At 38.8% G+C, this 121,896-nt stretch overlaps 1 long non-coding RNA gene across 4 annotated transcripts; it reads left to right on the forward strand.

Annotated features, from left to right (window-relative positions):
* The first annotated feature begins 38,611 nt into the window (after positions 1-38,611).
* On the forward strand, positions 38,612-120,449 carry LOC108586359. 4 transcript variants are annotated; one of them, XR_004183985.1, is made up of 5 exons: positions 38,612-41,456; positions 88,362-88,626; positions 110,656-110,762; positions 117,528-119,316; positions 120,266-120,449. It is a non-coding gene; the product is annotated as an uncharacterized LOC108586359 (long non-coding RNA). The 4 variants fall into 4 exon arrangements; XR_004183986.1 differs by having other exon boundaries at positions 110,705-110,762; XR_004183987.1 differs by lacking the exons at positions 38,612-41,456; positions 88,362-88,626 and adding an exon at positions 92,782-100,058 and having other exon boundaries at positions 110,705-110,762.
* The last annotated feature ends 1,447 nt before the right edge of the window (positions 120,450-121,896 follow it).

Raw genomic sequence — 121,896 nt, forward strand, 5'->3', positions numbered from 1 at the left:
CTTCTTAAATTGTAATCTTGGGCTAAATGCATGGAGTAACAAAATTGACAGAAGGAAGGAGTGAGCTTTCAGGTTTTGTGGAGCAGCTTCTGATTCATGTTGAGAGAAATGGTCACAAGGTCACAGAGGATAGGCCACGGCCCCACTAAGTCTCATGGATTGAAAAGTGAGTGTTGGATTAGGGAGTGCTTTCTTACCTGCAGGAACAACACAAACACTCACAAGTCAGTGTTGCCCAAGTTGACCAGCCAGATCATCAACTCCTCTTCTTTGAAGTGTGGAAAGAAAGATAGTAAGTCCTCACATGGAGTGATGTTCAGAGTTCTAGAAAGTTATTACCATCTTTAAAATTCTTATTCAACTCCCTGATGCCTAAGATTCTGCTAACATAATCAACTTGCAATTTTATTTTAAATATTTTTGTTAAAATTAAAAAGTAAAGCTAAAAGTAAAACATCATAGAGCTGATTTGGTGGCCGAAAGGAGAGTAACAAGGCAGTGGGTACTAAAAGTGGAAGAAAGGATAGAAGGGAGAGAAGAGACACCCAAATATGAATAGTTCGAACCTGGGACCATTGACGAAAAACATGTTTTGCCTCAGACTGGCCTTAGAAATCAGAGAAGATATGGCAGAATCCTCTTGGTAATAGTCATATCAGCTGTTCAATTTCTTTGTTGCCTACCCAAAGTGTACTTACTTGTTCAAGGGAGGAAGGGAGAGAGCTGAGAGAATACGTAATTCTTCAGTTTCACCGCAGTCAAAAGTTTTTCTTTCTGTTTTGAAAATAGACCACTCAGGACTCATGGAAGCATCCTTATTTATGAACCATTCACCTTACAATTACTGGGGGTATACAAAGACACACTGCAACTAAAAGTTAAGGTTTTCTTTTGATCTCTTAGAGTTTGTTGTATTTTTCCCTTTTATTGTACCTAGAGACAACTACAGAAGTTAGATTTGTGGTCCCTGAGACCACAGCGGAGTGCCTCTGGACTTCTAGAGAAGTCCAAATAAATACAATTTGCCTTTACTAAGTTAAACAGCAAAATTAATACAGAGTAGATCAGGACAACTACATAAAAACTCACCTAATAATAGACAATGTCTTCAAAGGTAGGAGAGAGATAACGAAAAATACTGCTGTATCTAGTCAGCAGTGAGCCAGGTGTGGGGATGTGCACTTGAGCACCAAAGGGAATTTAGGATAGTAGGATGGCAATGTATAGCCCCAGAAGCATGATCCCAGGAAGGGAGGAGTAATCCTTCCCAGTGCAGGAGTAACCTCATGCTTCTGAGGAAAACGTAGCCAGGTCTGAATTCCCAGATCTAGAAACAGTTGTCATCTGCCATTGGAAGCTCCTGAGCACACACTCCAGACAGAGACACACCATTTTACTAGGTAGAGTTTTGGCCTCAAATCCATGTGTGATTGTCTACCTTAATAAGCAGAAACAACCAAACCCTGCATGAGCCTAGATCAGAGTTTTAAAAATTGTTATCCTTAGAACACTAAGGTTTCACATAGTTATCTCAAGGGTGACTGCTGAGGAAGTTGAGCAGACAGAATGTTTCCCTCCAGCTGTCTCCTACCCTCCACTCCATCAGCATTTCTACCAAAGCACTTCACTCTTGTCTGAAGATTACACTGGAGTTCTATGTAGGATCTTTTGGATTGGGGGGGCAGATTCTGCCAGTAAAAAATGTACCAAGATGCACTTACATCGATAACACAGACTCTTAGAGGCTGCTCCTTGATTCTTCTCCATGGACTCTATCCTGATCCACAGGTAGCCTCCTGAGAGACGTCCCTGGTCATCATATCTTACCTATGACATGGATCTGTAAGAGATTATCTAAAGAAAGAGACGCACAAGGCCAAATAATCTAAAGAAAAAAAGCCAATCAAAAATTGTGCATGCTGTGTAAAAGGAAAAGGTTTTATAATTTCTTGACTCTTTCTACCTGAGGCCCACCTGTGGACCTCACCTAGAAGTAGACTCCTTCCCCCTATGAGGCAGTGAAGAGTATGTGAGGGCGCTTTTGGTGTTGTAAAGATTGGGGAGCATCACTGTCATCTGTAGTAGGGGCCAGAAAAGGAAAACATCCTGTAATATGTGGGGCAGTTTTGCATAGTGAGATTGCACCTCCCCATCCACCACCAGAATGCCCATACCATATGTATTTAAAAATACAACAGAGCCATGGCTTATTCTGCAACATAGTAAAATCATGGGTAATATTCCCAAGACTCTCCCTCGAGGTTAGCCAACGCAGATACGTGTATTTTATACGAATGAGCACATCATACTATCATAGCATAATAACATTTAACATACAATAAAATCACTATTTCTGAATCCCGTGCTTTCTGAGTATCACTTGGATGCCCATGTGGATCTTCTGATGCCTTTTCCATTTCCCACATCAGTTATAGTCTCATCATAAATTAATATATAAGCCATCTGATATTTAGACATTGGTCTCTGATGAGCTTGGGTTAAAGTGATTTGGTCCATGAGACAAATCTATTCTCAGACGCTAGCTGAATCAGGCATTAATGCCTGTGGAACTAGACTCCTAGACCAAGAATAAGGATAACTCGAGTTTAAGCAACTTCAGAGGGCTTTGGATAGCCCACTGGCCTCTTCTTGTGACATTCCTGCCATTAGTTTGAAACTTCTTTAAGCCATAATATAAATATTCCTCTTGAAGAAAGTACTTAGATAAGGGCAGATTCAAAATTTTATTCTGGAGTGTGACTTCTGAAAGCATGTGAATGAAACTGAATTTCTATCCTGTCATTGCTGTAAATCAGGGTGGCATCACAAAAGGGCACCAAACACATAATGTTAAGCAGAGGACTGGGGTACATGCCATTATACATTAGGAAAAAAATGCAGACATTTTTATGTAAGATGTTTCCCCAGCATTCCACTAACCATTAATAACCTCCTCCCATTGCTTTTATGTAACTTTACTCATGGGAATTTTATACCATATGACTAACTCATAAAATTTTAATAGAATAGGACATATGACTAAAAATATTATCTGTTACTGTAATTATTAAGCAACTTTATGCTTCAGAATAGAATCAAGTGAGGTTGGGAAAAACAAGTCCTTAGAGAAAAGTTATTTGCGGCTGGGCGGGTGGCTCACGCCCGTAATCCCAGTACTTTGGGAGGCCGAGACGGGAAGATCACAAGGTCAGGAGATCGAGACCTTCCTGGCTAACACAGTGAAACCCCGTCTCTATTAAAAATACAAAAAATTAGCCGGGTGCGGTGGCAGGCGCCTGTAGTCCCAGCTACTCTGAAGGCTGAGGCAGGAGAATGGCGTGAACCCGGGAGGCGGAGCTTGCAGTAAGCAGAGATCGTGCCATTGCACTCCAGCCTGGGCGACAGAGCGAGACTCCGTCTCAAAAAAAAAAAAAAGAAAGAAAAGTTATTTGTTTGCTAATTCAACGTGTATGGAGAGAGTTGTCCTTAACTCAATAGTCTAACACAGGTTTGAAGTAAGCATAAAAGACTTAGAGAATTTTAGTCCGTTTTCCTGGGGATTTAGTGTTCTGTGACAAATAGAACTCATATACTTCTTGAATGGTAGAAAGTCACCACTAGCATTTAATGATATCCAGAATTTTTAAAAAGAAACAGCTAAGGAAAACCTAAGTATTTGCAAAATATACATTGATGAACCTTCGCTTCCCTTATTTTACTATTTATTTCATCTTTATTTTCAATGTCAAAAATGCAAAACCTCAAAATAGTGACAGCTTAATAATAACTGCCATTTGTTTAATGTTTAACAAGGCACATTGCCAAATACTTTACATATTGTAGTGTAGCTGGCGAGATGTAATTTTTTTCAGTCTTGAGAAGCTTCCAGATAGTTGTGTCTAAATGGAGGCAGCAGATCCCTTAGAGTAGATCTTCACTGGAGAGGACTCCGTTTCCTTTCTTGGATTTTTGAAGGTATGGAAATGCACCACGAGTAAGTGGTAATCATTGTCTTGGAGGAAGGATGTAACAGAATCTTCTACAACTGAACAAAGTCTTCTCTTCCCAATGTTCTGGCATTAAGAAAAGTTTAGTAAATTTACTCAGAAAATTAAAAATGCTCATTTGGGGAGAAATAAGAACAAGATCCAAACTCTCTCTTTTTGAGGCTCAACTCTACTAAAATTTCAATGATAAATGCAAATGGCACCAACCAAGATATTTATGTAGGAAATGATACCAAGGACCACAAAGGGCAACTTGGCTTTAAGGAAGAGGGGACAGAATGGAGACCTGGATTCAACACCAGATCTAACCACTTTTGTACAAACTTGACTTCAGAAGAACCTGTTACTAATCATTGGATTCAGAAAACTCCTGGAAAACTCCTTAAGTTTACATGGCACATGCTCAGCCATCCAGCTCTTTGGACAGACTAAGGAAAAGAGAGGTTTGAAGAGAATAATTACAAACTCTTGCCTTGCCTTTGGAAATGTAGATTTAGGTTCCAATAGAGACTCATCACCACAATTATTTCTGTTCTGCTTTTTAAGGCAAATTGAGGCAGAACAAAGGATGACTGAGGAGTAACTTGGGCTAGCATCTTCTTCCATCAGTAAAGAAATTAATAATGGCAGCAGGGCTGCATTTATAAATGAGCAAGCTGGGTAATGCACAACCACAGAGAGTGATGTCCTAATTGATTATGAAGGGAATAGCTCTCCTGGTTGATAATTGCATATAATTCTCTACAGTTTCAAAATTATATATATTATATATATGCACACATATACTTACATATGCTACACAAATCCATAATCAGGAGAGGGTAGAGGACCCAGGGACACCCAATATGAGCACATATGAACCCTGGCTCATATTAGATATAAAGTTATGTAGGACTCAATTCTCATGCTTCTCCTCTCCTTCCCGTCTTTCTCCGCATGCCCCTCTCCCCAAGACTATCAAAAACAACAGCTGTCTAGGGAATGTAGGGAATGTAGCCTTCCTATTTGCTGAGAGGCTATAAAGATACTACTTAGAAAATAACCCCATGGAGATGCCCTGCTCTCTCCCCACAGCTGGGTTATGAGGCGGCATTCCTGTCACATAGGCCATTAAACTGACTGTGGGTTACTAGTACCACTTAGTGTAAGAACAATGGATTTGAGACTGTGAATAAGAAAGGAGCTATTTTATTTTACATGGACTTGATAACCTCTAGATGTCACTTCTATGTAATTTTAAATAGTAATGAAGAGGATAATGCAGCTGTAGACTGGACTTTGTAAGAAATGACATCTGGACATATGTGCTTTCTGGGTTTTTTACAAAGCAGAATTCTAGTTTCACAAAGCCAACCACTGGCAAGGGCCGTGTAAGTATGATCAGCAATTGCCAACACTCCCCTGCTTCTCTCTGTTCTTGGAACAAAGTTCAAAATACCTAACGTACTCTTTTGTGCCCTGCCTTATTTAGGCCCACTTACCTTTCCAGGCTCCTCTGTCTGCAGTTGCCCACCTGCCATACACAGAGAACCCCAACTGGCCGCTAACCAAGTGATCCAAATACTCAATACAATCCCAACCCAAATTTCAGCAGAGGGGTGTTGTGTGTGTACGTGTGTGTGTGTGTGTGTCTGTGCATGTGTGTGTGTATGTAAACAGACAAATGGATAAAGTAATCCAAAATGCATGTGACATGCAAAGGACTAGGAATAGCAAGTCATAGTCATTCTAGAGGAAGAACTGCAAAATTGGAAGAGGAGTTCTATCCACTATGAAGGCAAATTATAAACCTAGAGCAACAGTGTAGTATTGGCATAATCATATACAAGTAGGCTAACAGAATAGAATAGGGAGTCTAGAAGCAGACCCACATATATAAGAATACAAATGACAAAAATCATATAGCAGAGCAGTGGAGATTAGTCATCACAACAAATTATGTTAAATTAATTGCATACCTATATAGGAAAAACATAAATCTGAACCTCCTACCTGATACTGTTAAAAAAAATCAACTCCAGATAAATTGTAGATATAAATATGAAGTGCAAAACAGTAAGGCTTTTAGAGGAAAACATGAGAGATTACTTTGGAATAAATGAAAGTTTATTAAATAGGATACAAAAGGTACCAGAAATTTTAAAAATAAAAATGAAAACAGTTGTGTTTATCAAAAAAAAAAAAACAACTGTGATAATGAAAAGGCAAGTCATTCAGTGGGAAATGGTATTTGCAACACAAATGTCCGACAAATGGCTCATATTTATCAAGAATATATAACTCTTATAATCAATAAGGAAAAGACACACAAACCAACAGAAAAAAAATAGGCAAAAGAGGCACTTCACAAAAGAGAATACCAAAAGATGAAAAAAGTATTCAACCTCCTTAGCCATCAGAAATATGCAAATTAAAAGTACAATATGATATATCTGTGCACTCACCAGAATGACATAAATTAAAAGACCGACAATATCATATCCTGATGAGGTTATGTACCGCAGGTGGCAATGTAAATAGAAACGACCATGTTAGAAAACTGGCAGTATTTATTTAAGCTGATTATATTCCTATGACACAGTAATTCCATTCCTAGATATATGCCCAACAGGAATGTAAATAGGAATATGTGCATAGGAGAACAGTCATAGTAGCAGCATTTGTAATAACCCCAAATTAAAAACAATCCAAATGTCTATCAACAGTAGAATGATAAATTAATTGTGCCATATCCCTAGAATGGTGCACTATATGCAATGAAGATGAATGAACTAAAACTACAATGAATCTCTCAAACATAATGTGGCAAGAAAGTTGCCAGATGCAACCTTGTACATAGTATACAATTCAATCACTTCCATGAAGTTCTAAAACAGGCAAAACTAATGTATTGGGACAGAGCCAGTAAAACATTTGTCTCCAGAGGAGCTAATAACTAGAAGAAGGCACAGGGGGACTCTGGGATGCTGGTAATATTCTGTCTGTTGACCTAGGAGTTAGTTACAAAGACACACGTAGTTAATAAAGGATCCTTGAGCTATACATTTTACTTGTGTGTTTGTCTTTATGTATGTATGCTTAAATAAAATAATTCACCTTTAAAAAAAAGCATTTTGTAGGAATCTTCAAGGCTGCCACTTACCCTTGTTTGAGGGAGGCTTTGATTCCCTTAAAGCTTGACCAGTTGAAGTTGCAGGGAAGTCCTATTTAGAAGATAAAAAATTAGGAGATCCCTGGAAAGTGACAATTGCTTAAGCTGGGTCTTCAGTATATGCAATTACTTTCCATTGTCTCAATATGTTAGTCTCTCTAGTTTTGTATGTTTTACATTTTCTATAATAAAAGCATTTTCTTTTCCTGAAAATCTATGGAAGGTTTGCATCCAACTCATATCAACCACTGGGGTTTATTTCTATTCTATCTAGTATGTTACTCCCCTAAGAAAACATTGTCATCAAAGCTTTTCCCTTACATAGGAAAACTCTTCTCCTAGTTATTTGAATCTTTGGAAAATTATTTCTTGTGTATTCTGATCTCTTTTTCTTCTTCTTAAAAATAAATATGATCGTGATTTCCTCTTGATCAAGACACCTACCAGCCAATTACCTTTCTTACCACCCTCCTGTCATCGCGTAATGAATGACCAAAGGACAAAAATAAACTCCAATGGAGAGCACACATAGAAGTAGATAAAACTAAAAAATATGAGCTAAGAAGAGGAGACATCTATGTCTGGCTAAAGAGAGGCCCCATGCCAGATTAACTGAAAAGGAAATGATTAATTACAGCAATGTAGCAATAGAGATGCCCCAAGCGTTTCAGTGAAATCAAATGACGCAGGTTAGAGTCCAAAATAACAGGACGATTGACTTGGGAGTGGTGAAAACACTTTTAAAAGTGTGTATGTCACATAAAGATGGCCCCATTTTTACAGAAACAAAAAAAATTTAAAAGATCAATACAGTAAAGCTACAGATAAAAGCTACAGATAATTTTATTTTCTACATACCAAATGTTCTTCCTAAATTGGAGGATAGAAACAGTGCTTTATAAGTCACTGAATTATTTTTTTAAACCATGAAGAAAGTGGTTACCATTCAGGAAGTCACAGATTCCTACATGTAAAAATATCTAACTCTGATCTATTTTTATTTTGGAATTACCATTTTTATATACTGTTTCATAACATTTTTATACCATTTTCTCTTCTTTTTAAGGTTGAACTTTTGTTCATTTTTTTTTCTCCTCTTCAGCCTAGATAAAGTGCTGTGCCCTCCCAGGTAAGGAATAGAGTGAAGAGTCCCTTTGTCCTGCAATCTAGTTCTACCGCCATCTTGCCTCTTCACAGAGAGAGAATAAGGGAAAATGGCTCAGCTTTTTCACTAATTAAATTGCAACTCCCCAGTTGGAAGTTGGGCAGGCTGCAAAAATAAACCTCACTGTAGCTCAGTCCCTTGGAAATTCTAAACCAGTATGTATCCCCACCGACCCAAGCATCATGCTGGGTGTACTATGAGACTCCAGGTTTGAATCTCAGCAGGAAGGAGGCTTAATGGTGTTACACAGGAAGTAGTTCAGAGTCCATGTTTCTTTGCAATGAAGAAATTCATTGAAATTAACCAAGAAAAGCATCAAAATATAAAACATGCCTGCTCTTTCTCTTCAGCAGTGCCCAAACTTATTCTAGTCCAGGAACAGTGTCTCATGCCTGTAGTCCCAGCACTTTGGGAGGACAAGGCAGATCACCTGAGGTCAGGAGTTCGAGACCAGGCTGGCCAACATGGCAAAACCCTGTTTCTACTAAAAATACAAAAATTAGCCACATGTGGTGGTGCACACCTGTAATCCCAGTTACTTGGGAGGCTGAGGCAGGAGAATGGCTTGAACCTGGGAGGCGGAGGCTGCAGTGAGTGAGATCATGCCCTTGCACTCCAGCCTGGGCAGCAAAGCAAGACTCTGTCTCAAACTAACTAACTAACTAACTAAATAAACAAACTTATTCTAATCCCTCGTTGAATGGAGGTAAAGGACAGAGAAGAGTTAGGGATAGCCCAACAAAAGCAATTCTAAGCAAACAGAGGCTGAATCATTCCCCAGATAACAAGAAAAGAACCTCAAGTTTCTCAGAGACGATGAACTACCTTGTAGCAATACAGTATAAAAGTAATGGTAACTTGTGGTGGGTAGCTTTCGGTATGTATGAAAGACCCCTATTTATCCATAACTTTAAAAATAGCCAGAATTTAAAATAAGAGTTATCACTTAAGCTGAGGTTGAGATTTACTTTTTCCTCTGAGTGATAGTAAAAGTTTTGCTATAAGGACATGGTGGCAAGGAGAGCTTGGAATAGTAAGAACAGAATCAGACACTGAGGAATACTATTGGCTGTATGAAAGAACCCACATGAGAGGCTAAGAATATTGTACATAAAGACTTGCTATTCTTGCTATTCTTTAGCAAATCCCTAAAAATGAAGCATATAAAAAGTATACAGAACGGATTACAAGTGACAAGCTGGCTATGGCTATGGAACTGAATATTAAAGAACTAGACCAACTTCAAGGTGGCCCAAGAGAAGAGCGATTCTTCAGGCTGCAAATGAACTAAGTCTGGCAAGAAAAATAATGCAGTGGAAACGATGGGAACTGTTATTAAAAGAGTTCCCACCAATCAGTGGGAATGACCCACACAATCATTAAATGATTTTAGCGGGTTGATGGGAAACTGATGTAACTAAATATTCTGTTATATTAAAAGTGTGTTGGCCGGGCACAGTGGCTCACGCCTGTAATCCCAGTACTTTGGGAGGGGAAGGCGGGCAGATCACGAGGTCAGGAGATCGAGAACATCCTGGCTAATACAGTGAAACCCCGTCTCTACCAAAAATACAAAAAAATTAGCTGGGCCTCGTGGCGGGCGCCTGTAGTCCTAGCTGCTCGTGAGGCTGAGGCAGGAGAATGGCGTGAACCCAGGAGGCGGAACTTGCAGTGAGCCGGGATAACGCCACTGCACTCCAACCCGGGTGACAGAGTGAGACTCTGTCTCAAAAAAAAAAAAAAAAAAAAAGTGTGTCCATGTTATCGATATATTGTAATTAAGAAAACTCATACAGAAAAGATTTAGGAGACTTGTTAAAATAAGTGACTGTTGTAATACTGTTTTGTAGATCAACTTTTTTTTTTTTACTTTAAATTCTGGGATACATGTGCAGAACATGCAGTTACATGTGCCATGGCGGTCTGCTGCACCTATCAACCCGTCATCTCGGTTTTAAGCCCTGCATGCATTAGGTAGTTGTCCTAATGCTCTCCCTCCTCTTTCCCTCCCCCCCCCCCAATAGGCCCTGATGTGTGATGTTCCCCTCCCTGTGTCCATGTGTTCTCATTGTTCAACTCCACTTATGAGTGCGAACATGAGGTGTTTGGTTTTCTGTTCCTGTGTTAGTTTGCTGAGAATGATGGTTTCCAGCTTCATCCATGTCCTTGCAAAGAACATGAACTCATTCTTTTTTAAGGCTGCATAGTATTCCATAGTGTATATGTGTCACATTTTCTTTATCCAGTCTATGACTGATGGGCATTTGGGTTGGTTCCAAGTCTTTGCTATTACAAATATGCTGCAGTAAACATAAGCGTGCATGTGTCTTTATAGTAGAATTGTCTTGGGGATCAATTTTTGATTTGTATTCACAAAAATTATTTCAAGATAATATTTATTTGAACAAAGAGACTGTGGGAAGACTTGAAAATTAATGAAAATAATTCCTACAGATCTTCAATGCAAAGGCCATAATCAAGAAGTGAAGCTTCTTTAGCAGTATCTTCAACGTCTTTTAATTTTTTTGTTGTCCTGAAAAAGAAAAGGTCCTTAATTATTATTGTCTAAATAAATTTATAGTTCACTGTTTGAAGTAAAGTAGTAAGAGTGAATATTTTCATGTGTGATAAAAAAGTACAAGTGGCTGGTCATAAAATTTGAAATTAACCTCCTTGACTGTAATCTTATATCTATAAAGTAAAATTTAAATATATAATTGTGAGCTGTTTACAAAATCCATAATAAATGTCATTTTATTTTAGTCTTTATTTGAATTATTATTCCATTTACTCTGTTTTCATATAGTCTTAATTTTATCATATTTTGTTGTTACTCTATTATTTTTGAAAATCTTCAAATTATAAATGATTGTACAGTTGAAGAAATTGGTACCTGAAAGAAATATTTCTTATTGCACAGAGGTAGTTGGAAAAACTTTTCTTTTTGTTGCATTTAAGGAAATTAGCTTTCTGGCCTCATGGTTTCTAATTTTCTTGATCAACCCTGTTACATCAAGATAGAGGTGGAATTTCTGTAAAAGAAGAGACATTAACAGTTCCTGAAGTTTTTCTGACATATAGATAGGCTTATACTCAAAACATTTTGGTCATATGGCTGCAAATTCAAAGCGGAATCACTAAGTAGTTTTTACTAAGTTTCTAATATGATTGTAAGTGGATATCAAAATAAGACAAATGCTGTCCAAGGAAAGAAAACATTGGCAAGCTTAGGATTAAACAAAAATAAATTGAAAAAAAAAAACTTTAAAAAAAGAACAGAATCAAACCAGAAATAGTCCTCTTCACCACATGTGCTAAACATTTTTTAACTAGTTCCCTAGTGTGGAAGAATTGGGTAAAATATATAAATGAACATCAATCCTTTTCTGGACATTATACTTTTCTTTATACAAGCATACCTCAGAGATTTTCTGGGTTTGGCTCCAGACCACTGCAATAAACAACTGCAATAAAGCAAGTCACAAGAACTTTTGTTTCCCAGTGCATATAAAGTTATATTTGCACTATACTGTAGTCTACTAGGTGTGCAATAGCATTTTGTCTTAAAAAAAATATGCATGTCTTCATTTTAAGACTACTTTATGCTAAAAAGATGCTAACAATCATCTGAGCCTTCCGTGAGTTGTCATCTTTTTGCTGGTGGAGGGTCTTGCCTCTACATTGATGTCCACTGACTGATCAGGGTGGTGGTTGCTGAAGACTGAGGTGGCTGTGGCAATTTTTAAAAATAAGACAACAATGAAGTTTGTCTTATTGATTGACTCTTCCTTTTGTGAAAGATTTGTCTGTACTATGTGACGTTGTTGGATAGCATTTACCCATAGTAGAATTTCTTGCAAAATTGGAGTCAATCCTCTCAAACCCTGCTGCTGCTTTATCAACTACATTTATGTACCCTTCTAAATCCTTTGTTGCCATTTCAACAACTTGGCTAACTGGTGCAAGAGGCCTAGCTTTCAGCCTATCTCAGCTTTCAACATGACTTTCCCCACTAAGCTTAATCATTTCTAGCTTTTGATTCACTTGAACACTTAGAGGTCCCTGTTGAGATATTAACTGGCCTAATTTTGATATTGTGTGCCTCAGGTAATAGAGAGACCAGAGGAGAGGGGTGGGTCCTTGGAGCAGTCAGAACACACACAACATTTATCAGTTAAGTTCGCTGCCTCATATGGGAGAATATTGCCCCCCAAAAAAGTTATAATTTTTTGTAGCCCCCCCAAAATTACAACAGTAACATCAAAGATCGCTGATCACAGATCACTATGACAGATAAAATAATGATGAAAATGTTTTACAATGTTTTGAAAATTAGCAAAATGTTACACAAAGTAAACAAGTGCTGTTGAAAAAGTGTGCCTATAGGCTTATTCAGTGCAGTTGCCGTAAACCTTCAATTTGTAAAAAAACGCAATATCTGCAAAGCACAGTAAAGAGAAGCACAATAAAGCAAGGTATGCCTGTATAATAACATATTTATAAACAGTTCCACTCTATAGTGGCGGCTCACATATTCTAAGCTACTTTGTTTTGTGCTGTAGGTAGAGGAATGTTTGTCTGTAATTGTTGCCAACAACATTTGGATCTAGTTGTATGGGTTCTAGGACTGACATCAATAATCTAGGCTTTTCCACCTTTCTGCTCTTCACCGTATTGATTTTCATCTTCAAGCTTGTTCACTTATGGTCACAGATGGTGGTCTCAGTTTCAGATATTGCATTTTGTGCAATCACCACCAAACACAGGAAGGCTAATTTCTCTCCTTGTGTGTCCGTTTGTCTCAGAGAAAAACTTTTCTGAGAATCTCCCAGTGTCTTTGTCTTACATAACATTAGCCAGAGCAAAGTCATGTGCCTAAATGTATAACTACTCACTGTCTTGGGAAATGGGATCATAGCTGTTAAATGTGTAACTATGAAGTGCTAAGAACGTAAATATGGGTTGTGATTCTAGTTGTGAAAACAGATAATGGCAAACAGATATATTTTAAAGAACAATGTCAGGTCATGTTTACTACAAAAGTCAGGAATGAAGATGAATCCAATGGCTAGAGCTTAGATGACAAGAAATGCCTGACTACTCCTCCCAGAGAAGTGGTGGCCCCAGGGACTGGAGTTGGAGTGGGCTGAAGAGTGTGACACCAAATGCAAATAAAAATAAAGTTAACAAAGGTAAAGTGCCTGGCTGAGGCGTCAACCTGAAAACTTCAGCAGAGAGGCCATATCTAGATTAAAAAGTTACAGGTCAGATGCCAGAGGCATCAGACAAGGAAAGAGGTTATTGAATGAAAAGGCCTGAGACAACTATAAAATATTAAATAACGCAGGACAAAATAAACTTAACTATGTCAGTAACACAATAAATGTACATGGGCTAAACTCTTCATTTAAAGATTAGAAGTATAGATTTTTAAAAACTCTTATCTATAAACAATTAGTCAGAGACATACCTAAAAAATAATACAGGCGTAATCATCTCATACTAGTTAATTATCAGTGAAAAAAACCTTGTGGAACAACATTAATATCTGACAAAATTTACTTTAAGATAAAAAGCATTACTAGGGATAGAAATGGTAATCATACAGTCATAATAGGATAATTTCACCAGAAAGTTATAAAAATTATTAATTTATGATAGCTGCAAAAATACAAAATGCAAAAATTGACCAGAGAAAAATTTGTTTTGTTTCTATATACACCAAATAAATCCCATTTTTTCTAAAGTAGAAGAAACAGAGACAAATAATGCAATGAACCCATCACACAATTCAAGTAATATTCAAAAGGAAATTGACAAATCCACCATTAGAACGGGAAATGTTAAAACACCTCTTTTGGTATAGTCATGTGCCACATAAGAGTTCAGTCAAGGACAGACCACATATGCAACGGTGGTCCCATAAGATTATGAGGGAACTGAAAAATTCTTATTGCCTAGTGAATTGTTACAATTGTCTACAATATTCAGTACAGTAACATGCTTTGTAGCATATTGTGTGTATGTATGTTGTAGGCTATATTATCTAGGTTTGTATAAGAGCTGCACACCTATGACATACATACAACAACAAAGTCATCTAACAACACATTTCCCAGAACATGTCTCTGTTATTAAGTACACAGGACTTTATTTTTTTCACTTAAAAAATAGTCAGCAAAAATTTGGAACATCTGAAAAAACACAATTGGCAAGATTGATCTGATAGTTTCACCCTGTAGATTTAACCTTTTTTCTCTCACAGTACCCGTAACACAAATCCTGTACTTCAAATCTCTGACTACCTTCTCTTCCACCAAATAAAAATAACACATAATTCTACCCTCTTGCCTTGGCCCACACTGTTGTCCAGCCTCTAAAGGCAAAGAATATCTTGACATGTATTGTCATTTGTTTTTCTCTGGTTGCTTTTGTTTATATTATTATTTGAACTAGGTTGTAAGCTGTTTGATAGCAGAAACAGGATCTCAGTACAGGACTGAGTTCATAGCAGCATTTCTTTTTTAATTAAAGAAATTTAATTTTAAAAAATTCTTTAATTTTAATTTTTTATTTCTTAAAATTAAAGATTAATTAAAGACATTGTTTAAAAAACAATCATGTTCATTGTCACAAATGAACAATTCAAAGATGTATAAAAAAATTAATGCTTTTCCCCCATCCTATTCTGTTAAGATAATAAAGATTAGCTAGTTACCTAGTCTTACTCTTTCTTTCTTTCTTTCTTTCTTTCTTTCTTTCTTTCTTTCTTTCTTTCTCTCTCTCTCTCTCTTTCTTTCTTTTTCTTTCTTTCTCTCTGCTATCCATCTAAACATTGACCTCTATATGCTTTTCAGGTGGGTTGGTAGTTTGTTTTTTACTAAACATTAGATCTACTATATCTATTACTTAGAAACATTTGCAAACATAAAAGACTATGGGAATTTTTGCCAGATTAATCAGTATGACTCCAACTCACTTCTCTAAATATCTACATGGCACTCTGTAATATGGATGCCCCATAATTCTTCATCCTTCTTTGATTCATGATTCATGGCTTTTGGTTGTTTCCAGTTTTTCTGCCATCCAGCAAGTCGGTGCTTTTCATTTCTGTGAGGTTAATTGCAAAGACGATGACTTGGGGGTCTTTTCTGATTTCTTTTTAAGACTTAAAAAGTTAGTTGTTGGTTGCCTTACTAAAAGGCTACTGTAATTTACATTCCCACAAGCAATATATGGAAGGCCTGCTCCTTGTCTTCAGAGTACTGTAATACCTTTCAATCTTTTCCAATTAGAAATGTAAAAACTGGCATCTCATGTTTGCTTTCGTTTGTATTTCACTAGTTACCAGGAGTCTCAAGCCTTTTCCTACATTGATTTTCACTTATATGTCCTTACCCAGGAATTGTTTGTTTTTATTTTTGGCTCATTTTCCTCCTTTTTACCTCAGAAGTACTTGTTCACAATATATTATCCTATGTAAGGTGGAGGTTAAAGGGGATGGCCAGCACAAATCCTCTTTGGCCTGAATTATTTGAACTCTGCCTTAAACCTCCCTTTTTCCTTTGGCTGTGAAGAACGTGATTCCATTTCTCTGGGATATTGAATGCCCCCGTTAAAAAGAAAAAGAAAAAGAAAAGAGAAGAAAGAGGGAAAGAAAGCTCTTCCCCACCTCACATAATCCTCTTTGCTATCCACAAAGGCTGCTGCTGCTACACAATTCCCGTGGGATTTCTATTCCAGCAACCAAAGAGCATGGCATAAAACCCACCCACAGAGACCTCACAGTCTGAAGTGCCAGTGTTCAGAAACTATCCGCTTAATGTCGTGCTGCTCTATTGAAAAATGCGGACTCCTTCTGATAGTCTCACTTGAGGGAATAGAAGCCCCAGCGCAGCAGCCCAAATGACAGGGCTCACGCCTTCCCCTCCACCACGCTTTTATCCCACCTTTCGAACACCTCCACCCTCTCAGTCCTTCCCCTGGCCTGCACCCCACCTTTCATATTTCCTAAGAGCGCTTCACTCTCATTCCTGACTTTAACGAGCTTCAAGCTGATTTTTGAAAAAGAGAAGAAGAAAATGGAAAAAGAAACCTCATCTTGCAGCCAATATGCCCCCAGCAGGCTTTCCCACAGAGAGAGAAGTGACTCTCCAGGCTGCAGGGAGGCTGACATGCAGGCCAGAAGGCAGCTGTCTGCTTTATTGAAATGCCACCTTGACCATAGTGTGCTTTCTCTGAGGGCCGATTGATATTGTTTGAATGCAGGACCCATGACATACTTTGTTTCTTGTATCCGTTGGTCCTCTCAGCAGGCCAGCTGGAGGGAAGAGAATTCGAAACTTGCCGCCAGTCCTACCTTATCACTCTCTACCCTCTCCCCAACTCTATCTGGCCCCATCAGCTTTTTCAAAAAGACCTCACCAGCACATCCAGTTCAGCACAGATTTTGTCTCTTTTCTCATTTCCCATACACGATGGCAGTTTATCCTGTGATCCTGTCAAAAAAAGGTTCTCCAGAGAATTCCAAGAGGTTACATGGATATGCTTGCAAATTTCCACCCACACAGGAACCAGCTTGAAATGTCAGCTGATCACTGTGTTTGAGCAAATATTAATTTCCTCATGAGCAGATTTTAAATGTGCAGTCATATCCCAAGGAAATAGTTTGTGCTTAGAAGACTTGTTTTTCTTTAACCTAACGTGTTTTTTGTTCATCTTAAAAACAGACCACTGCCTAAACAACTTGTTCCTCTTTCCCCTTCTAATAGATTTATTGAGGTATAATATAACCATAAAAGTCACCCACTTGGAATGTACTGTTTGACAAGATTTGGTAAAAGTACACACAGTTGTGTAACAGTCACCACAGTCCACTGTCCCCAAAGTCTCATCATCTCCAAAATCCCTTCTTGCCATTTGCTGCTGATTTCTGCTCCCACCTCAAATCCAGGCAACAACTGATGTGCTTTCTGTATCTGTTGTTTTGCCATTTCTAGAAATTTCATATAAATGGAATAACACAATATGTAGCCTTTTCATCTAGTGTGTTTTTGAGGTTCATTCACGTTGTTGCTCATATGAGTATTTTGTTATTTTTTAATAGTCGGCTATCAGTGTGACCATTGTGGGTAGATCACATTTTGTTTATGTGTTCACCAGTTGATGGACCATTGGTTTGTTTCCAGTTTTTGACTATAATGTCTCTGCTATGAACATTTCAATATAAGTCTTTGTGTGGACACATGTTTACATTTCTCTTGGGTAAGTGTAAAGGAGTTGAATTGCTGGATCAAATGGATACCATGTGCTTAGCTTTCTAAAAAGCTGCCAAACTTCAAAATGTTAAAAAATAAAACCATGCCTCATTTTCAAGGTTGTATTGGCCATGAAATCACCCAATCTTAAAGAATAAATAAAAATTTTGAGCATCATTTCGCAAAGTTTTTAGACATAGAGTCATGAGCAATAAAAGTAGTAGAACTTTAGCCAGCCATGGCGGTGGGCGCCCGTAATCCCAGCTACTCGGGAAGCTGATGCAGGAGAATCACTTGAACCTGGGAGTTGGAGGTTGCAGTGAGCCGAGATCCCGCCACTGCACTCCAGCCTGGGCAACAGAGTGGTACTCTGTCTCAAAAAAAAATAATAATAATAATAAATAAAATCTAAGGAAAAGGAATATTATTAAATCCTATTCTGTCACTGCTGAGTCTTTAGCCCAGAGAGAAGGGTCTTTTTTAGAACTCTGCTGACAAAGGAAAAGCATAGAATCACCACTGGCTCTTAGTTCTTTTGCCTCCAGTTTCTACGCCTGGCTTCCGTGCACTGATCCTGAAGGGACCTCTTTCAGAGATCTTAGGCTAAGAGGACCCAGTTGAGGCTGCTCCTGAAGAAGTAAGAGCAGAAGGGTTTTGAGTGCATAGGCCTTGTCAGTCCTACTGCCACCAGCTGGGTGGAAGCTACATCCACAGGGCTTCATCAACAGGGCACCTTAGGGGTTTCCTCAGGCTCCTCCTAACAGCCTTCTGAGTGCCTGGGAAGTGATAGGCCAGGATTTCCCTGACCTTGGAGTACCTGAGGATTCTAGACCCCTGGGATCAGAAAAGAAGCTAAACTCTGCCCTGGTGGTTTGGGATGACAAAGCCATGGCACAAGAGAAAGAAGAGATTTTTCCAATTTCATTTCTGCTACCTACAAGTTTTATGATCTTAAGCAAATTACGAACCTTTCTAGTTTTCCATTTTTCCCCTCCAGGATTTCTGTGAGAATTAAGTGGGATAATGAAAGGCTACACAATTCCTGAAGAGATTATTGGTTCATTTGTTCAATCTTTTGCATAATATTTATTGAGCACCTACAAAGGTTTTAAAGAGCTAAACTGAGGCACCAAGTATCAGAGCAGCTGATTAAGACAATTAAGCTCAAATGAAAGTAACAGTCAAACCTTTAATCCCTTACTATGAGAGTATTAGCAAGCAGAAGTTGGAGGAAGCACCAACTCAGTGGGAAAGTACTGAGTCAGAGTGGAGAAAAGTGACTTCGAGGCTTCTCCTCCCCCTATGAGGAGGTCTCAGCAATGGCACCTGAGAAGGTCTCTACTGAAGGACCTCAGTAAAGAGACCTCCACATAGAGGCTTCCTGGGCTAGGAATGCAGATACGTCTAAGGCCAAGGCCCGCCAGGGGGCCTGAGGCCTTGACTGCAATTCCCTCAGAGACTGCAATGCTCAGGCCCATACACCAAGCCTGGTGTGGGGAGGGCGGCTTCCATGTGAGGCCTGGAAAATCACACACAGGTTTTGTCCAGGAGCCAAACTCCTCAAGGTTGCTATTGAAGAGCAGATATGGCCTCTGCCCTCACTAAAGTGTACAAACTATTGAATAGGCACACCATAAACAAATAAACACACAAATAAATACATAATTGCAAATTATGATGAGGGTTGGGTGAGGGTGGAGGGGATGAAAAACCAGAGCTCTGGGAGAGGATGACAAAACACTCCTGTATTGGCCTGAACACTCAAGCCAGCACCCTCGGCAGGGAAATCCGAGCTGAGACCTGGGGATGAGAAGGAGTCAGCTGCATTCACATCGGGGAGAAGAGGATGGGAGAAGAGGGGCACCCAAACTAAATATTCACTCTACCCTGTGTTACATCAGGCTCTTAAGTAATCATAGAGGCCATGCTTGAGGGGCCAAAGCGACTTACCCTGAGCTTCATCCAAATCTGTGTAGTAAGTCATCACTTTGTAACCATTTTTAATTTGATGTACGACACTAGCGCATCCAGTCGAATCTTACCTGTGGTTAAACGGATCTCGAACACATACGAGTCAGATGTTCCCAGGATCTCAACAAACTTTTATAAATAGGAGTGAACCCACTTTGTGTAGGTCTTTGGAGAGCACCAGAAAAACAGTGTTCGCTGAATGAAACTCCTTAATGTTGTTGAGCCCTTTCTGAACATTAGAGCTGGGAGATGCAGAAATCAGGGGTTACTTTTGACTTTAGGGAGAAAGGATGGGTCTATGACTATTTTCCTCACCTAAATAACTCTGAAAATTACCCAGGGTGCTCTGTCCTCCTGGGCCTGTCTTTGTAAGCCTCTGATGCAAAGTTTATTGTCAAGAATGGGGTAGGCTTTCCAGTAATTATGAAAAGCCATTAACACATAGCAAAGAAATACTAGCACTTATTGTAAATCTGGTTTGTATCAACATTTTTTTAATCCACTCCCTTTCATGATCATTGTTTACAGTCAGTAGAAGGTGCCAATTCATTTCACAAAGCCCTAACACATCTAAATTCTCAAAACTTTGTTTCTAGAGTTCTCTTTGAACAACATTGGATTGTGCCACTAAACTAGTTATATCCCTGACTTATTATTATTATTATTATTATTTATGTTGTGTAGAGACAGGGTCTTGCTAAGTTGCCCAGACTGGTCTTGAACTCTGAGCCTTAAGGGATCCTCCCACCTTGGCCACCCAGAGTGCTGAGATTACAGAAGTGAGTCACCACACTTGGGGAGTTTTTTTTGCTGTGTTTTGTTTTGTGTTTTAAATGAGAAAATGATGCTGCAAAAGGAGAACAGAGTTTGGAGCAAGGCAGACCCAAATTCTAATCCTGACTCTATCCCTTCCCAGCATGTGACTCAGGCAACATCCTTGTTTCCCTGATCCTCAGTTCCTTCACAATTGGATTGGCTGCCTCTCCCAGGGATGTGGAAAAGATGAAAGATAATTCATTCAGAGTACCTAGTACTTCATATGTGTTTAATAAATTGTAGCTGCAATTATAATTGGAGTGGATTGCAGTCACCATGCCTGCAACTTAAAGCATACTGAATTCACCACACTTTAAACTTTGAGACACCTAGTTGAATTTTGGGGAGTTCATAAAGTGAATTTCTGGAATTTTGTTCAACTCCTTTCTTACCCCAGATATGTGATTGGGAGAATTCAGCTTGTAAAGAAAAATTCTCTTAAAGGCCCATAGAAGGTCTTATTGGCTAGTACAGGGTAGCCATGGGGTTAGAGAGGGGCTACAACAGGGAGGGGGTATTGTGGGAGTTGGAGGGTCTCAGGAAGGCACAGGTCCCCTTCCATCCCTCCTGAGAATAATGCCATCTTTGTTTCTTCCTGCGTCTTAATTAGAGTCACAAGTTTGTAAAGTGAAACCATGGCAGAGTAGTTAAGGGTGCAGACTTATTAACTAAAGTGGAGGGGAGAAAATCCTTCCTTTGCTACTACTTCCCAATCATGTGACCTGAAGTAAGTTGCTTATCCAATCTATGTCTCGCTTCCTTGCTTGTAAAGAGGAATTTAGAATAATAACATTTTCTATTTCAGATGGTTGTTTTAAGAGAGATTTAAACAGTTAATACATATGCTTAAAATAGTCAGGCCACAGGTAAGTGATATCATTGTCATAGGTGTAAAATTTTCTTTCAAAGTGAATCCCAAAATATTCTCCATTGTAATTTTGAAGTTTCTAAATCTGTAATTTAAAGATAAAATACTTTAAATAATCTCTGTCACACACACCTCGTGCAAAAGAGAAACAGCAATTATGATCAGCAAAGAACAGACCCAGTAAATAGCCAAGAGGGCTACAATCTGAGGAATAGGTCTTTGCAACCAGTGAAGTGACTGATCCATGCTTCCCTGCAGCACAACTACGGAGGTGTCAGGGGTAATTATTGTAAACTATCTAGTGGTTCAAATCCAATTTTAAATGGTCTGGAAGCGCATAAGGCTCTGATTTTTAATTTGTCTTTGAAAAAGTGCTATCTCAATTTTTAAAACCCCCCTGAGTTCCGTGACTCATACCACCACAAATCTGACCTTTCAACCAAAGGGGAAGAATCTAAGTTGTTACCTTGACAACAAAAGGTAAGCAGGATGCTTTGAGCTCTGGCGCTTCTGCTATAAATAATCGATCTTTGGCCAAAGAAATATAACATGAGCATGGAGGAGAATAAGCTGGGGTGGCTATGAGAACAGTCTGCATTTCAGGAGATCATTTTAATCATCACTTTTAGGAATCATTCCCAGAGGCACTTTTGTGGCAATTAACCAATAAATCAATAAGAAGGAATAAATTCAATTTCTAAAACTGGGAATTTACACAAATCAAGACTGATAATGCTTTTTCACGTGAGAAATTTCTCTGTATGTATTTGTACTGTTGTCTAACTTCTGTTGTTTTTCTTTAAAATATTTGTTCTCTGGTTTCCCAACAACCTCTAAACCAGAACAAAGAGATGCTAACAACGAACTTTGGTCCTTCAGCTGTAATTTACACGGTATTATCCTATACAGTAGCAGGAAAGAAACAGCAATAAAGTTGGAGGACTTTTATAATGTTGTGGATTATTTTTTTAAAAATAAAAAATAAAAGTCCTCTTTTGGTTGAAAGTCACAATATACTATTGAATTTTTTTTTAACCCAGCTGTGTACATGGATAGATTTAAGATTTATGGTTGTGATTATCCTTTTGCTTGCTGACGTAAATTAGTCTTCTGGGAAGTCCAAGTTATTTCTCAATAAGCTGTAATAGTCTGTGAGTCAGAGTAGGTGCTGCTGATGAGTCTTGCAGGATTTATAGGAAGGCAACTGAGAAATTGAGGGGCACGTTCATCCAATGACCTTTGGAAATAGTGCATAAAAACATTTCCTGAATAAGAGCCTTTGCTCCAGTAGATTCTAGCTGCTTTTCAGTAAATGCAATTCACTCAGGAAAATTTCCTAAAGCATCCTTCCAGTTTGATGATATTCCTCACAATTATTAATGTTTCTTATTGTTGTAGCAGGGTGAGAATATCTACGCTGAAGCTCAGGTGAGCAAAATAGGATGACGGTTTATTTTTTCCCACTGATCTTGTTTTGTTCTTAAATTCCTACTCTTGATGATACAAGGGGACTACTCTAGATTAAAAGACACTTAAAAGACATAATAACCAAATGCAGTATGTGGATTAAATCCCCATTCAAATGAACCAACTGCAGAAATGCAATCTGAAACAATCAGAGACATTTAATATGGACTGTATATTAGGTAATTCTTGAAACAATTTTTAATTGTTTAAGATGTGATAACAGCACTGTGGTAATGGTTAAAATTGCCTGTATTTTTTGACGAGCACGCTGATGTTTGTATGAATAAAATGACATTATGTCTGAGACTTGATATTAAATATTCTATCCAAAAAAGGGTGGATTATGGAAAAAACAAGATGCAGAAAAATCTAGAATATGAGTGATGTATATGTGGGGTTTATTATACTATTTAATTTATGTGTATCTTTGAAAACATTCATAATTTTTTGCAAGTCTCTTCCAGCCTAAAACTGTTCCTGTCTCCTCACTCTGATTCTAATCCCCTCCTGGCTTGGGTAGTGCACACTGTGGCTCCCAGCCACTGTCACATTGCTCCTCCCATAGCTTTTGTGTTTCTCCTTCATGAGTTAGTAAAACAACAAAACAAAACAAAACACACACACACAAAAACAAAGACTATATTCTTTTTTTTTTTTTTTTTTTTTTTTTTAGACGGAATCTCGCTTTGTCACCAGGCTGGAGTACAGTGGTGTGATCTCAGCTCACCGCAACCTCTGCCTCCCGGGTTCAAGAGATTCTCCTGGCTCAGCTTCCTGAGTAGATGGGACTACAGATGTGCGCCACCACGCCCAGCTAGTTTTTGTATTTTTAGTAGAGATGGGTTTCACCATGTTGGCCAGAAAGGTCTTGATCTCTTGACCTCATGATCCACCTGCCTCGGCCTCCCAAAGTGCTGGGATTACAGGCATGAGCCACCGCACCCAGTCACAAAGATTCTATTCTATCCACAAGGTTTGAAAATATAATATGATGATAGCATATTGTGTTATATTTCACCAGCAAGTACTCTCAGCTATTTCGCATGCCACCACCCCTCCCCTAACCCCTCCTCTCCCAGACATGCAGGAACTTCTAGATACCAACACTCCAGGGGAAAGCCTTGGAGAATCAGTGGAATAGAAAGGACATTTTATGCTATCTTTCAAGCACCTTTCTTAGCCAATTTTACTCTACTCCTAATTGCTCGGTTGGAGATAGTGGCTCAACACTAGCTTTGGGGCTTCTCTGAGAAGCATGCAATCTTTCCAGAATGACCTAGAGCAAGACAAATCAAGACTTCGGTTCCAAAATCACCCTAGATTTATCTGAGTGCTTCTCTCTCATCCTCTGAAGCTTGGTCCCCAGAGTAGCAGGGAAACTAAGACCTTCACCTCCAATCTCTTGCCCTTGTTTTTCTTTTCCTCTTAGCCTGGTTACCTGGCACAGAAAGCCTTCTCAAAAGGAAATGGCATTGAAAACCATATGCAACTATCCCATTTGAGTATGTGTCTATCATCTGTTTTCCTCTCTACAATGAAAGTTCTGTGAGTGCAGAAATTTTAATCTGTTTTGTTTGCTGCTGTATCTCTAGCACTAGAGCAGTGTTTGATATACATGAGGTGCTCAATAAATATATATTAAACAGTTGATGACCAATCATGGTATACAGTCTTCCATAGTACCTATTTTAGAAATTGCATATGTATTGGTATAAAATTGTTTAATGTCAATTTCTCCCACTAAAACTGTTACCAACACATGCCTAATAAAAATGAACTTGCATGCTTGGTAGACATACAATTTCTGATTCTTTCCCTGAGATTGTGATTCTGTAGGTCTAGGGTGGAGCTTATAAACTTGTATGTTTTGAAAGTGCCTCCCACCCTCAATCAGTAGACCACTTCGGAAAACATGACTGTAAGACATCAGTTCTAGAAGGGTAGTAGGGCTTAAGATGGGAGACATATGGCACGTCGTAGAACCTCATTACGTTTTGTCAAATAAATGAATGACTGACAGATAGTGGTCTCTTTGTGACTTGGTATTCTCTTTTTAACAACTAGACAGATCTTTCCTATAAAAATAGGTTGAGTTAACTAATGAAAAAACATTTTCTAGCATCATAATTCAAATCTTGTGGGTGGAATGTAGTCTTTTATTACTACCTCATTAACAAGAAACACAAAATATGACTATCAAGGTATCAGCCATGTTCCTTTCCAAAGCTGAAGTTAAAGTATTTACTAAACCATAACAATTAAACCTTTAGTATTAATATCAGTAATTAAGTCTTTAGTATGAATAATCATGGAAGAGGAAGTAAATCTCCTGTCACCTTTTCAGATATTAGGAACACAAACGCATATTTTTTTCAGTTTTGTTCTGAAAACATTTAGCAGATGAGTAATTAGACAGAATACATAATGGCTATCATTTCTCTACTATCATCTTGATATTTCTGTACTTAAGATCCAAGCACTATGACTACATGAGCAGAGAGGCAGCCTGAAACCACAGAACAATCATGGGACTTGGGGACAGAAAATCTGCTTATCACTCATTTGGATCCTGATTATCACTCATTCAGCTGCTAATTGGTTGTATGACCTTTGTCAAGTTTTGTTCCCTCTGCCAGCCTGGTTAGTGGGGGTTGCATTAGTGGATTTCTGAAATTTATTCCAGTTTTTGCATCCTATAGCTTCTGTATTCATGAGTAGCCACAGCTGTAGGCACTGGGGCCACCACAGTGAACAGAACAGACACATATTTGTCCTCGGGGAGTTTATATTCTAGCAGGAGGAGAAGACAATGAAAAGCATAGAGGTTAAAATAAATAGACAGACAGATAGATGGGTTCCATGGGGAAATACAAAGCAGGGAAAAGAGTGCAGGGGTGATACCCTTGACTAGGATGGGCAGGGAAATCTCCACTGAGATTTGGGTAAATTAGTTACCCTCTGACAACACAGAAGTCACTGGTCAGGTGCATTAAGTAAGACTGTGGCTAGAAGCAGACAGTGTAGTAAAACGCAGCTGGGTATAAATACAAATTCCTATAAGAACCACAGAAAAGTAAGCCAGTCAAATGCTACCTCTGGAGAAGATGGTAGTTACTTAGCTCCACCCTCATTGTCAGTCTTGCCAGATCTGCTCTGTTCCAAGAGAAAATGAAAGTCTGAATTTTTAGATAAAAAGTCCTGATTCTGTTTTGGAAAAATCTTAGCTTATTTGTTTCCAAGTGTTGCCATAACAAAGTACCACAAACTGGGCAGCTAAAAATAACAGACATTTATTCTCTCGCCGTTCTAGAGGCTAGAAGCCCCAGATCAAGATGTCAGCAGGACCACACTTTCTCTAGGACTCTGGGTAGAATCCTTTCTTGCCTTCTAGCTTCTGGCAGTGGTCACCAATCCTTGCCATTTCTTGGCTTGCAGCTTCATGAGTCCAATCTGTGCCTTGGCTGTCACAAAATACTTTTCTGTTGTATGTGTAGGTGTCAGTGCCTCTTCTCTTCCATTTACAAGAACACCACTCACATTGGATGAAAAGCCCTCTGTGCTCCAGTATGACCTCATCTTAATAACTACACCTGTGCCAACGTTATTTCTAAATAATGTCACGTTCTGAGGTATTGGGGGCTAAGGACTTCAATGCATATTTTTAGGGGCACAATTCAATCCATAATTGCTATCGGTTAGTTTAAATATTTTTTTCATACTGCACTAGTTAACATTACATAGGACAAACAAATTAAGTTCACAGGTTATTCATTTATGAGTGCTGGACCAGAGGTTAAGGAACCTGCGAAAATGAGTGTAAGCTTGAGGAGGGCAGGCATAACTCTGTCTACTCACCCTTTTACCCAGCACCTACCACAGTGCCTGCCCAAGTATTTGCTTATTATTTCTGATAAGTGAATGAATGAATGAATGATATTTCTTTTATGTATCCAAATATCTGGAAATATCTATTACTAGAGAGAGAACCCAGTCTTACTTGTAGTTGACCAAAACTATACTCAAAATTTAATCATTTCTGCAAGTTTCTACTCAAATTTAAATAGAGCTATATAAAATTATAACCCCCACCCCTAACACAGCACCCCCTGCCTTGGATCCTACTGTATCATGAGAGTTATGCCTGTGTCTGAGATGCTCCCCAGCCACTCTATTCTATTTGTGCTATTTCCTCTTGTTTGTTTGTTTGTTTGTTTGAGACAGCATCTCACTCTATTGCCCAGGCCGAGGCTGGAGTGCAATGGCACAATCTCGGCTCAGTGCAACCTCCGCCTCCTGGGTTCAAGCAATTCTCATGCCTCAGCCTCCCAAGTAGCTGGGATTTCAGGTGTGTACCACCATGCCCAGTTAATTTTTGTATTTTTAGTAGGGACAGCATCTTGCCATGTTTCCCAGCTGGTCTCAAACTTCTGGTCTTAGGTGACCTGCCCACCCTGATCTGGAATTACAGTGCTGGAATTACAGATATGAGCCACTGTGCCCAGCCAGTGCTATTTCTTAAATGTCAATCTTTCTCTTTTTCTGTGGTAGAGATTGCCTGTGGTTTGCCCAATACCCAATCTTCTCTTTTCTTAAACGCAGAAGAAGGATGGGAATGTTTCAAAAATGAAAAACCCAGGACAATGTGCCCAGCTGAAAAATAACACTTTTAAGCTGAATTTATCAACAGGAATAGCTAATTAGACATAAGTTGGTAGTCCTGGGGATGAAAATGTTGGAGAACAATAAAGAAGAATGCGTATGGAAAACTCTTTTTGTCCTGTCCCTCTAGCCTGTTTCCTGCTTGAAAGGTGAGTGTGATAAATGGCACAACAGTAGTCATCTGGAGACCATAAAGTGATCTTGACAATGGCAGCTACACACTGTGAATGGTAAAACAGAAAGAGAGAAAGGTTTGACTTTCTGGTGCTATCTTGGAGCCACAGTATTCATGTCCGATATCTTACTTCCAGACTTCTTTTCTGTGAGAGGAAAAGCAACCCCTAATTTATTTCAGCCTCAGTGCCGGTAATATTTCTGTTTTCTCCTAGACTCACTCCTGCCCTTTTCAGATCCACTCTGCATTTTAGGAAATGATGTTTCCCAGGCTCCCTTGCCTTCTGCCTTGCAGCAAGATTTAGTGAATGGATTGGGTACCAGAGAGCAAGAGACAGGGAAAAACCAGAGCATTTCTTCCCCTTCCTCCCTGCTCCTGGAGAGACTCTGGCAACGGGTACAAGTGCTCCACTCGTACACTTTCCCTGCCCTGAGACCAATTCACCCTTCTTTAAATTCTGTATTGGATCAAAACAAGAGTCCAAAGTCCCCATTCCTCCAACATCTTCTGTAGGAAATCTTAGGTGGAACCACTGATAAGCTCTCCTATTAAAGCATTCTTCTAGATTTCTAGTGAGACACAATCTATTCTCTCACCTTATAGCCCTACACCACTCACCTTACAGCCCTAGACCACAAATTTCAGTGCTTGATCGCCTCTGCCCACTTTGGTTTTTCTCTCTTAAGAGGATACACCAAGTGGCCCAATAGCTCAGTCTTGATCTGAACATAATTTTTTCCTGGAGCAGTAGAGTGATGTTGGCTTGCTTCCCTTGGCATGGCCTGTTCCTCTACTGCAGTTCACTAAATCTCCCTCCCCCTATTTTGGAAGCCATAATCCCTTGCAAGAATAAGCACAAATTTATTCATAAGGGATCAAAAGCATGCATGGAATTTAGAGGATGGTTCAAAATTTTTTTTTTATTATTCCTTTGGAGGTTCCCTTTAGGTTAGAAAGAATTCACCAGGAATGTACACTGAAAAGCTCTTTTCCCCTTTGCCACTCTCTGTCTCTCTGTCCTTTCGTGAGGGCATCAGTGCTTCTCCTTGTGATTAAGACCTGTACCCACCTCTAGTCCCACAAACAAAGATGAATCCTTAAATTCTTCAGCATGCAACACCTATAAGATAAACAAACCTCTTTTTTTGCTAATATTGATCATTTATAATACAATTGCAAAGTATGCTTGTTCCAAAAGACATCCCTTCCCTTCTAGGGCAATAATGAGGAGATTGAAGGTGACAGAAGACTTCATTCTGCTACAGAAAAGAATAAGAAAATGGATTAATTTTATAACAAAGAAAATAAATAAAATTTAACTTTCTAAAAGTTTTAGGGAAAATATAATTGGAAAAAATAAAGATAGATAAGTTCAAAAGATTTCTAGGAAATATCCTTTATTTAAGGTTTTTTTCTTTAGTCTTTTTCTATATAATTGTTGTTTTATAAATAATATTTTTAAGTTTAGTGTGCCACAATGCTTTTTAAAGAATTTCTATAAAGATAAATAGCTAGCTAGCTAGATAATGACAGATGGACAGACAAGTAGATAAGCCAGCAATACATACCCAAGAATATCAATAATGATTTTGCCTCAGAGTCACCAAGTTGCAGAAGAATTATCTATGAAGAATAAAGCATCTCCTTAGATGGTGGCCATGCATTTCAGAGGGCAAAAATAATCATGTGCATATTCTTTCTACAAAAGCAATTATTTTTCTTCAAGTGGAAATTGTTTCAAGGGACATACAAATGCTGTGAACTGAAATGGAAAAACCAATACATTGCTCTGTTCAAAACATCTCTGCTCAGCCCAGCTGATCTCCCACACTCCTGAATAACAGGGTAAACTTTCCAGTTATGTGAAAATTTTAAAAATGAGACTTGTTTGGAATAATTTCTTATGGTTTTGGCATGTTGGTTTTTTAATTGCTGTGGAACAAAGAAGCATGTCGATGCATCTTTTGACATCCATTCTCATTTATCATGCAGAATTAGGAAGGCGAGGAAGTCTGCATGTCAGTTTCTTAATGGTTGTTTTGCAATGGCAGGATGATGTGCCCTAAATGACACAATGTTTTTGAAGAAGAAATGCAATTAATTCACTCTCAACTCCCTCTCCCCACTTCAAAAAAATGTCTTTATTTGATGAAAATGCTGGGGCACAATGAAGAAGAATGTGTACAATTAAGTCAGTTGGCTAGAGTTCATGACTTGACAAGTTATTTAACTCAGCTCTAAAAAAATGCACTTCTACTTCTAACATGCATTTGTATTTGGGAAATATGACACACTATTCTCACAGTGAACTAGGATGCTCCGGGGGAAAATGCCCAGCTCTACTTTTTAGACTCCCAAAACATTAGATCTGAAAGGAACCACAGCAATGATTTTCTTTAACCCTCAATGACACGACAAAGATGAGGACGGAGGTATCAGCTGACTGTTTCCAGTGTGCACACTAGGGTGAGCAATCATCTCGATTTCCCCATGTCTGTTCTGGTTTTAGCAGTTATAGTCTCATATGCCAAGAAAATCTTCAGTCTTGGAATGATTGGATTTCTTAAAATTAGGTCTAGATTTCAGACCTTCTGATTACTAACTCAGTAATGTTTGTTTTACACATCTTTTTTTTTTTTTTTTTTTACTAAGAATCTCATTTTTCTACTGTTAAAAGACAATTTGTATATATGTTTAAGTACTAATTACATGTTCCTTACATATTTGAGGAATGAAATACAAATGCTGGCTTTGGTTTCCTATATAAGACATGACCTAAATATTATTTCACTTCATTTTCTCTCCTATCTCTTTCCTTTTTATGCTTGGAAAGAAGTAGATTTGTGTTGTTATGCATGGCTTAGGCTGATAAATCAAATCAGTAGACGTTTCAAATAAACAAAATGAATTTGAGAGGTTATAAGTGTTTGCAAGTGTCACCGTGGAGACCAGAGAATGGATTGTTGCCATGGAGACTTACATAAACACTCTGACTGTGATTTCAGATATGGAGGAGATTTGGGAAGGAGGATACATAAATGGAGCTGGCACTCATTGTAGCTGGAGATGAGTTGTGTCAGAAGGCTGGAGGATGCTAAGGCAAGTTGACAGGGTGAAATGTGTCTGTGCTCATTATGCTCCATCGATGAGCAGGAAAACACCTTTGGGGAAAACCAAGTTTAGAGGGTCAGGTGGGTGTGCTCAATCAGCTACTAAAATACTATAGGATTGGAGGTGATTCCTTTTCACTCTTTCCCCCATTCATTCATTCCCCCATTCATTCACCCTGGCCACCTACCATTGTTATAATAACAAGTTCTATAGGGTTGTGCTACAATAATAATGGTGGCTTGTCTTTATTAACATGCTTATCACATTACAGAGACTGTGTTCAGCCCTCTGTGAATATTAGGTCATTGAAACTGAACAACACTTACAAGGTAAAGCAAATATTATTCCCATTCTACCAACAAAGAAACTGAAACATAGAGAAGTTAATCACCTTGCCCACAGGCACACAGCTAAAAAATGGTGAAGCCAGGATTCAAATCAGGTAGTCTGTTGGCAGAGCCCACGTTCTTAAATGTCACACTCTGATGAGAAGATGAAGTATTTGTCTCTGAAGTGTTTTACATCTAAATTTGGGAGGAAAAGCACATAGTAGTGAAGATTAACACTAGGATGACCATATGTAATTCTAGTCATCTATACACATTTTAGCTAGTATTTAATTATAGATTAACATCAATTTGAACCTCATACCCTTCCTTCTTCCTCCTTTACAGATATTATATCACTGGGATTCATATTTGCAAAGAACACATTAGCTAGCCAAAAAGAAAAGAAATACATTAGCCTATCAATTAGATTATGGGATATCTGGGAGGGTGAGAGACTCATGTTTGCACACTTTCCTACTTCAGTGTACACACAATTGTTGATCAGCTTTGAATAAATGTACCCTAAAATGTACATTTGAGCTTTCAGATGAATTGACTCAAGGGTTGGACCCATTTACAATAACACTGACTCTTCCCTATAAGCTGTATATCCTCACAGAACACCTGTGGACAGCATCCCATGGCCAAGCGGTTATAATGATTGCAAAGGTTTAGACATGGGATTCCTGGTGACCCTAGCAGACTTTGTTTGGGGCTGACCAACCTTTCACGAGAAGGAGTGATATTGAACCCTGCTCAACAGCAGACATCAAAAGAGTTTATTGTAGTCTTAAAAGAATGGCTGTGAGGGGCCAGGTGCGGTGGCTCATGCCTGTAATCCCAGCACTTTGGGAGACCGAGACAGATGGATCACGAGGTCAGGAGTTCAAGATCAGCCTGGCCAAGATGGTGAAACCCCATTTCTACTAAAAAATATTTTTTAAAAAATTAGCCAGGCGTGGTGGGTGCCTGCCTAGCTACTCAGGAGGCAGGAGGCTAAGGCAGAGAATTGCTTAAACCCGGGAGGCAGAGGATGTAGTGAGCCAAGATCACACCACAGCCCTCCAGCCTAGGTGACAGAGTGAAACTCTGTCAAAAAAAAAAAAAAAAAAAAGAATGGCTGTGAGTATCAATAATTTTAGATAACGTCCTTTGATTCAAATCTTCTGGAAGATTTCTTCACAGATTATTGATACACAGAGGGTCAACCTTCATTTTGCATGGATGAGTACTTGGCAGAGAATGAAATATATAGAATCATCTTTCTCTTAAAAGAAGTAAAAGACAATGTAAAGCCCACTGGTTTGGGACCAAAACAGGACCAAGTTGTCATGAATATTAAACTAGAAAACAGGTATAGAGGCTGGCACCAAGCAAATATGCTGTACCTGGTGTTTCATTTTGTCCACCATATCTAACCCCATGGCTGCTCTGAACGTGAACAGAATTCCAGACTAGGCTTGTGTAAATCAAATTGCAAGCAGTTAATTTTGTCTTTAACTCTTTGGATGCTGTCAGTTATGTAATTGTTTCCCTTTTCCTTTTAATTGAAAATTTGTCGCAAAATATGTGACCACCTCTATCTAGCAAATGCATAGAATTTCATGGTATGATTTTTTAATATACTCCACACCTAGCTTAGTCTTACTTTTTCTTTTTTTTCGAGATGGGGTCTCACTGTGTTGTCCAGGCTGGAGTGCAGTGGCACAATCTCAGCTCAGCCTTCATCTCCTGGGTTCAAGGGATTCTCCTGCCTCAGCCTCCCAAGTAGTTGGGACTACAGGTGCTCGTGATCATGCTCTGCTAATTTTTGTATTTTTAGAAGGAATGGGGTTTCGCCATGTTTGCCAGGCTGGTCTGGAACTCCCGACCTCAGGTGACGTACCCACCTTGGCCTTCCAAAGTACTAGAATTACAGGCATGAGCCACTGCACCTGGCGTTACTTTCTAATCCTCATTTTCTCTTTCTCTTTTTAAAAAACTATTTATTTGCATCCTGTCTCACTGTGTTATATGAATATTTTTGTACTTAAATCCTTTTTTGAAAAAAAGTTGTCCAACCACTTGGCTACTCCCATAATATCCTCAACCAATCACCCTGATGTCCAAGATCCCCTCCTGGTCTTCATACCTGCAGGTTTTGTACTTGAGACTTCCTCAAAACCATTCCCCTTTTTGCCTGAGTTTTAGGCCAGCTGTGATTTTCTTAAATCCAGTGTATCTTTTATCTTTCAGAGGTTTCTCATTATTTCTAGTCCCTAAGCATCTCCCATTCTGTTTCCCAATAATGATTTGGATTTATTTTACTTTGTATTTGCTTCTACTATTTCCAAGGGTGGGAGGGAGAGAATGGAGAATGTGCTCCGTCTGCCATCTTCCTATAATGTCCTCTGTGCCCTTCTTCAGTTCAGATTTGTATTTCCAACAGTGTTCTGAACACACACATTCAGATGCCCCACAGGATCCTCGACTCATAATGTCCAAACAGAACACTTCACCTCAACCAGACCTGACTCTGTGTGTATGTATGTGTGTGTGTATGAGTGTGTGTCTGTGTGTCAGTGTGTGTGTGTTTGTGTCAGTGTGTGTGTCTGTGTGTGTGTTTGTGCTTCTGTGTGTGTGTGTACCTGTGTGTGTATGTCTGTGTGTGTACCCGTGTGTGTGTGTGTGTGTGTGTGTGTGCTCCCTGCATAACCAAGAAGGAAAACATGTTGACATGTTGGATCCCGGCTTTTCCCCGTCTCGAATCTCTTTTACTGAATACATGTCTAACTGTCTAGTTACGCCTTCCTAAATACTGAAATTCATAGTTCTTTGTCATCATTTCATTGCTATAACATACTCCACCTACTGTGCATGACAAAATCCACCTACTATGTACAGGCACCATTCCAGACACCAAATGGAGAAAGTTGGCTTCACTCTTGTTTTTAAAGTATACTTAATTTGATAGCTACCTCTGTAATGTTTACTAGGTACCAGGAGCTCTATTAAAATTCCATGAAATCCGATTGCAGTAGAAAACACAAATTAGTTACATGAATCCTTCAAGACTCAGTTTAGGGCCTCCTGGAACCTCTTCTGAATCTTCCAGGCTGAGCTAAGCCCAACATCTTGTATAGACCACCAGCCCAGCATGTTTATGTTTGCCTCTCCCATGGACTGTGAGGTCCCTGAGGTGTGCTCTTCTTTCAATCCCTAGAACAGGGCTCAACACCAAATAGGAATGCAGTAAGTGTTGAACACCTGTCAAACTAAGCCAATTTGATCATCTCACTCTTCTGCTTAAAACCCTTCAAAGAGTCACCACCAGTAAAAGCATGAGTCCAATTCCTCAGCATGGCACACAATGCTCTGCAGGCTGTCCTTCTGGCCTCACCTTACCTGGTCCCCAGTCATTCTCCCATTGCCCCAGCCACACCAAACTCTTTCTCATGTTCCCAAAGTAATGTTCTCCATAGTTTCTCGAGGCCTAGTATGCAATGGCCTACCTGACTTGTGTGTCTTTAATGAAGTCTTCTCTTTTGTTCATGATCAAACTCAAAGATCATATATCCCCACATGTCACATGTTCCCCATAAGACTTGTGACTCTTGTTCCCATATCGTCACTTAGATTCATTTATCACATGATATTGCAATGATTCATTTATTTGTCTCTTGCTCTTTCTCTCTCCTCACTCAATAGACCTTGAGTTCTTCAAGGATAAGAATTATATTTTTCTCATCTTTGAATTTTCTCTGCTTTCATATGGCACATAATTCCTAGAATACAGCAGATGACCAAGTAATATTTGATGTAATGAACGTATGAATGAATGGATTTGTGCAGCTCTTCACTGTGCTATGTAAGATGACTAGGCAGGGCGCGGTGGCTCAAGCCTGTAATCCCAGCACTGTGGAAGGCCGAGGTGGGCCGATCCAGAGGTCAGGAGATCAAGACCATCCTGGCTAACACGGTGAAACCCTGTCTCTACTAAAAATACAAAAAGTTAGCTGGGCGTGGTTGTGGGCACCTGTAGTCCCAGCTACTCGGGAGGCTGAGGCAGGAGAAGGGTATGAACCAGGGAGGCAGAGCTTACAGTGATCCGGGATCACGCCACTGCACTCTAGCCTGGGCAACAGAGCGAGACTCCATCTCAAAAAAAAAAAAAAAAAAAAGACTAGAGAAAGGTCAAACTTCTGTTTATTTAATGTTTCTTCAGAAGGGAGGATTCAAGACCTTAATTCTCAAATCAGATTGGTACCTTTATTATCAAGTGCCTCTTTGAAATAAACACATTTGCTTTCTTGGTTAGCCACCCACTCTCCATTTTTGTTACTTTTACAATGTAGAAGATTGTGTGTCCTTGGAGTGTTTTTTTCCCACTTCTAGTAGAATCCCATGTCAGAACCATCACCTACTTATTACCTCCTACACAGTCTATACATAAGACATTGTTTGTTTCTTCTAGGCAAATCTCTTATCCAATTTACAAGAGCTTTAGGAGGTTGTAGCCTATATCAAGTCTGTATATTGGTAAAATGAATGTTGCACAGTGAAATAAACAATAGCCATCTGTAAACAGACTTTAAGAAAATGTAGCCTATGCTTTTCCTGGGCCTCCTGAACCTCAGGGTGAAAAGGGGTTATGTTAATGATAATAAACTTTATCTAGTGCTGACCCCTGCTAACCATCATAGGACCTCAAACGTTTTGCAAAACTTTTCATTCCATTTGCAAGTATTTCTGGAGGGTCCTCACAGAGCTTTGCAATCAGCCCTGCACTGCCTTCGCCGGCAGACTTCTTCCACCCGAGAGAAATTAGCTCTTATCTTTAAAATAAACATAGTTATGAGCGATCCCAGCTGATATTCCTCAAGTGGCTGAGGAACCTCCCAGCATGGAAGTCATCCTAAGCAAAGAGAGAGTCAGGCACCCAAGCTTAGTGTGGTCACTGGGGCAAGTGGGGTGAGTCTGAGGATACTGAACATGTAACATGTTTCAAAATAATAAGTTATTCCAGCATTTATTCAGCATCCACCATTTCTCCTGGCTCCTCCTCACCTCTGCAGGTGCCTGCTGCTGAAGAGGACTGACTTCTGCTGCCCAGGTTGTTGGTCAAAGGGCAGCTATGCCGCCTCCAGTGCTCCCAGTGCTACTGGAAAACCTCCATCCATTGGCTCAGCCTCCTGCTGCCTTGAAAGCTTTCCTCACCTGTGAGAGTTAATGGTGCCAGGAGGAGGTGCTGCCTGGTGTGCCCACACATGGCACTGATGCTGACTGGTCCTACAGCCACTGCCACCAACAACACTCCCTCCTCTTGCTCCCCATAGGGATGCTATGCAGGACCCCAAGCTGTGTGGAAGGTGTTCCCAGTCTCACCAAGTATCTTAAGAAACGTAATGACTCTTTCAGACTCTTCTCTTATTGTTATATGAAACCAAGAAAGTCAGGTTTGGGAAATAAGCTAAGTGTTACATGTTCAGTATCCTCTGACTCACTCCACTCGCCCCAGTGACCCCACTAAGCTTGTGTGTCCCACTCTCTCTTTGCTTAGGATGACTTCCATGCCGGGAGGATCCTCAGTCACTTGAGGAATATCAGCTGGGATCGCTCATAACAATGTTTATTTTAAAGATAAGAGCTAATTTCTCTCAGGTGGAAGAAGTCTGCAGGCAGGCAGGCAGTGCAGGGCTGATTGTGAAGCTCTGTGAGGTGGTCACAGCCAGCACTACATCAGTCCTTCTGCTCTTCCACACTCAACATGCAATGTCCACTGCATGGCCCTGGGTGGCTGTTCGAGCCTTGGGCACTGTAACTGCATTCCAGCCCGCAGGGAAAAGGAAGGACAAAGAAGGATGTGTCCCTTCTTGAGGACACTTAACATACATAGAATTTACATACATTTCCACTTAACCTCCCATTGGCCAAAACTTGGCTGCAATGAATGCCACATTTAGCTGCACATTTAGCAGCTGGGAAATGTAGTCTCTATTACCAGTACCCCCATGTCCAGCTAAATCAGCAGTTCTACAAGGAAGAAAACAGAGTATACATGTGAGGACAGCTGGGGATCTCCGCAAGAAGACATGGATTTCTTTTGTCTTGCCTTTCTGTGGATTTAAACCTAGTACAGGGAGCAGGGATAGATCATTGAATTTCTTGGGCCACACAGACAAAGGTGTGACAGGACAATGTACTGAGAATGTGATTCGCATTTCATTCTCATACTGTGCATACACTTCCCTTCCTCTGAAAAGGCCGCTAAGCCATGTGTTCCCATGCCTAATAGACTCTTGAGTTTTGAGACCAAAAGCAGAAGCTGCCAGGTACCCAGCAGGTAAAACTGGTTTCCACTTTTGTTTTCAAGGCATAAGTTCATGAAGACAATGACAGTGAAGTATCTGAAAGCAGAAGGAACTTCAAAGTTTGAATAAAGCAAACTTGGGTCAATTTGAGGAGTAGAGGGGCCTTAACACTTCCTGGAGGCTGAAGGGGTCAGGGCCTCGGCCATCCAGCAGGGAGTAGAGACCAGCACCATGCTCATGCTTGGCACTCCGGGACACCCACATATCCCATATGGGGACGGCCATGTGTTATGGCCCAGGCAGTGGGATATTGGCCCTGAAGCATCTCCTAACCTTGGAAATGGTTCCTATGCCCAAGCTGCCTGTTTCTCAGAGAGCATGAGCAAGGGGAACCCAAAACTAGGGCACCCTGTCCCTGTATTCTACCAGTCAGTTGAGACTGCAATTTCATACTAGGGAAGTAGAGGTGGTCCCCAAAACTGAGACCAAAGATGTATTTACCACCACCACAGGCAGACAGAAGCTTAGGGAGAATCTTACTTTTCAAACACAATGTGTTAAGCCCACATGTTGGTTAATATTGATTCTTGCTATAAAAGGTAGAGCTCAAGTAGGGCTCAGGCCTCCTTCTGGGCATTAACCTTGTGAAGTGTTCTTGCCTAGCTCTGTTGTCTCTGAGGCTACAAGATAGAAGTGGGAATGATATTGGTTACTGAAGAGTGATTCATCTTCACTCCTTATCTTGCTTCCTTGGTTCTTCGTGTGTTCTGTTTTTCTACATGTATGTAATGCCACATGGTCACGTTTTAGGCTGTAAACTCCTTGAGGGCAGGTCTATTCTGTGACATGGATCACGGGTGTGTTACATTGCTTAGAGAACTGGTCATTTCACTGATGCTTTGTCAGATCATAATGGCAGCTGCAATACATGAGCCAGGATTTTTCTGTTTGAACTGGATTACGTATAGTACTTAGAAACCAGATCTGGGGCAAAGCTCTCTCTTTGGCAAAGTTGGGGTGGAGATGGAGGGGTTGCTCTCTACTGGCTCTCATGATGGTTCTTTCCCTGTATCTGAGGCTTCTTATAGATCTATATGCCAGAACCAAGTCTCTAAGGGAAACTCAAGGTGTTACAGCCAGTGATACTGATGATTTCGTAGGCAATGTTCTTTTTGTACATTTTAAATGAAAACAGTGGGTTACGAGGAACCATCCTTCAGTTGAGTCATAAAATCCAATTCCTGCCCTCTTGCAGTTAAAAATTCATGAAGTGTTTTCCAAAAGGCTGTTTTGAATCAGGCTTAATTATATTCTCTCTCTCTCTCCCTACTTAAATATTATCTATACATTAAATACTTTTAGAGGTCTTTACTTATGCCAATGCATTGTAATCTGGTGTTTCTGGCTAATCAAGTATAAATGTTAGACCTAGTTACCACTTACTTAAGTTAAAGAAAAATATAAGCGTCGTAGGAAACCAAACAACAACAAATAAAACTGTAAATGTGAGTTAGCTTTACTGCAGTGTGCTGCAAAGGTTGGAAATCTTTGAAAATTGGCATGCTGAGGTTGTCTTCTAAAGGTGGATAAACCTGATTGCCACCATGAGGCTGGAGACATTGGTCAGCTGCTGTTTTTACTGTCTAGTGATAGTTCTTTCCAGAGGGAACTTTGGTCCAGAGTGTGGGCGTAAGGGAGAGTGGGGTGGCAATTGATCCCCCTGACAATGAAAACTGTTCTGTCTGGTAATTGGCACACATGCCATCGGTTGGTGATGCCTGCACTAGTACCTCATAACCGGGTTTTAAATAACAGATTTCACAACTGCAGTGTTCTCAAGAGATTTTTTCTTCTACCCTTCTAGGTTCTGTGGCTGTTCTAAGACTTAAATTAACATAAGACAAATTAACAGGAGAAAAATAATTTTAATTATGTATATATGCATGGCAGTCCCACAAATACATGAGACTCCAGGAAGCAGTCAGATGACTGAGACTTACATATCATTCTGAGCTACAGGAAGGAATAGGGGTTTGGTAGTTTGGAGAGCAGGATGGAAGGTGCAGATAAATTATGGGAAGGTAGAGGGAGGAAAGGTATGGTGAATAAAAGTTGCCTTGAAATGTAGATAAAAGTATCTCAGGTGATAAACTTTTCTCTAAGTAGTTCTCTTCCTGGTACAGTACCTTTACTAATAAAAGTTTTCTTTATAAATATAAATCTCCTTTACAAAAGGGGAAACTTATACTATCTTTTAGGTAGTTGATGGGGAAGTAAAGAGCTTTTCCTTCATTGGTTCATTATCAATTTCCTTTAGCTCAAAATCGTCAGTATACCAAAGTGGCATATTTGAGAGTAACATGTTCTGAACCCATTCAGTCACATAACTTGCTGCCCTATTGCCATTAAAAATTCGTGAAGCATTTTCAGAAAGGCTCTGGAGAGGCAATGCTGGACCCCAGGTTGCCAAAGTGTCTGAGACAGCTCTCAATCAACTTAGAGGTTTATTTTGCCACGGTTGAGGACACACCCAGGAAAAAGAGACACAAGCAACAGTAGGATCTGTGGCCTGTACTTTTTCCAAAGAGGGTTTTGAGGATTTCATTATTTAAAGGGCAAAGAGTGGCAGGAGGAGAAAAGGAAAATGGGGGTGGGAATGGCAGGGGTAGGTAATGAGGCAAGTGGTCACATTCTTGTGGGGTTGTTTTAGCACTCACTGAGTCCACATGTTACCTGTGAAAGGAACAGGAAGAGAAGCAGCCAATTATGCACTCATCTGGTGCTCAGTAGATCTGCATTTTACGTAGGATAAAGTAAGCACAGAGTACAGGAAGAAGTTAAATATACATTGATCTCAGGGTAGGTGGAGGGATGATTTCTAGTCTATCTTCGTTCCATACCTGTGAAGATAAGCTACACATTTACATTGTCAAGGTGAGATTCAACAGAATTGCATTTTAGGGGGCCAACAAGGAATTTCCTTGTGACTAACTTGTGAGGGAGGCCACCTGGGGAGATGTGTGGCCTTCTATCACTCCAGCTATCTGTTTAGGAACAAAAGGAAGGCAGCTTTTGCATGACTTAGTTCCCAAGCTTAATGTTTTCTGTTAGCATAGTGAGTTTGGGGTCCCAAGATTTTTTTTCCTTTCACACTCTGATCTCAAAGGTCCTAATCTGTGGGGTGTCCTGTGGAGATTCTGGACTCATCCCTTCCCTCTGCTCATGAAGAAGTTCAGTAAATCCTTGTCTATTTTGTGAGCTATTCTGACTCCTCCCTCTACAGCAGGCTCATAGGTGATAAAAGCTAACGTCAGTATCCTTAAGAAAACCTGGAATAGTCATGCACAATTAATAATGTAATAGTAATAGCAACAATAATAATGCCACTGTCCTTCTGAAACCTCTCAGAAAAGCAAGCGCACTTCTTTCCCAGAAGTCCCAAACAATCACCTTAAATTTCATCACACCAAATTTGACTGCAAACCCATTCTAGAGTCAATTATCCATGGCCATGAGGTGGGACTATATGCTGATTAAGCTAGGCCTGAGCCAGGGCCCCCATTATTAGAACCAGAGGTATTTTGAGCCAAGAGTGTGTAGAGCTTCATTCAAAGTTACAAAGACCTTCTAGGGGTAGGGATGCAAACCCAAACAAGAATGGGGTCATTTCCAAGAGAAAGGGGATGAATGATGGGAAGATAGCCATAATGTCCATAGCAACTAATAATATTTATTTAGTATTCATTGTATGTTGCCACAGTTTTAAGAGTTTTTCACTGCATTGTCACAAACACAATTAAGTCTCTTGGACAGAGATTCCAAGTTTATGCACATTTTCAGATGAGAATATTAACATTCAGAAAGGCTAAATGACTTGTTAAAGTCATACAGCTAGGAATTGGCAGAGCTAGTATTCAAATCTAGGTGGTCTGACTTCAGAGCTCAAACTCATTCAGCCTTATTCATAATGAAGCATTTTTAAACTTAGCCAAAGCACATTGAGGGAGACAGCATCATCCTGGGCTTAGATCAAGGGACTCAGAGAATCAGATCCAGTTAATTAGCACAACTTCCTCTCCACCTGTGGCTATGTCATAGTCACCTCTCCAGGCAACCATTGGCCCCTCTTCCGCTGGGCCCCTCCTACTTGCATTTACACCTCCCCTAGGACCAGAAGAAGGCCTTATAAGGTAAGTATGATTTCCTGTAAGCAATATCCCCAAGGGATGGAGCAGCCTTCAGGAGGATACTGAAAAGGCTTCAAGTGGCTCACAAGATGGTGGGGGACAGGAATAGATGCCCACCCAAAGCAGTTGCTTTCCCTTGGATATGATAAGACAAACTCTGATTACTACACAGAAATAGCTCTTATTACTACATCAGAAATAGGGTATTATGATAATTTCTAAGAATTATTTTCATTAAAACCCAAAATTATAGCATGTAAGACATTAGCTAATAGCATTTGTAAGGTTGGCACAAGTGATTATTTCTAGTACCAAGAGATAATGAAGGCTCTTGTGGTGATGACTAGACCACACAAAATATCACATCCACAGTTATAAATAGTATCTTATTCTGCCTGTCAATTCTCAAGTCGTAGTTCTCTGCATAATCCAGTTTTTGTCCCTGTTTCTTCCCTGAAGAAGTGGGTATTGGGAATTAAGCCAAGAATCTGTAGCAGGACAATTGACATAAACCTGGTGACTACGACTCCTCCTGACAGTGAGATCTTCTCAATCTATCTGATCTATTTGGTGACATTTATTTGGCAGGTTTAAAGGAGTGAAAATAACAGAGAGCTGTCTGAGGTTTGCAGGAAAGTCTTGCCTCTTTATTATTCCTGTGTTCTCAGGTGGTGTCATGATTCATAATTCATTTTAAGCTGAGTATTTGTGGTCCTTATCAAACAAACCATGTTAATTTCATCAAGTTGGGTCAAGTAAGGATAAAAGGAAGAAACTAAGAGAAAATTTAGTTGGAGCTATAAGCCTATAGACTGTTAGGAGTCCTTCAGGAAGTGGTAAATGCCAGTTAAAAGGTATTCATATTGTTTTCTGGTCTAAGTTGTGTTCATAAGCATTATAATCATAGGTTTTTGGTTGTTGTTGTCTTTTGGTTTGTTTTTGTTTGTTTGCCAGTTTTATTGAAGTATAATTGAAAGATAAAAATTGTTAGTTTTAATTGAGCCGTGTTTAGGTTTCCAGTTTAAAAAATTAAATAAGCAATAAGATGAGTTGTTACAGTATTTTTGAGACCTGTTTAAGGCAAGTTTCAGGTGATTATAAATAAGCTTTTTGAGATTTCAGTATTTACTTATTTTGGCCCATTTATATGGTTTGGTTATGTCCCCACTCAAATCTCATCTTGAATTATAGTTCCCATAACCCCCACGTGTCATGGGAGGGACCAGATGGAGATAACTGAATCATGGGGGCAGTTCTCCCATCCTGTTCTTGTTCTCACGAGATATAATGGTTTTATAAGGGGCTTCCCCTTTGCTGGGCACTCATTCTGTCTTTTGCCACACTGTGAAGAGGTGCCTTCTGCCATGATTATAAGTTTCCTGAGGCCTTCCCAGCCATATGGAACTGTGAGTCAATTAAACCTCTTAAACCTCTTTTATTTCTAAATTACCCAGTCTTGGGTATCTTTTCAACAGCATGAGAATGGAAGAATACACCCATTCTATATATATTTGGTGAGTTCCTCCTATGTGTCCAGCACCATGTTAGCATTGGAAAAGCTGGTAGATATGACCAAACGGTTCCTACCTGCAGTGGACCTCACTATCTAATAAGAAAGATAAAAAGAAATAAACATAATAATTTCAAATTTGAAAAGTTCTATGAGGGTTAATAACAGAGTGTCAAGAGACAGACTAACATGTGGGAGGGAGGGAGGGAGGAAGGGAGCAGCCTTAGGAAGGCTTCTCTGGGGAGGAGGCTTGTAAATGGAGATGGAGGTGGAACCATGGGAAGGATGAGAAGCTTCTCTGGGGAGGAGGCTTGTAAATGGAGATGGAGGTGGAACCATGGGAAGGATGAGAAGCCATGCAAATAGAGAAGAAAACAGTATTCTTGGAAGAGGAAACAGGATGTAAAAAGGCCCTGCAGAGGTAAAGAGTCCTTTACTGAGCTAGAGAAGCCTGAATATGGGCACTATATTGGACAGGGTGATACTGGAAACCAATAATTGAAATATCTATGAAACATTGAAGTGGAAATTTCAAGTAGGCAATTGGATAGAGTCTGGAGTCCACAAGTAAGGTCAGGGTGATGCACAGTAGAGACCTGTTAGCATGTCCACAAACGCTTTAAAACAATATAGTGAAGAAGATTGCCCAGGAAGAGAGTACAGAGAAGAGAGAAACTCAAATATTGAGCTATCAATGCAGAAGTTGGAGCCCACAAAAGAGTCAGCCTAGGAGGAGAAAAACTGGAGGAATGGCTTCTTTGAGAAGCCAAAGGAAGGGAGAGGGACTGGTTCAGAATGGTGGAATGATGAGCACATACATTTCTCCCCTTTCTATATCAAGACTGTAGCAAAAAATAGCCATTTTTTTTTAAATTTTCTTTTGAGAATGGCTCTTATTCTCTCTCCCAGACTGGAGTACAGTGGCACAATCCTGGCTCACTGTAACATTGACCTTCCCGGGCTTACGTGATCCTCCCACCTCAGCCTCCCTAGTAGCTGGGACTACAGGCATGCAAGACCACGCCTAGCTAATTTTTGTACTTTTTGTACAGATGGGGCTTTGCCATGTTGCCCAGGCTGATCTGGAATTCCTGAGCTCAAGTGATATGCCAGCCTCAGCCTCCCAAAGTAATGGACTACAGGCATGAGTCACTGCACCCCACTGCAAATAATTTTTTTAAAGACCTAAACCACAACAACAAAGATATCAGGAGACAAGCCATCATAATGGCTTCATGTCAATGATTTCTGGAGGATGGAAAGCAGATGGAAGAGTGATTGAGTGCGACAGATGAGGCCACAGCTCACAGAACACATAGGAGAGAACACATAGGCTTAAGGAGAGACCCATTCTGTCCTGTGCAGTCCTGGCACAGTCCAGAACATGCCACGGGTGAAAGAATAGAAGCAAGACTTGGGCTGGAAACAGGGGGATTGATTGGAAGGGAACGTACAGAACTGTTGGTATACCACCACACTCACGCCCACATTTTGAATTTCTGACACAAAAGAAAAATCCTCCATAGAAATTGAGACCTACCTCTCCAGTTTCTAGAGATTGCCTTGAATAAATAATGTCTACCTTCCTAAGCAGCACTTTAATGTAAAATCTGTGAGTTGGCAAGGCCTACACGTGTACTAACAGCTTTCAATTAACTTTTTAGTGCTTCATTCCTAAAGTTAGACAATTTAAGATCACTAGATTTTCTTTTTAGGAAAGCCTCCTACAAGAAAGAAAGAGATCAAGATAAATTAACAGGTAAAGATGACACTGGAGGAAGTGAAAATTTAACATATGGAATAGAAAAGAAACTTCATTAAACTTTATTTCACATCCGCAGAGAGATTTAAGAAAATATTGCCTCATAACACAAGAAAAGTTTGCACTGAACAAAGGAACCCTCAAAGCCTAAGAAAGATGTCTTGAATATTAAAATGTGACTTCAAAATAAAAAATTCAACAAAAGGAAAATTCAATGTGAACTGTACTCAGAAAGTAGGACAAAAAGTCAAAGAGATAGAAAATACTTAAAAATAAAAGTTAGAGCAAGCATAGTGGCATGCACCTATAATCCCAGCCACTTGGGAGCCTGAGGCAAGAGAACTGCTTGAGCCCAGGAGTTTGAGTCCAGCCTAGGCAACAAAGCAAGACCGCCCATCTCAAAATAACAAAGTTAGAAATGGAGGTTGAAAACCAAAGGATATTTCCAACTGTTCCAACAACTGACTAATGGAAGTTCCAGAAAAAAAATGATAGAAAATAAATTATCAAAGAAATAATACAAGGATATTTCAAACAACTGGGAGACCTGACTGCAGATTTAAAGGGTCTACTGAGGGCTTATCTTGATGAATGAGAAACAAACACTCATATATAGACGCATCTTGTTGAAATTTAGCATCAGTAAGGGTATAAACAAGGTCTGAAATCATTTCACAATCAGGGTGTAAAGGAAACAACTTATAAAAAAAATCAAGAATCACCTTCTCCGTCAGAGGGTGGTGGCTCATGCCTGTAATCCCAGCATTTTGGGAGGCCAAGGCAGGAGGATCACTTGAGCCTAGGAGTTTGAGACCAGCCTGGGCAACATAGTAAGACCCTGTCTCTACAAAATATTTAAAAATTGGCCAGGCCATGGTGGTGGGCACCTGTAATCCCAGCTACTCAGGAGGCTGAAGCAGGAGAATCAGTTGAACCTGAGAGGCGGAGGTTGCAGTGAGCTGAGATTGCACCACTGCAATCCAGCCTGGGTGACAAGAACAAAACTCCATCTCAAAAGGAGGAGGAGGACAGTGGAACAACAGTATCCAAAGGCAGTGAGATGTTGAATAGATGAAGTTGTAGACATGTCTATTGTATTTGGCAACATGGAGATCAATGATGTCTTTGACAAGAAAAGTTTTACTGGAGTGATGGTGATGCAGGTTGGTCTGTAGAGGATTAATGGGCAAATAGAAATAAGGAATGAGAGGTAATTATAGAAGTAGAAAACAGTACGGTACAGGTATGGCATTTGAAGAAAATCCAAGGATTTAGGAGTGATGATACATTTTTCTTTCTCTATATTCATCACATTTCTCAAGTAAATCTTTTTTGAACTGTTCTATTAAATCTGTGCATTATGACAGATATGAAATTCTAATCATAATTTGGGATAATACCACGAGAAATGCTCCCCTCCCAAATAATTGGGTAGGTAACGGTCTGACATCTTGATGGGGGGATATTTGTAACAGTATAAACATTTTTATAGAAAGAAGGAAGCAAATAAGAATATAACATGTGATTTAAATCAGATATGAGGCTGGCATGGGAACTTCTGATCTCATTCTCATTGATAAAAGTTACTAAGCCAAGCTATCTTCTCCTATGAGATGAGCACCTAGAACTCTAATTCTCATATAATTTGAATCTACCCAGTGCTCAAATTAAGCACTTAATATATGTATGGTCTTGGAGAAATACAAATATGACTAAAATATGGAGCCTGTTTCTAAAGAAGAGAAGCTTTCAATACAGTGCCTGGAATATTTGAAGTTCCCTGACTACCTACTGCCTTGTTTGCTTCACACCAGACTGAAGCCCACCCTTGCTGAGCTCTGTCCCATATCCTCTTCACCCGACTCAGTTACCATCCTTCACCCAAAAGCTACACTTACTCACAACTCTATTTGAACTGGATTCTTTAACCAAAAGATATAAAACCAGTCTGCCTCTTTTCAGTAGATTTTATTAAAATGTCTGAACATATTTTGCTCAAGTTGAAGAATAGACTATCCCTCCTGCTCCCATTTAAGCTTTCCAAGTACTCTCTGTTCCCCTTCAGTCGTGCTATGATTTCAAAAAGCCATCTAATTTGTACTGATGGAGTCACATATGTGTATGATGAGCCATTGATGGCCTTGAGATGAGAACTTTTTATTAAAACACTTCAGTTACTATACTTCTGTGAGCAACACAGGAAGAGAAAAAAAGTCTTATCTTTTCAACTCCCATGGCAACTGACTCATCATTTCCTCTCCAAAGAGGTTACCTCATCTCATTTCACTGTTCTCCATGTTACTATAAACTCTGCCATCTTTGAACCGGCAGAAAAACAAAGGGGGGATAACTTTCTCTTCCTTTGTTTTAGAAGAACTGCTTCCAGGAGTAATCTGATTGTCACTTGGGCCATGCTTCTTTCTTCCCAAGACCAGTCTCAGCACATTTTCCCCATCAAAACTGTAGATACCTAATTTTTATATTTGCTAATGTTTTTGAAGGGAAGAGGAAATTATATTGTATATCATGTAGCAAAAGCGTCCTTTATATCCATATTGATCCTGTCAACTCTTCCCCTAAAGTATCTCCCTGCAGTAGCTTTCATGTTTCCAGCCCTCTCTTTCACTTGGCCTCATTCTTCTCCACCTCTCTAGTAGGCAGGCTCTGTTTTCTCTCCCACCCTTCTGAAAACCCCAGTCAGAGCATGTAATCTACACACAAGGCAAACACTGGTTTAACAGCGAGCAAAAGAAAAACTATTTGTTAGACAAACCAGGTCACCTGGTGTCCTTCAAGCCTTCCGGTGAGTAGCTTCGTTTCAAACCTCCACATAGGTTATCAAGAGCAGTGTCAAGTTCTAGGGATGGGCTCTTTAAAGGAATACAATTACCAGTTAATTTGAAGCATCTAGGAAAGGAGGTGGGTGAATAGTAATTGATAGAGATATGAAACTACATAGCGATATGTGGATATAATCCTTATATCATGCCTATCTGAAAGTAAAAGAATTTTACTTTTCTCATATTTATCTGTTAGAAAAGATAATGTTTGGAAAGCTTTTGGAAATCAACTTGCTTTGGAGATCATTGAAAAGCATGTAGATTAAAAACAGCAAACACTAGGCTAGCAAAGTAAATTACCAATTACCTAAAAGCATTGGAACATGTTATTAAACTTTGGAACATCTCTTTAATTTCTGAATTGATAATATAGTCAGAATTAATGTGCAAATTAGGAGATGTTCAAGTATTTTAAAAATGGTCCTGGACTAACCTCAACCTTAGTTTTGCAACATTTGTTTTTTTAAATTAAAAAAAAAACAAAACAAAACAGAAAATGTAACATTGAAACACTGCCTCTTCAGTCATACATAAGACCCCTATACACACACCTCTCCCTCAGCTACATGATCTTCTTGTCAGAAGTGAAATGAGCTTTGGGATACTGTCTCTGTATCACATCATAAGATATAGAAATATCAAGTTACTCTAATTTGAGGTTTGGTGTTTAAAAAAAATCTCAGGAAGTGAAGATCAAAAATCAATATCAAATGACTCAGAGAGGTACTCTGCTGCTGTCATGTCACCCAAAGAGGAAGCACTTCATATTTGGTCAATATGGTAGCAGCATATCACTCTGAATTTTATAGGAAGTAGGCCACAGAACTTTCATTATAATGATCTTGCTAAATCAATGACTAACATTTGCAGTTAAAACAAATCCAGACTCTGTTCTCTCTTATTTGTATTTTCTCATAAAAGTATGTATGAAGACAATCACAGCAAATGTCAAAATATCACTATGTTTTAAGATTCAGCAGAACTGACTCATAGTGCTCAAAGTTCAGGGATATAGTGAGTCGTTGAGGAAAAACAGAAAAACTTAAGAGCCAAAGTCTTGGAACAACACACTTAGAGCCTGTTCTAATGGACAATGCAACCTTTATATCATGCCAATTGTTTGAAGTGGCAGCTTTTATTCTGTTATTAGGTGTATAAATGTTTACAATTGCGTATCTTCTTAATTGACATTTTATTCTTTTGTGAAGTGACAATTTTTATTCTAAATAATATTGGTTTTTTTGAAATTTGATATTAATATAGCCATTCAAACTTCCTTTTGATTCATGTTTCTATGTCATCACATTTCCATCCTTTTACTTTTAACCATCACTTTTCATCCTTTTGTTTTTGCTCTGTCTTGTAAAGTTCTATAGGTTTTGACAAACATGTCATGTCATGTATCCACCATAATAGTATCATACAGAACAGTTGCACTGCCCTAAAAATTCCCTGTGTTTCACCTCTTCATCCCTGTCTCCTCCCCTAAACCACTTATATTAAAAGTGATTTTCCCATGTCTGTTGGCTGTATGAATGTCTTCTTTTGAGAACTGTCTGTTCGTATCCTTTGCCCACTTTTCGATGGGGTTGTTTATTTTTTTCTTGTAAATTTGTTTGAGTTCTTTGTAGGTTCTGGATATTAGCCCTTTGTCAGATGAGTAGATTGCAAAAATTTTCTCCCATTGTGTAGGTTGCCTGTTCACTCTGATGGTAGTTTCTTTTGCTGTGCAGAAGCTCTTTAGTTTAATTAGATCCCATTTGTCAATTTTGGCTTTTGTTGCTGTTGCTTTTGGTGTTTTAGACATGAAGTCCTTGCCCATGCCTATGTCCTGAATGGTATTACCTAGGTTTTCTTCTAGGGTTTTTATGGTATTAGGTCTAACATTTAAGTCTCTAATCCATCTTGAATTAATTTTCATATAAGGAGTAAGGAAAGGATCCAGTTTCAGCTTTCTACTTATGGCTAGCCAATTTTCCCAGCACCATTTATTAAATAGGGAATCCTTTCCCCATTTCTTGTTTTTCTGAGGTTTGTCAAAGATCAGATGGCTGTAGCTGGGTATATACCCAAAGGATTATAAATCATGCTGCTCTAAAGACACATGCACACATATGTTTACTGCGGCACTATTCACAATAGCAAAGACTTGGAATCAACCCAAATGTCCATCAGTGACAGACTGGATTAAGAAAATGTGGCACATATACACCATGGAATACTATGCAGCCATAAAAAAGGATGAGTTTGTGTCCTTTGTAGGGACATGGATGCAGCTGGAAACCATCATTCTCAGCAAACTATCACAAGAACAGAAAACCAAACACCGCATGTTCTCACTCATAGGTGGGAACTGAACAATGAGATCACTTGGACTCGGGAAGGGGAACATCACACACCGGGGCCTATCACAGGGAGGAGGGAGGGGGGAGGGATTGCATTGGGAGTTATACCTGATGTAAATGACGAGTTGATGGGTGCTGACGAGTTGATGGGTGCAGCACGCCAACATGGCACAAGTATACATATGTAACAAACCTGCACGTTATCCACATGTACCCTAGAACTTAAAGTATAATAAACAATAAAAAAAAAGTGGTTTTCCCTGTATCAATAGTAAATAAACAATAAGTTAATCTAAAAGAATCGATTTCTCATAGACAGCACATAATTTGATCTTCCTTTTTAAACCTAATCCTGCAATTGCTGCCTTTAATTGGTGTATTTACACTTAATGTGACTACTGAGATGGTTGGGTTTAAGTCTACCACCTTGTTTTCTATTTGGCCAATCTGTCCTTAGTTTATTTTTTTCTGCCTTATCATGAATTAATTATTTACATGATTTTATTTTTTCTTCTTTGTTGGCTTATTAAACATAGCTTTGTTTAATGGCTGTTTTAGTATTTATACTATACATCTTTATCTTCAAATATGTATAGTATAAGAATCTTAAAATAGTATATTCCCATTTCTCCCCTCCCAGTGTTATGCTATTGTTGGCTACAAATCTGTTTATACATATAAACTCCACAATGTGTTGTTTCTATTTTTTTGTTTTAAACAGTTAATTATACTTTTAAAATATTTAAATCATAAGGAAAAAATCAGCCCATGTAGTTACTGGTCGTATTGCTTTTCGTTTCTTTATATAATCCCTATCTCCACCTGTTACCATTCTCCTTCTGCCTAAAGGACTCTTTAAAACATTTCTTTTCTTGTCGCACATTTCTGCTGTTTATGAATCCTTTCAGATTTTGTATGTCTGAAACAGTATTTATTTTACCTTTATTTTTATTATTGCAGTAACTTTTTATTAATGACTATTTTTAGAGCAGTTTTAGATTCACAGAAAAAATAAGCAAATAGTAGAGAAAGCTTTCACATATCCCCATATATACAGTTTCTCTACTATTAACATCCCACTTTAGGCTAGTACGTTTGTTAAAATGAGCAAACCAATGTTGATACACTACTATTAACTAAAATTCATAGTTTATTTAGATTGCTTTAGTTTTTACTTAATGTTCTTCTTCTGTTTCTGGATCTCATCCAGGATACCACATAACTTGTAGTTCTCAGGTTTCCACAAGTTCCTCTAAGCTCTGGTAGTTTCTCAGACTTTTGTTGTTTCTGATGACCTTGGCAGTTATGAGGATATTGGTCAACTATGATGTAGGATGCTCCTCTATTGGAAACTGCCTGATATTTTTCTCATGTAAGCTATAGAGGTATGGGTTTGGGGGAGAAAAATTACAGAAGTAAAGTGCCATTTTCATTGTATATACTATCAACAAGATTGATCGCTGATGATGTTGACCTTGATCTCCTGGCTGAAGCAGTTTTTGTCAGGTTTGTCCACTGTGAGGTTACTCTTTTTCCCCCTTTCCCATGTGCTCTTTGGCAAGAAGTCACAATGCACGGAACATCCCTAAGGAGTGTAGAGTCGTGTTTCCTTCCCTGTAGAGTGGAATATCTACATAATGTACTTGAAATTCTTTCGTATGAGAGACTTGTCTCCTCTCTCATTAATTAATTTATGAAATCATTTATGTATATCATTATGGTTGCATGAATATCGATTTTATATTTTAGATTATAACCCAATACTATTTTATTTTTTGCTCAAATTGTTCCAGCTTTGGCTACTGAGAGTTCTTTCAGTTGACTCTTGCGTCCTTTAAACATATATCAAAGTGTTTGTTGTTTTTTTAAAAAAAAAAATTTTGAGCACTTCTTTATTTTTGACACTACAAGTTGCTAGGCTCCTCAGGCTCATATTGCATATTGTCTTCCCTGGTCCTAGAAACAGCCATTTCTTTTCTAGGCTCAATCCCCTGACCTCCTAAATGATGTTTTTAATTTGCACACATGACGGTTTGTTCTTTATGTTGTAAAACTCTACAGGTTTTGACAAACACATCAAGTCATGTATTCACCATTATAGTGTTACACAGAACAGTTTCCCTGCCCCAAAAATCCACTGTGTTTCACCTATTCATTCCTGTCTCCTCCCCTAAACCTCTGGCAACCAGTGAGTTTTTACTGTTTGTATAGTTTTTTTCCTTTTCCAGAATGTCACATAATTGAAATTACATAGTATATAGCCATTTCAGGCTGATTTCTTTCAATTAGCAATATTATTTAAGCTTTCTCCACATTGTCTTGGAGCTTGATATCTCTTTTCTGAATTATAATGCTGAATATATTCCCTTGTATGCATATACCAGAGTTTATCTGCTCATCTATGGAAGGACATCTTGGTTGCTTTCAGTTTTTGGCAATTATTAGTAAAGCGGCTATGAAGATTCATGTGCATGTTTTTGTGTAGACAGCTTTTAAATTCAATTGGCTAAATACCTAGCAGTGCAACTGCTGGATCATGTGTTAAGAAAAAACAGTTTTGTGAGAAACTATCAAACTGCCTTCCAAAGTGGCTTTACCATTTTGCATTCCACTAGCAATGAATGAGAGTTCATATAGTTCCACTTCCTCACCAGAATTTGGTATTGTCGGTTTTTTTATTTTAGCTATTCTAATGGATGTGTAGTGGTATCTAATGGCTGTTTTAATTGCAATCTTTTAATGACAAATGATGTTGAACATCTTTTCATATGATTATTTGCCATAAGGCACAAAAGATGTGTGTATTTTCTTTCGTGAGATATCTGTTCTTATATTTTGCCCATTTAAACTTTTGTTCTGTTTTGTTTTCTTATTGTTTAATTTTAAGAGTTATTTATATATTTTAGATACAAGTTATTTATAAGATATATGTTTTACAACTAGTCTATGGCTTGTCATTCCATTCAATTAACAGTGTCTTTTCCAACAAACATATGAAAAAAAGCTGATTATCACTGGTAATTAAAATATTGCAAATCAAAACCACGATGAGATGCCATCTCACATCAGTTAGAATGGCAATCATTAAAAAGTCAGGAAACAGATGCTGGAGAGGATGTGGAGAAATAGGAACACTTTTACACTGTTGGTGGGAGTGTAAATTAGTTCAACCATTGTGGAAGACAATGTGGCGATTCCTCAAGGATCTAGAACCAGAAATAATATTTGACCCAGCAATGCCATTACTGGATATATACCCAAAGGATTAACAATCATTGTACTATAAAGACACATGCATATGTATGTTTATTGCAGCACTATTTACAACAAACACATGGAACCAACCCAAATGCCCAACATTCATAGACTGGATAAAGAAAATGTGGCATATATACAGCATGGAATACTACGCAGCCATAAAAAAGGATGAGTTCATGTCCTTTGCAAGGACATGAATGAAGCTGGAAACCACCATTCTCAGCAAACTAACACAGGAACAGAAAACCAAGCACCACATGTTCTCACTCATAAGTGGGAGCTGAACAATGAGAACACATGGACACAGGGAGGGGAACATCACCCACTGGGGCCTGTTGGGGGTGGGGGGCTATGAGAGGAATAGCATTAGGAGAAATATCTAATACATGTGGGGCTTAAACCTAGATGACGGGTTGATGGGTGCAGCAAATCACCATGGCACATGTATACCTATGTAACAAACCTGCACATTCTGCACACGTACCTCAGAACTTAAATTATAATAATAAATAAATAAATAAAAATGTCTTTTACAGAACAGAAATTTTAATTTTAATAAGTCCAACTAATCAATTTTTTTTTCATAGTCTGTGCTCTTGGTGTATGTAAAAATTTATTGACAAACCCAAAATCACCCAGAATTTCCCCTACATTATCTTCTAGAAGTTTAATGGTTTTAATTTTGTATGTATGCCTATGACCCATTTAAATTTGTTTTTGTTTGTTTGCATTTGGACATCCAGTTGTTTCAATACCACTTGTTGAAAAGATTATTCTTTCTCTATTAAATTACCTTTGCTCCTATGTCAGGATCAGTTGGTTATATTTGTATGAATCTGTTTCTGGGCTCTCTATTCTGTTCTATTGATCTATCTGTCTATTATTTTGCCAGTACCCAATACCATACTCTCTTGGTCACTGTAGCTTTACAGTGAGTCTTGAAGTGAGGTAATGTCAGTCCTCCACTTGCTTCTTCTTCAATGTTGTGTTGGCTGTTCTGGGTATTTGCCTTTCCATATAAACTTTAGAATTAATGTGTCAATAACTGAAAACAGCCTGCTGAGATTTTATTGTGATTGCATTGAGTCTGTAGAGCAAAGGGGGAAAAATTGATATCTTGACAATATTAGGTCTTCCAATCCATGAACATGGACTAGCTCTCCATTTATTTAAATATTCTTTGTTGTTTTCTATTATTTTTTAGTTGTAGGCATATAGATCCTGTACATATTTTGCTAGATTCATACATATTTCATTTTATGCTAATGTAAATGTTATTGTGTTTTTAATTTCAAATTCCAATTGTTCATTGCTGGTATAAAGAAAAGTAATTACATTTATATATTAACCTTGTATCCAGCCACATTGTTATAACCACTTATTGGTTCCAGAAGGACTAGAATAACTTGTTGATGATGACTTTTTGGGATTTTTTACATAGATGATCATGTTATCTGTGAACAAATTCAGTTCCTGGACTACCTGTGAAGTGGTATAGTGTTATGTGAAACTGGATTAGATTAATTGTAAATTTATATTATAATTTTAAGGAAACCAATAAAACATTAACAAAAAAGAAGTATAATTGATAAGCCGACAGATAAAAACTGAATAATAATAAAAATTCTAATCAAAACCACAAAAGATAAAAGGAGATTCAAAAAAAATAAGTGCAATGAATAGAAAAGAGTTAAAAACATGGTAGATATTAACCCAACATATCAATAATCACCTTAAATGTGAATTTAAGTACAGCAATTAAAAACCAGAGAGTTTAGGAGTGGATAAAAAAAAAACACAACTATATTGTCCACAAGAAACTCACTTTAAATATAAAGACACAGACTAAAAGTAAAGTTTTGAAGAGAGATATATTGTACTAACACTAAACAAAATTAACTAGGAATTGCTACATTAATTTAAAAGAAAACAGACTTCAGAACAATTAAGAGTATTAATGACAAAACGGGGCATTATCTAATGACAAAGAGGTCAATTCTCCAAGAAAATACACCTTGGAAATTGTCTCTAGGAAGTAAGCTGGGGCAACTGTAGAGCTGACTTTCTTTCTTTCTCATCTCTCAAAGATCACTGTCTTTTGTTGTCTGATGTCCAATATCTAGAAAACCTTTGTTTTATATATTTTATCTGGTCTCTTAATTATTTCATGTAGGAGGATAAATCCAATCACTGTTACTCCATTTTGTTTGGAAGCAAGAATCTCATAAGTATTCAGCAAAACAAGCAAACTTTTAATAAGAATCTGCATTTCCACATGATAGGTATGTTAGTCCTATGGACATGGCCTCATTGCTGGACTTTCCTAGATATGAAATGAAGCAATGATATGGGGAATGCTTTGACAAAGGCATTCTTTCTGTGAGTTTACAGATGGTCGGGCTGCCAGAATCATTATGTGCAAGGAAGGCAAATCCATATACTGAATTGTTTCATTTCCAATAGAAATAAATCTCTGCCTCTCCATGATAGAAGAGGTCTAATCAATGTGCCACCAAGTGATTTGCCAGTTTCTCCAGGTAATGATGCCATATCAGGGCTGTGTTGGTCTCTGCTGTTGACAGATTAAGCATTCATTAGTAATGTTAGACAGGTCAGCCTTAGTAAGAAGTCTATATTGTTAAGCCCATGCATAGCCTCTATCCATATCACCATGACCACTTATTTCATAGGCCCATTAAGCAGCAACTGAAATGGCCAAGGAATGAGGCTGACTGACATGCATGGAGTGTGTAATTTTTCTTCACTTGATTGTTAAGATTAAGACTTCCTTTGAAGTGAATGCCCTTTGATAACCATTTACATGGCATACAAATACCTTCACCTTCTGTGCTCATTCACTATCTTTAGTTTAACCACATCTCTTCCCTAGACTTATTTGTCACCAATGTCTCAACCTTGTTCCTTCGAAGTCACTGACTATTATTCAAGCAGTTAGCCATTGCATGTGAATACATTAATTTTTTATTTCTGGCCATCTCTTACTACTGGAAAAGTGAATAATTAAATTTACTGCTTAAAGTTCTGCCCACTGGGCAGATTTCCTTTATTATAATCCTGTAATTTTATTTCTTATAATAAATAATTATAATTATTAATTATAATAAAGGAAAACTGATTTCCTTTATTATAATCCTATAGGGTTACCTCTGACTGTGACTATAGTATTATAGCTGTCCACTATTGGATAGTGTCAACATAATGTGCAGACCCATCCATAAGTTAGATTTATTTTTCTTCTTCAGATAGGTGGTGGTTTGGAACATCCTAGAAGGAGAGATGATGCAACGCTAACTCGGGTTAAAGGGTTCTGAGTCACCTGCTCGGTTTACTTATTGGCTCTGCCCAAGTTTTATCTTTTATATTTTATTTCCACTTGATTATATATTGCTTCTTACCCAGTCAACCTTATAGCTAGGTGTGTCAAGAAACACCCAGTTCATAATGGAAAGCTCAGAACACATAGTTACCTGACGTCCCATGGTTAGAGATTGTATCTCTTTTCTAAACTTAGTATAAAGACAGAAGTTGTTTCTCAAAATGGAAATAGTTATCTACAAAAAAAAAATTTCTCCAAAATCCTACAGGTATTCACTATGACTTTCCCATTAATGCCTGCCAGAAGATCCATACAGTATCTCTATTTGTCACATACACTTCAAGTATCATTGGATCTGGTGAATCATAAGGTTCTTTATGTGACTCTATATGGATCAAAGAAGCACACTCAAATCCAGCATATGCCTCCAAAATACCAAAAGGCACATCAAGTATTGCACCTCTTTTTCCACTCTATAGTTCTCACATGTCTTCCTAAGTGATTGCTATTTGTTGTGTATCATATTCAATTAGCATAGTGTCATCAAAATGGTGAACTAATGTGATGGTTTCTAAAATGCGAAAATGATCAAGGTCTCCAGACTGTAGTATTGCAGAGAGCAGGAAAACTGACATAGCCCTAAAGCAAGGCTCTGAATGTGAACCATACCACACCAGGTTAAGGCAAACTGCTTTGGGTGATTCTTGCAAATTGATATAGAGGAAAATATACTTTCCATGTTAAGGCTGGAAAACAAGTACTAGAGATGCTTTATGCAGTAAAAATATTATACTTGGGATAGCACCTGGTATTCCCTGGGGTTCTCCAGAGAAACAGAACCAACAGGATTGGTTAAGGAAATTGGCTCATGAGATTTAATTATGGGTCCCAAAAAGTCCCATAATATGTCATATGCAAGCTGGAGAACCAGGAAAGCCAGTGATACAATTCAGTATGAATCTGAAAGGCCTGAGGACAAGTGTAACATCGTATAATTCCCAGTTCAAGGCTGAAGGCATAAGAACCAGAAGAAAGGAGGGTGCCACTTGTATAAGTCCTTGACTCTGAAGGTCCAAGGACCAGTCCAAGGGCAGGAGACAGATGTCCCAGCTCAAGGAGAGAAAGAACTCACCATTCTTCTGCCTTTTTGTTCTATTTGGCCCTCAACAGATTGGATGATGTTCACTAACACTGGTGTGGACGATCTTCTTTACTCATTCTATTGATTCAAATGCTAGTTTCTGGAAACACCCTCACAGACACACACAGAAGCAATGTTTCACCAGCTGCCTTGTCAACTTTTAACTCGGACTAGTTGACATATAAAATTAACCATCTTAAACTACAATTGGAGTCACTCCCTGATTAAGTTTGTGATAGTCCACAGTCATTCTCTGAGATCCTTTGACTCAGGACAAACAGGTGAGTCAAATGGGGTCGTGATAGACTACTATCCTTACTACTTTCAAGTCTTTAGTGGTGGCATTAATCTCAACTATTTGGGGGGTGCGGTGCAGTATTGCTTTTGGTTCACAATCTTGGTAGGAAGTGGAAGAAAGTTCCAAGGTCTGAGATCCAATATGGGAATTCTGCCAATAACAAAGTATGTCTATTCCAATCTACATTCAAAAGCTGGGCAAATAAACACAACGTAAGTCTTTGAGCCAACTTGAGCCAGATTTGAGCTAAGACTCCATCTATTACCTGCAATCATAAGCTCTCACTTTGACAGACAGGCCACAGTGGCATTTTAAGTCCCCAGAAAGTAGACAATTCAGAGTGAGTATCCAAGTAATTCCCTCAAAGATCTGGGTATTTCTTTTCCTCCAGTACAAAATTACCATAGGTCCTCTAAGAAAAGCTTGGAGAAAGATTTACATTTAGGTACTTTCAATTCTCAATGAGGCAACAAGAATCAGACCCCTTTTTAATCAAAAAGGATTTGGGGTTTGTGAATTGACAGTGGAGGCTGATTCTCCACTGTGGTAACTCAATCAGATTTTTGACAACCATAGCTAGAGACTTTATAATGTGATATGGATCAACCAATACTCTAGTAAATTGCCCATCTATTTTGTTCTTAGGGACACTGTGATCAATTAGCTACCATCAAGGATCCTGCAGAAAAATGCATTCTGATTACCAGGACTTTTCTGCTGTCCTTTGTGGTAGATGCACACCCCCCACCAAGCCTCCTGTTTGGCTGTTAAGTGCTGCTGCCAGCCTCTGCTACTCTGGACATCATTGTCCTCACTGAAATCAGAAAACTCCTATTTCAAATCAAAACCCCCTATGACAATATTCTGCCTACAAAGGGGAAACAACTCAAGAATTTTCAAGGATGCTGGTACTCTTCTCCCTAGTTTATTTCTCAGTGCCTCAATAAAGGGAGCATCTTCTTGGTAGGGCTGCCAGATTTAGCCCCCCCCCAAAAAAAAAAAAAAAAAAAAAAAAAACAGATTCCCAGTTAAATTTGAACATCAGATAAGTAGAAAAATTCAGTATAAGTATGTTCCTGCTCTAGCCCTGAGTTTTCCCCCGGCCAGAGTTCGTTCATAGCTGTCAAGCAGAGTATGCAGAGCAGGGCAAGGAAGCAAGGACCAGGCTTGGCAAGCCCGAAGGTGAGCATCGATGGGTGACCCACATGCTACCGGTCACTGCAAAAAAATTACAAGGAACCAGGAAGAGAAGCATTCTTACTGTGGTGACCTTCCAGCACTCTCTACTGGCAAGGAAAAATCTACTAGCTTACAGGAGCCAGCTCCAGTATCTCCAACAGGGCAATAAAGTGTAGATTTGAAGCTACAAGTCAGCTGGTTTTAATTAACTGGCACAAGTACAAATGATAAATTTCTGTGATACAAGTACATGAATGCACAAGTCAATGGCATAGAACAAAATTCCAAAATACACTCAAAGGCATGCTGGCATTTGGCATATGATAAATTAGGCATTTCAAATAAATGGAGGAAAAGTGATTATTCCAAAATTGGAGTCATCAAAAAATGAAGCAAACTAGGCCCTTACTTCATTTCTTTTACTAAAATTGTAGGTAGATAAAAATAAATAAATGTTAAAAAAATTAAACTGAAGATGGCCGAATAGGAACAACTCCAGTCTATAGCTCCCAGTGAGATCAACACAGAAGACAGGTGATTTCTGCATTTCCAACTGTGGCACCCGGTTCATCTCACTGGGACTGGTTGGACAGTGGGTGCAGCCCACGGAAGGCAAGTCAAAGCAGGGCAGGGCGTTGCCTCACCCGGGAGGTGCAAGGGGTCGTGGGATTTCCCTCTCCTAGCCAAGGGAAGCCATGAGTGACTGTACCTGGAGGAACAGTGCACTCTTGCCCAAATACTGCACTTTTCCCATGGTCTTCACAATTGGCAGACCAAAAGATCCCCTCCTGTGCCTGGCTTGGCGGGTCCCACACTCATGGAGCCTTGCTCACTGATAGCTCAGCAATCTGAGATAGACCTGGGATGGGGAAGTTTGGTGAGGAGAGGGGCATCTGCCATTGCTAAGGCTTCAGTAGGCGGTTCTATCCTCACAATGTAAACAAAGCTGCAGGGAAGCTTGAACTGGGCAGAGCCCACTGTAGCTTAACAAGGCCTACTGCCTCTTTAGATTCCACCTGTGGGTGCAGGGCATATATGAACAAAAGGCAGCAGACAACTTCTCCAGACTTAAACGCCCTTGCCCGACAGCTCTGAACAGAGCAGTGGTTCTCCTAGCACAGCGTTTGAGCTACGATAACGGACGGACTGCCTCCTCAAGTGGGTCCCTGACCCCCATGTAGCCTGACTGGGAGACACCTCCCAGTGAGGGCCGACAGACACCTCATACAGGGGTGCCCCTCTGGGATGAAGCTTCCAGAGAAAGGATCAGGCAGAAATATTTCCTGTTTTGCAGCCTCTGCTGGTGATACCCAGGCAAACAGGGTCTGGAGTGGACCACTAGAAAACTCCAAGAGACCTGCAACTGAGGGGCCTGTCTGTTAGAAGGAAAACTAACAAACAGAAAAGAATAGCATCAACGTCAACAAAAAGGACATCCACACCAAAACCTCTTCCGTAGGTCACCAACATCAAAGACCAAAGGTAGATAAAACCACAAAATATGGAGAAACCAGAGCAGAAAGGCTGAAAATTCCAAAAACCAGAATGCCTATTCTACTCCAAAAGAACACAACTCCTTGTCAGTAAGGGAACAAAACTGGACAGAGAATGAGTTTGACGAGTTGACAGAAGTAGTCTTCAGAAGGTCCGTAATAACAAACTTCTCTGAGCTAAAGGAGCATGTCCTAAACCATCTCAAGGAAGCTAAAAATCTTGAAAAAGGGTTAGACAAATGGCTAAATAGAATAACCAGTGTAGAGAAGAGCTGAAATGACCTGATGGAGCTGAAAAACCACAGTAGAAGAACTTCATGAAGCATACACAAGCTTCAATAGTCTATTCGATCAAGTGGAAGAAAGGATATCAGTGACTGAAGATCAAATTAATGAAATTAAGCAAGAAGACTGGATTAGAGAAAAAAGAGTGCAAAGAAATGAACAAAGCCTCCAAGAAATATGGGACTATGTGAAAAGATCAAATCTATGTTTGATTGGTGTACCTGTTAGTGATGGAGGAAATGGAACCAAGTTAGAAAACACTCTTCAGGATATTATCCAGGAGAACTTCCCCAACCTAGCAAGGCAGGCCAACATTCAAATTCAGGAAATACAGAGAACATCACTAAGATACTCCTTGAGAAAAGCAACCCCAAGACACATAATTGTCAGATTCACCAATGTTGAAATGAAGAAAAAAATGTTAAGGGCAGTCAGAGAGAAGGGCAGTCAGAGAGAAGGTCAGGTTACACACAAAGGGAAGCCCATCAGACTAACAGCAGATCTCTCTGCAGAAACCCTACAAGCCAGAAGAGAGTGGGGGCCAATATTCAGCACTCTTAAAAGAATTTTCAACTCAGAATTTCATATCCAGCCAAACTAAGCTTCATAAGTGAAGGAAAAATAAAATCCTTTACAGACAAGCAAAAGCTGAGAGATTTTGTCACCACCAGGCCTGCCTTACAAGAGCTCCTGAAGGAAGCACTAAACATGGAAAGGAACGACTGGTACCAGCCACTGCAAAAAGATGCCAAATTGAAAGACCATCAACACTATGAAGAAACTGCATCAATTAATGGGTGAAATAACCAGCTAGCATCATAATGACAGGATCAAATTCACACATAACAATATTAACCTTAAATGTAAATGGACTAAATGCCCCAATTAAGAGACACAGACTGGGATAGTCAAGACCCATCTGTGTGTTGTATTCAGGAGACCCATCTCACGTGCAAAGACACACATGGGCTCAAAATAAAGGGATGGAGAAAGATCTACCAAGCAAATGGAAAGTGAAAAAAAAAGCACAGGTTGCAATTCTGGTCTCTGATAAAACAGACTTTAAACCAACAAAGATCAAAAGAGACAAAGAAGTCCATTAAATAATGGCAAAGGGATCAATTCAACAAGAAGAGCTAACTATCCTAAACATATATGCACCCAATACAGGAGCACCCAGATTCATAAAGCAAGTTCTTAGAGACCTACAAAGAAACTTAGACTCCCATACAAAAATAATGGGAGACTTTAACACCCCACTGTCAACATTACACAGACCAACAAGACAGAAAATTAACAGGGATATCCAGGACTTGAACTCAGCTCTGGACCAAGTGGACCTAATAGATAACTACAGAACTCTCCACGCCAAATCAATAGAATATACATTATTCTCAGCACCATATCGCACTTATTCTAAAATTGACCACATAATTGGAAGTAAAACACTCCTCAGCAAATGTAAAAGAACAGAAATCACAACAAACTGCCTCTCAGACCACAGTTCAATCAAATTAGAACTCAGGATTAAGAATCTCACTCAAAACCGCACAGCTACATGGAAACTGAACAACCTGCTCCTGAATGACTACTGGGTAAATATCGAAATGAAGGCAGAAATAAAGATGTTATTTGAAACCTATGAGAATGAAGATACAACGTACCAGAATCTGTGGGACACATTTAAAGCAGTGTGTAGAGGGAAATTTATAGCACTGAATGCCCATAAGAGAAAGCAGGAGAGATCTAAAATTGATACTCTAACATCACAATTAAAAGAACTAGAGAAGCAAGAGCAAACAAATTCGAAGCTAGCAGAAGACAAGAAATAATTAATATCAGAGAAGAACTGAAGGAGATAAGAGACACAAAAAGCCCTTCAAAAAAATCAGTGAATCCAGGAGCTGGTTTTTGAAAAGATCAACAAAATAGACTGCTACCAAGACTAACAAGAAAAGAGAGAAGAATCAAATAGACTCAATGAAAAATGATAAAGTGAATATCACCACCGATCCCACAGAAATACAAACCACGATCAGAGAATACTGTAAACACCTCTGTGCAAATAAATTACAAAATCTGGAAGAAATGCATAAATTCCTGGACACATACATCCTCCCAAGACTAAACCAGGAAGAAGTTGAATCTCTGAATAGACCAATAACAGGTTCTGAAATTGAGGCAGTAATTAATAGCCTACCAACCGAAAAAGGTCCAGGACCAGACGGATTCACAGCTGAATTCTACCAGAGGTACAAAGAGGAGCTGATACCATTCCTTCTAAAAATATTTTGATCAATAGAAATAGAGTGAATCCTCCCTAACGAATTTTATGAGGTCAGAATTATCTGATAACAAACCTTGGCAGAGACACAACAAAAAAGAGAATTTTAGGCCAATATCCCTGAACATCAATGGGAAAATCTTGAATAAAATACTGGCAAGCCAAATCTAGCAGCACATCAAAAAGCTGATCCACCATGATCAAGTCGGCTTCATTCCTGGTATGCAAGGCTGCTTCAACATATGCAAATCGATAAATGTAATCCATTACATAAACAGAACCAATGACAAAAACCACATGATTATCTCAATAGATGCAGAAAAGGCCTTCAACAAAATTCAACAGCCTTTCATGCTAAAAACTCTCAAACTAGGTATCAGTGAAATGTATCTCAACATAATAAGAGCTATTTATGACAAACCCACAACCAATATCATACTGAATGTGTAAAAACTGAAAACATTCCCTTTCAAAACCAGCACAAGACAAGGATACCCTCTCTCACCACTCCCATTCAACATAGTATTGGAAGTCCTGGCCAAGGCAATCAGGCAAGAGAAAGCAATAAAGGTATTCAAATAGGAAGAGAGGAAGTCAAATTGTCTCTGTTTGCAGATGACATTATTGTATAGTTAGAAAACCCCATCTCAGCCCAAAATCTCCTTAAGCTGATAAGCAACTTCAGCAAAGTCTCAGGATACAAAATTAATGTGCAAAATCACAAGCATTCCTATACACCAATAACAGACAAACAGAGGCAAATCATGAGTTGAACTCCCATTCTAGTATACAAAGGGAACAAAATACCTAGGAATCCAACTTACAAGGGATGTGAAGGACCTCTTCAAGGAGAACTACAAACCACTGCTCAAGGAAATAAGAGAGAACACAAACAAATGGAAGAACATTCCATGCTCATGGATAAGAAGAATCAATATCGTGAAAATGACCTTACTGCCCAAAGCAATTTACAGATTCAATGCTATCCCCATCAAGCTACCAGTCACTTTCTTCACAGAATTGGAAAAAAAACTACTTTAAACTTCATATGGAACCAAAAAAGAGCCCGCATAGCCAAGACAATCCTGGGCAAGAAGAACAAAGCTGGAGGCATCATGCTACCTGACTTCAAACTTCACTACAAGCCTGCAGTAACCAAAACAGCATGGTACTGGTACCAAAACAGATATATAGACCAATGGAACAGTACAGAGGCCTCAGAAATAACACCACACATCTACCACCATCTGATCTTTCACAAACCTGACACACACAAGCAATGGGGAAAAGATTCCCTATTTAATAAATGGTGTTGGTAAAACTGGCTAGCCATATGCAGAAAACTGAAACCAGACCCCTTCCTTACACTTTATACAAAAATCAACTCAAGATGGATCAAAGACTTAAATGTAAGACCTAGGACCATAAAATTCCTAGAAGAAAACCTGGGCAATAACATTCAGGACACAGGCATGGGCAAAGACTTCATGTCCAAAACACCAAAAACAATTGCAACAAAAGCCAAAATTGACAAATTGGATCTAATTAAACTAAAAAGCTTCTGCACAGCAAAATAAACTGTCATCAGCATGAACAGGCAACCTACAGAATGGGAGAATTATTTTGTAATCTGGGATTGGTTAAATACTTATGATATTTTCATTCAATGGAATACTATGTGGCTTATTTAAAAAAATTAGCCCATTTGACAAAGGGTTAATATCCAGAATCTACAAAGAACTTAAACAAATTGACAAGAAAAAAACAAACAACCCCATCAAAAAATGGGCAAAGGATATGAGCAGGCACTTCTCAAAAGAAGACATTTATGCAGCCAATAGGTATATGAAAAAATGCTCATCATCACTGGTCATTAGATAAATGCAAATCAAAACCACAATGCGATACCATCTCACGCCAGTTAGAACGGCGATCATTAAAAAGTCAGGAAACAAAAGATACTGGAGAGGTTTTGGAGTAATAGGAATGCTTTTACACTGTTGGTGGGAGTGTAAATTAGTTCAACCACTGTGGAAGACAGTGTGGTGATTCCTCAAGGATCTAGAACTAGAAATACCATTTGACCCAGCAATCCCATTACTGGGCATATACCCAAAGGCTTATAAATCATTCTATGATAAAGACATATGCACACGTATATTTATTGCAGCACTATTCATAATAGTAAAGACTTGGAACCAACCCAAATGTCCATCAATGATAGACTGGATTAAGAAAAGGTAGCACATAAACAGCATGGAATACTATGCAGCCATAAAAAAGGATGAGTTCATGTCCTTTGCAGGGACATGGATGAAGCTGGAAACCTTCATTCTCAGCAAACTATCACAAGATCAGAAAACCAAACACTACATGTTCTCACTCATAATGAGAGTTGAACAATGAGAACACATGGACACAAGAAGGGGAATATCACACACCGGGGCCTGTTGGGGATGGGGAGGTAGGGGAGGGATAACACTAGGAGAAATACCTAATGTAGGTGATGGGTTGATGGGTGCATCAAACCACTGTGGCACGTGTATACCTATGTAACAAATCTACATATTCTGTACATGTAACCCAGAACTTAAAGTATAATAAAAAAATTAAAGTATAAAAACATGAGACGGATATATATGTCCATATAATGTATGTATGTGTGTACATATATATATGTTTTTACATATGTATATAAAATATCAGAGTGGACAAGTCCTTTTAAATATAATGGAAAATTTAGAAGCCATTAATAAAACTTTTCACGCACACACACACACACAAATCCATAGGGTAAAATATTGTAAAAACTCAAGAGAAATGACAACTGAGAAAAATATTTGCAACTTATATCACAGACAAATCAGTAAGAACTTAATAAACTAATAAATTATGAAAATTACATGAATATTTCACAGAAAAAAACAATACAAATGCCTCTTTAATATATGAAAAAAATGCTCAATTTCCCTGATAAGGGAAATGCTAGTTAAAACCACAATGAAATACACATCTTTGCCTCTCAAACTGAGTACCAAGCAAAAACTTGATAACACATTGTGATAGTAAGGGTGTGGGGAAACAAGAGCTGTCATACATATTGGGAGGGAGTACAAAATGATACAACCTTAATCATAAGCAATTATTTTGCAAAATTATCAAAATTACATGTACACACACTGTTTTACTCAGCACTTGCACATCTGCAAATTTTACTATACATGTATTTGCATAGGTGTGAAATGACATATGGGCAAGGACACTCATTGCACTGTTGTTTGTGATAGCAAAACGTTGAAACTGCTTCCAATTTCCAGGAAGATGGGATTGGTTAAATGCTTATGATATTTTCATTCAATGGAATACTATGTGGCTTGTAAAAAAAATAAAATGAGGCCAGGCGCGGTGGCTCAAGCCTGTAATCCCAGCACTTTGGGAGGCCGAGACGGGTGGATCACGAGGTCAGGAGATCGAGACCATCCTGGCTAACACGGTGAAACCCCGTCTCTACTAAGAAATACAAAAAACTAGCCGGGCAAGGTGGCGGGCGCCTGTAGTCCCAGCTACTCGGGAGGCTGAGGCCGGAGAATGGCGTGAACCCAGGAGGCGGAGCTTGCAGTGAGCTGAGATCCGGCCACTGCACTCTAGCCTGGGCTACAGAGCCAGACTCCGTCTCAAAAAAAAATAAATAAATAAAAATAAAAATAAAATGAGGCAGCTCACTTGGAATATGGAAGGATGTCTGACAGGATTCAGGATATACTACCCCAAAATATTTTAAGCTGAAGGAATTTGACGAAACAGCAGAAGCAGGAAGTTTTCTCTGAACTTTTCCTGCCCTTCTCTCCTGAAGGTCATAAAACCTAGGAAGGATTTTCTGTTATAACCTCCCAAAGCAGGTTATAAGACCCTCAAATGAGAGGTGCCCTCCCTATACCTGGAGGAAAGAAACATCCTTAACTCTGAAGGCACAGAGATGGCAAGAAAAAAAAAAAGGATGCAGCTGGAAACCATCATTCTCAGCAAACTATCGCAAGAACAGAAAACCAAACACCGCATGTTCTCACTCGTAAGTGGGAACTGAACAATGAGATCACTTGGACTCGGGAAGGGGAACATCACACACTGGGGCCTATTATGGGGAGGGGGGAGGGTTAAGGGATTGCACTGGGAGTTATACCTGATGTAAATGACGAGTTGATGGGTGCTGATGAGTTGATGGGTGCAGCACGCCAACATGGCACAAGTATACATATGTAACAAACCTGCACATTATGCACATGTACCCTAGAACTTGAAGTATAATAATAATAAAAAAAAGAATCTGAACAAACAGGCCTGTTAAGTTTACCCCAGTTTATTGCCATACTCTTTTTGCACCATTATAGTTCTTCACGACTATTCACTCTTCAACAAACCTACCATAAAAAATAGTCAGGTTTAACTGATTCTTTGGGTCACCATTTCCTTGTGAAGTCTCCAATATCACATGAAGCTTACGTTAAATACATTTATATTATTTTCTCTTGTTAATCTGTCTTTTGTCATATGGTTCTCAGTCATGGACGCAGGATGAGTAGGAGGAAAAATATTTTTCTTCTCCTACACATGTACAAAATCATTTTAAGTGAAAAAACAAAGTGCATGAAGTTTGCATAGTATTTCACTATTTCCATAAGTGCTTATGTGTGTCTACACGCTTCAGATTCCCTGAAAAGAGACACAAGAAATTGACAATGGTAGTTTTCTCCAAGGAAGTGAGCTGTTGACTGGGACATGGAAGTGGGAATGAAACATACTTATCATTGTGTCTATCTGCAGATACTTTTCGAATTTTGTACCATATTACATATATTACCTATAAAAATATAAGTATTCTTTATTTTTAAAAATGTAAGATTGCGGTATACTGGTGATGTTCACTGCTGCACTTAATGAATTCCATTGCTAATTGGATTTTAAGGAGCACAGTTCTGCAAAGAGCCTCCTCCAACGAAGCCTGGTCTGGCAGAGGACATTGGTGAGGTCTTCTGAGCCTAAACAGACCTCAGCGTCTGATCTGATCTGCAGATACAAAGACGCAAGTGTTCCTTGTCTTTTGCTTACCATGTTAGCAAAACTCGGCTGTCAGCAGGCTATGAAAAGCATTCATCTTAGAAGGTGCTGCTTTAAGTTATGAGCTATGCGGTGACACAGGCTCAGTAGGAAAGGACATTCCCAGGCCATTATAAGTATCATTTTGGCTCCATGATGAGGTCCTGTTTCAGGAAGTATTTCATAAAGAACCCTGACTGCTACATAATGGCTTTTGCCTCTACTTCTGAACAATGGTTGATATGCAGGAAAGAGATCCACTTTTATTAACCCACAGTCACCAATTACCTTCGTTTTATAGGAAATAGGTACAGTGAGGAATCCTTTTATGCCAGACCAACTGTAAGGATCACAGAGAACTTATATTCAGTATCTTTTTGTTCCTTTGCTTTGGAATTACAACAGATGCATCTCTCAATATGTCAATTCCAGGAAAAAAGGTTAACTGACAACAAGATCTCCAAGTTGACTTCTTCACTTGGGCTGGCTCTGATTCCAGAAAGTTTTCTGAAGTGTATTTTGTTTTCCAGATATTTTTCCTTTTTAAAACAGAATCCCATTCTACTTACCAGAAAATGTTTTGCATTAAAGAGGATTAATACACATTCAAAGTGCAATCAGACTTTCATCCAGACAATACCTTGCTGTAACTGAAGTCCTTTATGTAACCACAGCTCTGAATTGCTGAGACATTCCACTGGATAACACATCTGTTAAAGCTTCAACTTAAATGTCACCAATCCCAGCACTTTGGGAGGCCGAGGTGGACAGATCACTTGAGCTCAGATGTTCCAGATCAGCCTGGGCAATGTGGTGAAATCCTATTACTACAAAAAATTAGCCAGGCATGGTGGCATGTGCCTGTAGTCTCAGCTACTCAGGAGGCTGAGGTGGGAGAATCACTTGAGCCTGAGGTTGAGGCTGCAGTGAGCTGTGATTGTGCCACTGCACTGTAGCCTGGGTGACTGAGTGAGACCCTGTCTCAAAAAAAAAGTCACCTATTCTGTGAAGTATCAGCTCACTCAGGCAGAGTGGAATCAGTAAAAAGTGAATTAAGCCATGCCCTTAGTTTACTTTTTTAACCAAACTTCTAGGTAGATCAAAATAAATAAATATTTAAAAAATGAAACTGTAAAAACACATAGGAAAGAAGTGTGTGTGTGTGTGTGTGTGTATAAAGTATCAGAGTGGACAAGTCTTTTCAAGTGTAATGGAAAATTTAGAAGCCATTAATAAAATTTTTCCCGCACTAAAAACAATTAGCCTCGCCTTACTCTGAACTTTCAAAACATGACCATGCCTCAATTAAAATATATATCATATAGAGAGGATTTTAAATGATATGATAAATACAAAGAAATAAATATTTGAGGTGATAAATATGCTACTTAGCCTGATTTGATCATTCTACAAGGTATATGTGTCTCAAAACATCACATTGTACATATATATATATATATACACACACACACAACTAATATTTTCCAATAAAAAACAAGATAAAACAAGTAATACATCACATGGTATTATAAGCATTTATTCATACACCTTTTTTCCCTACTTATTGGACCCATCCCTAAATTACACTGTGAATGACTAGGGTACAAATCAACAACTACTCATGCTATTTAACATGATCCTTGGCCCACTATAATTATTCTGCAATTAAATGAATGAGTGAATAAATGAAGTGATACTGAGCCCACTCAGTGTAAGCATTTAAATCAGTGGTCCCCTGGGTAAGCTGGGAAGGGGACACTGAAAATAGACAATCTAATTTTTCCCTAAGCCAGCCTGCCAGGCTAGAGAAAGTATAGGAGAAGCCCGTGAGGGAACAGCCACCTCCCCATGAGATGTACCAGGCAGAAGGGAATACCTGCTCTCCTACAGGGTAATTGGTGCTCAAATCAACCTAGAAATCCTATATTCTCTCTTCCTTTTAGTAGAAAGCCTCTCTGCCTCGCTAGAATTTCAACAGGCATATTTCCAACTGGCTTTATTATCGTGACCCAGATATAAATACCATGGCAGAAGCCCATGAGGTGGGAGCACAATTTATCCTAACTGAAAATAGAGGCGGAGAAGCACCAGCCCTAGTATCCCTGATACTAGAGTGAGGTTTCCATAGCAACCAGCTGAGTCACTAATGAAAACGAACAGTTGCACTATGACTAGGCTGACATTCTGTGACATTCTCTTATTTTACTGTAGCTCTAATGATGTCTTCAGTAGGAACGACAGAGAGAAAAGGTTCTGACCTCTCAATTAAACCTGTAGCTGACTTGACACGCTCTGCCTTTAGCCTAATGAACGTGAATTTCTGTGTGCAAATTCTGCCTTGGAGAAAAGCACTTTAGGAATTTGTCTGAATCATATATTAGACTTGTTGATTCCATTGTTCCTTTAATGTAGTCCCTTCTTTTCCAAATTAAGATGGCAATGAAACAGATGAGTCCCAAAAGCAAAACAGGAAGGGAAAACATTAGTGAAAAGACGTGACAAGGTGATGCTAATCTATCACTGATGACGCAAAATTGAAGAAAACAACCAGAAGTGGTTCTCTCCCTTCTTCAAACAGGATGAACCACAGGTTATAAAGCAAGAAAGCTAGGAATCTCTACAAAGATGGAGGGGACCTGCTGAAGACAAGGTCTGAGAGTTCCATGACCCACTATATTCACTTACTAGTCACCATATTCAGAGCACTGAGCTAGGCACTGCAGGGTGTTGCAAAGCAGAATACCTCAAGTCATTTAAAGTCTAAAACTAAAGGACGGGTGAGATAGATTCACAATTTCAAAATGCACACAAACTACACATGACCGCTTCTGCTGACAAGAAACATGTACAGAAACCAGCACACTGACGATACAAGTTTTAAAAATTGAAATTAATAAAATAAGCCGCCACAACTTTGAGCATAGAAACGGAATCATCAAGATGGTCACTGAGTTTGTAAAACACTGAGTGCTTTACTTATGTTTTAGTTTCGTTTTGCTTTGTTTTGTTTCAAATGTACTTGTTTGCAAACACACCAACTTGTTTTAAGCCCAGCAGTGGGTTCCTTTCATCTGCACAAGAAGGGCCACGAGGGCTGGTGCTGCAAATTATATGGGAGTTTCTGCATTTGAGTGTAGGCATCTGCATCTTCTTATCAGCAGAAAAGAAGAGAGCTCATTCATTATTAAAACAGCCTTCTAGCTACTCTCTTTCCTCAGCACAACACTGCCAGACTAATTTTCTTAGTCTAAGACTGGAATCATGTTTTATCTCTCCTCAGGATCTTAATTTACCGCTTTCATCATGGCACTCTCCTAGTTAAGAAGAGATGATGGTTCCACATTACAAATCAAACCACACCCAACTCTGCTGCCTGATTTATAACACCCCCAACAGCTTCGCCTCAGCATATCTATCCATGCATATTTCCTATGCCTCCCCAGTGCTAGTCCTTCCTTCCTGCCAGACTGTCTCTTTCCTGACCACAAAAAGGCATTATTACTAAGTCTCAGCTTCATTGCATTCCACCAGCAGGAGTTGCCCTCTTACTACCTAATCAGTCCTAATTCATCCTTGGAGAAAGTGCAAATGCCACTTCCTCCATAAAGGTGTTCTCTGAGTGGCTGCTGCTTGTGTAAACAGGGACTTCCATTCTGTTTGTACTTAACCATTTTCCTCACCTACTCTTATTTTTCTGTTGACTAAATTTTTGACCCCTTGAGAGCGGGCTTCCCATTCTTTTCTTCTTTTCATGTATAGATGCCCATAGTACATTTACAGCCAGTCACCCATTAATTCAGTAAGTGTCTATGGAACATTCTGCCAGGAGCGATATAAAGACCCATAAGGAGGCTTCACCTGGATGTTTAGAGCTTGTAGTCGGGAATGTAGACAGGGGATGATAGGGACAGGGTAGTTCAGAACCAGACAATGTAGACATTTTAAAGCCCCCTCAGGATTTGGGCCTTTTAATCTGCTTGTCAGAGCTTCAGAGTTCCAAGGAGGAGGAGAGGGTGGCAGGGGAGGCAGGATGCCTTCTTTTTCCTGATCAGAGCTGCTTCGTTTTTATCTGCTTCAGGGGTTTAGATTTCTTAGACTTTGGATTAAAACTTCATCTAAAAGGGTACTTTTTGACTGAACAAAGGCTTAAAACCTCTTTTCTGGGTAGTGAAGATCCTTTCGCATTTTTAGGTGTGTAAGAGCAAGCGTGTGTCTGATGCTGGGTTGAGACTTAATCCATACCAGAAAGTCGGTGGATTGCTTAAACCCCCATGACTCTCAAACTATCATACGTTGTTGACAGATGTTCTTTCATCTATTTGTTTGCTATTAAGAGTCAGAAGGCTGGGCATAGTGGCTCACTCCTGTAATCCTAGCACTTTGAGAGGCCGAGGCAGGCAGACCACTTGAGGTCAGGAGTTCAAGACCAGCCTGGCCACCATGGTGAAACCTTATCTCTACTAAAAATACAAAAATTACCTGGCTGTGGCAGTGGGTGCCTGTAATCCCAGTTAGGGGAGGCTAAGGCAGGAAAATCACTTGAACCCAGGAGGCAGATGTTGCAGTGAGCTGAGATCACACCACTGCATTCCAGCCTGGGCAACAGAGTGAGTGAGACTCCATCTCAAAAAAAAAAAAAAAAAAAGAGTCAGAAGATGAGGGTAGTTGATTTATATCTTTAATACTGAGGGAGTTTAAGAATATTCTGGCATTATATTTTGCCTCCAATTACTAAGAAATAAAGGTGCTTCCTTCTTCCTGTGCATATTTCTTTTGTTTTCATGGAAATATTTAGTTTCTTTGCCTTGTTGGACAAGGGAGTTATTTAAAGGAATTATCAGAGAAAACTAAAAGGACCAGCTCTCCACCAATGGCTATAATAACTAAATCTAGGCCCATACAGAATCTTATGAGAGAAAACCAAGCAGAAAGGACAATGGAAGTTGTATGGAAAGGTAATAGCATGGATGAGAAGTCAGCAATGAAGCACAGTGCTGTGAACAGGGACTTCCATTCTGTTTGTACTTACCAGTTTCCTAACCTACTCTTTTTTCTGTTGACTACATTGTTGACCCTTTTGCTGGGTCAGAGTGGAAAACAGAAGAGTGGGCTGGCACAAGGCAGCAGCTACACTCTACTCAGACCAACTCTCCTCTGGACACTGCCACTCCAGGAACACAAAACCATGGCGGTCACCTCCTCAGCTGCTGCTGTGACACATTTTAAGATCATGAGTGGAAGGAACTCTGAGCATTTCTAGGTACCAAACCAATACAAACAAACTTGATTTTACAGAATTCTCCCCTGCTGAAGTAGACATTCAAAAAACATTCCTAATGTCCCAGTCCTTGGAAGAAACAGATGCAATGAGAGACCCACTCATGGCTCTGTTTCTGCCACAAAGGTATAATGCGTGTAACAGTCAAGAAGTATCATGTCAGAGTGGGAAGCATTCACGATGAAAAGTCAAACTGACCTGGGTTCAAATTCTGGCTCAGCTACTTGAAGATAGCTGAATAATAAACAGGAATAATTTACATATTTTTTAAAAGGAAAGTCTACTGGGAAACCCACTGAATGCAATATTTCTAAGACCCAGATGCCAATCCTATGCCACCGTTCTTATAAGCCGCTTCTCTTTGTACCTGTTGCCCTTCGCTTCCCTCATCCCAAACATAGCAGACTCTCCAGGCTCCCCTCCTCTGAGTCCCCATTACACCCTGTCAAATTCCACATCCATCTGCAATTTCCTGGTTTGTGATTCTCAATTTCTTTTGTCTTACTGCTAACTTAGAAGTACTAGAATTTAGGAAAGTGTCACTTGAAGGGACTAAAAGTCTCAACACAGCACTAAAGAAGTATCCATAGTGACAACACAGTCACTGCTCCAGTATAATATCTTATGGTGCCTAGAAAAGCACCCACAGCTATAACATTCTCCTCAGCATTGTTTTACTGTTTACTGCCTGCCTTCCCTCTTACATGTGTACAAAGCACATTTCTCCTGTGAGTCAGTAAACTAGACATCTGATTCGGCCATGGTTTAACACTGTGCTTCACCTGTTTCATTCCCACAGAGAAGGTGGCACCTGGCGCTCAATCACATTTCCCAGTCTAAGAACTTCTCAGTTTAATCCATCTGACTGATATCATAGTGACAGGTTGTATCCTCAGACAGAACAACAAAGAAAATTGTATCCTGATCTAAAAATCGGTTGCTCACTTGTGAATGTTTCACAGCACTGTGGTTGAGAACCACAAGTTTATGAACTTGTCTGTCTGTCTGCCTACCATGGCAGTAAGATCCTTAATATCCTTAGGAAGAGGACTTGTCTTTTTCACCACTGCGTGTATGCCATGACGCTGGGCAAAGCAGGCACTCAAAAAGATGTATAAAATGAGTTTCCACAGCAATAAAAATAATAGCATTTACGTATTCACAGCTTCCCCCAACCATGTCAGCTGGTGAAGAAGGAAATACTCTTTAGTAATCATGGAGCCATGGCCTGGATTACTGTTGTAGACATCAAGGTAATGGAAAGAGAGGCTGAAATGAAAGAATTAGGGAAAGGCTAAATTAGTTTACATTAGAATAGCCTAGAACTCAAAGAAGGGCAATTAATAATAAAGGTGAAATTAAGGAGAGAGAGGGAGTGAGGGAGAAAAGCCAAGAAAAATAGAGATGAAGAAGGGATGGATGAGAAAAGAGACATTTGAGGGGATTCCTTTCTGTAATGAATACAATGAAAAAAATAATGAAGGTAAAGAGGATGCTTAAAACATGTAGAGTGTGCCCTATAGCGAGTTTCTCCCCTGTAGCATTTTTCCAAGCAACTTCTGTAAAGATTTAAATTACTTTTTACTACTTTAGGAAAAACATTAAACTGGTATTTTTTCTGAATGAATGCAATGCTGAACTTCGTAAGGTAACCCAAGTTTGAGTGGCCTTCAACTCAAACCCAAGTTTGTTTGAGTTATAGATAGAATAATTTCCTGGGTAAGTGGATGGGTAAACCTACCTGACCCTTTAGATGAATGCTGTCACAGACCAAAAATCCCATGTGAATCCCCCTGACTTTTTATTGGCAGTGTCTGGTGCTCTCTCATAAGTTTGAATACTGTTAAGAATTTGGGGCATTTCTGCATGATGATATTACACAGGGTGAAAACAACTATATATTCAGAGGAGCAGGATGTAGCCAGCAGAGCTTCATACTGGTGACTGTTGGAATTTTCTTGACCTCTGACATTGAATGTCAAGCGTTGAGGAATGGTCCAAGAATCCAGACCTGTCATCTGCAATGAGTCTGAGCTCAAAGCCATCTCTAACATATTCAAATCTGGACCTTATTCTGGCTCCATGCCTTGCAGGGCTCTTCACTTCAGCAGAGATAGGCAGTGCAGGGAGGGCTACAGGGTCTCATAAAGCAATAGCCTAGTCACTGGTGCTTTTAAAAAACACCACAGAGACTTAGTCTGATTGCTCATTAATACCTCTCCACTTTGACCAGTAGAAACTGCTCCACCCTTCCTCATGCAAACATTCTCTGGGCATCCTTTGTTAAAAAATTTATTTAGTATAGCAATACTATTAATTTTCAAAATATTTCATAGTTATTGACGGGGCTCGTGGCAGAATTGAGTTATAAAGAAACACATCTGTTCTGATCTAGGTCCATTTATCTAAAAATGATCATAGTTACATAGTTAACTGAACAGACCATTGAATGGAGTCAGCATGCTTGATAAGTTTTCTGTTATCAACAATCATTCCAGGAAGCAAAGGGGAAAGGAATCACAAATTTCCAGTAGATTGCTCTCTCACATCTGTCAGGTCTCCATTCAATTGTGATCTCCCCAGAGGGGGTTTTTGACCAAAAATAGCACTTTGTGCCACCTTCCATATCCCTACCATGCTTTACTTTCCTTTGTAGCTCTTATCACTCTGTCATTATAACGCATGCTTATCCACTTACTTATTGCCTGCCTCCCCATATGGAATGTAAGTTACATTAGGGTTGGGACTTTACTGATACATCTGAAAACAGTTTCTAACATATACAAAACACTCAATATATGTCATTAAATATGCTCATGTTGAGTTAATAAATAAAGAGTCAAATGAAATTAATAGAATGAATGAATGGACACATGTAATGTGCCAGCAATGGTGGATAAATGCTTTACAAATAATAAACATTTAAATCAAATTCAATCCTGTCAGGGAAGTGTTGCTTTCATCTCATTGACAGATGTAGAAAATAAGACTCAGAGAGGTAAAATACTTTGCCTAAAAGATATGCACACAATAGGTTGCAGAACTAGGATTTGAACCTGGCTCTCTACGATGACACAACTTGTGCTATTTTTATTTATTTATTTATTTACTTTTTGAGATGGAGACTCACTCTGTCTCCCAGGCTGGAGTGCAGTGGCACGATCTTTGCTGACTGCAACCTCTGCCTCCTGGGTTCAAGCAATTCTCCTACCTCAGCCTCCCAAGTAGCTGGGATTACAGGCGCACGCCACCACACCCAGCTAATTTTTGTATTTTTGGTAGGCATGGGGTTTTGCCATGTTGGTCAGGCTGGTCTTGAACTCCTGACCTCAGGTGATCTGCCCACCTCTGCCTCCCAAAGTGCTGAGATTACAGGCGTGAGCCACTGCACCCTGTCCCAGCTTGTGCTATTTTTGTAACACTTCACTTTGTGCAAAAGCTATAGGTCAGGCTAGTTTAATATCCTTCAAAACTATAATCCTGAAGAGAGTCCTTAAAGGAAATAATTTAATGATGCTTTGGTATTGGGCTTGGCATCTCCTGGTCTTTTCTTCCATCTCCTACCTCCTCCCAATTACATCTGTCTTGGGCATCAAAACAAGACTTGCCTGGGTCCCTGGGTTGAAAAATAAAGCTTGCTTGTGCTAGTTTCTACACCTTGGGCAGGCTTTCTCTTTCCTCAAGCATGTGAGAAAAGCAGAACAGCCACGAGTCTATCAGAGCTGAGGGAGGTAGCTCTGTGTTTGTCTACCAAGTGTTGGCAGTCCTGGGAAGTATGACACACAGCATCATGCACAACCTGATGGGACTCAGTAAGAAAAAAGGAAGGAAGGTTAAGTGAGTAACAAGTGTGCTCAGGACAAGATAGAAGTAAACCAGGCAGGGAGTCCAGTGTTGACAGGAACAAGTTACTCGATGACTAATTGGAGCGAAGGACAAAGCTGTGGTACTGAAGGACGAGAAGGAGCAATGCATGATGTAAGTAACAGTGTGGTTGCTGAGTCTACTCCATAAGGTAATTGTTTACCTTTTATGGTTTATGTCCTTGGATTGTGCACTGGATTTGATGACTCAACCGGGTGAGGGTCAGATGGTTTTCTAACATCTTTTGTCTCCAGAAGGACAGAAATTTGAGCTTTAAGGCATCTTCAGTTATCCTTGAAATATAATTTTTTCTTGCTTTTTGTTTTATTTTTTATGCTTTGTTATTGAGGCATAATTTACATTAAATGACATCCACAAGCCAGACGTGGTGGCTCACACCTGTAATCCCAACATTTTGGGGGGCTGAGGCAGGAGGATCCCTTGAGTTCAGGAGTTTGAGACCAGCCTGAGCAACATAGTGGACCTCGTCTCTACAAAATAAATAAATAAATAAATAAATAAATAAATAAATAAATAATTAGCAAGTGTGATTGTGCATGCCTATAGTCCCAGACACTTAGGAGGCTGAAGTGGAAGAATGACTTGAGCCCAAGGAGGTTGAGGCTACAGTGAGCCATGATCATGCCATTGCACTCTAGCCTGGGTGGCAGAGTAAGACCCTGTCTCAAAAAAAAAAAAAAAAAAAAAAGACATGCACAGATCATAAATGTACAGTTTGTTTGGTGAATGCTGACAAAGGCATACCACATAACCCACACTGCAAACAAGATAGAGAATATTTACATAAATTTAAACAGTTCCCTTGTGCCCCTTCCCAGACAATCCAACTGTCTCAAACAACCACTCTTCTGATTTCCATCATGAGGGATGACTTTTGCCTGTTTTAGAACATCATATAAATGGAATCATATATTCTTTTTTTCTGACCTCTTTTGATTATTGTAATGTTTTCGAGATCTTCTATGATTTGTCTTCAGTATTTGATTCATTTTTATTGCTACGTAGTGCTCCATTGTAAATATACCAAATTTGTTATCCAAACATCACACATTTGCCCACTTTCTAATTGGATTGATTCATTTTGTTCTGTTGGGTTTTGATAGTTTTTTGTGCATCTTAGGTACTAGTCATTTATTGAACATACGGTCTGCTAATCTTTTCTCCATTGCGTAGCTTGTCTTTCATCTTTCGTCTTTTATCTTTTTTCAACACGGGCTTTCACATAGCAATCGTTTTTATTTTGATAAAGTTCAATATATCAATCTTTCCTTTTATGGACTGTATTGCTTGCATGGAATCTAAGAACTCTTTGCCTAGCCCTAAATTCTCAAATTTTCTTTGTGTTCTCCTAGAAGTTTTGTAATTTTACATTTTACATTTATGTTTACAATCCAATTTTTGGTTAATTTTTCGTTGAGGCATGAAGTTTTCTTGCTTATGTTCATCTTTTTGCCTATAGATGTCCAATTGCTCCAGGATCATTTGTCAAAAAGACAGCTACCCTCCCACCACTGAATTGTTTTTGTACCTGTGCACCGTACAAAACAGCACATTTGTATGGGTTTATTTCTGGGTTCTCTATTATGCTTCATTGTTACATGTGTCTATCACTCTGCCCATGCCATTCCAAATAAACCATAGAATAGGTTTGTATATTGAATTAATTAATTAATAGTGAAAGAAATTGCATTAAACCTATAGATCAATTTGGAAAGAATTGAAATCTTTATTGGGTCTTCTAATCTAGCTATGTAGTATGTCTCTCCATTTATTTAGATTTTCAAAAATTTAATCTGCATTTTGTGATTTTCAAGACATAGATTCTGTAAAATATTTTGTCAAATATATGTTTAAATATTTTAATTTTTGGAGGAATTGCAATGGTATTGTATTTTTTCATTTCAATTTCACATGTTATTGTTAGTATATAAAAATGAGATTTATTTGTGTGTATTGATCTTGTGTGGAGTCACTGCTGAATTCACATTAATTCTAGAAGGACTTTTTGGTACATTTCTTTAAGTTTTCTACATAAACAACCATATCCTCTGCAAACAGAAATAGTTTTATTCTTTTTCAATCTGTAGAATTTTATTTCTTTTTCTCAACTTATTGCAATGCTAGGAGCTCTAGTACTATGAGTAAGAATGATGAGAATGGACATCCTTGATCTTGGGGGAAAAGCGTAAGTACGATGTCAGCTGTAAGATTTTTGTAGATGCCACCTATCAAAGTAAGGTAGTTCTCCTCTATCCTAACTAACTGGAATTTTTTATTGTGAATGAACATTGGATTTTTTCAAATTCTTTTACTTTTGTTTGTTTGTTTGTCTGTCTGTTTTTAAGACAGAGTCTCACTCTGTCACTCAGGCTGGAGTGCAGTGGCATGATCACTGCTCATTTTAGCCTCAATCTTCTGGGCTCAAGCAATCCTCTTACCTCAGACCCTTGAGTACCTGGGGCTACAGGCACGTGCCTCGATACCCAGCTAATTTTTTAATCTTTTGTAGCGATGGGGTCACACTATGTTGCCCAGGTTGATGTTGCACTCCTGGGCTCAAGTGATCCTCCCACCTCGGTCTCCCAAAGTGCTAGGGATACTGCACCAGGACTTCAAATACATTTTCTGCTTTAATTGATATGATCATACAATTTTTCTTGAGTGTTATCAACCTTGTTGATATGGTTGATTATACTGATTGATTTGGGAATGAGGAACCAGACTTGCATACCCAGAATAAGTCCCACATGGTCATGGTGTACAATTCTTTTAAATCATTTTTAGATTTAATTTGCTAGTGTTTTGTTAAGGAAATTTTTGTCTAATTTCATAATGGATATTGATCTGTTGTTTTCTTTTTTTACTATCTTTGTCTGATTTTGGTATCAGGGCAATACCAGCCAGATAAAATGAGCTGAAAATTGTTCCTTCTTCTATTTTCTGGAGGAAGTGGTTATAAAATTGGAGTTAATTTTTCCTTAAGTATTTGGTAGCATTCTCCAGTTAAATCATCTAGATCTAAAGTTTTGTTTTGCTTTGTTTGGATAACAGAGTGAGACTCTGTCACCCAGGCTGGAGTGTAGTGGCACAATCTTGGCTCACTGCAATCTCCTCCTTGGAGTTCAAGCGATTCTCATTCCTCAGCCTCCAGAGTAACGGGTTACAAGCATACATCTGCATGGCCGGTTAATTTTTATGTTTTTAGTAGAGATGGGGTTTAACCATGTTGACCAGGCTGATCTCGAACTTCTGGCCTCAAGTGATCCACCAGTCTCAGCTTCCCAAAGTGCTGGGATTACAGGTGTGAGCCACCACACCTGACATAGACCTAAGATTTTTTTTCATATTTTTTGTTATGAATTCGATTTTTTTAAATGTTGTAGGGCTATTTGTATTACCTATTTTATCTGGATTGAATTTTGGTTGTTTGTGGCATTTTTTTGTTGTTTTTGTTTTTGTTTTTTCTAGTTATATAGCTTGTAAGTGACCCTAACTGACCTTTTTTCAACTTTTTTTTTTAGTTTCAGGGTACAAGTACAGGACAGCATGCCTTAGCTCTTTTCCCTAATGCTCTTCCCACCCTTTGCCCTCCCATAACAGGCCCCACCCAGTGTGTGTCGTTCCCCTTCCTGTGTCCATGCGTTCTCATTGCTCAGCTCCCACTTATAAGTGAGAACATGTGGGTTTGGTTTTCTGTTTCTGCATTAGTCTGCTGAGGATAATGGCTTCCAGCTTCATCCATGTCCCAGTTTGTGGTTTTTCGGGAAGTTGATTGATTTATTCTAAGCTGTTAAATATATGATCATAAAGTTGGTCACAGAATTCCATTATTATCTTGTAGGATTTGTAATGATATAACTTTACTTTCTGCCTTTTCATTTTTGTTAGTCTTGGTGGAGGTTTATCAATTTTACTAAATTTTTTAAGAATTAGCTATTTTCATTGATTTTCTTTGTCATTTTGCTGCTTTAAATTTTATTCAATTCCACTCTGATCTTTATTATTTTCTTCCTTCTGCTTATCAGGGGCTCATTTTTCTCTTACTTTTCTAGTTTCTTGAAGTAAGAACTTAAATTATTGATTTGAAAATTTTCCTTGTTTTTAATGTAAGCATTTAGTGCTATAAATTTCCCTCTCAGTGCTACTTCAGATAGTTCCTACATATTCTGATGTGTTGTATTTTCATTTTCATATTTTTAATTTCCTTTGAGACTCCCTCTTTGACCCATGAAATATTTAGAAGCATGTTGTTAAGTTTTCTTATTTTTAGAAATTTTCCTGTCTTCTGTTATCGGTTTCCAGTGTGATTCTATTATCAACATACTCTGTATGGTTTTAATTCTTTCAAATTTGTTGGTGTCTGTTTTATGGTCCAACATACAGTTTATCTTAGTATATGTTCTGTGTTCACTTGAAAAGGGTACATAGTTTACTGTTTTGAGATGGAATCTTCGTTTATGTTAAAAAGTAATTGCAGTTTTTGCCATATAGATTTATTTTGACATTTATATTGTGTATTGTGTTGTTCAGATCTTCTATATCCTTGCTGATTTTCTTTCTAGTCATTCTGTCAGTTGCTGAGAGAAGGGTATGGCAGTCTTCAACTATAGTTGTGTGTGTATCTATTTCTCCGTTCAGTTCTATTGGTTCTTGCCATGTGTATTTTGAAGTTTTGTTGCTTGGTATGTAAACATACGACTTTCTAGTGAACTAATTCTTTTATCATTATGTGAAGTCTCTCTTTGTTGTTAGCAATTTTCTTGGCTCTGATGTCTAATTTATCAGATATAAATATAGCCAATTCTGCCTTCTTTGTTAATGTTTGCATGATAATCTTTTTCCACTTTTCCTTTTTTTTATTTTCAACATGCCTATGTCACTAAATTTGGTGTGAGTTTCTTATGGACTGTATATAGTTGAGCATTGATTGGTATATTTAGACAATGTACATTTAGGGTACTTAGGGCTTCCATTTTATTATTTGTTTTCTGTTCATTTATCCTGGTTTTGTTTCCTCTGTTTATCTTTTATTGTCTTCCTATGGGCTACTTCAGGAAAAAAAATTAAAATTTCATCTTGACGTATTTATTTCTTTACTGGGATTTTTCTATTTTTTCATTTGTTTGAAGTGAATTTGCAATTTATTGTTGAAACATTTTCATGACAGTTGCTTTAAAATACATGTCAAATAATTCCAACGTCTGACTCATCTCAGTGTTAGCATAGTTGATTGTCTTTTCCTACTGAAATTGTGGATGTTTTAGTTCTTGGTGTAGCCAGTGTTTTTAAATTGTATGTTGGACATTTTGTCTATTTTATTAGAAGATGCTAGGTCTTATTTAAATCTATTTTAGCAGGCAGTTACCCTATTTAGGTTTAGCACACAGGTCCTGGCCTACTTTTGAAGGCTATGATTCCAATAGCAGTTTAATTTTCAGAGCTTTGGGCTGTTATTTGGCTTGCTTGGTTTATCTGGTGCCACTGGGGCTTCCACTGGTTCCTGTTCGTATTGCTTGAAGAAAGTGGAAGGGGTTTCCCTAGACTAGGCTGCTTCTGTCTCTCTATGGAAGAAGAACTTAGGTCTCAGGGACAAAGAGACTTTCTGGGCCAAACCATTTGTGTGGCTGGGTCCTTTCTGCTGGTTCTACCTGCCTGTTCCCGTGTGTCCCAGTGGGGAAGGAGCCTCAGGCACTTGGAGGTGGGGAGCTTCCTAGGCCAGGTACCTATTGTGGCATAATCCTCTTACATAATATGCCCCAGTGTTGCCCTGGAGTTCCTGGGCAGGGTCCTGTGGCCAAAGAAGCTTCCAGAGGCCTGGCCAATTATTATGGCTGCATCCCTCTTGCCTGTTTCTCCCTCTAGCTTTGGTATATTTCAACACAGGAGAATAGTCACCACTTGGCCACCTGGCAGAAAAGGGGAGTGCTTCCCAGACACCTATTGTTAGCAGGGATTCTAGGTCTATTCCTCTTGCCCTGGTGTCACGCTGGTTTCAGAGAGATATTGTCAGAGAGATTCTCTTTTGATGTGAGAGAGACATGAGCCAACTTGGGCTATCTTCTATTGTAGGTTGGGGGTCAGAAAATACCAACTCTAGGTTGCCTTCTTGTGGTGGGTAGGGCCCATCAGACGCCCTTCCACTGTGCTATTCCTCCAGACTAGCATCCCACACCAGTTTTCCTTGTTCTTATCACCTTTCAGAGTTCTCTTTCAGCCATCTCTTGAGTAATTTCAAGGGCTCACAGTTAGTTGTAGTTAATGGGGCGGAACAGGAAGAAACAGATTTACAACATCTTGTCCAGACCAGAGGATCAGTAAACTTTTGAAAAACAAATTGTCTTTGGCTCTCAGATGCCTTCTACTGCATTTAGGAACTTTGCAATATTATGGGCCTAGTCATCATTGCAGTAATGATTTCCAGGCACCGCTGCCTTGGGGCAGCAACACAGCCCTAAGTTGATGCCTGGATCTATCATACAAGCAGCCTGTGAGAGCAAGGGGTCAATAGGTGATTATTTTGTAAACAGGATCAAAGTCACTGTAGTACTTCCACTTACATAGATATCTTCAGTTAAATGTTGTACATGATATTTTCTTCCTTCTCTTTTCCCATAAGACTAGTCTTAAAATTCATCTTAACTGGATTTCATATGTTCATAAGACAAAGGAAAGTGAGTATAATGGGACTAATCTGGGGCCCTACCACATCTCTTTATTAAAAATTTTATATTAATTTCCCCAAAAACTGGATAATGAGAGCTTCTACACGAAAATGTAGAAAAAGTATCATAAATCAGAATTACGAATGGAAAGAAATGTGATGAAATTTAATGAAGATAATGACAAAATATTGCATTTAGGGACAAGATGTCCTTGAATAAACTAAAGAAACAGTTTAGCAACAGTTTGTTTGAAAACCAAATAGAGAACTTCATTACCATGATCTACAAAACTTTAGTAATCTTAATATAGATACTGAAGTCAACCGCAGGAGTTATGGGCCCTTTATGCTCTACTATTGTGTTTCTCAAGTTTTAATGTGCATACAGATTAGCTGGGTATCTTGTAAAACTTAAGATTCTGATTTAGCATGTCTGGAGTAGGGCTTGGAATTCTACAGTCTAATAAACTTCGGGAGATGCTGGTTCTGTTGGTCAATGGATTACATTTTGAGTAGCAAGGTCCTGCCTTATACGAATTACTAGGGTAAGATATTTATTTATGAGAAAGCGTCACATCTCAAGAGAATCACTGAAAAATGAATTTGTCCAGAAAAGGTAAGGCAAGGTAGTAAGAAGCTAGAAATTGCTATGATATGAATGTTTGTGTCTCCTCGAAAATCATGTTGAAATCCTAGACCCTAAGGTGATGATATTGGGAGAGTTATAAAGATGGAGCCCTCAGGAACGGGATGAGTGCTTCTATTAAGAGGCCCAGCGGAGCTCAATTGTCCCTTCCTCCATGTGAGGACACAGTGAGAAGGCACCATCTATGAGAAAGCAGGCCCTCACCAGACACCGAATCTGCTGGTGCCTTGGTCTTGGATTTCCCAGCCTCTAGTACTGTGAGAAATAAATTCATGTTGTTTATAAGCTACCCAGTTTATATTTTTTACAGCAGCCTAAAGGGCTAAGACAGCAACTAAGTTTTAATGGTAACAGTAGAAAGGTCAACCCTTAATTAACTAAGAATTCTTTCAAATTTATAATATAACCATCCAAAGAAAAAGAGGCCAACAAGTTAACCAGAAAGAAAAAGAAATCACAGAAGACCAAACACAGATAACAAATGAACATATGAAGAGATGTTTGACCTCAGCAGTGATCATGGCATGCAAATTAAAATAATAATGGGATATTTTTCCAGTCAGTGCATAGGCAAAAGTTTGATAAAATCCAGTGGAAAAATAGTCACCGTCATACATTGTTGGGATACGAATTGCCATAACCTTTTTGAAAAGTCATATAGCATTATCTATTTTTAAAAAATCTTAAATGCACACATATACTTTGGTTTGTCAATTCTACTTACAGGAGTCTTCTTTAATGAAATAAAGTTAGAATTACATATATACATACAAATATGTTTACTGCAAAGGCTTAAAAACAACGTGAATACTTATCAACTAATAATTGACTAAACTGTAGCACATGCAATACGAGAGAACTTTCTAATAAATTCCTGTCTTCCAAGGGTGGGATGAAGAATTAGGAAACTCTTTGCACTAGAATGTTCAATCCAAGGTCATAAGAAATACTGTTTGGGAAATTCTTGCAAGACACCAGCCTGCCTTATTTCTAAGTTTTCTTCTGACTCTAATATGTAAGTCTACAAATTAGGCAGAGTGACCTTCTTATAGTAAAGGAAAAGAAAAAGAAGAGAGGCAAATTTTTCAGTTTATTTACATCTGCTCTCCTCATTTTAGAATTGAGACTTTGGGAGTAGGTTTAAGAGGTAGGATATTTTCATTAGTATGTATAGAGGCCACAGACTGAAGCTATTTCATTTAGCTACATAATAAATTTGGAAAAATGGTTATTAGTTTCTCTATCTCTAATTGTTCAAACAAGATCCATATTTCAGAAAATGCCTCCTTCATATTCACAGTCACTAGTTGAAAGTGACTAATTTATGACTGGGCAGGGACACAGCGTCAAACACCCTAAGCATATGGATAAGTGACTCTCTGTGTGTCTAAGATCGATGGAGCCTGACGCCTGCTCCCTTGCCAGGAGCGTGGGCCAGCATAAATGTACTCAGGAAGGGGAGAATGGCATCTCATTATGTACTGGGATGGAGTGAGCAGTGAGCGGCTGGAAGCCTGCATTTCCCTTCATTAGCGGTTTCCAAACTGTAACACTCCCTCAGAGCTGTTTCTGGGGCTCAGCAAGATTTATGACAAGTGTTTGAAATATGTTTAAATAATTATTTTTTTAAAATGAATTAAAAACCAGAAAACACATTCAACGGAATATATGCCAAATTTTAACACACTAGAAACCATCAAAATATTAATATATATTCTTATTGATAGGCTGTTTAGAAAAGATTATGAATGTCAATGCGTAACTTTGTATAGAAAATACTGTTTTACCTATTTTGTGAATCATGATTTCATAATTTGCGATTTCATTTGGAAAGAGAAAATTATGTTAGAATTTTTATAGACCCTTCCCAAAATCACAAGTTAGGGAAAGACAGAAAAGTAAGGGTGAAATGAACAGAGCCTGAGAAATCGCTGTTAGAATGATTCATGCATATATTGCCCAAACCTTTAACGGTTTTTATGGCTGTCCTTCTGAATGCTCCACCTTAAAAAAGCTCTTTATTAAATTTACAGCATTTAAGTGTATTTTATTCTTTTCAGAATAGGATAATTTTCTTCCCTCATTCTTATCTTTTTACTGTATTTTTTTGGCTGGGAGGGGTTGATGCTAGGAGTTGTATTTGAATTGAATTTTTGGTGATACTTTTTAATATAATTACCTGCTTGATAATTTCTGTTCAAAGGAGGGGGCTCTTCTCAACACACTCAATTCTTTTTCTATTATAAACATATTTTGAGACATTAAATGAACTGGGAAACTTTCCAGGACAAGGTCTGGAGTGTAAGCACATAGGTTCAAATTCTAGGTCCACTGTCTTCTAAGTAAAGCTTAACATGGGCACAATTTCAAAGTTCTGGCTCAGTTTCCCTTTTTATACGATGGAGATAATAATAATATTGACACTATCAGGTTCTGGTAAGGACCAATGGACTCAATATATGTAAAATGTTTAGCATGGTGTCTAGCACATAAGCATTCCACAAATGTTAGTATCATTATTATTTTTACACAACTTTTTGCCCAAATTTACTATGAGAACTGTAAGTATCAAACAGAAAAATAAAGAGGGAGACTAAAAGAAAAAGGAGATACTGTGTGCATCCATTTATGTCATATACTCATCAAAAAGACATTTGTATTATTTGTTGATTTTTCAATAAATCCTGTGAGTTATGCACTAATAAGAATCAAGGTACTGAGAAGTTAAGATACCAAACAGCAAGTGGTAGTGGTAGAGGGGTTAGACAGAAACAAGGGCTTTTGACTCCAAGTCCAGTACCCTTTCTTCCATGGTGTTCCTTCTGTCATAAATGCCAAGATTTATTAATGTTAACCATGGGTGGCCAAATTTTTATTCTCTTCATTATTTTTGATAGGTATGTAATTCCGATGGCCCCTAGATCAGGAGTCTCCAACCTTTTTGGGATCAGGGACCAGTTTTGTGGAAGACAATTTTTCCACAGACAAGGGGTGGGAGGAGATGGTTTGGAGATGAATCTGTTCCGCCTTGGATGATCAGGCATTAGTTAAGTTCTCATAGTGATCCACAACCTAGATCCTTGGTATGCACCATTCCCAATAGGACTGGTGCTCCTATGAGAAGCTAATGCCAATGCTGATCTGACAGGAGACGGAGCTCAGGTAATAATGCTCCCTCCCCACTCACCTCCTGCTGCATGGCCCTGGTCCTAACAGGCCAGGGATCAGTATCTGTCCGTGGTCAGGGGGTGGGGACCACCGCCCTAGATGGTAACCACTCATTCATTCACTCCTCTAATATTTGTTTTGTGTAAATACATATGACAATGGGCAACACCTAAACTGGGTGGAACAAAGTAGGAAAGAATTTGGAAAAGATGTTGTATCAGGAGAACAAAACAAAATCACTCCCGTTATTTTAACAGACAAAACGTCATATGGGAAATTGGTGTTAGAGGACTGAAAAGGCAAATAGGAACATGGACATAATATGGAGAGAGTGAGTGCAGGCTTCATCTCTAGGCATGGGAGAAACACAGGGAAGAAACTGGGGTCATTAGCATCGAGAAGTTTAGAGTAGGAGTCCTTTTAAGCTGAACTCAAACTTCCCAGGAGAAGGCGGCTGATTGGCTGGTGAGTGTATGAGGAGGAGGCTTCTGCAGGGAGAAAAACAACTGGAAACTGGAACAACGCAGGCTGCCAGGGCGAAAATGCACCGCGGGTGATGCTGCAGGAACAGGAAGCAAACAGGAAGGACTCGATCACTTCCCTTTTCTCGAGTTCCGCTCTCCCTCTAGCGCCCTTTGGCAGAGTCTAGCATGGCACCATCAGGCCAAGCTGAAACGTGGTTTGCAGAGAGCCAGCCCCAGCATCACAGGTGAGTTTGGAACTGAGACAATAGATTAACAACCAGCAGATATACGCACATACTGTTGTGATTAATTTATATTAATATGTAAGTTGTGCTACAGAGGAAGAAACTATTTTTTTTTTTTTTTTACTAGGAAACTCCTAGATTCCATTATATCTAATTGGACTTTATGTCCTAATTTACTGTTTATCTTATATATTATCTCAACTTTTTCAGCCCTTCTCCATTCTCACTCATAATGCTCCAGACTAAACCCGTATCATGTCTTAGTGGGCTTATTCCAGTTGATTTCCCCACCTCCAGTTTTACTGCCTCCAGCCCATCCTACCTGCCAACAAAACAATTCCTATTACTCCACTCTTAAGGCCCTTAATTAACCTTCTGTAACCTACAGAATAATATCTAAACTTGTTCATAGAATACAGACTGCCTCTCCTTCCAACCTGCCCACCTCCTACCTCAGATCTCACCTGTACTAAAACTGCTCAAAACCTTTGCTTTAATATTATACCATAGCAAAGTTGAGAGGTAGGCTGAGGAGTTAAGGAAAAGCAATATGTGTTTAGAATGAAAGAATTACCACAATCGTGCGCATCTATGATTAACTGCACCCAGCATTTTTTTTGCTGGCAAAAGCATTAGAAGCTAACAGAAAGAAGGACATTGAGAGAGTTGCCCAGTCACCCAACGACTCATAAAAATCTGCCAGGGACTAGAAACCATATAAAAACAAACACACATACTTTAAAACTTTTGGATGTTTAATATTTCAAAAATATAAATAATAGCCAAGCAATGGTTTTTGAAAAAATATAGAGACGTGAAGGACAAATTTTCTCATCTTGCTGTCAGAGGATTGTGTTGTTAACAACTTTCTTAGACATGAGTTGGAGAAACAGGTGGCGTTTCTATTAACCAGTTTTAAAAATATTGTAATATCTTACCAATAATGAAATATCTTTTCAAAAGTAAAAACTAATAGCTAAGATATACTGAAAACTTTTATGTATCAGGCACTATTCTAGGTACTTACATATATTGTCTCATTTATTTTTCACCAGCTCATTTATTTTTCACCAGCTCCCTATAAAGTAGATACTTTTATTATCCCATTTTACAGATAAGGAAGCTGAGGCTCTATGAAGTTAATTATCTTGCCCAAGGTCACACTGCTACTAGGTGGTGGTACCACTAGCTCTTTGAGGGTCAATAAGGTGAAAAGTTAGTAACTACTTGTGAATGGCTTTTATTCCCCCTGTGGCTAGAAATAAATTTTTGTATTTGGTTTAAAACTTCATTTTATTTAAATGGGGTTTTAAAGGTACAGGGAAATAATTTTTTCAATGGGCTATATCATATCATAATTTAACACTGGCAGATGACTTTTTAATTTAGTGGTTGATAGATACTATTATATAAATGAGCTCAATTGTGCCTTGATTAAACAAGACTAGTTACAGTCACAAGACAGAAGAGAAGCCACATTTCCTATCCTGGGAGTTCAATGTAGGTTAGAATCCGGAGGCTTAGCTGAATCAGAGACAGATCTTGCTGAAGCAACAATATGATGAGAAAGTCAGCTCATCAAAATAAGTTGGAAATCTAGTAACCATTTGGCAGAAGACTGCAATTCATAAAAGCAACTATTTCCAAAGGTAGCCACATCGGTGATAGATTTGACCCTACGACCAACACCACAGTAAAGAACTGCTGATACAAAGTAAAAGTTCCAGTATAAATTACATACCTACCATGAGTTAACCACAGATTAATTCAGAAAGAGTTGAGAAGACAACTCATAATCTTACTGTTTATCAGGCATATACTAGGTGTTAGCCAGTCATTCTGTTAAGCCCTCTATATATGTTATCCCATTTTAACCTCAGATAAACCACATGGAGCATTTTTATCTCCGTATTACAGATAAGGATATAGAAATAAATTAGAATAAGTAACATACTCAAGATCATCGAGGTAGGAAAACCACCTTCACACCTAGATTTATTCAAGTTTAAAGCCTCTGCTCTTTCTACTGCCTCACACTACCTCAGCTATTATTGAACACAGAGTCTTATTTATTTCTATAATAGCTCTGATTATTTAAGCAATAGAATTTTGTATTCAGAAAATAGAACCCCTCATTTTCAGTTCACCACATCAGCTAGAAAGATTTGTACAGCACTTTTTTTGTCATGAAAAGAGCAACCCATTACGGCCGCTCAGGCCGTTGTCCTTCTGGCTCAGAAGTTCTATAGCATGTGCCTAGAGTTTGCAAATCCTACACACCAATAGAATAATGCACTCCATCATTCAAGAGTAACACGCTAGGATTGAAGGTGGTTAGTTGGGGAGAATGGATGATTTCCTGACTAATTCAGGATAGTCATGCTGGTAAATATACAGAGAGGACTGGTATGGTGTTTTGGTTGGTTGCTACTTAAGTAGGCAAATATTTTGAATATCATCTTTGTGATGAGAGGGTTGTTGGGACACAGAAGGTAAATGATTGTTTCTTTAATTTGTAAAAGCTATTTGTTTTGTAAGCAGAAAGACCAGTGGGAAACGGGTAACTAATAAGAATACTGAACATACTTAATCATGAAAAATGGTGAAGCTATTGTCAATTTCAGCTCTGTGGACACATTCTAGGAGGTTTTAACTGCAAGAAATGCTTAGTTATATTCAAATCAGGAGGAAATGCTGATTGAGAAACATTGAAGATCAACAAATTCCTCATACTATTTAGGCAATAGTATTCTTTATTTTTGTTCCAATTATGCATGATATTAAATAAGGAATATTCTGGAAGCTCTGCTTAACTGTTTCAGAGAACTTCTATTTTTATTAACTGTGGTCCTTCTTAAAAATAATTATCTCTATGAGATCATATGTGCAAAGTGCCTATACTAGTGCCAGCTCGCTGAGACAGCTCATGTAGCTCAGCTTTCTTTTCCTTACTGGAACTCTAGCTGTACAGAGTTCTGTTCCATGATCCAGTCATCACCTGGATGTAATTAGCTCAACTGTAGTCACTTCAAAAGGAAAAATAGTTTCTAGGGTGTTATTTTTTTCATAAACAAAACCAATGCAATTAATGTGGATGTTATAAGCCATGTTAAATTCATATTTTATTTTATTTTTATTTATTTATTTATTTTGAGATAGAGTCTCACTCTGTTGCCAGGCTGGAATGCAATGGCACAATCTCAGCTCACTGCAACCTACACCTCCCAGGTTCAAGCAATTCTTCTGCCTCAGCCTCCTTGAGTCGCTGGGACTACAGGCACGCACCACCACGCCCAGCTAATTTTTGTATTTTTAGTAGAGATGGGGTTTCACCATGTTGGCCAGGATGGCCTTGATCTCTTGACCTCATGATCTGCCTGCTTCCGCCTCCCAAAGTGCTGGGATTACAGGTGTGAGCTACCACGCCCAGCCTAAATTCATATTTTCTCCATACAAACATAAGTTTACTGGGCTTTTTTATCTGATAACTATAGTGGTCTAAATCTAATTCTTCGAATACACTTTTTTTAAAGCTGCTTTTTACCAATTGGATGAAATTACAGTAAGATGGCCAGAAAAACGATTTATGAGCAGACTCCAAGAAAGTAATCAATTTACACTTTGAAGCATGAAATCTGACTGCCCTTTTCTCTAATGTAACACACCATATACTACAATTTATTGGCCATAAAACTACTCATTCATAGTCATTCACTTTGTCCCATGATTTCTCTATGCAATCTTCAAAGAAAGGATTGATATGAAATTGGTTAACTATTTATTTCATATAGAAAAAGCTCCACCTATGTTTTTTAGTTCTGCTTAGGAAGAAGGCTGCCATACATTGGTAATGGAATTCTACAGTTAACGTTCACAATATATTTTATTCAATTGACTATTAATGTTTAGGCCTCAAGAATTTTTATTATTATTATTTATTTTATTTTATTTTATTTATTTATTTTGAGACAGAGACTCGCTCTGTCGCCCAGGCTGGAGTGCAGTGGCGCAATCTCGGCTCACTGCAAGCTCCGCCTCCCAGGTTCAAGCCATTCTCCTGCCTCAGCCTCCTGAGTAGCTGGGACTACAGGAGCCCACCACCACGCCTGGCTAATTTTTTTGTATTTTTAGTAGAAATGGGGTTTCACCATGATAGCCAGGATGCTCTTGATATCCTGACCTCGTCATCTGCCCACCTCAGCCTCCCAAAGTGCTGGGATTACAGACGTGAGCTACCTCGCCCAGCAAGAATTATTCATTTGTCTTCCCACATACTTTTTTTCTTCCTCAGGTTATAAAGTTAGACAACATTTTCTTTTCCAGCTTTTCAAATTTACTACGGCAACTACCCTTCCTTCCCAAAATATTTCATTCAGAAAATAAGATGATTTAATTTACATTACTTTGAAGATAACAGATTTCTAAGTAATGTCAAACTCATTCCCCACTATTCAATTTATGTTCAAAGGTCCAACTGATGCTCATATTACAAAGATTGATAGAGTAAATTGTCAAATGTTCAGTAAACTTTTCAAGGACATTTAAGAAAGACGCTTGGATCTTTTGTAAACATGTATTTTGGCAAAAATTCCCAAAATTTCTAAAATTTGAATATGAATAGAGGTATATTTCATTTTCAATATCATATTATGTCAATCTTTTCTCTTCTTTAAAAACTGGTGTGTATTAAAAATGGAAAGTTTACATTTTTATTTTCAAAATGTTTTGAATCTTGGGAACTCTGTCCCTCTTTTAAAGACATTAAAATAACAGTTTTCACTTATCTTAAAGTCATTTTTACGCTTGCTTTTAAATTTATTTCCATTTGGAGATGGAACATATCACCTATCATCTCTGAATCTGCATTCATTGACAGAGAAACAATAATTCCTAGAGCAAAAAGTTTTAGTTACAATTTGAGGAGAAAGGATATTTTGTTAAAGTTGAGTGATTCCTTTAATAGTATAACTTCTCTATATCAAGGACTAGGAGAATATAATAACTTAACGTAATTATGTTTTTCTTTCAGTATGTTCAATCTAGCACAAAAGCCTTGCTAAATAATCAACTATCACCTCTCATTCATAAGGGTCTTTCTTTGATTATAAGAAAAAGAAATTTAGCAGGCATTCTCTGCCCTCCAGGCAACTGTTCCTTATACAAGGAACTGCCCATTAAAATCACTTTAAAATAGGCATTAGAGGGTAATCAAGAACACTTGTGAAGTTTCTCAGCTATTCAATATATGACACTGAACCCAAGGCAGATTTAGTCAAATGAGAGAATTAGAGCACTTACAATTGAAACAGGCTATTTTATACTGTTTCTGATGCTCTGCGAACTAATTTTAAAAGTGAGGAAATTTCCTATGACTTGAATTCTTCTATAATTTTTCCAGAGCAAGTTGTATTAATGAATCATCTAGTTCCTTATTACAAAAAGTGCAGTCTGTGAACCACACTGGCATCATCTGGGAACTTGTTAGAAATGCAGCATCTCAGACCTACTGAATCAGAATATGCATTTTTAGTGAGATACCCAGATGATACATAAGGATATAAAAATTTAAGAAACATTGATCTAGTTAACATTGATACTTGGAAGGGCTAAAGATTCTTTATTACAGAATTTTCCAATCTATGTGCTAGGACAGGCTGTTATGCTGCAAATGGTTTGCAGGTAAAGACGCACCTAAGGACTCCCTCAACCCTTGGAGCAGATGGGTGGAACTGACTCAGCCAGAACCCCCAAGAGCATCTCCTGCCACCTGCAAGTGGCCTTGTCCCTTAACCCCAGTGTGCCATGCAGACACCATGTCCTAAATGTGCCACTACATGGGAAACGTAGCAAAGCACTGCTCTGACAAATTATGTTTAATCAGGGAATAATTTGATGGGACGAACCAGAGGGGAAAAGTAAATAGAAGTGGGAAGTCAAAGTTCTTGGGCACAGACAAATCAACAGTGAGGAAGTCAGGATGAGACTGGAAATTGGTTCCTATTCTCCATCTCCTTGCAAAGTTAAATAAGTAAGATCTGCACAACAACTAAACTATGTTGGAAGAATAGTTCTTGGCTGGCAGAGTTAAGCTCTTGCTTTAAAAATGATTTGTCAATTAAAAATAATATTAATAAATATTAACTAGTTAATTAATTAAAAAGATAAAGCAGCATAGCCAGCAGCATGCATAGAATTGTTCGACAGTTAAACCTTTAGCAATGGCAACAGAAGAATTGCTTACAGTGTTACATGAATATTGCACAATCCCTGTTCTGCATAGTGAGAAAACTTCCAGTTTTCCCTCAGTATGGGCAGGTCCCTTTCATAGAAAAACAGAAGCATAAAGTGCTCCTCTCTTCCCCTACTAAAAGTACTGGTGCATACATTGACACCAATCCCACAGTTCTCGGAGAACAGGAAAAGAAGAGAAGAGAAGCAGAGCAAGTAGCACTTATGAAACAGATGTCAGCCTAAATAACGAAAAGAGTCAGAATCTAGTTTAAAGAGAGTTTTTTTCCAGCACAAAGTTTGAGGATGGCTGCCTGAAAAATACAGATTACGATGAGTGGAAATCAGTGCTCTGAAGTGTAGAAGTTTGGGGTTATTTTAGATAAAGCTTAGGGAAGCTGAACAGAATTTCAACATCTTTCTATATAAGGCTTGATGTATAGTTACAATGAACTGATTGGTCGAGGTGGTCTTTTTCTTTCGAGAAGGCATGTTTAACATTCAACATTACAGATGTAACAGTCATGGGGTCTTTTTTGTCATCTGGTCTGAGTTAGGTACAGGACAATAAAGGAGGCAATTAATCTATAACAGAGATCAGTGACTGGAAGGCGAATAGGTCTGGCCTCTGGTTGTTTACAGAACAAGAACAATGAGGAAGAGAGCTAATTTATAATCTAAGAAGCAGAAGTTGCAAATATGCTACGTGACTTAGTCTCCAGGGCTTAGATTCTTCCTTGGTATAATAAATTTAGAGGGTCCTGCAATTTTATGTTCTTTTACACAGAAAAGCCTCGAAGTAATAAATAAGTCATTGGTGGAAGACATTTAGCAAAGCACATTGGAGAAAAGCAATACTGTTTATAAGGATTCTGTGCTTACCAAAGACTGAACTTTGGAAAAATTATCTAACAAGACTGGGTGGTCACTTTAGTTTGTATTGTAGGTCATAATAAATAAGTCAATAGTTCAGTACAGGTGGGTGTATGAGAAAAACAGTAGAAAATTCAGAAGAGGATCAGCAAGCCCAAATATCAAGAGAATAATAGAATATAGAGCAAATTAGAATAGACATTTCTCTTAGCCATATTTGTCAAAGTGTTTGACCAGTGCTTTGAAGGAATGGCTTAGAAGCTGATATAAGAACCTAGCTACGGCCGGGTGCAGTGGCTCACGCCTGTGGTCCCGGCACTTTGGGGGGCCGACGTGGGTGGATCATTTGGAGTCAGGGGTTCAAGACCAGCCTGATCTCTAGCAGAGTTCACCATGTCTCTGCTAGAAATACAGAGGGATTGGCCAGGTGTGGTGGTCTGCATCTTTGGTCCTAGCTGCCTGGGAGGCTGAGGCACAACGGTTTGAGCCCGGGAGGCAGAGGTTTCAGTGAGCCAAGATCACGCCACTGCACTCCAGCCTAGGTGACAGAGCTACACTTTGTCTCAAAAAAAAAAATGTGGGGTGGGGAGGGAGAACCCAGCTATAGCAATTGTCATTGCTGTATGTGGCATTACGTTTTAGTTAATTTTTCAGCTAAATTTTATTTCATTCAGTAATATGGTTCTTTCTCAATTAACTTTTTTTAAAGAGAAAAAAACTAAAGAATCTAGGTTTTAGCTTCTCTCTTATAGCATAGCAATGACTTTAAGTTGGTTTCTCTTACTATAGTTTTTTTTCCAAATCTTTCTTCCACATAATTATTAAAGAAACTCTTTGAGAACAAATTATTTTATGTCACCTTCCTGCTTCTGTTGTTCCAATGACATCTCATAGCTTCCTGGATTGTTTAAATTCTTTCATTTGGCACTTACATTTCTTGAGGATTTCTTAAATCTCAACTTCTTTTGCTGCCCCATACCCATCTGTATCCAATTCCGTCAAACTGCTGTCATTCCCCAAACACACAATGCTTTAGTGTGCTTTGTGCCTTTGCACCTGCTGTCACCCTATGAACATGCTCTTCTCCTTTGTGCACTTGCGAAATCTTTCTCATCCTTGAAGCTTCAGCTCCAGTGTCACCTCCTGTAGAAAGTCCTTCTCTCTTCTCTCCATCTGGTGACGTGTTCTCTAACCCTGAGCATGTCTTGATCATGGAATTTTTTACAGGGTATTGCCATCAGGACCTGTTTCATGGCTGTGTGACCTATGCAGTATCATTGAGCCTTGCACTCTGAAGGGCCCCGCACTTTATTTAATGCTCTGTTGTCATCATCTTGAAATTCTTAATAATTTTAGCTTTGATATGTGTTTTGTAGGTGAAGTCCAATGGGACAATTAAGTATGCACATGAACAGAAGAGATATATGCAATATGTGTGCAATGGACTGAATGAGCAGAAGAGATACGTGTGATATGCATGTAAAATGTATATATGAAATCCTAGCCCTCAGTGTGATGATATTAGGAGATGTTAGGAAATTAGTCATGAGAGTGAATGCTTCATGAATAGGATTAGTGCCTTATTAAAGGGACCTCAGAGAGAGCTCTCTTGCCCTCTTTCTGCCATGTGGGAATCCAGGAAGACAGCCGTTTGCCACCCAGGAGCAGGCCCGCATCAGAACCTGACCACACTGACACCCTGATCTTGGACTTCCAGCCTCCAGAAGTGTGAGAAATAGATTTCTGTTGTTTTTAAGCCACACTGTCTATGGCATTTTATTATAGCAGCTGAACTAAGCCAATGCATGTCACCCATTCCTTACTGCCCCATTCACATAAACCATTTGCAATGCCAAAGACCATAGAATTCCAGTGCACCCACAATGCATGAGAGTTCAGCAAGACTCAAAATTATAGTACAAGATAAGCATGTTACATGTACTACTGAGGAAGCAGTGGCACTTGCAATTCCAAGAGGTCATGCCTTACCTTCCAAATAGAACTTTCTTTGAATGCATTAAAGAAAACAATGATGTTGTAAGAAACATGAATGAGCACGGAACTCTATCATTTTTTCCACCTCTTATTACTTCCTTTTATTAGCCAACCACTCCTGCAGAAAATAATATAGAAGAAAGGGAAAGATAGGGCAACCCATAGTTCCTTTGCTTGCAGTTCATTACTCATTAGCAAACTAAAAGTAGAGTGTTGATAGAATGCGTGAATGTCAAGATGTAAACAGAAAAAACAGTCGAGTTAGCCTAGTGGAGCATTTCTACTGTTCTACCAAAAACAAAATGCTACAATTATGTAATTTCAATGATTCTTCATGAGTTTAATGTTGTCATATTTGAATTTAAAACCAGCATTGTACAATATAAAGATGGATGACAAAATTCATGCTAATAATTTAAATTTTAATTTTTTCTTTACTTAGAATGATATTAAATACCACATTAAAAAATACCATGCCAAGTCAAGATAACCTACAGAAAAAAAAAGAATTTTCAAATTTTAGTACTGCTTATGTCACCTTTTATCTGCTTTTTCAACAAGAGGTTTCACATTTTTATTTTGCGGTAAATCCTACAAATTTTATCGCTGGCTATGATATGATAGTAAATTCAGTTTTTGTTTTCAATGTACCACAATAACTTAGGAGTTGCTTAAAGATGGGAGGATTGTGGTAAGTTTTTATTTCCTCTTATTATTCCTGGTGTTTCCATATAGCAAACTCTCAAAAAATGGATTTAAAATGGAAATTGCAGTTAAGTTTAATGTTTCAAGAAAGGCAAGACCAAGGAAGCAGTTCTTTTTCCAGATGCATCTCAAGTATATTTTGTCCTGAGTGTGTCAAATATGGAATCTACAGAGTAAAATCAATTCCCTGGTCAATTGGCCCTGGATTTGAACACTGGCTAGGTCTATGTTAGGCACTATAGGAGATTCACATTGTATCTTGGAATCATTCATGAAGCCTGTCTGCTTACTCACAGAAACATGGGATAACAAATGCAGAGGATCGGAGCTGGCAATGGACATGCACATGCAGGCATAAAATGGGCTGGGAAATTTGCCTCAGATACTAAACTGGATATTTATCTAGGTAGATAGAAGCATGATTCCTCCATTGGCAACTCCAGTGGCTCAAGATGAGGTAAAAGGGCTCCAACATATGGACAAGGACCAGCCGCAAGTGTGGTCAGTGGCCTGGGTCCCCAGATTGTTATCAAACAGGCATTATGTGGAGAATTTATGTGAAACAACTTGGGAGTTGGTCACTAGGGAAGCTGGGAATCAGCAGCAGAACTCCAGGCCTCAGGGAAGTACAATCGGAAGGGAAGACTGGGCCCCAGTCATGGAGGGCAGTGGAATCAGGCAATGTTCCCAGAACAAGACCTTGAAAGGACCAGAGCAGGAGCCTGACCCATAACTAACACCAAGGGTGGGATGGGGAGCAAAGAAGCAGAGACAGTGATGGGCTAAGGCACTCAGTTGGGTAATGACAAAGAACCTGAAATGGAGAGGGAGAATAAAGGAGAAGGCCACCTAGAGGCCAAAGAAAGTATTTCAGGGGAACGAGGAAGAAAAACACAGAGCAAACATGCAGAACTTAGATAAAAAACATATAGCTTGGTTAGAGAAAAAAGACATATATATGTGAAACAAAATAGAGTTGAAATTCAACATAGCATATTAGACCCAAATAATGGAATTCTTATTTAAGTGCTATGAGAAGTCAAAATGAGTTGGAGAAGGGAGAGAAAGCTTCCTGGAGAAGGTGGCATAAGATCTGGTTTAAGGAAAAAATATTCAGTCCACTCAGGAGGGATATACTGAGCCTGCAGAGAGCTGCATATGGGGGTGGTCTCTATAAGGGGTTTGTGCTTAGGAGTGTGAGGTGTAGGGAAGAATAGTATGGTAGGCTGAATCATGCCTCTTCCAAAGAAGTCCATGTCCTCATCCCCCAGAGCCTGTGAATATTGCCTAATATGGCAAAAGGAACTGTGCAGATGAGATCAAGGGATTGAGATGAGTAGATTGTCCTGGATTAGCCAGGTAGGCCCAATACAATCACAGTGGTCCTTATGAGAGGGACACAAGAGGAGTCAGAGTTAGAGAAGAAGACTGACTCTTGATGATGGAACCAGAGACTGGAGTTATGTGCTTTGGAGAAGGAGGAAGTAACTACAAGCCAAAGAACACAGTCAGCCACTAAAAGCTGAAAAAAGCAAGGAGGCAGATTCTCCCCTCAGAACCTCCAGAAGGAACGATCCCACCAACCTCTTGATATTTGCTCAAACTGATTTTTTGCTTTTGCCTCCAAAATGGTAAGAGAATACATTTGTGTTGTTTGAGCCACTAAGTGTGTTGTAATTTGTTTCAGCAACAATAGGAAACTAAAACGAGCAATAGGAAACATGGACTAAGCTATAGAGCTCTTTGTGGTCACTACAGCCATGCTTATGAAAAACAAATGTAGCCAAGCATATGAGAGAACTTGCTGTGAGATGCTTTCTTCTGTGTTCATGATGGATCACAGCAGCCCACCTCGAGATAAGCCCTGGACAGTGGAGGCTCCAGTGAACTCAACCTACAGCACCATGTTGAGAATCCTCAGCTGCCAACAGGTTTTTTTCTCACAGTCTGGAGGCTGGAAGTCTGAGACGAAGGTGCCAGCAGGTTAGTTTCTAATGAGGGCTCTCTTTCCAACTTGTAGATGGCCATTTTCTCACTGTGTCCTCACATGGCCTTTTCCCTGAGCATGTGAAGAGAGAGAGATCTCTGTTGTCTCTTCCTCTTTTTATATGGACACTAGGTCTATTGGATTAGGGTCCAACCTCTATGACCTCATTTAACCTTATTACCTCATTAAAGGCTCTATTTCCTAATACAGACATATTGGGCATTAGGGCTTTAACATGTGAATTTTGTGGGGGAAACAATTTAGTCCATAACATGTGATAATGATCAAGATGGCATCATCCTGTACTTTTAGGATCCACGACCTCATATATATCATTGTTGGGAAGACCATATCAGAAAGCAAAATGAAAAATACTTCCAGACCACCTTTTAATTTTCATGCATTCTCAAGGCTTTCCTAATATCACAGTCTGTCAAGGAATTCATCTATGTGCCCTAAAAAAGAAAAGGATACCAGGTGGGATACTGTGGCCTTTTCCCCCACTCACCTATGTGAAATACTAATTATAGAAAGTACAATGGAGAAAATATTTTGTGTAAAACCTTGCAGCTGGGACCCTGCTGTCTGGATGTAATTATACAAACTGGAATTGATTTCAGGCAGGACATGAAGGCTACCATTCCAGCTACATGAAGTGCCTGGGGAGCTCCTCTAATTACCACTAACTAGAGATTTAGTCTTATATCTCTTTCAAATAACGTCAGCAGCAGCAGAGACAGCCTGCACCTTCCAACATCACACTCTTTCATTAGTTTGCTCTGACTCACCCTCCTCTCATCCTACCCGTGATGAACTTTCCATTGAGTGATTTATTTTTCCATCTACTGAGCCACTGCCTTCTTTTCACCTTCTTTCTTTCCTACCAAATAATTATTGTGTCTCCTCTATGCAAGGACATTCATATATGCTATTTTATTCAGGCCTCATTATAACCCCGTTAAGTAAATATCATCCCTCTAGATGGGCAAAGTGGGGGTCAGGGTGGTTTTGTGGCTTGACAACAGCATTGAGTCACCCCAGTGAGGATCTTGAGGGATAAAAGGAGAAAAGAACAGGGAGAGAAAAATGGAAAAAGAAGGGGAGAGGGGGAGAGGCCAACACTACCAGGGGGCTGGCAGTAGTGAAGTCTGCAAGGCTCTATCTCTACCTCCCTACAGGGTCAAGATGACTCTACACACTCCCGAAGGTCCTGTGCTCAGAGACTAATTTCATGAAAATTCATTGTAATCAAAGTTTGTACGACCTGCTTGATGAGCATTCACTGGACTTGCTGCCCATATATAAAAAAAAGGTAGTACTTCTCTATAAATAAGCTCTGGCTCTTCTGCCTAATGAGAGCTTACACTCAGCCTACAGGAAAACATGCTCTGTCTTTGCCATCAATTTCCTTTCATGCCCAGTGCATGAAAATAACTTTTGGGGTTTTTTTGCCTTTCTTTCATAGATTTCTCTCCAGCCAAGTTAGAACATGACCCCCAGATCTGCCCAAAGGCCAGCTAGTTCCCTTGGTCGGCCTCAGATATGAGCAGAGCCAAGTAGAGCCAGTCCTGTCATATCCCACGCATCCAAGCACTGGGGAAAACTGGCTCCCCTCTCAGCTGCCCTGTCTCTAGGGCTACAGCTTTTATTTCTTTGGGAAGATTTGCAATGGCCTGGTTCTACTTTTGTTCTTTCTCTCTGTGGCCTCTGAGTTGGGTGACATGGGCTGGATCCCACAGGATAAATCATTAAACATTGTCCTACCTCTGTTTTTCTATGAGGAAAATTGAAAATAATCACTGAGGTGGTTAATTTTATATGTCAACTTGACTGGGCCATAGGGTGCCCAGGTATTTGGTCACACATTATTCTGGGTGTGTTCGTGAGGGTGTTTCTGGATGAGATTAATATTTGAATCAGTAGACTGAGTAAAGCACATTCGCTCCCCAGTGTGGGTGGCCCAATCAGATGTAGGCCTGAATAGAACAAAAACACTGACCCTCCCTCTAGTACGAGAGGGCTCCTCCTGTCTGACTGCTTTGGCCTGGGACATTGTTTGTTGTTGTTTTGCCTGCCTTTGGACTCAAACTGAAACATTGGCTCTTCCTGGATCTTGACTCTATCAGCTTTCAGCCTGACACTACACCATGGGCTCTTCTGGTTCCTACATCTTCAGACCCAGACTGGAGGTCCCCAGCTTCTCACCACGGATCTCTCAGACTCCATAATCACGTGAACCAATTCCTTAGCGTGGATATATACTCATTCTGTGTCGCTGAAGAACCCTGACTAATACAATCACTGATAGACAACTTTCATGAGACTTTTAGAGTGTGGTTATGTTTACAAAAATGCACAATGTCGGACAAATGCACAATGTAAAAACCACAATTTGACCAAGGCCTATCTTAATTTAGGGGGTGAAAGAGAAGGGGAAACTGGTGGTTAGTGTTCCAGTCTGTCCTCAGACTGATCTCATTCACTGTTGGTCCCCAGTGCTGAAATCAGTGCAGGTGGTATAATTTCTAGTCTCTAAATTCAGGAATTAGAAAATATCCATTTCTTTATTTTCTCTAAATCAAATGGAATATAATTGTATCTATCTAAGCAAGCTGTAATGTTAGAAATTCATCTAATGTAATATCAGGCTGACTTCCTATTCAAATCTAATAAGATCCTGGAAGTCTTAATTGTGCTTAGAAAATACCACTATCCTTCAGTTGCTTTGGGGGGTCTTCATTCTTCAGGCCATCATGAATGCCACTACATCTACATTGCCTAAGTACCAGGTCCCTCACACTCTGGTAACTTTAAGTCAGGTCATCTTATGGCAGATATGAAAATGTTTACAGAGAATGGAAATCCACCCCCTTCCATAGGTGCCCTACTACCAACTCTGATGTGTTGCCAAACATTTGGGGCACAGAATTAAGCTGCAGCAAATTTGAAGATAAGTTATTTTCTTTCAATTAGTAATTGGGTCCAGGTATACCCACAGCCCATATGCTTTTCTCCTCACAAGAGGGAAGTCTTTTTCCCTTCTCTCCTTTTCCTCAAAGAGTTTATTTAATTACCACATTTCCCCTTCTCATTTATCCAAAATATCCTGTATTATTGCTTCATTAGGCAAAAAATAAAAAATAAAACAAAAAACAAAAACAAAAAAACTCAAGTTCTGTTGATTTCAGACTGCAAGTTTGAGGTGTTTTATATCATTTCTTCTGAAGGTAGTGGCTAGACAACTTTCAGGAGGGAAGTGTACTGGTAGTGGTTTGATTCGGTTGTATGGGCATTATTAAACCCTTGTGTCTAAGAAGAAAAGGTACAGTTTGCCTTTAATGGGCATGAGGTAGAGTATATTGTTCTTGCCAACCAAGGCCAACCAAGATGCCTTTTAGTTTTATTCTCTCCCTTTCTAGATTCCTGGCAAACACACAGTCTAATACAGAAAGGTTTCATATACGCATTGCACCATATGGTCCTCCTTGTTTAATCAGATTTGTTTGAACTATGGTGGGCACCTAACCCAAGAGTAGCCAGTCTCTGACACAGCCTCAAGTAAGCACTCTGCCCAGTAAGTGCACATTATATGGATGATGATGGACCAAGTATGGACCCTTCATATTAGGAAGTTTGAATTCAGAGACAAAAAAATCATTGATAACAGAAGTCACAGACACAGAGAAAGAGAAGTGATGGGAATGAAGAACCAAAGAAAGAAAAACAGTCCCCTGGTGCTAACCTAGTGACAAGACACCTAGTGATTAGAACTATGTTCTCACCTAAGAAGTCCTCCAACTCCTCTTTTTCTGAAAAGCCCAGCTCTATGTGTCCCTGTTGTCCTTCCTTACTTGCATATTCTTTCTGCGTATCCTAATCCTCTGCACGAACCTGAGCCTCTCTGTGTTTCTTGCAACCTGAAGGAAGCTCACTCACATTTATTTCAAGAAAAGCTTATAAGGCTTAAGTGTTAAAGAGCAATAAATAATTTACTGATTATTTAAGATTCAAATTACAGATTATTTTATTCTAAAGTTTGAAGATTAAGAAGTCCTAGAGAAATAGCCACCAATGAAAATGTCTCAAAACATACTCTGCCCCTGCTCCTCCTTCTCTGAATTTTGGTCTCCCTCTGTTCTCCTTCTGCTTTTCTTCTGGTTTACGAGCCTACCTCCCAACTACCCCTCTACGATCTATCTTTCTCTGATGTGACTCCTTTTGTTTTTGTTTCCCTTTGGTCTCCTTGTTGTGTGACTGTCTCTCTCCCTCTCTCCTTCAACATCTCCTTCCCTTACTCTTCCTTTCACACTCTCTTCCTTTGCTGGGTGCCTCTACGACAATTTACCTCCTATTACTTTTCTTATTACCACCCTTTAAAGACCACAAAATGGAAAGGAAATCTCTTTATTAGAATTTATTGTGTCTATCACATTTTGTGTCCTATTTTCTTTATTGAATAGCAGGTGACCTGAGCATTTCATTTTTCGTCTAACAGAAGGAAACACCTAAACAATCTGCTTTTGCATGTGCTGCCTGATTGACTATTTTCCCCAGGATCTGTGACCTTGGCAGAAAATAAAGGCTCACCCAGGACTCTACACAGAGGGTTACTAGGGAAACAATGGATTCTTTGATCCGTTTGGAGATTCAAGTTGAAAAGAGAAAGATGCAATAAATTATTTACTAAATTAGATTATTATTCCAAAAGGTACAAAGCTGTTATTGCAGTGAAAGTACCGATTTCAGTTTTATTATATAAAGATATCTCTCCTGGTGATACCCTGGAGCTGACATTCATCTTTCTACTAGATTGGTTTTTAATGTTCCCACTTTGTACATTTCCTTTGTGAATCTGAAAATAAAGTTTCAGAATACATCTTACCCTCCATAGACCAAAACTAAAGCTACCACCTTTATCATAATTCTTTTCATCCTGTCAAATGATTAAATTTTTTGTACATTTAATGTCAGCAGGGAAAGTTATCCGGCATTTGATAAGCACTTTAATGCTAATTACTCCTGGTGTATCCAAGAGCATAGTCACCTGCCACCTAGTGTCTTAACCAAAAACTGCGGCAAAGGATCCACTCAGCTAAGGTCTTCCGGCTCCCTCTGGCCCTCCTCGTTGGACTCGGGGTTTAGCTTCAAACTCTCTTGAATGGCAGGCAGCTCTCTCTCTGAGAGGTGACTAGACCTGACTCACCCACTCTGAACAGCAGAATCCTGCCTGTCACAGTAGAGTAGGGTCCCTCTGGTCTATATATGAGAATACTCAAAGGAGTGCTCTGATTCGAGACGCCATGGGAGAGCAAAGGATGGTCGAGGATGGCTGAAACCATAGTATGACATGACAAGTGTACATAACTAATGTTATACTGCTATCTCAACAATAATTCCATGCAGTGATTGCAATGATATTTCAATTTAACATTTCACAAACTTTTCCATTTCTACTGTGTGCTGGTCACTGTCCCAGGCCCTGGAATGAAGCAGTGTCAGATAAGAGTCCTGCCCTCGTAAAGCTTACATTCTATGGAGGAACACAACAAATAAACATGATGAATCTGTATTAAGATAAATATTATAAAGGAACTAAACAGGGTCATGAGGCCAGGCACGGGGGCTCACACCTGTAATCCCAGTATTTTGGGATGCTGAGGCAGGCAGGTCACCTGAGGTCAAGAGTTTGAGACCAGCCTGGTCACATGGTGAAACCCAATCTCTACTAAAAGTACAAAATTATGTAGGCGTGGTGGCGCATGCCTGTAATCCCAGCTACTCGGGAGGCTGAGGCAGGAGAATCGCTTGAACCTGGGAGGCGGAGGTTGTAGTGAGCCAAGATCACGCCATTGCACTCTAGCCTGGGCAACAAGAGTGAAACACTGTCTCAAAAATAAATAAATAACAGGGTCATGATACACTTATGGGAGAAGACCATTTTGTTTAAGGTGGTGAAGGATAGCCTTTCTGAGAAAGAGGCATTTGGGTGAGACTCAAATATGGAGTATATTGCAAACATAAACATAGCTAGAATAAGTCATTCCAGGAGGAGGGATCAGCAAATGCAAAGGCCTGGAAGGAGAAAGGGGCCTTTGTGTTCAAGGACCAGGAAGAAGGAAAATACAGCTGAAGTGTGATAAGTGGCAGATAGAATGGTGTTTGTTTTCTAAGCATTGCTGATATAGGATGTGAAAAAAAGAATTGCCTTCCAAGGTTTAAATTTTGAAATCAATGCATAATGGATCATATATTTATTGAAACGCCTTTTGGTTTGTCAACCTAAATGAGGAACAGAGGATCTCTACAAGAAAATGATATTTATTTAAGAATAGGGCATTGGAACGGGAATATGGGAATATCCATGCCATAGTAAATGACGTGTGTATTCAGGGAGGTAAAAGAGGACTGAGGTTTCTAAAGGTTCTTTTGTAATAACACTTAGCTTAAAAAGCAAAAGGATTGTTCAGCTGTACAAAAATGTTTTCTTTCTTTATAATAGTATCATAAGCTTTTTTCTATTTTTAAATTTTAATTCTTTTTAACCTTTTAAAACCTTTCTTGTTAAAAACTAAGACACCAACACACACATTAGCGTAGGCCTACACAGGGCCAGGATCATCAATATCACCGTCTTCTACCTCCACATCTTGTCCCACTGGAAGCTCTTTAGGGGCAATAACACCTATGGAGTTGTCATCTCCTATGATAGCAATGCCTTCTTCAGGAATATCTTTTGAAGGACCTGACTGGGGCTGTTTTACAGTTAACTTTTTTTTAATAACTAGAAAGGGTACACTCTAAAATAACAATTAAAACTATAATATAGCAAATACATAAACCTGTTACACAGTTCATTATCAAGTATTATGTACTGTACATCATTGTATGTGCTGTATTTTTTTTTTTTTTTTTTTTGAGATGGGGGATTGCTCTGTCACCCAGACTGGAGTGCAGTGGCATGATCATGGCTCACTGCAGCTCAACTTCCAGGGCTCAAACAATCCTTCTGCTTTGGCGTCCAGAGTAGCCAGGACTACAAGTGTGTGCCACCATGCCAGGCTAATTTTATTTAGTTTTTGTAGAAACGTGTTCTCCCTACATTACCCAGGCTGGACTCGAACTCCTGTGCTCAAGCAGTCTTCCCCGCTCAGCTTCCCAAAGTGCTGGGATTACAGGCGTGAGCCACTCCACCCAGCCCCTTGTGCTATACATTTATACTACTGGTAAGGCAGCATGTACAGTAGCATCACCAAGTGAGTAATGCACTGTGCTACAATGTTATCGTGGCTACAATATGGCTAATCATTAGGAATTTTTCAGCTCCATTATAATCTTATGAGCCCACCTTCCTATATGCAGTCCTTGGTTGACCAAAACATCATTATGTAACACATGAACATACTCAGGATGGTCACTATGTACCATAATCACTTGATTCTCAATAATATCTGGGTTCCATCATGTCTGGAATAAGGGTGATGAATAAATTGGTTCCTATATTCAAGACCTTAGAAATTTGAGACTAGAGTAGATAATAAACATGTGAACACATAATCATGTCCAGCACTGTATGGCAATTTTTAAACAATATGGCAGAGGTATGTCAGGAGAAAGAAATTCATTCTTACTAGAAATATGTAGGAAGAGGTCAGTGAGAACATCATAATGGAACTGACTTTTGCAGGACCTGAGTAAGTAAAAGAGGAAAAGTAATTACAGGTATGGGGATAGGGCACATGAAAGGAGTGAACAAAATGCTAAAGGATTCATTAAAGGAATGTGGAATGATTTTGTAAGCCTAAATTCTAGAATCCACTGGGATGGTGGTACAACAGAAATTTGGGGCTGATGCAAAAATTAGGCCAAAAGTCATAGAAGCCAGAATGTAGACTGCTTAAGTCCAGGCATGAGATTTAGGTTTTGCTTTGTAGCAATGGCAGTTCATCAAAGGATGTGTGATGTGTAAAATTCCTTTGTCAGTAGCTCAGAAGAATGGGCTCAGTAGGCAAAAGGCAGAAAAGAATAGAGGTAGGAGTATCCCTTCAGTGCTGCCTTGCCACTTGTCCAGGCAAACGAAGATGAAAACTTGATTTATGTTGGTCTGTAGAGGCAGAGGGGAAGAGGTGGTTTTAAGAGACCCGGGACATAGAGAACCAACAACACCCTGTGATAGGGAGAGGGAAGGAGATGGGACATTGAGGTTGACTCCAAGGTCTCTCACTACCTAGGGGGTCAAATGGTGATGATGCCACATACTGAGATAGAAAACTGAGGAGAAGGATACATTTAGGTTTCCAACACATTGAGTATGAAACTCTAGGGGAACATTCATGTAGAGCTGTCCCACCTTTAATTGAAAGCCTAAGCCCCTTCCCCAACCCCATCACTTTATTTCATATACTTATAGCTGCTTTTCACAGACTGCATACTGTGTACTGCCTGCTAAGCTTTATGACAAGTGATCTAGGCAGATGTCAACAGCCACACTTTGCAGAGAAGAAAAATGAGCACTCAGAGATGTTAAACTTGTGCAAGATCACACAGCTGATAATGTGCAAAGCCAGATTTGAATCCAGTTTTGCCTAATTCTAAAGCCTTTATGTCTTCCAACATATTTTGCCTTCTCCTGATCTTGTAACATTTTCCCCTTTTACCCTAAGAGACAATTCAGCCTACCTGTTTTAATTAGATGTATAAAATCATTCTTAGCCTGAAAAAAAATGGATTACTCACTTCATTCTTAGCCAGGGTAGAAGAAGAAATAATAAAAATACTTGCTCTGAGGCATATAGCTAAATTCTTCTGGAGTGTGGTAAGTCCAAACAAACAAATGAGAGTGTTGTGAGTTTAGCCCTAGAAACATAACTATCTTATTTCATAAGGTAAAGTGTATATTTCGTTAATAAGAAATCATTATTTATAAAACATTAATAAGTTACCATCACCAATTCTTTGTTAAACAGTGGACTATAGAGAGAAAGTTTGGGCTCTACTTTTGCTAAAGTAAATCTAGTTACTGTGTTGTGAAAATTCAGTATTTCAAGATTTCCCCACCTGTTAACATAGCTGTGAAAACTGTATTTTCAAGAAGCTTTTAGAAGTCTCAGACAAAGCTACTGCTGGTGGTAAGATTTAAAATTTTCCCTCAAATATCAAATATGGAGTTCACTCTCCCATTCCTTTGGGTCAGTCTCAGAGAGAAAGGAATAATCCTTCCTCTAGTCTTCTCTGCCTTTTGCCTACTGAGCCCATTCTTCTGAGCTGCTGACAAAGGAATTTTACACATCACACATCCTTTGATGGATTACCATTGCTACAAATTTTCTTAAATCTGTGATGGAGTCACATAGGTTACCAGTGGTGGCTCTCAACCCTGACAGCACATTTAAATCGCCTGAAGAACAACAACAATAAAAACACTGCCCAAGGAGGGTGGGGCCCAGGCAACAACCACTGCCCCAAGGTGGGCAGAACAGAGAAATGGGAAAGAGGTTTGGATTTCAGAATTACAGCTATGCAGTTAATCCTTAATACATATTAAGTATTAGTACACAAAATAAGAGAAGAGTATAATGATGCTGGACGCGGTGGCTCACGCCTGTAATCCCAGCACTTTGGGAGGCCGAGGCGGGCGGATCACGAGATCAGGAGACTGAGACTATCCTGGCTAACATGGTGAAATCCCGTCTCTACTAAAAATAATACAAAAAAATTAGCCAGGCGTGGTGGCGGGCGCCTGTAGTTCCAGCTACTCGGGAGGCTGAGGCAGGACAATGGTGTGAACCTGGGAGGCGGAGCTTGCAGTGAGCTGAGATCACCTCACTGCACTCCAGCCTGGGCGACAGAGCGAGACTCTGTCTCAAAAAAAAAAAAAAAAAAAAAAAAGAAGAACCACTGTATTAAGGTGTTATAGTAAGTTCTCTCAGCAATAAAAATGGTTAGCAATAAGTAAAAGCCACAGCACTTTTCACTTAATTCACTGCTGTGTCATGTTAAATTCCTAATTCTTGTATTCTTGCCTCAATATATTTAATAAAGGAGGGAATATCAAAATAATTGAATTATTCTTCAGAAGGAAATCGAATATCATCCCTTCAACTTCACTTGATAAAGCTCCAAGACATTTAAAATTACCTTTTTACAGATTAATGTATCTACCTGTACATGAATGTATGTTCTTTCATATGTTTAAACATGTGTTTGTGCTTTTCGAGGGTGTCCTTTCATCATCACTTTTCCAGATGTCTCAGTTTACTCAGCTGCTCTTTACAATTAAGTTTGTTCTTTAAGTCAGTTGGTCTGGCCACAATGCTCTTCACAGCACGAGGAGAGACTGCCAGTACAGAAGGTAAGGGTCTGGTACCAGCCCAGCATAGGTGGGTCTTTTTTTCTTTTTTAATAAGTTTTATTTGTTTGTAATTGACAAATAATGATTGAACATATGGGCTGCAATGTGATGGCTCAGTATACATTCTGTAATGATCAAACCAGAGTAATTATCCGATTCATCACCTCAAACATTTATCATTTCTTTGTGGTGAGAACATACAAAATCCTCTCTTCCAGCTATTTTGAAATATATAGTACATTGCTATTAACTTTAGTCCCTCTACTGTGTAATAGGACACCAGAACTTATTGCTCCTGTCTATCTGAAATTGTGTACCCTTCGATCAACATCTCCCCTTTCCGTGTCCACACCCTTCCCCAGTCTAGTCTAGTCTCTACATCTACAAGTTCAATTTTTTAGATTCCACATATGAGTGAGATCATACAATATTTGTCACTCTGTGCCTGGTTTATTTCACTTAACATAATGTCCTCCAGGTTCATCAATGTTGTACCAAATGATAGAATGTTCTAGGCTTAATCTCATCCCTGCTACTAACTAGCTGTGTCCTTAGGCAAATGGCAAATGGCTTAATCTCTGAGAGCTTGTTTCCTTATCTATGGAAATGAGGTTAACAGTAGTACCACCCCATGCCTCATAAGGTTTTTGTGGACTATGTTTAGTACTCAGTAAATACTACCTGTTGGTATTATGACTTTGTGAAAGTTGTCAAAATTAAAATTGAATTGCTTACGTTTAAAAAAAAAAAAAACCTTGACAAATCCAGCCAGGGAGGGCTATGAAGGTAAAGTTCTTATGCATGGATATATGATAACAAAAGCTGTCACAAAAGATTGCAAAAACTGCAATCTCATATAAAGACCATTAAAGGATATTAGTCCATTCTTGCACTGTTATAAATAACTACTTGAGACTGGGTAATTAATAAAGAAAAGAGGGTTAATTGGCTCAGGGTTCTGCAGGCTGTACAGGAAGCATGACTGGGGAGGCTTCAGGAAACTTACAATTATGGTGGAATGTGAAGAGGAAGGAGGCACGTCTTACAAGGCCAGAGCAGGCAGAAGAAAGAGCGGGAGGAGGTGCTACACATTTTAAACAACCAGATCTCATGAGAATTTACTATCACAAGAACAGGAAAAGGAAAATCCACCCCCATGATCTAATCACCTCCCACCAAGCCTCTCCTCCAACACTGGAGATTACAATTCAACATGAGATTTGAGCAGGGACACAAATCCAAACCATATTATACACCTTACACAAAAATACTTCTACAAGGACATCTACCCAGAAACAGCCTGTCCAACCTCAGACAGATGTCACCCTTTTTATTGATCCTTGTAAACAAAAATAATTATCTCAAAACAATTATGTAATCTTCATCATTTTTCCTTTAAAAGACTTTACCTCATTGAGTAGTCACGTAGTTTACTATGGTACATGTATTCCCATTGCAATACCCTATTCTGAATAAATATCATTTTCTTTTAGAGAGCCTCTCTCTTTTACATAGGTTGACAACTTCCAGAAGCATCTTTGCTTTTAATGAAGATATAAAATACTTGCAAATTTTTGAAGAAGATATGAAGTAGAAACATAGGATTTTTGTGGACTTTGAGATAAACCATTTAAAGCAGTACTTTCCAAACCTTAACATGTACACAAATCACTAATAATCTTGTTAAAATCCAGATATTGATCCAGTATGTCTGAGGTGAGGTCCGAGATTCTGCAGTTCCAACAGGCTCCATCAGTGCCAATGCTGCTTGTCCTGGGTTGAAATCACTGAGCTCATGTCCTGGAATATGTGAATTACCCAGTAAACATTAGCTATTGGTACTGTGACTTTCAGAAACCTCTTTGATTTTAAGTAAAATTTTAAATATTTTTAGGTTTTTGAAGTAGGTGACATTAAGTGGATCTTTCAAAACCAGAGGATGATAATAAGATGTAACTATTCTTAATTACTTTGTTTTGGTATAAAAAGGAGGAAGGAGTGTCTTTTATTTCTATCCTTTTAATAAGCTGCTTTTTCCTCTCTTACTCAGGGGGGTATTTTTTACATGCCTTAATTCAAAAGTCCAAGTCAATGCTGGAATGAGCTAAGACTTTGGGGGACTGTGGGGAAGGCACGATTGGTTTTCAAATGTGAGGACGTGAGATTTGGGAGGGGCCAGAGGTGAAATGATATGGTTTGGCTGTGTCCCCACCAAAATCTCTTCTTGAATTGTGGCTCCCATAATCCCCACGTGTCCTGGGAGGGACACAGTGGGAGGTAATTTAATCATTGGGGGCAGGTTTTTCCCATGTTGTTATCATGGCAGTGAATAAGTCTCACAAGATCCGATGGTTTGAAAAAGGGCCATTCCCATGCACATGCTCTTGCCTGCCACCATGTAAGATGTGCCTTTACTCTTCCTTTACCTGCTACCATGATTGTGAGTCCTCCACAGACTGCTGAACTGTCAGTCAATTAAACTTCTTTCCTTTATAAATTACCCAGTCTCAGGTATGTCTTTATTAGCAGCATAAGAATGAACTAATACAGTCTAAATCTAAAGTTTATTTTGTTGTACACCTCCTGTTTTTGGAGTTTTACTTGCTTCCAACACAAGGAAGGCAAGTTTTCCTGCTTCCATGATGACAGAAGGCAGGTAACTCCTTTATGGAGTTTCAGCTTTCTCCCAACAAAGAAGATGAGTTTGAGTTTTTTCCTACTTCGAAAATAGTAGGGAGCAGTCTTCAGCCTGAGACCTATCCCTAGGTAAGTAACTGAATTGGGGTTTGTATTGGCTAGGTTAAAATTAACAACCAGCTGGTCTTAATTTCTCCTTACCATTAGAGCGCTAAGTAATCATATAAGTTGTTGATCATTTGTTTATTTCACTTAATTGTTTTTTTGTTGTTGTTTGTTTGTGTTTTTGTTATTGTTTCTGTCTTTTTCCCATTGGATTTGACCAACTCTATCTGACTTGATCATATCCAAAGGAAAGTTCCAAACTGTGAGGAACAACATCTTTGAAGTAACTAAATTCACACACACACACATACACACACACACACACACACTCACACACACACAGACACACACGTGGTGTGGTGGGAGGAAAAAAATGGCCAGCAAAAGGGAAAAAAGGGAAGTTTTTTTATTTTCACTGCTTAAGGGGCTTTATTTACGTAACAATTCCACCTTTTTGCTAACCAGGCCAAACTGAAAGCAATGGCCGTTGCTCCACACTGCCATTCCATAGCTAAGGTTCTGTCTTCTTTTTTTCACCATGACAGCCTGTCTGGGTTTGGTTCCTAAATCAAGCCCTTTCTGCTTTGATACGCAGTACTTCCGAAATAGCAGCAATTTTCCCTAGCTGAAATATGATAATGAGATTTAAAAAGATTTTTTAAAGGAGCTCAATAGTTAAAAGTCTTCTTAATTAAAAGCTAACATCCAAGATGTGTGTGTGAATGTATATGTGTGTTTGTATTTAAAAGGCTTTTATGTTTTTGTTTTTGTTTTTTTCTCTCCAAAAGACTTTGTGTGTGTGTGTGTGTGTGTGTGTTTTGAGTAAAAGAATTTTTTCTTGTCAGTTGACTGAATTCTGTTTTCTTCATTTACTTCTGCTGTCTCTCCTTTCTCTTGCACCCTCTGCTGCATGGGGGAGCTAAAATAGTTTGTAATAGCCTGGGGTTCCTTAAAGAAAATGGAGGAGTCATCAGACTCCCTTTTGGAGAGAAACCTCTATTTTTCATTATAGAACCCTAAGAGTGTAAGCAGACAAGTTCATCTCAACTCTTAAACTGCTTGCTTTTGTATTGTGTTACCCGATTTTTAACTAAAATAGTTATCACAACAGAGGCTACTCTAGGTTTTAAGGAAGAGTGTGGTTTAGACACTTAGAAATGTCTTTGTTTAAAGAAAAAACATTAAGTGCACTGCAAAAGCATCATGTTGCTAGCCTCATAATAACTCTCCTTTTCCGGAGACCCAGGATTCGTTCAGTGTGGGCTCTGCCAAGAGCTCAGAGACCCAGTTAAAAAATAGGTAGTCCCTATCTAAATAAAACTGGTCTCATACAATCCTATGCTAGATTGCTATAATTTTATGTTTGATTTGGCATCCATCTTTTTTTTTTTTTTTTTTTTTTTTTTTTTGAGAAGGGGTCTTGCTCTGTCCCCCTGGCTGGAGTGCAGTGGTGTGATCTCGGCTCACTGCAAGCTCCGCCTCCCGGGATCATGCCATTCTCCTGCCTCAGCCTCCTGAGTAGCTGGGACTACAGGCGCCCGCCACCGTGCCCGGCTAATTTTTTTGTATTTTTACTAGAGACGAGGTTTTACTGTGGTCCCAATCTCCTGACCTTGTGATCCGCCCGCCTCAGCCTCCCAAAGTGCTGGGATTACAGGCGTGAGCCACCACACCCGGCCTTGGCATCCATCTTTAATCTTCCTCTAGCACCACCAGACTTTTTCTCTCTGTACCTTGAAAGGTAAATTTTGGTCTCTGATTTTTCACCTAAGAGTTGTTTCCTTCAATATGCAGATTGTCTGACAACTGCCAGGGCAATGAAACAGGTTATCAAAAGTTTGCAAGTCTAAGACAGGGGAAAAAAAAGGAGGTCTTATGAATCTATAAGATGTACTTCTATCAGGATGCCTAATACATCTATGTATTTATGTGTTCACTACTGAAAAATATATAAAAGAGCTCTAATTAGTTGGCTTAAAGAAAAATAAAAGCACTTATATCAAATACTTTATCAGAAAAAAAGAAAAGACTAGTCAAATGTTTTTTCACCTTTATGTGACTTAAGTAAAATCTTTAATAAATAAGCTAGCTTTAAAATTATTGGTAAAGTAATATTAGAAATGTCTTAAGAATTGCCAGCATATATTTTTGTTTGCATTTATTAATCAAGCAATTTCATACAAATACTGCCAAGCCCTATAAGGTGTCAAAACTTGGCATAGGGGTCACAAAACTCTAAATCCAACCCCAAACAAAATGGTCTTGTTTCTGTAATTTTTAATAAATAAGTCATTGATATTGGTTTAATGAAAATAGCTACATCTTGAATTATTTAGTAAAATTACCATAACTTCTAACCTGTGGCAGTAAGCAGTCTAGTCCACAGACAGGAAAGAGGTTTGTTTTGGGAAAGGGCTATTATCATCTTTGTTTCAAAGCTAAATCATAAACTAAGTTCCAAAGTTAGTTGAGCCTACACACAGGAATGAACAAGGACAACTTGGAGCTTAGAAGCAAGATGGAGTCAGTTAGGTCAGATCTTTTTCACTGTCTCAGTTATAATTTTGCAATGGCAGTTTTATAACTTTAAATAATGATTATCATAGTTTTCATAACTAATATAGGTAAGTGATTAAAATAAAACATTTAGGTAAATGTAATGAGATAAATACTTGTAGACAAACTTGGCATAATTTAGAATCTAAAGTTATATTAAATTAAATAATAAATATTAGATTTCTTGAGTATTTTCCAATAAGACTATATTGTAGGAAAACATTCTTCCAAAAAAAAAAAAAAAGTATGTCCTTTTTAAAAGAAAGGTGGACAAGTTTTGTCTAATTCAAAGCTTTCTTTTTTTATTTTTTTGAGATGGAGTCTGACTCTGTCACCCAGGCTGGAGTGCAGTGGCATGATCACGGCTCACTACAATCTCCACCTCCTGGGTTCAAGCAATTCTCCTTCCTCAGCCTTCTGAGTAGCTGGAATTACAGGCACCCACTGCTATGCCTGGCTAATTTTTGTATTTTCAGTAGAGACAAGTTTCACCATGTTGGCCAGGCTGGTCTCAAACTCCTGACCTCAGGTGATCCACCTGCCTCAGCCTCCCAAAGTGCTGGGATTACAAGCATGAGCCACCATGCCTGGCCCTAATTCAGAGCTTATTTAAAGGTTATGTATATAATGAGGTGATATGGTTTGTCTGTGTCCCCACCCAAATCTCATCTTGAATTCCCAGGTGTTGTGGGAGGGACCTGGTGAGAGGTAATTGAACTGTGGGGGCAGGTCTTTCCTGTGCTGTTCTTGTGATAGTAAGAAAGTCTCATGAGATCTGATGGTTATTATAAGGGGGAGTTTTCCTGCACAAGCTCTCTCTTTGCCTGCTGCCATCCGTGTAAGATGTGACTTGCTCCTCCTTGCCTTCTGCCATAATTGTGAAGCTTCCCCAGACAGGTGGAGCTGTAAGTCCAATTAAACCTCTTTCTTTTGTAAATTGCCCAGTCTCTGCTATGTCTTTATCAGCAGTATGAAAACAGACTAATACACAAGGTAAAAGGAACCAAGAAATAAGAGAGACATAAAGGAAGTTATAGAAATAAAGGAGTATTTTTTGGTAAGAAAGCTTAAACAGAAATAATTTTATATGAGAAGGAATCTTGTATGGTAAATTTAGTCCTAGAATAAAATGACTGGTTGTTTAAGAAAGAGGGATGTTCAGGGCAAACCAGAAAGTCCAAGCATGTGATGAATGGTCTGTGTAAGTCCCAATAATAGTATTTAAGAAACCAAAAACTTTTATATGATCAAGTTGCCTATAATTAAAGGGTAATTATAATGGTGTTTCCAGAGATTGGGTTTGGTGGAAAAAACCACTTATACACTAAAGAATTGGTTAGAACAATGAAATTTTCTTAAGGGGTTGATTTACTCTTAATAAATTATAAGAGATTTTAATTTTTTAAATCCAAAGTTCAACTTTTATTGCATCTCACCTTTTTTTGGTTTTCTCTCCCCCTTTTAAAGGACATGAAATATGTAACGCTCTTCTTCAACTCATTTTCAGCGCATTTAAGTTTTTTTCCTCAGGTTCTGTTTGTTGTGGTCTGATGCTAACAATGTTTTCTTAAAGGTCTAAAGGAAATGTTTTCTTTCAACATAATATTCTGTGCACTCCAGAAGGCCTTTTCTTTGGCCTTTTGGCAACTGGCCTAACAGATTTTACATTTTATCAAAATAAGTCCTATGCCATTATTATTAAGTTTTGGTTTGCTTAGAAAAAATTGAGATGAAAATATTTTTTAATTACAGTTATTACATCTGTGTATCTTTCTGTACGTGCTTTTAAAGTCTTTGTGACATTGAGTTACAGGGCTTTAAATCCTGGGTCTAAAAAGGAGACCAAGTCCGCTAAATCTTAAACACTGACAGCAATTAAAGCATCATCTTCAGGTCTAGTAGAATATGCCAATCAAAATAAACTGCATTCCTGAGACACAGGGCTGAAATTAAAGCTATTCAACTCCTCAAGTCCCAGGGACAATGATGAAAGAGACGGGATTGTGAGAGTGTAATGGCCAATTTTGAAAGATAAAATAAGTTCAGTTTCTCTATAAATTAACCATTAATGTCAAAGGCACCCTGATGAAAGATCAGTATATGGGCTCCTATGTCAGATTAACAAGGTTTTCTTAAAACATTAACCAACTCCTTAATAAAGTTTTATTTAATAAAGGTTATATTAAATAAATAAAGGTTATAAAAGGCTTATGGAAGTTACATCCTATGATCAAGATTAAAATTTTATAGATTATAAAATTTTGTAAAACAAATTTAATTGTCTTCATGCTGTTTTCATTAGGGCTTATTGTTCAGAAAAATAAGCCGCCTCTCTCAAAGAATGAAAGGTTTTGCCTTTTATTGAAATCCTTGAGTTATCATTTTGGTTAAATGAATTACATATTTGACAATGATCTGTGATTTTATTTTGTGATATCAAGTGTTTTAAACCTTTGATATTTGACAAACTTTTAAAAATCAAATAATAAATTATGTCTTTTTCTAACCTAATTAATTTGTAAGATATTAAATTCCCTAAAGTCCAAAAATGACGTATTTGGCTTATTTGGTATAAAAATTATACAGGAAGCATTGTCAAACATGAAATGGTGTCTAGCTTTCTTTGGGTTGTATTTGTATAAATATATTACTGGTATGTGTTCCAAAATTATAGGAAACTCCTATAATTCTGATATGAGTTTACATACACTGAGATGAGTTTACATTCTGATATAACATACACTAAGTGTATAATTGTGTATAATTATTATGTTAAATTATTGTGTGTCACATAGGTAACAAATTTTCTTGTCCATAGTGTCTTTGACTATGGCTGCTCTAAAAATTTTTGTCATCCATGGACAACTGTTGTCTTGTTTTGGTCCTCTTTAGAAGGTGGTTTTATAATCAGCTATAAAACTCTAACAAGTGCTCTTGAGTGCAGGTTTCTGATAACTCTGGAGATTGTCACATCAGAATTGGGGAAAAACTTATAGGACTCATGGAGAGTCAAAATGTTCATGAATATCAAGCAGAACAGGAATTAACTGCATAGGCTGAACTAGAAGAAGACAGAAGTAATCTTTTTGACTCTTTGCTTAAAACAGTGCTGATCCTTTGTTTTGTTTTTCAGAGTCAATGAAACTTTTCTTTTGGGCTATTGACAGCTTCTAAAAATAAGTATTGTTTCTGTGAACAAAATCTGGAATATATTTGTTTCTCTCTACCTGATTTCTCCAGAATATGAAAACTATTTGTGAGTATTCTTAACTTATGGCTATATAGTTATTTGCATAAGTGCAATAAGAGTCTGTTTTTATTTGTAACAGGACACAATTGGAGAAACTGGTTATTTTACCAAGGCTTTGGAATGGTGTCCTTTCTTTTAAGAATCAAACTTGACTTTTAGAGCCAATAAAAGCCCCTTGGGAAAACTGGCCTCATACCTTGTCTACACAGTCCCTGTACAGGGTTCCTGACCTGTGGTAGGTAAAGAATGTCACTTTCTGAGAGGCCCAGGAACCCCAAGTTATCTTGGGACCTCAAGAGGAGAGGAATTCACCCAACTCATAGGTATTTGATGGTACAAATCCATGGCTGGGCTGGGCTTTTAAAAAGTCTTATCTGAAATTCTGTCTCTGGAGCAAAGTTCTGTCAAAGCCAATTTTAAAACCTATGTGAAAAATAATTATTCTTGCTGCACTTTATACAAATAATCTGGGCAAGTATGATAAAGCAAATTGGTCCTACCACGATTTGTCTTTAGTAAAAATGGGAAACTGGAGAGAGTAAAATTATGCTTCAAAAACACCAGAACACCTGTTGTTAGATTCTAGTCTTGCCTAATATTTTTCAATTTTTATTATTTTCTACAGTTTGGACTGAATTCTAATTTTTCCTGGCTATATGTCTGCAAAATAAAGTTTTCAAATTTTTCTTCTTTCTTTTCCTTTTTCTCCCTCACTTTTCGTAATTTGAAATCACTGAAAACTGACCTGTGCTTTCTTAAAGCCCTGCAAACTGAAGCTAGACAATTTAAACTTCAGAAGAAAATAATAGCAACCTATTTATATACATAATCCACTTTCATACCTGCTTAATGTATGTATAGACTTCAGAGTAATGTGGTCTATATCGATTTTCCAGGATTGTTCTTTTGTTTGTTATTGTTTTTCTCCCTTCATCCCGCTATTTTCTCTTCATAGGATATGAGACTTCACAACCTGCTAAAATGAGCTTTCCTAATAACTCAGGATCTACCCATCTAGGAATAAACCATCCTAACCATGAGAGATCAGATGAAACCTGAGACCAGAGATTCATTTTCTACTAAAATGCTTTCTCCAAAAGACTTTAAAAAAGAAAAGATGGGAAATGTGAAAGGAAAATAAATATTGGGGCCCCAAAATCACTAAGCTAAAGGGAAGAATCAAGCTGGAAACTGCTTAGGGCAAACCTACCTCCCATTCTATTCAAAGTTATCCTTCTGCTCACTGAGATGAATACATATCTGATTTTCTCCTTTGGAAAGGCTAATACTCAAAAGAATGCAATCATTTCTCTCTCACCTACCTGTGACCTGAAATCCCTCCCCCTGTTCGAGTTGTCCCACCTTTTTGGATGGAACCAATGTACATCTTACATATATTGATTGATGTCTCATGTCTCCCTAAAATATATAAAACCAAGCTGTGCCCCAACCACCTTGGGAACATGCTGTCAGGACCCTCTGAGGCTGTGTCATGGGCGCACATCCTAACCTTGGAAAAATAAACTTTCTAAGTTAAGTGAGACCTATCTCAGATATTTGGAGTTCACAGACATTCCAAACTTTCCCTCATCTTCCTGTCTTCTTCTGAGCCCTCCACACTCTTCCAACCTCTGCCCATTACCCAGTTCCAACATTGCTTCTGCATTTTCAGGTATCTTTATAGCAATGCCCTACTCCTCAGTACTAATTTTGTGTATTAGTCTATTATATCAGACTGCTATAAAGAACTACCTGAGACTGGGCAATTTATAAAGAAAAGAAGTTTAATTGACTCATGATTCTGCAGGCTGTACAGGAAGCATAATGATTTTTGCTCAGCTTCTGTGGGGGTGCCTCAGGAAACTTACAGTCGTGGCAGAAGTCAAAGGGGAAGCAGGCATGTCTTACATGGCCAGAGTAGGAGGAGAAGAGAGGTGGGGAGGTGCTATACACTTCTAAATGACCAGATCTCATGGAAACTCACTCAGAATTACAAGAACAGCACTAGGAGATGGTGCTATACCATTTACGAAGGACCACCTCCATGATCCAGTCACCTCTCACCTGGCATCACCTCCAACATTGGGAATTACAATTTTGACATGAGATTTTGGTGGGAACACAGATCCACACCATACCATCTTTAGTACTATTTATATATTTTTTAATTTTTATGAGTGTACAGTAGGTGTATGTATTTATGGAGTATAGGAGATATTTTGATACAGGCATACAGTGCATAATCATCACATCAGGGTTAGTGGGGTATTCATCACCTCAAGCATTTATCATTTATTTGTGTTAGATTCCCTTTTAGTTATTTTTAAGTGTACACTAAATTATTGCTGACTGTGGTCACGCTATTGTACTATCCAATACTCTTATTCTATCTACTTTTTTTAACCATTAAGCATGCCTACCTTTCCCTCACCTCCATACTACACTTCCCAGCCTCTGGTAACCATCATTCTACTCTCTATCTTCATAACTTCAACTGTTTTAATTTTTAGCACCCATAAATGAGTAGGAACATGCAAAGTTCGTCTTTCTGTGCCTGGCTGGCTTATTTCACTTAACATAAAGTCT

Source organism: Papio anubis, chromosome 5 (genome assembly GCF_008728515.1).
Source record: "Papio anubis isolate 15944 chromosome 5, Panubis1.0, whole genome shotgun sequence".
In the NCBI taxonomy this organism is placed as follows: Eukaryota; Metazoa; Chordata; class Mammalia; order Primates; family Cercopithecidae; genus Papio; species Papio anubis.